This window comes from Mastigoproctus giganteus, chromosome 10, assembly GCF_048544385.1.
Source record: "Mastigoproctus giganteus isolate SK-2022 chromosome 10, ASM4854438v1, whole genome shotgun sequence".
Classification (NCBI taxonomy): Eukaryota; Metazoa; Arthropoda; class Arachnida; order Uropygi; family Thelyphonidae; genus Mastigoproctus; species Mastigoproctus giganteus.
The window spans coordinates 130,279,327-130,401,222 of record NC_143584.1 but is presented as its reverse complement, the minus strand read 5'-3'; the positions used below and the strand labels follow the sequence as shown (position 1 = coordinate 130,401,222).

Below are 121,896 nucleotides of genomic sequence, written 5' to 3'. Positions count from 1 at the left end.
ACTAGTGTAAAATGAAAATATTTAGCTAGTGTGTAATTATTTTTTGGACTTATTCTTAAACGATAGATATCAATATGAGTAATTTTTGTAAATTAAGTCTTGCGTTTGTAAAAATATATTTTACAAACCTTTGTAATTAAAAGGATGTGCAGGTTAAAACTGTAAATATTGTGAAGGATGTTTACTTCAACATGTTAACAATGTTGTTGAATGTCATCGTATTTCATTTTTTTACCATTTACGTCATCTGTGTTTCAGAGTAAAGATCATTCTCCTGTGACCTTCCCCCTCGTCCACTCACAGCTATAATAATTAACAGAAATATTTAGTACTGTTATATCCTTGAAATAATCTGATTATTCCCATTTAGTAATATTGATAGTAGCTTTTGTTTCTCCTTTTTGTTATGCTTTAGCTTTGTTACTTCAGCATTGTCAGTTTAGTCCAGCTTTTCAGTCTCCTGCATTCTTCTCCCCTACCGAGAGTTCAGTTTCATCCTATTGGTCATTTTCCCAGTTTCCTGCTCTGTTTCAGGAGGAACAGCTGTTCTGTCGTCACCGCGTTTGTGGCGTGCCCTTAAAGCTCTAACCCCTCCTTCTTCCTCCAATTCTCTCCCCCCCATCATGAGAGAAGGGAGAATGCAAATAGGCGGGAATAAGTTCACACGCGTTCGTTGTTACTCTTGTAGGGATCTTGTGCACCTTTATTACAGGGAGGTGAACGTATGTTATATTAGTTTTCGTAATTGTGCAGATGGCCAATAATGGAACCGAGGTAAAGTTTCGATGAATAGTGTTATTGCCGAGATATATTTTTAATGCATACGAAAGGATTTGTTGTTTATACCGATTTTACTAATTTTAAGTTTTGATACAAGCTGTTCGCCCTTTTGTAGTATTATTATAAAACCTTTCTCTTTTATGACATTTTTCCCCTTCCCGTGACGGGTACCCTTACCAAGTGCATGGAGTGGTTGATTGTGTCCGGTTACTATTATTATTGTTACTGTTGGTCGAGAAATTCGCGTATTGTTATTATTATTATTATTGCTTTTTACAGAAAGGTAATATTGCGTGAAAAATATATTGTAGAACCATACTTTCGCGTTGATTGTTTTGGTTTTTGCGTGTGATTCATCCGGCATCAGTGACTCATGTACTCACTGATAACGGGCTTCAGAGGCTGAGTAAGTTAATGCGTTTCTACGATTTATGCCAATCGATGAAACGTGACTGCATCCGACAACGGTATCATAAAAGGTCACGCGCATTTTCGTTTGGGTACATATAATTACGTTTGATAAGACGATATTTACCCCAACTGCAAATTAACAGTGCAGTTTGAAATAGTCTGTTCTACAGTACCTAGGTTCAGTAAGGAGATACGGAATTATGGGTAATGTTTAAACAATTTTAACTCGTTTTGTATAAGTTTTCCTTGGAACACACGCCTCTGGGTCACTGTATAAATATAGACAGAACAGTTTTTTTTTTTTTTTTTTTTCTGAAGATTGCCAGGTGGCCTGATTTAGACTTTTCAGTTTGCAAGTCGGTGACATTCGCCCTGCTTTAATTTTTAATAAGACGCGTTTAGTACTGTAAATAAATTCCCTGTTATCAGTTGCAGGGAATGAATTTTTTTCGATAATCAAAATCCCACATAGTAAAAAAAAAAAAAAAAAGAAGCCTTTAAATGTGACAAAAATGTAAATTTATTTACTTAAATACTGTATTCATATTTATAAAGGTATGCAACAACGTGAGCAGATTTGATGAAAATTTTTCACTTACATATTATATTTTGAAAAGGAAAAACAAGTTTGTTTTCCCAGTTTTTTTTTTATATTTTTTTATTTCTAATGTAGCATGAGTTATACTTAAGGTCAAACTAGCATGTATTTGGCCCCATCTGAAACCTTATGTCATGATTATTAGTAGATAACCCAGATTTTCTGTTGACCTGGGTTGTAGTCACCTAGGACTGCCCACCCTAGTATGCTTATCATTTATTAAAACAAAGCAAAGTACCTTATGTCTCTGCTGGGAACTAAAAAATCATTTCAGAAAACTTAAGAATATTGAAAACAGTAGTGGATTTAGGGGGAGAGCACAGGGCAGTAGCAAAACTGCAAATAAGTATACTAATGCAGGGAGTCTGGGGACTCAACGGTTGATAGGTTTCCTATGATTGTTAAATGGAGAAGGGTGAGGGAGTTTGGGATCCAATAATTGCTTTCATATGGCTATTTAAGTTTGGGGGGATTTATAGTTTCACCTCTGGGGCAAAACTAAATCAAGCAGGACCCCCCCCCCTCATTTGTTGTATTAATTGAATTTACATAAATATGGAATGAGGCATCATATAATTGGTTTTATATTATTTTGTTCCCACCTTAAATTGACACAGGATCTGCTAATGATTAGAAAAAAAGTTTCTTTTTCCTCTTTTTTTTTTTTTAGGAAAGCTGACAACTTTAATTCAGAGATGGAAAAGAACTAGTATTCCATGTACTCACTGCTTGTGATTCCTTGTTGAGCAAATAAATTTTTGCATAATTTGTTTACAAGCATTGTCTGTGTAAATACAAGTTTATTATTTATTTCATTTTGTGGACTGTTTTATGTCAATTTTAACATTCCTTACGTAACCTTAACAAAACTAAATCTAAACAAAAAATTTTACATAGAATAAAATATACATATTTGTACCAGTGCTCTGCCTAAATTAGGGAACACTTTGTGGTGTCCCCATGATCTACTAAAGTTTGAGAAACACTGGTGCATAATACAAATGTAGTAGACAATGAAAACCAGTACATGCACTCTTTAAAGAGCATGTCTGTTCATTAGCATTAGTAGAGGCATATGATGCAAGAAAGCAAGCTTATGCAGCATCAGCCAAAAAAAAAACACTTCCATTTCACCCCTCCGTTTGTTCGAAATTCCTGTCCAGCTGAGCCTTAAATTTATTTAGACTATCAACTTCCACAACAAGGGATGGAAGTCTGTTCCACCAACCAACTACCCGCTGGCTAAAGGCAAGTTTCCGCACATCTATCCTACATTTGTCTTTCCTCAATTTGAATTTACCGTATTTCCCCATGTGTAAGACGCACCTTAATTTTGGGGCCCGAAATTTGAAAAAAAAAAAAAAAAAATGTATTACATAAAGTTATTGAACTCAAGTTTTATTCATCATAAAATTCATACAACTCCTCATCACTGTCAAAACTCCCATCCATTAGCTTGTCCTCCTTTGTGTCTGATAACGAATCACTGTCTTCATATATTGCCTCGTCCTCAGTTCCGTCTATGGCATTTGAAATGCCACACTTCTTAAATGACTTGACAATGATCTCAATCTTGATATTATCCCAGGATCTTTTCACCCAGGTACAAACTTCTCCTATAGTTGGTTTCTTCACTCTTCCTGCTGGTGTCAAATTGTCCCCAGAAGACTTCATCCATTGGTTCCATTTGTCTCTCATGGCAGCTTTGAAGGGTTTGTTAATGCTGACATCAAGTGGTTGGAACTGGGATGTCAAGCCTCCAGGTATGATGGCAAGTTTTGTTTTTTGCTCTGCAGCAATCTTCTTTGTGTTTTTTGTTATGTGTGCCCTGAACTGATCAAGCACCAATAGGGCAGGCTTGCGTAAGAGCCCACCTGGTCTCCTGCTCCAAACTTTCTCAACCCAGATCTTCATCCCATCCAACCCTTGTCATGAACGTGGACAATCACTCCTCGAGGAATGTCTTTTGACATTGTTTTGCGTTTGAATATCAGCATAGGAGGCAGCTTGGTTCCGTCGGCACAACAAGCTAGAACAACTGTATAATGGCTCTTTTCATGTCCACTTGTCTTCACAGTTACAGTTTTCACCCCCTTCTTATCAACAGTTCTGTTACTTGGGACATCAAATTGAAGGGGGACTTCATCCATATTTGCAATCTGTCCCAACTCAAACTGATGTGTCTTCCGACATTGAATGACAAAACGATGAAATTCAAGGACTTTCTGCTCATAGCTTTCAGGCATCTTTTGGGCAAGTCTGGTGCGTGTACACATGCTTAGTCCATTCCATTTCATGAACCTGAAGCACCAATTGTGTCCTCCTTTGAAATCAGTAACTTCTTTTTCATCAGCAATTCTTCTTGCCTCATGCTGAACCATCTTTGTGGACACAGGAATTCCAATTGCCCTTTACTCTTCAAGCCATATCTTCAATTCGCTCTCTAAATCAGGCCATTTTGCTGACTTGCCTCTCATGGCCTTCTTCTGCTGCTGTGGCGTTTTCAGTAGTGTTTCTTCTTTCCGTAGCCAGTCTTGGATTGTTTTCTCAGTTGGAGGAGGACCAAACTTATGTTCAGTAGCACGATTTCCATTCACTTTTGCAAACTGGATCATTTTTAACTTGAATTCAGCACTGTACGAAAATCTTTTCTGAGCAGAACGTGGCAAAACGTAACCTAATACACCAGTAACAAGTGCGAAACAATGAGCGCAAAGACAACACGCGCAAAAAAAGCGGGAAATGCAAGTAAAAAAATCTACAACCACTGTATAAGACGCACCCAGTTTTTAGACCCCAAATTTTTCAAAAAAGGGTGCGTCTTATACATGGGGAAATATGGAATGCCCTCTCAGGTGATTATTCTGAGCAAGAGGAAGAATCCCATCAGCATTGAGCATGCTCAAACCATTCAAGGCTTTATACACCTCTATCAGATCACCTCGCCGGTGCCTAGTCTCCAGACACAGTAATTTGCAAAACTTAAGCCTTTCTTCATAAGAGCAACCCTTTGTTCCATTCACTAATCTTGTTGCCCTTCTCTGTACTTGTTCCAGCAGTTCTACATCCTTCTTGAAATGAGGCCTCCAGACCTGTATACAGTACTCAAGGTGTGGCCTGACCATTGCCTTATACAAGGGAATAATTACCTCCTTATCCCTGCTAGAAAAATTCCTGTATATCATTGACAAGACACCATGAGCTACTCTTGCAGCCCGTCTGCACTGATCAGAGAACTTCATATCTGCCTGCAAAATTACCCCCAGGTCCTTTTCATTCTCTACCACTGTCAGTGTAGTACCACAGAGTTGATACGTTGCTCTGGGGTTGCTGTTTCCCATATGTAGTACTTTACATTTGTCAATGTTAAGTACTACATTTGCCACCTCTCAGCCCATCTGTTCAACCTTTCCAGATCCTGTTGCAGCAGCATAGCGTCAGTAGTGTCCTTAACAACCATGCCAACCTTTGTATCATCTGCAAACTTGGACATTAAGCTTGATATACCATCATCAATATTATTTATAAATACAGAAAACAATAATGGACCCAACACTGAACCCTGAGGGACTCCACTGATGAACAGTGTTCATTGATTACCACTCTCTGTCTTCTTCCCCTCAACCACCCCTTTATTCATAGCAGCAATTTGCCTTCAATGCCACACTGCTCCAATTTGTGCAGCAGTGTTCCATGTGCAACAGTATCAAAAGCCTTTCTAAGATCCAAGTATATAATATCAAAGTTATTCCCTGCATCAAAGTTAATCCCTTTTGTGACTGCATCAGTGTATCCAATCAAATGGGTCAGGCAAGACTTTCCCTTAAGGGCGCCTCCGTAGCCAGGTGGGAAGGAGCAGCAGTGCGTAGCACACGCTTCTTGATTAGACCGGGGTTTGATCCCGTCTCCACCAAATAAGGAGGATGTGGAAAGGTCAAGGGAATGACCACTGCATATTCCCGGAGCAATATGGCCTTAGTTGCTAATGCTCCTAAAAAACCAAATAACAAACAAACTTTCCTTTAACAAAACCATGCTGTGTCCGAGCTATAACTGAAGTCTTGTCTAGATGAACCTGCAGTGCTTCTTTAACCAGTGCCTCCATTAATTTTCCTGGAACAGAAGTTAAACTTTTAACTTCTGGTCTATAATTACTTGTCTGCCTTTAATCCTACTTTGTGAATTGGGGTCATATTTGCACATCTCCAGTCTACTCCCCTGAGTCCAAAGAAGCTCTCATAATTATGGCTAAGGGTTTGCTTACTTCCTTTGTTGCCTCCTTTAATATAACTGGCTAGATTCCATCCACCCTGGGTGCCTTTTTTATGTTTATCCTCAACAATTTTTCCTCCACTTTACTCTCAGTTATTACAAGATTATCTAGCTTACTGCCAGAGTTGAATACACCTCTGGCATTCCCCTCGCTGAATAACTCCTCATGTGTGAATGTTGATGCAAAATATTCATTTAGTTTGTTAGCTACCTGAGCAGGTCATCAACAGTTGAACCATCGATATCAAGTGGACCAATCTGATTCATCCCCTTCCTTCTAGAGCTTACATAAGTAAAGAACTCTGCTGTTTTTCTTTGCACCCTTTGCCAAAGATTTCTCGTAATCTGCCTTCGCCTGCCTAATCTCATTTGTAACTTTGTTACAGATCAGCTTATATTTATCATAGGCTTCTGTGTCACATGTTAATTTATATGTATCCCATGCATTTTTCTTCTCTGCCATGTTTGTCTGCCATTCTTCTCTGTCATTAGTCATGTTTAAATGTGATATAACATGAATGCCCATGTGTTGACAGTGTTATTGTCTCATTCGCCCAAGTTTGGCTCCCAGTGCACTGTAACCACATTTATTGTCAGTTTCTCCGTGAAAAATTGAAGGATGTTAAAATTACCAGGTTCTGGAGTGTGAATGGTTTTTGAGAGTTGAACACTGTTGTTTGAAAAAGGTTGTAAGAAGTTTGGGTGAATGCTGTGCTGGGGTTAACAAATATCACAGGTTGTCTGGGTAAGTGACTTTTGAATTAAGGAAAGTTGTGACTACCCTGATTACTGTAGCAGATCGAACTGAGAGGCCCCAGCACTGTACTACGTGAAGAATCTCTGAATGTGTGCATATATTTTTATTTTAATTTTCCTTTAATAAAAGGGCTTTTCCTACGTTGAACCTAATTCAGGGATTGAACTAATATTTGGGTAAGGATGAAGCTTACTAGCTATTTGGTTGGATTTTTGATTTGATTTTGGTTTTTATGGTACATGAGTGACTTAAGGCCATGATGCACCAAGTCTAATTATTTGGTTGGATCACTTTTGAAGTAGTTTCCTTGACACTGTACATTTATTCCAGTCCTTCAGCAACTTCTTCAAGCATTCCTGATATGCTTCTTTTGGAATTAGCTAATAGTTCCTGTTTTCATATTCTGAATAATTTCTTCATTTGTTGCAAAACTGTGATCTTTCATGGAGCTTGAAGCTTGGGAAACAAAAAAATTATAGGGAGCTAAATCAGGTGGGTTTGGTGGATGAGAGACTACAGTGTGGTCATTATCATTTCATTTGCAAAAGAAAAATGAGTTAGTTTTCTTGTTTGTTCTTTTGAGTCTGTAATGGCATTTGCAGGCAGGTTCATTGTGTAAATTTTTAGGAATATCCACAAATGCATTTACATTTTTTTTTTTTTTTTTTTTTTTGCTTATTTTTGTACTTATTTTCTTCACCAATGCCTTTGAGGCTGGTCATTTTGATTTTATTAGTATTGACTATTTTTTTGGCCATACTATTTCCAGTAAGTTGGTTCTGGATACTGCTGTTTTATGTCTTGACACAGTATTTATATGCCAATTTTTATGGTTTGCTGCTAAAGTATCTTTTAATTTTAATCTTTCCATTTTAGAAGTAGTGCTGTAATAATTTCTAATTAAATTAAATTTCTAATTAAATTAAAAATTTCAATTTCTAACTAAATTAAAAGAGTTGCAAAGTATGTGATGGTAGTGATAACTTTCTGGCCTAACATATTGTTGCAAATATATAAAATTTTATAATAAAATTAAAATTCATTCTTTTTCACCAAACTTGCTACTTGTGTTTCAGCTACCTTTTTAAAATATTGTTAATTAGTAGTAGAAAATGACTCAAAGAAGCAAACTTACACAGCATCATCCATAAAAAAAAAATACTCCCATCTTTTGCTCATCTTTTATAATAATTAGCATTAGTAGAGGCATATGATGCAAGAAAGCAAGTGTATATAGCATCAGCCAAAATAAAAATCCTTCCCATTTCACCCATCCATTCACTCCAAAAGTTTGCCTAGTTTGGCTTTGAATTTATTTAAGCTGTTAACTTCCACAGCAACAGATGGGAGTTTGTTCCAGCAATTAAATTTATTTAAACTACCCATTTTCACAACACCAGGTGTAAGTTTATTCCAATAATACTTGCCAACGTGATTTTTACTTCCAAGAACTTAAATGCTGTTTTTAACCAATTTTTATGTGTAGATTATGTCACATCATTCCACAGTTGTTAAATATAGAGGGAGTTATGTTTACCAAAATATGCCAATTTTGCATAATCTAGCCAGTAATGTATGGCATACTGATCTATTTTAAACAGATATAAGCTAATTCTCTTAATTTTAGCTCAGTTCAGGCCTCTGTTTTCTTGTGATAAACATAGACGTCTACCTATGGTTCTTAGGTTCAAATTCTGATGCAACAATTTACAATTTGAAGAGAGCACACAGCGTTTTTGGTGAGGATTTTTGTTGGCTGTGCCAAGGTTTTCTAAGTATTAACTGATTGTGATAAGGGCACATGATGCAAGAAAGCAAGCTTATATAGCATCAGCCAACCCCTCCACTTCTCATTTCACTCATCCACTCGCTCCAAATGTTTGTCTAGTTCTGCCTTGAATCTGTTTAAGCTATCAACTTCTACAACGACAGATGAAAGTTTGTTGCAGCAATCAACCACCCGCTGGCTAAAGGCAAACTTCCGCACATCTATCCTACAACTATTTTTCCTCAGGTGATTATTCTGGGCAAGAGGAAGAATCCCATCAGCACTGAGCATGCTCAAACCATTCAAGGCTTTATACACCTCAATCAGATCACCTCGCAGGTGCCTAGTCTCCAGGCAGTGTAATTTGCAAAACTTAAGCTTTTCTTCGTAAGAGCAACCCTTTGTTCTATTCACTAATCTTGTTGCCCTTCTCTGTACTCTGTCCAACAGTTCTACATCCTTCTTAAAATGAGGCCTCCAGTATAACCTCCTGAGGCCTCCACACCTTGAGTACTTGTATACAGTACTCAAGGTGTGGCCTGACCATTGCCTTATACAGGGGGATAATCACCTCCTTATCCCTGATAGAAAAATTCCTGTATATCATTGACAAGACACCACGAGTTACTCTTGCAGACCATCTGCACTGCTCAGAAAACTTCATATCTGCCTGTACAATTACCTCCAGGTCCTTTTCACTCTCTACCACTGTCAGTGTAGTACCATACAGTTGATACGTTACTCGGGGGTTACTGCTTCCCATATGTAGTACTTTGCATTTGTCAATGTTAAACTTCATTTGCCACCTCTCAGCCCATCTGCTCAACTTTTCTAGATCCTGTTGCAGCAGCATACTGACATTAGTGTCATTAACAACCCTGCTGACCTTCGTATCGTCTGCAATCTTGGATATACCATCAATATCATTAATGAATACAGAAAACAACAATGGACCCAACACTGAACCTTGGAGAACTCCACTAATAACATTAGTCCACAAAGAGCAGTGTCCATTGATTACCACTCTCTGTCTTCTCCCACTCAACCATCCCTTTATCCATAGCAGCAATTTGCCTCCAATGCTACACTGCTGGCGCCTCCATAGCCAGGTGGGAAGGAGCAGCAGTGCGTAGCACACGCTTCTTGATTAGACCGGGGTTCGAGCCCGTCACCACCAAATACGGAGGATGCGGAAAGGTCAGGGAATGACCACCGCATATCCCGGAGCAATATGGCCTTAGTTGCTAATGCTCCTAAAAACCAAATAACAAACAGCTACACTGCTCTAATTTGTGCAGCAGTCTTCCATGTGTAACAGTATCAAAAGCTTTACTAATATCCAAATATATGATATTAAAATTTTTCTTTGCATCCAGTTCCTTTTTGACTACATCATAGTATCCAATCACATTGGTCATAGTATCCAATCACATTGGTCTTCCCCTTAACAAATCCATGCTGTGTCTGAGCTGTAACTGAAGTCTTGTCTAGATGATCCTGCAATGCTTCTTTAAACAGTGCCTCCATTAATTTCTCTGGAACAGAAGTTAAACTAACAGATCTATTAATATAATTACCTGTGTCTCCCTTTGATCCTCCTTTGTGGATTGGGGTTACATTTGCACATCTCCAGTCCATGGATACCTCCGTTGAGTGCAAGGAAGCTCTCATAATTATGGCTAAAGGTTTGCTTACTTCCTTTACTGCTTCCTTTAATATAACTGAATAGATTCCATCCACCCCAGGTGCATTTCTTATGTTTATCTTCAACAATTTCTCCTCCACTCTACTCTCAGTTATTTCAACATTATCTAGCTCACTGCCAAAGTTTAATACACCTCTAGCACACCCCTTCGTGAATAACTCCTCATGTGTGAATGTAGATGCAAAATATTCATTTAGTTTGTTAGCTACCTGAGCAGGATCATCAAACAGTTGAACCATTGATATCAAGTGGACCAATCTGATTCATCCCCTTCCTTCTAGAGTTTACATAAGTAAAGAACTCTTTGCTATTTTTCTTTCCATCCTTTGTGACTTGGTTACAGACCGGCTTATATCTATCATAGGCCTAAATCTGAACAATATTTTTTAGTTGGTACGAAAAGGCTAGCAGCTTCCAAGATTAATTCTTTGAATGCTTCCCATTTTGAATTTGCTGTTGGTAACATCAACAGTTGGTACCAATGTATAGAATTTAAATATTGCCTCAGACCATCGTAGTCGCCTTTACAAAAGCAAAAACCCTTTCCTTTATTCCTGATGGTGGTTACCTCTTTGAGTAAATCTCACTTCAGCACACTGTGATTATCACCACCTAGTGGTTCCTTTATCTGCAGATTCTTAATGCATGAAGAATCACTAATGATTTTCAGATCAAGAGTATTACTCCCTGTAGTTGCCTCCCAAATATGCTGCTGTAGAAAACAATCATCCAATAAATTCCACAAAAGCCTTACTAGTGTGTGTGAACAACCCACAAATTCCAGTCAATCTCTGGGAAATTAAAATTCCACATTATAAGACACTGTGATGTACTGGCCCACTCTATTTTTCTGCAAAATTGCTCATTATACTCATCAGGTTCATTAGGCCTATAACACACTCCTGCTCTCAATTTTCCTTTCCCAGTGCTTATGTCACACAAACAGAGTCAACATTGCATTGTCCCCCAACATCAATTGGATGCACTTCCTTAGATTTTGTGTTTCTTAACTAACAGCGTAACTGCTCCTCCTTTCCTGTCCTGTCTATCCTTTATGTACACATTGTACTCCCCAAATTCCAGTTCTGCACTGCTTATGTCTGTGTGACACCACGTCTCTTATATCCCAACAATATCTGCCCTTGATATCTTGACCAGCACTTCAAGCTCTTCAAATTTAATAACTACACTCCTAGCATTGGTGTACATGCAAGTATACATGCACCTGTTTCTGCTCTTAGTTACCCTAACACAGCCCATGTATTAACTTGTGCTAGGCCGTTGGGTATAGTGCCTGCCTGGCAACCCAAAGGTTGCGGGTTTGAATCCCACCTTCAGATTGGATCAGAGTAGTGTAAAAACCTTGGGCGGTGCATTATGGCCACAGAAGCCGATGCGCCAACAACTAACAAAAAATAATAATAATAATAAGTATTTACTTGTTCTACTATGACTCCCAGCAGTCCTGGAAATCCCCCATTGCCTTGCTTTCCAGGCTGATGCTCAATTGCATTTCAACATATAATAGAATGTATAATATTTTTTTACACTTGTATTGGAAACTTGAATTTTATATATATATATAAATATATATATATATATATATCCCTTTATTTTGACATTAAACGTTGATATGTGATAGATTTTTTATGGTGATTTTTGGAATCTGCAGATTTATTTCCTCTAGAATCATATTTTCATTGTGGAGGTCTGACAAAAATATTTTTGTGGCTAGTGTATAATCAGTTACTCTTTGGTTGAAAATAAATTTTTGTAATATGTATTCTGCAAATTTTCTTTGCCAATTTAAATGTGTGTCATTGGATACCATAAACACTTAGGTTACTCAACTGATTTAAGGCCTTAAACATTTCAATCAGAAATCTCCTTGCAGGTGCCTAGATTCCAGGCATTGCAGTATACAGAACTAAAGGTTTGATATGAATACCCTTTTGTGTTCCCAACAAACCTGGTTGCTCCTCTCTGCACCGATTCCAGCAGATATTCACCCTTTTAAAATGAAGCTTCCAAATCTGTATGCAGTATTCAAGATGCAGTCTAACTATTGCCTTATATGAGGGGATAATCAACTCTTTGTTCCTGCTGTCAAAATTCCTATATATCATTCACAAAACCCCAGCAGTCCTAGCAGCCTCTCTGCACTACTCAGAGAACTTCTTGTTAGACTGTACAATTACTTACAGATCTTTTTCATTCTCTGCTTCACTGTTTGGTACCAGTAAAATGGTATATTATTTTACAGTTATTTATTATTATTTTTTTTTTAATGAAAACTCCAAACACAAGAGGTATTAGAACCTATAATACTTAATACTGTGCTTGGGTTGGAGGTTGAGAAGACGAAGGAAGATATTTGTTGACATTAGACTTGAACTTCTGTAGACTAATTTTCAGGAAATACGTATGAAGGAAGGTTGTTCAAGAAAACGGCAGTTGAATGAATAAACGGGGAAGATGAAAAGTTGGTTCTGTGGGTTTCAAGTTGGACGGTAAATGGATGTTGGCTGGTGGCGGCACATGTTCAGACTGTTTTGAAAGAGCGAGCGGGAATTATGGAAGCCAGTTCAGAAGAACTGTGCCCATGGAAGTATCTGTAGAAAAGGCATGCAGCAGAAACAGTATGTCTATGAGACAGCGAGTGGAGAGACTCTGTTAGAGAGGAGTCATAAATTAACCTAACTGTCCTCTTCTGAATGGAATCTAGAAGCCTGAGAGAGGTTTTGGGGGCACTGCCCCAGTTGTGGGAACAATATTCCATAGTAGGGCAGACTTGCGATTTGTACAGAGTGAACAGCTGTTTGGAAGAAAAGTAACGCTGAGAGTGAAAGAGAAAACCAAGTTTTTTAGATGCAGAGGAAGCAATATTTGTAATGTGCTTGTGCCAAGAGAGAGATTAGAAGTCAAGGTAATCCCCAAAAGAGATATATCGTCTTACCTAGAAATTGGAGTGTCACCACAGATAAGCATAGGAACAGAAGAATCCTTTTTTCAAGATATAAGACAAGACCGTGTTTTAGAAGGATTGAAATCAACTAAGTTGTCTTTGCCCCACTGGAGAATTACCTGGAAATCGGCATTTAAGGAATTGGTAGCAGATATTCAAGAAGTTGAAGCTGATTGAGTAGGGCAAGGTTTCTCAAAATGGAAAGTGGAATGCAGTGTGCTATCATCGTCAAAACTATGGGTAGGATTTCCTGTCATTGGAACAAGGTCATTAATATACAAGAGGAAAAGAGTGGGGGAATGAACTGAACCTTGGGTGACACCAGCATTAGTGGAGAAGTTAGAAGACAGAGAGCCATCACCATCGGTGAGCATTCAGAGAGAAAACTGGATAACCAATTACAAAAAATAGTTGGCAAACCATAAGATGGAAGCTTGTTCAGAAGATCTTTATGCCAAACATGATCGAAAGCCTTTGAGATGTCAAGAGCAATTTCTTGTGTTTCACTGAACGTTTCCATTGAATTAGTCCATAAATGGGTAACATAAGCAGAATATCACCAGTGGATCGACACTGACTGAATCCATACTGGTGATCGTTGATCAGACAGAAGGTTTTTAAGTAGATCAAGAGTTGGCAGTTAATTGATTTCTCCATTACTTTAGAAAGAGTAGAAGTAATTGCAATGGGACAATAATTGGTTGGGAGGGATTTGTTACCCTTTTTAGGAACTGGCTGGATATGAGCAAATTTCCAAGCAGAAGGAAAAACACCTTTGCAATAAGAAAGTGAAAAAAGGCTGCAAAGAACAGGAGTAAGTTCAGGAGCACAGGTTTTGAGAACAAGTGGAGAAATACCATCAGGACCTGGAGCTTTCTTACCATCAAGATTTATCAAAATCCTTCTGACATTCTTTTGACGGAAGACCACAGGAGGAATTGAATGGAGAGTGTTGGGAATGGTGGGAAGTGTTTTACCAAGATCATTAATACATGAGTTGGAAGAAAAATGGGATGCTAGCAGGTCAGCTTTATCCTTTGCTGAAGTGGGAGCAGAGATGGGAAAAAATTGGAGCCAATAGCTTTTGCAAGAGGCCAGAATGCTCGGCTACCATTAGGGTAAGAAGCAAGTTTTCTACTCTTAGCCTGGTCAAAATCTAGTTTGGACTGATTAATAACTGCTTTACAATTGTTGTGAGCTTTGGTGTAGGCAGAAAATGAAACTGAAGAATTGGAAACAGGCCAATTACGATATGCAACATTCTTTTCTTGAACAGCCTTAGCACATTTATTGAAAACCAAGGTTTAGAAAAAGGACGAGATTTTAAAGTAGAGTGTGGAATAAAGGATTCCATTTATGCAAGAATAATTTAGCTGATACGATCTGAGCAAACATTGACATCAGAAGTTTTGAAACAGTAATCAGACCAAGGAAAAGGGCGTCTCCCTAGCCAGGTGGGAAGGAGCAGCAGTGCGTAGCACATGCTTCTTGATTAGACCGGGGTTCGAGCCCGTCACCACCAAATACGGAGGATGTGGAAAGGTCAGGGAATGACCACTGCATATTCCGGAGCAATATGGCCTTAGTTGCTAATGCTCCTAAAAACCAAATAACAAACAAACAACCAAGGAAAAGAAGAGAAAAAATCTCACATGTCATCCCATTTTGCATTCTTGTAATGCCAAACAATACAAGGTTGGGAATAGCCATGAGATAAAGGCTCAATTGGAGAAGAGGTAATCACTAAGTTGTGATTTGAGGTGCCTAAAAGACCACTCACTTCGACTGTGTACTTAGAAGGGTTGTTTGTGAGAAAAGTGTCAAGCGTGTTGGCTGTATGGTTAGGATTATCTGGTTTTCTTGAAGAAGAATCTGTGCAAGGTCATTAGTAATTGCAAATGCCTCAGCATCTCGACCAGCTGGGTCGGTGTGACTAGAAAACGTAAGCCAGCTGGAGTTGTGAACATTAAAATCACCGAGGAAAATCACCTCACTGTTAGGATGGTTGGACTGGAGAAAGTCAATTTGCAAAGAGAGGAAGTCAAAGAGCTCCAAATGATTAGTGGAGTTGGGAGAACAATAGAGACAATAGATGAATTTGGCACAATGAGGTAGAGAGATTTTAAGCCAGAGAAGATTGAAACGAGGAGATTCCAAATTACCGAGTCTCTGACGGGGAATATCGGAATGGACATATACACAAGTGTACCACCTTTGAGGCGAAAGGAATCATACAGCGAATAATTTGGGCAACTGAGATGAACAGTAGTTGAATCAACCGATAAATGAAATTCTGTCAAAGCCACTGGCTAAGCCTCTGGTTAGCAAATATCGAAAATTACACAGGGTTTGGCAGATTGCAAGTGGAAATAGACATCATTGAGATTACAATTGAGACCACGTATATTTGTGAAATGAACTAGGAAGTGTTTGGGAGGTTTAGTTCTTTTCGCAGATAAGCTTACTCTATTAGTTTGACAATTCATGGTGTATTCAATAGTAAGAAAAAGTGTAGGTGGGGAGAACATGCTCTATGAAGTAATGAAATTTTTGGATATTGTGTACACATTGGTAAGAATATACCCAGATCCTTGACATAACGTGGCCTCAACAATGCTCCCCACATGCGCATTACTCTGACCCCCCTCCAGTCACTATCTGGCAGAGTAAAGATAGCAAGATTATACACTAGCTGATCTGGAACCCTCCTAAAGAGTTAGCAATAGGTTTGGTCCGGTATACTAACTAGCGGCCAGCCTGTGAATACCGTTTTAGAGCTGTACCCTCGAAATGTAAGGAAGATTGGATCTCGCCATGATGTTCATCATAACCTCAAAAGTCATCAGTCATACTGCATGATGGAAGAGATGGGGAAGGGTTGTCTGGAACTTAGCTCTGGAGACTAAACATGGATTCCACCACTTCAAGCCTCCAATCACAGCAACAGCATATAGGCAGTTATTACTGCCTATATGCTGTGCCTGGCATTTATCAGTGTTAATTGTCAGTTGTGGTTTTTCACTTAACAATTCCTATTATGTTTTGAAAAATTGCTAAAGTTGTGTAAAATAAAAACTGCGATTTTAGTCCTTACTGTAAGCCGACCGGGCTATCCGAGTGGGTAAAGTACCTGCCCGGCAACCCAAAGGTCGCGGGTTCGATTCCCGCCTCGGGCTTGGATCAAAGTACTGCAAAAACCTTGGGAGGTGCAATATGGCCACAGAAGCCGATGCGCCAACAACTACCAAATCAAAATCAATCAAAACCTTACTGTAAATTTAAGTACATATTGAAGTGAGTTGTAATGCAAAAGATGTAGTTGACAAGGAAGAGAAAATGAGAACGCAATACAGTAAGACCTCTAATAGTGATAACCTTCTTAAAATAAGTACCTCTGTAGGTGACCAAAATTTGATGAAACGGTTTAAAAAGATACCATATTCATGCTAGTTATCCTCTCTACCTAACACCTTCTCTTTGGGACATTATCACAACTGAGTTGTGAAAAGTTTTGTTTAGAGGTATAATTTGAGGGATTTTTCCAGGTATAAGGGGTGGAGGGCTATTCACCGTTGTTTCTGTTACTGTTGATTGATCACTAGGGACACATGCAAATTACACTGGAAACATTGGGAAGCCTTGTAAATTGTAGCATAAATAGAAATATCATCAAAAAATAATCAAATATCGACAAGGATTAATAACTAGACTGTACTCATTATTTGTAAGGAAACACTCATACTGTAATTTCAGTTACATAAACAAAAAAAAAAAAAAAAAATGTCATGCCACAGTTTACAAGTGGGAGACAAGACCTGTTGTTTATACTGCAATTTACAAGTGCCTTTCACTAGCTCACTTATGTCAGTTAAGCTCCATTAGCAACAATAAAAGTTATAAAAAAAACAAATACAGTATCACACTGCAATTTAAAAGTGCACTTCACTGATTCGCTTGTCAGTTTTGGCTAAGCCTCTGGTTAGCAAATATTGAAAATGTCAGTGAATAAGAAAGTGAACACATTAGAGTTACAAACAAAAATCAAAGTGAACGGATGCTGAAAGAGGATTGTCTCAGAGAAGACTGGTTCCTTCGAGATCACTTTGAAAAATAAAGAAGAAATGGTTTGAAAATGCCAGCAGAGATCTTTTTGAGTGTCTTTCATCAAACCTTCCAGGAGATCAACGATTTGACTTGTTCCTGGTTCGACGATGTTTGTGCAAGGAATTTGCCAATAAATGAACTGATATTAAAGAGAAAGCTGAGAGTTTGCTAAAGTACTAAACATTGATAATTTTATAGCTGGTAACAACAGGTGGCTTGAAAAGTTTTGTAATTGAAACAATATTGTGTTCAAACCTGTTTGTGGTGAAAGTGCATCAGATAATCCAGACATATTTGAAGATTGGATTTCAAGATTAATTATAAACAGTGCACTGAGGCCTTGATTCTTCAAAAAAAAAAACACAAGCTTGAGGTTGAATGGGATACAAGTAAAAATGCTTAGATGAGTAGTACAATTTTTGCTCACATCTAGAAAACTTTAATGAGATTAAGAAATGGGAAAATAGGAAAGTATTGATATTTTTTTATTAGCTAATGCACAAAACCATCCAAAAAATGTGGTATTGCCAAATGTTCAGTTGGCATTTATACTGCCTAATACTTCAAGTGCCCTACAGCCTCTGGACCAGGGTGTCATTCAAACATTGAAGCTACATTATAGGAAACTGATTTTGACAACATTAGTGAAAAAATGGACTCTAAGGAAAATTTAGAACTGATAAAGCAGATTAATCTTTGTTATGTTGTTGAATCTATCAAAGAGGCATGGCAAGCAGTTTTGAAAGATACCATCAAGAAATGTTTTCAAAATTGTGATATTAATATGGAAAATATGAAAAATGACATGCAAAAGATAATATCCCTTGAAAAGATATTAATGCAGCTAGAAGTGACAGATTTTCAAGTAAGTTTAACTTTTGAGAATGTACAGGCATTGCATTGATAACCTTGAAAATTGGTAAGAAAAGCCTTTTGACTGCCAAGATATGGAATCAGATGACAGTAGACAAGAGGACAAGCATAGTGATAATGAGGCAAGGAGTGAAACAATAATACCATTGAATGAAAGTTTAACAACTGTTGATGGATTAAAGGCATTTGACAATGCAATTAAGAAAGGAAACATTGTTGATTTTGCCAATTCAAGTAGAAGATAATTTGAAAAAAGGAAATTAAGGCACAGTGTTCAAACAAAACAGATGAATTTAAAAGATTATTTTGACCAGTGGTCTTAAATTGATTTTCAATGCTACAAGTACCAATCACTTTTTAATGTTGTAAGTGCAGTTGCATAAATAAATAGTAATTGTTGAAAACATTTCACTGACACCCTACATACTGCTTATTAATATTTTTGTAAATCCCGTAGTAAAATCAAATTATTTAAAAGAAAATTAATACAGCAATACTTCCTACCTCCTTAAGGTGACCTCCCCAAATGACTGATTTTGTCAGAATGTCAGGTAGTCATTCCTGACATTACGGAGGTTTTACTGTATGAGTGCAGTTCAGAAAGTTTTGTAGAATTACCTAGATGTATTATTTGGCAAGCCCTGAAATTTTGAGTAGTAACTATCATTCATTAATGCATTTTTGTGTGGATTGTTGCAAGCCATATCTGTTAAATACTAAAATAGAGAAATCCAAACTTCATGCTGATACTCTAACAAAACTGGCGAACTTTGATCTCAAGTCCAAGTGTTAAAGCATGACTTAAACATGTACATCATTATTTTATCACTGTCCAAGAAATTCTGCTATGCTTAGTCAAGAAGTTGATCTGATGACCTTCATCATTTGGGATGCCAAGGGTGTAGTACTTGATAAACTTCACTCTGCAGGTAAAGTACTTTTTTTGGTAATTTCTTCCTCTTATCAAGACTTGCAGAGTAGCTTTGTGGACACAGATGAAGAGATGTGTTATCTAGAGACAAGATTGAAGAGAAGGACAGTGACTTTCATTGTGTGGTATAAAAGGACTTAGCATTGTTGGAAAAAGTATAGTGCAATTGCTGGAGTAGAATGCAATTACTAACTACTTGTTCTGGCATTATAACCCAGGGTGGGTCTTAGCCTTCTCAACGATGTTCCAACTGTAAGCCCTCCCAGAAGCCAAACTTCTCCAAATTCTTATTCTCATGATCTTTAAGTCCTGTTCTATGTCATCCATCCATCTTTTCCACAGTCTTCCTTTTGCCCTCCTACCAGTAGGTTTCCATTTCATTATACTCTTAGTTGTTCTGCTGTCATCCATTCTTATAACATCTCCCAAACAGGCAAGTCTCTGGCGTCACACATCTGACAATGTTCACACCCTGATGAATAAGATGGTAAAGTTTATGGTTCATTCTGATCCTCCAGGATCTGTCAATGTCTTGTACGGGCCCAAACTAACACTGAAATGACTTCTTTAAAAGTGCAGTTTTCAGAGTAGTTCTACAAACCTTTTGAATCTGTTTTGTATTTTTAAGGCATAGCAGGGCACCTCTGCAGCCAGGTGAGTAGGAGCAGCAGTGCGTAGCACACGCTTCTTGATTAGACCAGGGTTCGAACCTATGACCACCAAATACGGAGGATGTGGAAAGGTCAGGGAATGACCACACATATTCCTGGAGCAATATGGCCTTAGTTGCTAATGCTCCTAAAAACCAAATAACAACAACAACGCAGAGTGGAGTCTGTTTAATTTTCACAAGTTTTTAGATTATCACTTATTCAAGAATTATAATTTGTGATGAATGAATTGAAATTTTGATATCTAAACATTTCGGTTCAAGATTAATATTAACAAATGCTTTTATCACTTTATAATTATTTATTATATTTTCATTATAAACAAATAATAAAATTATATATTTTAAATTTATTTTAATTAGTTTTATTATTATTTATTATTTATTTTTTTTCTAGGGTTAAAATTTCTGGTGTTTCAGGAGAGCTGCTTGGCCACTCCACTACGGCTTCCATTAATTTTTCAGTATCTGGATATTCTGGTTATGGGCTCTTCATACCCGAAGAGTGGGCCACCAGAGCAAGTAGAAGATATCAAATAGCTACAGGCCGACCAATAAAGTCTTCTCTGCTAAGACCAAAATCTCGGTATTGGGTATACAGACCATTTCCCTTAACTTTTGTAACTCCTCATTTTCATCCACCTATTACATCTGCTCAAGTTATTGTTCCTTTTCTTCCTATACATCCCTCCTGGCTTATGAATATGGGGCAGAAAGCTTCTGGAGGGATTAAAACTATCTCAGTCTCACAGGTGTCTTCGGCTGCTACTATTCATCGACCTATGGCCAAAGAATTTGCTGTTAATCCAGATCTTCAGAGACCAGCAAGGCTTGACATGCTGTTAGATATGCCTCCAGCTGGACATGAACAGCAAGCTAAACATGCATGGAATCCAGATGATCGCTCTTTAAATATTTATGTGAAAGAAGATGATAGTTTAACCTTTCATAGACATCCAGTAGCCCAAAGTACAGACTGTATACGTGGTAAAGTGGGTTATACACGTGGCCTCCACGTTTGGGAAATACATTGGAGTACAAGGCAAAGAGGTACACATGCAGTTGTTGGTGTGGCTACTCAAGAAGCACCTCTTCATTCAGTTGGTTATCAGTCACTTGTTGGTAGCAATGGGGAGTCATGGGGATGGGACTTGGGACGGAATAAGTTATATCATGATGTGAAAAATAATCCTGGGATCACTTATCCCAGCCTCCTTAATTCAGATGAAACTTTTGTTGTTCCAGATAGTTTTCTGGTAGTATTGGACATGGATGAAGGTACACTAGCATTTGTGGTAGATGGTCAGTATTTAGGTGTTGCCTTCCGAGGATTGAAAGGAAAGAAGCTTTATCCTATTGTTAGTGCTGTGTGGGGACACTGTGAGATTACAATGAAATACTTCGGTGGACTTGATCGTAAGTATTAAGTTAATTATTATTTCTCCATTCGTTGAAATAGTTCATAGCTAGCTATTAATTGGTGAAATAGAATTAAGCTGTAAGAAAATAGTTTATCTCAGTAAAGTGTTATTAAAAATCTGAAATTAATCTCTTTTTTTTATATCATTGGTTTATTATAAATATTAATATAACTAATTCTTGATATATACATGAACCGAAGTTCTTAAAACAGCTGTGCACATTCCACAATAAAAAAATATATAATGGCAATTTCAGAAAAACTGCTATGGCATTTAATCATTCATAAACAGTATTCAAACAAAAGATTTCATTCTAGTGATAAAAGCAACTATTTCTGGTGAAGGTAAAGCTGTGTTTCACTAAAAACCACAGTAAACTATTTTCCCGCTACTGGTAGTGTCCTGTTATGCATTGAGTAAATGGAGAATGTTGGTGATTAGTGAGCTGTCTATCAAGAAAGTTTTCCTTTGTTTGCGTGGTCAACAGCATTCTGATTCTTGCAACAGCAAAATGCAAACATGGTAAACAGAAAATGTAGGTGTTCGCTCAGCAGTTTAATGTCAGCTCATTCTTATGGAATGGATCTCAAAATGGTCACTTTGAAAATTTACCCTTCTGTATCTTAATAAACTTGTGAAAGGCCCGTGTCAGCAATGACAAAGTATATCTTCTTTTTATCGACCACATAAGAAAACAGCTACCATTTGTGTATGCGTGGTTGCTGTTCAAAAATTTCTGAACCATATATGACTTTTTTTCCCCTCTCTCTCTCTCTCCTCGATCAGAGCTGTTCTATGTGTGCAAATCAGGCATGCTTCATTCTTAATATCAGAGCTAGGTTTGCCTCTGCATATTACAGCTGCATTTCACCTCAAATTTTTAATAGCAAACTGAAGTGCTAAATTTTTACCAATGTCAAATTGATTACAATTAAAAGTAGCAAATATTTTTAACTGCCTAAGAAGAAACCAATTTTTATGCTGTTGATAAAAATTTGACACATTAGTTTGCCAATAATATTGACTACAATGGGCTGTAAAAATTACCAGAAAACATGTGTGTTGAAGGGAAAGCCAGCTCTGATGGCAAGAGTGAAGCATGTCTCACTTTCACACGTAAAACAATTCTGATCGGGGGAGGGGGAGAAAGAAAGAAAGAACGGGTGGAACATCGTTGCCAACATTGGGGAATGTCTGGTACCTGGTCTCGTTTAATGTTATATTTAGTACTTATAACATATTTATTTTCAGTTTAACAGCAAGATATAAGAGAGTACTATACCCCTCCCCCCTTTTTTTGCCATTGTATAAAAATTGGGAACTGTGATTCACTAGCATTAGCATTATTAGAGGCATATGATGCAAGAAAGCAAGCTTATACAGCATCAATCAAAAAAAAACTTCCCATTTCACCCATCCATTTGCACTTAATGTTTGTCCAGTTCTTCCTTGAATTTATTTAAGCTATCAACTTACACAATGACAGATTGAAATTTGTTTCAACAATCAACCACCTGCTGGCTAAAGGCAAAGTTCCACACGTTTCCTCAATTTGTAATTATGCCCTCTTAGGTACGTAATCTGAGCAAGAGAAAGAATCCCATCAGCTTGAGCTTGCTCAAACCATTCAAGCTCTTATACATCTCAATCAGATCACCTCTGAGGTGGGCCCCGAGTGCCAAGCGATAGTTCCCAAGCGATCTTTCTAGTGCGATTTTCCTAGGGCGAGTACTAGTGCTTAAATAAACCCTCCACCGCTCGCAACGTTACTGCTGCTTTCCTCGTTGAGCAACATCACTGCTTCACCGCTAGCAACGTTACTGCTAACCCCGCTTGCAACGTCACTTGCTATCGCTAGCAACGTACTGCTCTCTTCTTCTGCTGATCGCTTGGTCACTGGTTGGCACCGCTCCTGCCTCCATGTGGCGGGGCCGGTAATCTGGGAGAAGGATTTCCCTCTTCCAGGGCTAAAAGGAGCAACGATGGATTGTAATGAATATCCATCTCTGGAGCCCACAGGCGGCAAAGTTGTTAACTCCGTCTCAGAACACGAGTCCAATCGTCCGAAGAGACTTCGGACGGAAAAACAGATTTCAGATATGCCAGCATTTCTTATAATGCACTCATTGTCCACACAACCTGTCGGCAAGCTATCGCCTTTTCTGATACAGAAATGTTTAGAATCGGTTGTTGGATCCCCTAAAATGGTGAAGCGTCTCCAGTCAGGAGACCTTTTAATTGAAACCTCAAAAACATCTCATTCGGAAAAATTGTTAAATTTAACAACATTCAACAATATTCCAGTGTCAGTTATGCCCCATAACACCCTGAACACGTCTAAAGGCGTTATCAGTGAATGGGACCTATTAACTGTTTCTGAAGAAGAAATAGTACAAGAGCTTAGCGAACAAAAGGTGACACATGCACGGAGAATAATGACCAAAAAAGATGGCAACCTACTACCAACTAGGTCTATTATTTTGACGTTCAGCACTCCGAATCTTCCATCTTCTCTCAAAGCAGGTTATTTAAACTGCAAGATTAGACCTTACATCCCGAATCCCATTCGCTGTTTTAAGTTCCAGAAGTACGGCCATGCACAGACTGCATGCAGAGGCGATGCTGTGTGTCCTATTTGTGGCTCTAAGGAGCATTCCCAAGGAGAGTGTACAGTTTCCACTCCTACTTGCCCAAACTGTAAAGGAAGCCACCCTGCATTTTCTAAAGTATGTGACCTCTGGAAAACAGGGAAAAAAATCCAGAAATATAAAGTGGAGCATAAAGTTACATATCCTGAAGCAAGAAAGCAAGTGCTATTAACCATGCCTAGCAGATCATACGCATCAGTGACCAGAAGTAGCCGCTCAATTGCAACACAAACAGATGTCTCCATAGAACCAAGCAGTTCTTTTTCCACCTGGGCCAAAACTGCACTGCTAACATCCAAAAAGAAACTTAAAGTCAATGAGACCAACAATACACCAATTAGTATCCCAACTGATGCTATCTCATCATTGCCCGAAACAGCAAAATCAACCAATGTTGAAGACCAAGAAAAAGGGAAACAATGCAATAGGAAAATGGAAATTGATATTCAACCAGAGGATGAAGAGTCAGTTTTAGAATTATATGCTAATGATACCATAGAAACAGGACGCCCAACCTTTTCAAAGAATGAAAAATCAAAACAAAGCAGACTGAAACCTTCTCAGAAAAAACAGTCAGATCAATCTTATTCAATCAAATCCAAACAATGAATAAATTCATACAATGGAATTGTAGAGGATTACGTAGTAATTTTGATGACCTGAGTGATTTACTTTTTCAAACAAATGCAGTAGGTGTATGCTTACAGGAAACATTTCTATCACCAAAAGTCTCTCTCAGATTCAAAAATTACACCATGTTTAGACGAGACAGAGATTCTGATGGTCCTGCCCGTGGGGGCGTAGCTGTTCTTGTAAAATCTACTATACCGTCAAGACATCTCCAGCTACAAACTTCCTTAGAAGTTGTTGCAGTTCGGATGGCATTGGGAATATCATTAACGCTTGCATCCATTTATATCTCGCCCAATTATCCTTGCTCCCTGGCTGAACTTGACAATTTAATCGCACAACTGCCACCTCCTGTCTGCTTATTCGGTGATTTCAACGGCCACCATCCATTGTGGGGATCTTCCACCATGGATAGGAGAGGCCAATTAATTGAATCATTCCTGGATAACCATAACCTGACTCTGCTGAATTCTGGCTCTCCAACTTATATACAACTACCTACAGGTACTACCTCAGTCATAGACTTGTCCATCTGTTCAGCATCTCTTTTTGCAAGCATGAAATGGTTAGTGTTGAATGATCCATTCCACAGTGACCATTTTCCTATTATCAATTCAATTGAAACCCAGGCTGTGTCATGTCCAAAAGGCCGTACTTCTTGGAATTTTTATAAAGCAGACTGGGTAAACTACTCAGCTTGTGTCTTTCTCGACACTCAATATGTTCAACATCAACATATTGATGACGTAACTGACCACATTACCAGCCAAATCCTATATGCAGCAGAAATTTCCATCCCAAAATCAGACCAATGCAAACATGTACACAAAAACCAGTGGTGGAATACGGATTGCTCTAAAGCAAAAGTAGAAAAAAACCGTGCTTGGAACCGGTTCCGCAAATGCCCAACTACTGCCAACCTAAATTTATACAAAAAACTCAGAGCCAAAGCAAGGCAAATTAGGAAGAAAGCAAAACGTGACTCCTGGATAAGCTTTGCATCAACTATTAACAAAAATACTGACACACGAATTATATGGAAAAAAATACAAGCTCCCAATGGAAAATTTCCTCCGCAGCAGTCCCCGATAATACAATGGAATGGGCAGGACCTATCCTCTTCTACTGACATTGCAAATGCTTTAGTAGAATCTTTCTATAACATTTCCGCCTCCTCTTCTTATGTCACCTCCTTTCAACGCATTAAATCTGTTGAGGAACGTCATAAATTTAATTTTTCAACTAGACTCTCACTTCCGTATAATCAACCCTTTTCTATAGCTGAACTCAAAGAATCCTTGAGCAAATCTCCAAATAGTGCAGCAGGACCAGACGGCATTCACTACAGTATGCTGAAGAATCTATGTGAAGCTGATCTCTACATACTATTACTCTTTTATAACCGGATCTTCTCAGAAAATACATATCCTCTCTCATGGCGTCATTCCTACATTTGTGCTATTCTAAAACCAAGTAAAGATCCTTCCATAGTTGAGAATTACAGACCAATATCCTTGACAAGCTGTTTGGGCAAAATCTTTGAAAGGATGGTGCATAAGAGGCTCACGTGGGTGCTAGACTCCCAAAACGTTCTTTCCGATCACCAATATGGCTTCCGTAAAAACAGATCTACCCTAGATTTACTACTCAAAATTGAATCTAACATACGTAACGCTTTTGTCATGAGACAACATCTGGTGATGGTGAACCTAGATATTCAGAAAGCATTTGATACCACTTGGCGTCATGGTATTATTAAAGATATACATCAGTTGGGGCTGAGAGGCTACCTTCCACAATTCATCCAGAACTTTTTAAGGTTACGCACCTTTCAAGTCCGATACCAAAACATGCTATCAGCAACTCACATTCAAGAAGAGGGTGTTCCTCAGGGTTCCATACTGAGTGCTACCCTATTTGCTATTCGGGTCAACCACATATTGGAAGAACTTCCAAAATCCATACAAATATACATGTATGCAGATGACCTCACCATATTCTGCCAGTCACAAAGTATGAATACTGTTGAAAGACAGTTACAAATTGCTCTTTCCAAAATAGAATCGTGGACCTTACGTAATGGATACCGCCTAGCTGAGCAGAAATCCACCACTACTCATTTTTGCAAATTACGGTCACTGCATCCCGATCCTGAGCTAAAGATCAATAACATTTCAATTCCTCTTGTTCACACTGTCCGTGTTCTTGGCCTCGTACTTGATAAGAAACTGAACTTTCAAGCACATGTAGCTTATCTTAGAACTATCTGCTTGAAAAAGTTGAATATTCTCCGGTGTGTGTCATCTATGTCATGGGGTACTGATCGACATACCCTGATCCATCTTTATCGAGCCCTCATCAGATCCCGCTTAGACTATGGCTCTCCAGTGTATGACTCTGCGAGAAGAACTACTTTAGAGCGATTAAACATGATCCAGCACAGTGCGCTGAGAGTTTCTCTAGGAGCTTTCAGAACCTCCCCTGTTCAGAGCCTTTATATCGAAGCTCATGAGCCACCTTTACATCTTCGGAGGAAACATTACTTTTGATGTTTGCCGCAAAAATTCGCAGTTTGCCCTCCCACCCTAGTTGGAAATATCTGTATAATACCGAATGGGAGTCATTTTACAACAGTAAGCCAAATGAAAACCGACCTGCTGCACTTAGACTTAGAGAACTCACTCAAGCATGGAATATAGACATCAGCAATATATTTCAGGACATGACACCTCCTGATCCGCCTTGGACAAATATTTCTGTTAATTACGACGATTACTTTCAACAGTGGGGTAAGAACACCTTGTCGCCCTCCAATATTGCACAATTACATGAAACTCACTCTTCTAACTCAGAGGCCTGCAAAATATATACAGATGGATCAAAAACTGAGACCCAAGTAGGTGCTGCAGCAGTCTTCCCTTCATTCACCATTTCTGTTTCATTACCAATAGGATGCAGTATCTTTACTGCTGAGCTTTATGCTATTAATTTAGCTCTCGATCGGATAACTGAATTTTTAATTACAACCACTTTAATATACACCAACTCACTCAGCGCTGTCACTGCTATAATAAGTGGTAACAACTCTTCTCACCCTGTAATAAAACAGATTCGTTCTAAGCTACTTGCCTGTAAGGAATTGAACCAAACTGTGACATTCTGCTGGATCCCAGGACATTCTGGAATAGCTGGCAATGAAAGAGCGGATCATGCAGCCAAACAACCAGAAACCACCATTTTGCAGAATTTTCAAGTTCCATATACAGATTACAAACACATTATCCGTAAAGCATGTTATAACAGTTGGTCATTAATCTGGAAAGGTTATCCAGGAAATAAACTCTACCAAATAAAACCGGAACCAAAGCTATGGCAATCCAGCTTCAGGAAAAACAGGCGAGATGAAATAATTTTAGGAAGGCTAAGGATTGGGCATACTCACCTCACTCACCTATATCTATTAACTAATGACAGCGCTCCACAATGTACATTCTGTCAAGTACAACTGACCATTTGCCATTTGTTAGTGGACTGTCCCCACTTTCAAAATATCCGCTTAAACACCTTTAAATCAATAGCTAATACACAGTCATCAATAAATTTATTACAGATTCTGGGTGATGATTCTAATGAAAAAGAACTATTTATTTTCCTAAATCGTATAGGAATATATCATAAAATATAGTTATATTCACTATTAGAAAGACACAATATGGCCCTAGCAGGTATGTGTCGTTAAACACAACAACAACAACAACCTCTGAGGTGTCTGTTCTGCAATTTGCAGAATTTAAGCCTTTCTTGGTAAGAGCAACTGATTGTTCCCCTTACCAATCTTGTTGCCATTCTCTGTACTTGTTCCAGCAGATCTACATCCTTCCTAAACTGAAGCTTCCAGACCAGACCTGCAGCCTGACACCATTGCCTTATACAAAGGGATAACCTAGCAAAGTTCTTGTATATCATTGACAAGACCCCATCAGCTGCCTGATCAGCCTGTCTGCACTGCTCAGAAAACTTCATATCTGACTGCACAATTACTTCCAGGTCGTTTTCATTCTCCACTACCCCTAAGTGTAAAAGCACAGTGGGTATGTCCCTTTAGTGTTACTGCTACTCATATGCAGTACTTTGCATTTGTCAATGTTGAGCTTCGGTAGCCACCTTTCAGACCATCTACCCAACTTTTTTAGATCCTGATATAAACCTCAGGTGCTCACATCTGGTGAGTATGGGCTTGGCACACCCAGGGTCCTGAGTGGGATATCATCATTCTTCTCTTTCTTGGTGATTTCCTTTTACTCCTGACTCTTGTTTTCTTTCTCTGTCTCAGGGTAACTCATTTTTTTTTTTTTTTTTTTTTTTTGGCTGGTGCAGCAAAAGCTTCAAGCTTCATTGCATCATATGACTAATAATAATAATAATAATATCTTCATCAGTGTCATTGATAAATATAGAAAACAACAATGGCCCCAACATCGAACCCTGGTAGATTCCACTAATAAGATTAGTCCATGAAGAGTAGTGTCAATGATTACCACTCTCTGTCTTCTCCCATTCAACCATCCCTTTGTCCATAGCAGCAACTTACCCTTAATGCCATACTGCTCCAATTTGTACAGTAGTCTTCATGTTCAACACTATCAAAAGCTTTCCTGAAATCTAAGTGTATGATATCAAAATTATTTTTTTGCATGCAGTTCCTTTGTGCCCATATCATAATATACAAGCAGATTTGTCAGACAAGACTTCTCCTCAGCAAACCCATACTGTGTCTGAACTATAACTGCAGTCTTGTCTAGATGCTCCTGCAATGCTTCTTTAACCAGTGACAACAATTTTTCCTCCACTTTGCTCTCAGTTATTCCAAAATCCTTTAGCTCCCTGTTAGAGTGTCATAAACGTCTGGCATTCCACTCTCTAAATAACTCACCACGTGTGAATGTAGATGCAAAATACTCATTCAGTTTGTCAGCTATGTGAGCAGGATCAACAGTCAAACCTTTGATATCTAATGGATCTATCCAGTTCCTTCTAGAGTTTATATAAGTGAAGAAGTCTTTGCTGTTTTTCTTTGCATCCTTTGCCAAAGTAATCAGTGTAATCTGCCTTTGCTTACCTAACCTCCTTTGTGACTTGATCACAGACTAGCTTATATCTACCATTTCTGTGTTGCCTGATAATTTATATGTATCCCATTTGTTTTCTTCTCTCCCACGAGTGTCATTACTTCATTTGACATCCATTTAGGCCTAAACCTTGAACAGTATTTCTTAGTTGGTAAGAAAAGCCTATTAGCTTCCAAGATTAATTCGTTGAATGATTCCCATTTAGAATTTTCTGTTGGTAACATCATAATTTGGTGTCACTGTATAGAATTTAAAAACTGTGTGAGATCACTGTAGTGATCTTTACGAAAGCAAAAATCCTTCCCTTTACCCTTTATGATAGTTACATGTTTGGCTAAGGTAAAGAAAGCCTAAACAAGAACCACTGGAAACTTTGGGAGACTTTTACTTGACAAACTTGTTTCCTACTACCGCAGTTTTTTCCTGCATTCTTGGTAAACAGATGGCGCCTGTTATCGGTAGTGGCAGTTGAAGTCAATAACGATGTATTGATTAATTTTTTCTCATTATTAAAAGCAGATTGTTGGAGTTCATGATTGGACTGAAATCTACTTACACATAGATTTCGGCTTACACCCTCCAGGCTGCCTCAGTCTTAAGGTGTTTATCCCTCCCTTCTCGCTGTTTTAAAATAGGAAAACGAACTTCTGCTGCCACTACTGATAACACGGACCATCTGTAGAAGTTGTTTTCCTATTTTAAAACAGCTTGAAGGGGAGATAAAAACCCTAAGACTGAGGCAGTCTGGAGGGTGTACCCATAAATAGATTTCAGCCTCGAAGGCATTACACTCATGAACTCCATTATAATGATTTTAATAATGAGAAAAACCTGATCAATACATCGTTATCAACTTCTACTGCCACTACTTATAACACGCACCATGTGTTTACCGAGAATGCTGGGAGAAACTGCAGTATTGGGAAACGGGTTTGTGCGGGGAAAGTTTCCCGTGGTTCTCGTGTTGGCTTTCTTTACCTTTGCCATATGTTTAAGGAAATCTCACATTAGTACACTGATTACTGCCACCAAGTCATTCCTTTATCAGATCGAGCATTACTGCATCTGGTTGACTCTCGAACATGCTCCTGTAGAAGAAAATCTTTCAATAAATCCGCAAGTCTTGCTAGTGTGCGAGTGACCAATTCGCAAGTTCCGGTTAGTATCTGGGATGTTAATAGTCCCCATTATAAGACATTCTGATTTACTGGCCTACTCTTTTTTTTTTTCTGTACAGTTTGTTGTATTCATCATTTGGCCTATAAAACACTCCTACTCTCATTTTTGCTTTTCCAGTGCTTATGTCACACCAAACGGACTTAACATTGCAGTGGCCAAACATGTCAACTGGAGGCACTGCCTTAGATTTTGTGTGTTCTTAACTATCAGTATAACCCTTCCTATCCTGACTATACTTTCTGTACACATTGTGCTCCCCAAATTCCAATTCTTCATTCCTTATACCTGTGTGGTACCACGTCTCTAATATCCCAACAATCCACCTCTGGTGTCTTGACCAGCACTTTAAATTCATGAAATTTATTTATTATACTCCTGGCATTGGCGTACATGCAAGTATGCATGCACCTGTTATTACTCTTAGTTTACTTAACACAGACCATGTATTTACTTGTTCTATGATGAATCCCAGCAACTTGCTTTCCAGTCTGCTGCTCATTCCATTAAAAGCAGTGCAAAAATCACTTTCACCTCTACCTGTGGCTAATGTTAATCTGTTAGTCTGTAAATCCCCCCCCCCCCCAAGCTAGCAGTTTTCTGACAAAACTAAAACTGCCTCGATATTATCTACAAATATTCTTGGACCATTTCTATTTAAATGTATCACATTAAATGTACGTCCTGTTAACAAGCCCAGACCACGCAGTGAAAAATTTTACACCATGAGTCTTGCAAGATCTCTTTAGGGCAAAATTGATTGACAAAGCTCTTATCACATACTCCCTCCTATCATGTCTGGGCAGAATTGCAGACACTAACAAATTAACCCTAATGCATGAGTTTTTTTTTTTTCAACATTTACCTGTACTTTTTAAGTATGTATGTAGATCTCTTACTCTTAATGTGATTAGTTCCAATGTGTACAACAATATCACCTTTTATGCCTTTAAAAGATGATATCTGCTCTATAAGGGCATCAACTTCACCCCCCCCCCCCAGCAGACATACCTGGTCCTATTTCACCTATCCTTTTGGCACAATATATTTCCTGTTTCCCTGAAAATTGAGTTACTGACAATAACTAGCTCTTGTGGGGCCAGCACATTCTGCCCTGAAGATGCTGCTCTGTTGCCTCTGCACATTCTGCCCTGAAGAATGCACAAAGGGTTGAATTGGGAAGCTGAGTGCTCCCAATTCAACCCTTTGTGCTGAATTGGGAAGTTGAGTGCTTGATGGGGCCCCATATTAAATCCTCTGAGGGCATCTATCCTACTCTTCAAACACTCATAGTTGCCCATTAGAATGCTGAGTTGTTCCCTAATTTCTTGACACTCTGCACCTAATTTACACAAAAACATCCTTCTTGGCTAGATTATGTCTGCTCCAGAGAGGTCCAGAAACATTTAAGAAGTTGCACATTTTTTTTAAACTGTGATGCATTGGTCAATCCCCCCCCCCTTTGGTTCTTCCCCAATTCACAGCACTCCTGCTATTTTGTGTTTGGAAAAAATAGGGCTATAAAGCTACTTATAGAATTTGATTTAATATGACAGTTATATGAATAAAATGGAAAAATTTTTTCAAAAACTTATCCATTTCTTGGAGCCGATGCTTCATTGGCTAGCACATCCATATTTCATCCTGTTACCTGATACTGTTAGATGAATTACAGTTTTCAACTGTTATACAAGGGCTAAATGGGAAGAAATGGTACTCCTCCAATTTCTCAATGTTAAAATTAATGTTTTATTGGAGGGGGGTTAGTTTTCCCCCATATGTTATTGTATGTAGCTGAGTGGTCAGGAGCGAGAGTGCAGTAGCACATGCTCTTTGAATGCACCATAGTTGAAGAAGCCTGTGACTGCTAAATTCACTTAGCAATTGTATTCATGATTTATTGTAAATTCCTCTAACCTGGTGGTTGTTTCCGAGTATAAACACATAAGTCTGGAACTATAATTCACTTATATAACTAATTGTAAGTGAAGTATTAAATATAATATCAAGGAAGTCCCCAATACCCATAATTCTGCTGAATGGAAGTTAAAAGCTAGGTATCTTCTATGCCATTTGAATAATATCTTTGACAGCATTCGTTTGGTGGAAGAATAGAATTACCAAGCGGGTTTGAATGGCTGATTGACAAAAATGAATAAAAGCCCTGGTTGCAAGTCAAACAGGTTCATTTTGCCAGTGTTCACAGGTGGGCTGCATAAAATTAACATTGTATTTTGTAATAGCAAATAAGAATATATAAACAAGTGTTTGAGCGACATGTGTAACAGATGATAAAATGATTGGCAGGTGGGCATGACAGACTATAAAATCATAGGTCTAAGTGATCGATCGATATAATGATTAAGACCAATCAGTTTAATGGAATTACCAATATGGTTCTGGTAGTTTATGGATAGTTTTTGGTAGTCTCTTTCTTTAATTTCACCTTATTTCTATAAGTTTAAAGATGATTGCCAAAATGAAGCTAACAGTATTTGATCTTGCAAAAAAAATTATGTTGTGACTATTTTTGAAGTGCAGAATAATTAATATTTTTAATATAAGAATTAGTGATATGAGTAACTGGATCAGACCAAATAACATTCAGAAGAATCATGAGATTTTTTAATAGTGTAAATGTAAGACTCACTGTGGACAATCCAGAGAATCAGTGCAGAAAGCTGCGATTTGAGATAGGCACACTTGATGGAACTCATTTTGGAAGGAATTAATTATAGTATTTTGTAGATAAATTCATTGGTGAAACATTGTTTCTCTATTTGTTTTATAATGAGTATAAAAATTCACGATAAATGGGATTATATTTGTAATTTGTTGAATAAAAAAACAATTTTCCATCAGTTAGAGATGCTTATATATGTGTATGTACAAAGGTTTAAATGAAAACAACACAAGTTAAACAATTCTTTATTCAAGCCCATGATTATAAATGTCATTATCTTTCATCATTTTCCCACCAATCTGCCTTATCTCTCCCATGTGTCTGCCATTGAGAAACTAATGCCTGGATACCATAGATTTTTTTTTTTTTTTTTTTGCATGGAGAGCCAGTCATGCACTTGAAGCTGATTATTTCATAGGCTGTGTAGTGACTTGGGATGAGTCATGAATGCATCACATGAAATCTGAAAGCCAGTAAATAGTGGGATCATTCCAGCTCCTCGTATTTCAAGCCATCTGCAGGAAAGGTGATAACCATATTTTAGCAAAAAATGAGATTATTTTGGACAGTTATAGGAAGAAGCAGGGTCAACAGTGCTTTATACTGTGATATGTTTACAAGCTATATAAAGTCTATATTCTAGACAAGGTGCCAAAGATTGATCTCAAAAGGGGTGTATTTACAGCAGCATTTCTCAAACTTTTTTAGTCACAGAACACTTTTCATCTCACAATATATTTATGGCATTCTTACAAAACTCAAGTTTAGCGGGAGCCAAAGAACTGTTTGCTGATATTTTATTACATATATTACACATTGTGCATCAGGAGCATCTTTATTTCCAACACATGTTAAGCTGAAATTCAAATAACTGTCATCATGGTTTCATTTTGGTCTTTTATTAGTTGGTTCCTGTTTTTTTCACTTCCGATTTTTGGGAAACAAAAGGCTGCGATTGTTCATCCTCACTTTGAAGTGTGACAATATTGTGTTCATTTTTATTGACCTCAGTTGCAATGTAGAAGTGCTTGCTTCTCATTTTAAAGTTCCTTTTTCAACCACAAATCCATGGTCATTTATTTTAATAATAATATTTCAAAATACTGATAATTATCAAAAAAAAAAAAAAAATTTATACAAGGAAATGAGTTTAGTTTATCAGTTTGCTTCCCCCTCTCCTTCAATCCATGTACACCAGGCTAAATCGCATACAAATGGCATGTTAGATCACTACGTTGCTAATTTTCGTAGATGTTATTACTTCTACGCATACTTCTCTATGCAAAAGCCAGCCAAAATAAAGAGTTCCATGGTCTATTTGATTATTAGTATATTCCATTATATTAGTAACCAAAAAAAAATTATGTTAAAAATTATAATTCTGTAAATATGCAATTATTCTTTTTTTAAAAAAATCTATTTATTTATTTTTTTAATTATTAATCGCGATTTTTCACAGAACATTAGTGTTCCGCAGAACACAGTTTGGGAAATGCTGATTTACAGCATAACTATGCCATTTGTTACAATGCCTACACTATTGGTATCATTGAAGATCTGAATTTTGAAGTGCCACTACACTCAGCTTATTCCTCTGACCTGGTTTCAAGTGATTGTCACATTCTTCAAATAATAACTTGTTTACAACTGTTTTGTCAGAATATTGTCACTTAGAGACCGTCTGCTGTGTTATGAGGGAGCAGTTAGTCTTGAAACAGTGAAGATTAATTAACTTTTGCTGTATTCCTCAAACTAGGCACATATACACTGACCTGCCATTATCTGGATACCTACTTATCTACAAATAACCTTTATTCACAGAAAAAACTAATAATGTGTACCGAAACTTTTAGCCTTTATAGTTGCTGTGGAACACTTTCCACTAGATTTTTGTAAACTTCCTCTTCCTCTGGTATTTTCCTTCATTCAGCCTTCAATGCATTAAACAGTTCAGCTCTTTTGGGGGGGGGGGGCACTCTCTCCTAACGTGCACCCGATGTTCCAGTTCATCCCAGAAGTTCTCTGCAGGATTAAGATCAGTGCTCTCAGCTGGTCAGTCCAACTTTTCAATGCTCATATCCTCAAACCAGTCTGGATCAACATGAGCAGTATAACATGAAGTGTTGTCCTACTGATTACCAAGTTTGGGATTTCCCCAATGTGCTCTCACAATTATGCATCAGTGCATAGTAATGCATTATTGTATAGGACAGGGTTTCCCAAACTTTTTTGGACTACCGCCCCCTTTTAGAGTATATATTTCATCAGCACCCCCTCATAAAGTCAGTCAAAATGATACATTGAAAATTAAATTTTAATAAAAAACTATTTAAAATTTAAGCATTATTTTATAAACAAAAATATAATTATACAACAGTATCTAAAAGTACTTGATTTATTAATATAAGAATAATTAATGTGCAGGATGGGTCTGATGCCATGAGACTAATTTTTCCACATCTAGCTCAATATTAGTAAGTAGCATTCTTAAATCGTCCCATTCCACTATTTGTAGTCAGTTTCTCTTTTTCGTCAAAAGGTCTGTAACGGCACTAAATCCACATTCAACTAAATATGACACTGGAAATGCAATTAGGAACTTTTTTACAAAGGTCCATAATCCAGGATAAAGATTTGTAATTTGTTGCTGCAACCAGAAATGATGGTACCCATTCTTAAATTTGATTCAAACCCTTTGTTGGTTTTTAATTCAATCAGTTCTTCTTGTAATTGCATTACTGTTTCCTCAATGCTTGAAAATGGGTCTAAAACCCAGTCTGGTATCTTCATGGCGAGAATATCTTCAAATTGTTTGGAAAAATCCTTATGTAACACTTCCAAATGATGACAGTAGACTTGAATGTCATCATCATGTATTTCTCTCATTTCCTTGAGTGCTGGAAGACTTGGAAACTGGTAAAATTCACCACGTCCCAAGTTGTGTTTGAGCAAAACAAGCATTTGAAACAAATGCAGATATAACAGCCTTCATTTTAATCAAATTCACTTCATCTCCTTGCACTGCAACTTCATTTCATTAAACTTGAAATATAAATCTGACATATAAGCTGTGTCACTTTAAACTTTTTCAAGTTGTCTCGCAGGGAAGCATCTTTGTTTTCAAAGAATTCTAAAACTGTCCTGAAAAGACTAAAAGCGACTCAGGCACCCTTCGACAACCAGCGAACTTCAGTGTGGAGTAACATACAATTAAATTTTTCATTGTTTTGTATGCACAACTGGCTGAATAATCTGTCATTTGAGAGAATTGTTTCTGATTTTGTTAATTGCTATAATGACTTATTGCAATGAGCGATGCAAGCAATCACTAAGTTTTTTTTGCAACTAAATGTTGATTAATCACCAATGCACCACCATTACATTTGGCACCGACTTTTTTAAGTGTGCAATGAATCCACAATGGCAGCCCACCGTCAACGGAGCTCCATCAGTTGCAGCTGTCATTATATTTGTAAGAGGAATCTCCTTTTCTTTAAAAAAAACTCTTCCACAACAAGAAATATTGACTTTCCTTTAGAGTTTGTTACCAAATGTCTGGCAAACAATAACTCTGGTGTTAATTCTTCTTCTTTTATAAACCAAATGTAAGCTAACAGTAAGGCTTCATTTCCTGGTAGAGTTGATTCATCCAATTGTAGCAAAAATTGGGTAGTCCTCAAAAAATTGCATAATGTGTCTTCCACATCCTTGGCCATTTCGTCGTCGTACTGTATTATTGCTCTTAGGAAATTTCTTGATTATGTCAGTAGCTGGTTTGTGCAACATGGTACGTAGAATCTCACTAACAGGTGGTAGAATTGATTCTTTGCCAATAGTATATGGCTTTCCAGATTTGGCAATCAGTAATGAAGTGTTGTAAGAGGCATTTAAGCAATCATTTTCTTGCTTTGATTCATCTGAAAACATACTTGACGTCAGCTGTTTGCAAAATTGGTTTCAAAGTGCTTGAAAATAAGATAAATCTTTATTTGTCTTGTCAGCATGAATTTTTTTCAAGTGCTCTCCTAATCCTGAAGATTTCATAGATTCATTGGAAAACACTTTTTGGCAAATGAAGCACATTGGTAATAGCTTGTTTGCAGGTGACAGAATGAAGCCATATTTTAAATATTTGATACTATACTGCCTACATTTGTTCTTTGGTTCTGCCACGGTTATATCTGTAAAAAATATATATATATATATTTTTTTGTTTTTTTTTGAACACCCCAAACACGCGAGGTATTAGAACCTATAGTACTTAGTACTGTGCTTGGATTGGAGGTTGAGAAGACGAAAGAAGATATTTGTTGATATTAGACTTGAACTTCTGTAGACTGTAATTTTCAGGAAATACATATGAAGGAAGGTTCCAGAAAACGGCAGTTGAATGAATAAACAAGGAAGATGAAAAGTTGGTCCTGTGAGTTTGAAATTGGACAGTAAATGGATGTTGGCTGGTGGCGGCACGTGTAGTGGGAATTATAGAAGCCAATTCAGAAGAACAGTGCCCATGGAAGTATCTATAGAAAAGGCATGCAGCAGAAACAGTACATCTATGAGACAGTGAGTTGAGATACTGTTAGAGAGGAGTCATTAATTAACCTAATTGCCCTCTTCTGAATGGAATCTAGAAGAAGCCTGAGAGAGGTTTTGGGGGTACTGCCCCAGATGTGGGAACAATATTCCATGGTGGGGCGGATTTGTGATTTGTACAGAATGAAGAGCTGTTTGGAAGGAAAGTAATGCCGAGAGTGAAAGAGAAAACTTGAGGTTGTCACAGAAATTCTCTCAGATATGCCAGACAAGCTGTACTTGCTACCTGGGAGTCTAAAGTGCTGATGGAACTGATATTCAGGTGACATTCAAGTCAAGTGGGCCCAATTTTGGCAAAGTTCAGACGGTCTGTGACAGCCAAATCCTCTCTTTGCACTTTCATGATGGTGGGACTGTTAGTAACCCTGGGTATAACCTCCATGCACAAGCACTGTGGGTGACCACCCAGGTGTGAACCAACATAAGCAGGGGTTGAGGTGTGTCGCCCACGCCATATGGAGGAATGCTGCCCCTCTGTGTTACCAGGTAATACTAGGTGGTAGATGACTCTCATTAACCGATGCAATACCACCACTTTGTTTATTGGAGGCTTGAAGTGGTGGAACCCATGTTTAGTCTCCAGAGCTAAGTTCCGGTCAACACTTCCCCATCTCTTCCATCGTGCAGTATGACTGACTTTTGAGGTTATGATGAACGTCATGGTGAGATCCAATCTTCCTTACATTTCGAGGGTACAGCTCTAAAACGATATATGCAGGCCGGCTGCTAGTTAATACACCTAGGAGACTTCCGGATCAGCTAGTGTATAATCTTGCTACCTCTACTGTGCCAGATAGTGACTGGAGGGAATCCGAGTAGTGTGTATGTGGGGGGCATTGTCGAGGCCACGTTATGTCAAGGATCTGGGTATATTCTTACCATGTGTATGCCACATCCAAAAATTTCATTACTTCATACAGCATGACCCCCCCCCCCACTTTTTCTTACTATTGAATACACCATGAATTGTCGAACTAATAGAGTAAGCTTATCTGTGAAAATATCTAAACCTCCCAAACACTTCCTAGTTCATTTCACAAATATACATGGTCTCAATTCTAATCTCAATGATGTCCATTTCAACTTGCAGTCTGCCAATACCCATGTACTTTTTTTGACAGAATCTCAGTTATCCGTTTATTCAACTACTGATCATCTCAGTTGCCCAAATTATTCGCTATATGATTATTTCCGCCACAAAGGTGGTACTTGTGCATATGTCCGTTCCGATATTCCCTGTCAGAGACTTGGTAATTTGGAATCTCCTCTCTTCGATCTTCTCTGGCTTAAAATCTCTCTACCTCATTGTGTAAAATTAATCTGTTGTCTCTACTGTTCTCCCAACTCCACTAATCACTTGGAGCACTTTGACTTCCTCTCTTTGCAACTTGACTTTCTCCAGCCCAACTTTCTTAACAGTGAGGTAATTTTCCTTAGTGATTTTAATGTTCACAACTCCAGCCGGCTTCTGTTTTCTAGTCACACCGACCCAGCTGGTCGAGATGCTGAGGCTTTTGCATTTATTTCCTTGCACAGATTGTTCATTTACCTACAAGAATACTGGACAATCCTAACCATACAGCCAACATGCTTGATCTTTTTCTCACAAATGACCCTTCTAAGTACACGGTCGAAGTGAGTGGTCCTTTAGGCAGCTCAGGTCATAACTTGGTGATTGTCTCTTCTCCAATGGAGCTTTTATCTCATGGCTATTCCCAACCTCTTGTTGTTTGGCATTACATGAATGCAAAATGGGATTACCTGTGAGATTTATTTTCCTTGGTTCGATTACTGTTTCAAAACTTCTGATGTCAACGTTTGCTCAGATTATGTCTGTGAAATAATTTTTGTAGGAATGGAATCCTTTATTCCACACTCCATTTTAAAATCTTGTCCTTTATCTAAAAACCTTGGTTTTCCAATAAATGTGCTAAGGGTTCAAGAGAAGACTGCTGCATATCGTAATTGGCTTGTTTCCAATTCTTCAGTTTCATTTTCTGCCTACACCAAAGCTCGCAACAATTGTAAAGCAGTTATTAAACATTCCAAACTAGATTTTGAACAGGCTAAGAGTAGAAAACTTGCTTCTTGCCCTAATTGCTGTTGAGCAATTTGGTCTCTTGCCAAAGCTGTTGGCCACAACTTTTGCCCATCTCTGCTCCCACCTCTATCAAAACCAGATGCTTCTGTTGTCACTTCAGGCAAGGATAAAGCTAACCTGCTGGCATCTCATTTTTCTTCCAACCCACGTATTAATGATCTTGGTAAAACACCTCCCACCATTTCTAGCACTCTCCACTCAATGCTGCCTCCTGTGGTCTTCCGTCAAAAGGATTTTGACGAATCTTGATGCTTGATGTATTTAATCTTGATGTATTTCTCCACTTGTTCTCAAAACCTGTGCTCCTGAACTTACTCCTGTTCTTTGTCGCCTTGTTTCACTTTCTTATTCCAACCGTGTTTTTCCTTCTGCTTGGTCATATTCAATTTGCTCATATTCAGCCAGGTCCTAAAAAGGGTGACAAATCCCTCCCATCCAGTTATCGACCCATTGCAATTACTTCTACTCTTTCTAAAGTAATGGAGAAATCAATTAACTGCCAACTCTTAAAACTACCTAGAAACCTTCCATCTGATCAACGATCGCCAGTATGGATTCCGTCAGTGTCGATGCTCTTGACATCTCAAAGGCTTTCGATCGTGTTTGGCATAAAGGTCTTCTAAACAAGCTTACATCTTATGGTTTGCCAACTGTGTTTTGTAATTGGTTATTCAGTTTTCTCTCTGATTGCTCACTGAGAGTGATGGTACTTGGCTCTCTGTCTTCTAACTTCTCCACTAATGCTGGTGTCTCCCAAGGTTCAGTTCTTTCCCCCACTCTTTTCCTCTTGTATATTAATGACCTTCCATTGATGGGAAATCCTATCCATAGTTTTGCCGATAATGGCACATTGCATTCCATTTTGAGAAACCTTGCCCTGCTCAATCAGCTTCAACTTTTCGAATATCTGCTACCAATTCCTTAAATGCCGATCTCCAGTGGGGCAAAGACAACTTAGTTGATTTTAATCCTTCTAAAACTCAGTCTTGTCTTATATCTCGCAAAAAGGATTCTTCTGGTCCTATGCTTATCTTTGGTCACACCCCGATTTCTAGGCAAAATGATATATCTCTTTTGGGGATTACCCTGACTTCTAATCTCTCTTGGCACAAGCACATTACAAATATTGTTTCCTCTGCATCTAAAAAACTTGGTTTTCTCTTTTGCTCTCAGTGTTACTTTTCTTCCCAACAGCTGTTCACTGTGTACAAATTGCAACTGCAACCTACTGTGGAATATTGTTCCCAAATCTGGGGCGGTGCCCCCAAAACCTCTCTCAGGCTTCTAGATTCCATTCAAAAGAGGGTAGATAGGTTAATTAATGACTCCTCTCTAACAGAGTCTGTTCACTTGCTGTCTTATAGATGTTCTGTTTCTGCTGCATGCCTTTTCTACAGATACTTCCATGGGCACTGTTCTTCTGAATTGGCTTCTGTTGTTCCCACTCTGTCTTTGAAAACAGTCCGAACAAGTGCCGCCACCAGCCAACATCCATTTACTGTTCAACTTCGAACTCTCAGAACCAACTTTTCATCTTCCTCATTTATTCATTCAACTGCCGTTTTCTGGAACAACCTTCCTTCATATGTATTTCCTGAAAATTACAGTCTACAGAAGTTAGTCTTATGTCAACAAATATCATCTTTCGTCTTCTCAACCTCCAACCCAAGCATGGTACAAAGTACTATAAGTTCTAATACCTCTCATGTTTGGGGTTTTCATTAAAAAAAAATTTTTTTTTTTTAGATGCAGAGAAAGCAATATTTGTAATGTGCTTGTGTCAAGTGAGATTAGAAGTCAAAGTAATCTCCAAAAGAGATATATCATTTTGCTTAGAAATTGGAGTGTCACCAAAGATAAGCCTAGGAGCAGAAGATATATCTATATCTTCATAAGAACATATATCTATATTATTATTTTTTTATATGTTATTTATTAAATAAGATAACACTATCACTATGCTGAATGCTGGTGACAGTTTTACAAATTTCTCTAATAATTTCATATTGAACTGATCAGTCTCTCCAATATTTAATGCCAAAATTCTACAAAGAAAGAAAAAAATATACTTGCGAAATGTTTGGATCTGGGGTAGAGTAATAATACAAATAACAATACATAGCACTCTATGAATTGCTGCTACTGCCACGTGGAGAATGCCGCAAAAGGGTGTAGTTGTAATAGCAATAGCACATGCACAGCATCAAAGAGCACAAGGTCTGTACATACAGATCCGGTGGATGTGCAACAATTGATTGAAGGGTAGCCTCTGGAAAGATTATATTTACAGTATTCTGCACTGGACTTGACTTTACAGAACGTGCACGATTGCTCGTCGCATCATTCTAATATCGCACATGTTTAGCCCAGTTGGGTAATCGTCCCAAAGAACGAAACACTGGACTCTACAGAACTTGTTCGAGCGCTTGCCATGTCATGCTTGTTTAGTCTGCTCGATTCATATGGTTGTGGCGCGTACAGTCAGTCCTCGTTTAACACATATTTACACTACACGAATTCAATCATACACGATTTATAAATAGGGAATGATATCTTTTATAACACGAACCGAATTTGCTTATGCATGATTCACCTTTGTGTTTACAAGAAATGGCAGTCGGACGCAGAATCACTCCAACCGAATGCAACACGAGAGGAATGAAGAGAAGATTCTGAAAATGTATTTATGTTTTTTATATCAGTGAAGGGGAAACACATTTCCCCATAATAACATAAAAACCAACACAATTCCAGCTATCGGTATAATCGCAAATGCAATTAGATCGAGTTTACTACCAATTTATAACAGATTCCACTAGCAGAAATGCAACTATAAATTGTTTTTATTGTTTTATGGTAGTAACCCCTAGAAATATGAAGTGTTAATAGTGAATCTCTGCCTTTACGGTGTTGTTTATCCTATGCTTGAAAGCTTTTCAAGCATAAGTCATATGCTTGAAAAGCTGATTTCACAGTAGAGCTGTATGAAGTTTAAGCTTTTTGTTTCAAAATAAATTTATGTTGATTTAGTTGTGATTAAATTAGTTAAATAAGTTAATAGAATTCTTTAAATCAAAAAAACGGAAAATATTTGAACTTCAAACAGCTCTACTGTAAAATCAGCTTTTCAGACATATAACTTTATGCGTAGGAGGTATCGATTTATATTCTTTGCCCTTTTTGAGAGCTTTGCATCCCCTTGCTCCCCACCGTCCCTTGCCTTCCAGTGCCGCTTTGAGTTTTCTAGCGCAGACATGGGGCTTTAGTGCCCACTTTGGGAATCACTGGTCTAGGACATCTAAATAGACCCAGCATTCATGGTTTTGTCGAAAATAACCAATTGTGCCAGGCCAAACCATGAAGAACAGCCCAAGCCCATCACACTTCGTTACAACGACCTGTGTTCTGGGCAGGTGATTCTTTGTAGGGTTCTCTTATGTTCCATCAGTTTCAGAGATTTTCTGAGTTGTTTTTTGTCAACTTCAGCACAGTCCACTTCCATTTGATAGTTGCATCACCAATTGTCAACCTTATAAATCTTTAACATTGAAATGTCGTGTACAGACTGATTAATCATGTGGCAACCTATTATCATTCCATGCTGGAAGTCCGTTACTCTGCCAATTGTGGCCTCTTGCATTCATAATCATACAGCTGTCTCCTTGAAGTTTACTACTATATTTATAGTTGTCTTTCATGTGGTGCTTGGGTATGAGCGATTATCAATTGAGAGATGTCTGGATATTAATGGTATTACATTGTTCATTAGCATTAGTAGAGTCATATGATGCAAGAAAGCAAGCTTATACAGCATCAGTAAATTATGATGTATAAGCATCAGTAAAAAAAAAAAAAAAAAACCCTTCCCGTATCACCCATCCATTTGCTCCAAAATTTTGTCCAGTTCTTCCTTGAATTTATTTAAGTTGTGAACTTCCACAATGACAGATGGAGGTCTGTTCCAGCAATCAACTACCTGCTGGCTAAAGGCAAACTTCCTCATATCTGTTCTACAACTGTCTTTCTTCAATTTGAGTTCATGCCCTCCTCAAGTTTGTAATCTGAGCAGTAGGAAGAAGCCGACTGGGCTAGCTGGGTGGGTAAAGTGTGCCTGCCTGGCAACCCAAAGGTCGCGGGTTCGAATCCCGCCTCGGACTTGGATCAAAATATTGCAAAAACCTTGGGAGGTGCATTATGGCCACAGAAGCCGATGCGCCAACAACTACCAAAAAAAAAAAAAAAAAGTAGGAAGAAACCCATCTGCATTGAGCCTGCTCAAATCATTCAAGGCCTTATACACCTCAGTCAGATCACCTTGCAGGTGCCTAGTTTCCTTCGTCGCTACATCCTTTCCTTTCTTTCTGGATTGTAGACTCAGTTCAGTTTTGTTAGAGAACGAAGTGGGAGCTTTTGTTTGCATTTGGTATGTAATAATTGTTATACATGTTGGGCTATTGTGAAGTTGAAATTCACATTGTCCTACCATTTTCAGTGACACACGTCAAACTATCATCGTGTACAGCAAAACCTTGCACAGTGCATCTGGAGTCAGTACGGGATTCACTATAGTGCGGTTTGTAATCTGTGACTGTGATTGATAATGCAGTCATGTAATGTACAGTGGGAAAAACTGATGACGTTACCAACAGCAAATTCTAAGTGGGAAGCACTCAAGGAATTGATCATGGAAGCTACTAATCGTTTCATACCTATTAAGAAATATTGTTCAAGGTTTAGGCCTAAATGGTTGTCAAATGAACTAATGAGACTTGTGGCAGAGAAGAAAAATGCATGGGATGCATATAAATTATCAGACAGCACAGAAGCCTATGACAGATATAAGCTAGTCTGTAATCAAGTCAGAAAGGAGGTTAAGCAAGCGAAGGCTGATTACGAAAAATTTTTGGCATAGGATGCTAAGAAAAACAGCAAGGATTTCTTTACTTATATAAACCCCTAAAAGGAAGGGGATGAATCAGATTGGTCCACTTGCTACCGATGGTTCGACTGTTGATGATCCTGCTCAGATAGCAAACAAACTGAATTGAGTATTTTGCATCTACATTCACACATGGAGTTATTAAGGGTTGAAAATGCCAGAAGGTTATCAAATTGTAGAAGGGTGCTTAATGATTTTGTAATAACTGAGAGCAAAGTGGAGGAGAAATTGTCGAAGTTAAACATAAGAAAGGCACCTGGGGTGGGTGAGATCTATCCAGTTATATTAAAGGAGGCGGCAAAGGAACTAAGAAAACCCTTAGCCATAATTATGAGAGCATCCAGGGACTCATGGGAGGTCCCCACCGACTGGAGATGTGCAAATGTATCCCCAATTCACAAAGGGAGATCGAAGGGTGACACGAGTAATTACAGACCAGTTAGTTTAACTTCTGTTCTGGGTAAAATGATGGAGTCATTGGTTAAAGATGCATTGCAGGATCATCTGGACAAGACTTCAGCAATAATTCAGACACAGCATGGGTTTGTTAAAGGGGAAAGTCTTGTCTGACAAATTTTATTGGATATTATGTTACAAAGGAAGTGGATGCAAAAAATAATTTTGATATTATATACTTGGATTTCAGGAAAGCTTTTGACACTGTTGCGCCTGGAAGACTACTGTACAAATTGGAGCAGAATGGTATTAAGGGTAAGTTGCTACAATGGATAAAAGGATGGTTGAGTGGGAGAAGACAGAGGGTGGTAATCAATGGACGCTGCTCTTCGTGGACTAATGTTATTAGTGGAGTCCTACAGGGTTCTGTTTTGGGGCCACTGTTGTTTTGTATATTTATCAATGATTTGATGAAGGTATATCAGGCTTAGTGTTGAAGTTTGCAGATGATACAAAAGTTGGCAGTGTGCTACTGCAACAGGATCTAGAAAATTTGGGAAGATGGGCTGAGAAGTGGCAACTGAAGTTTAACATTCACAAATGCAAAGTACTGCATACGGGTAGAATTAACTCCAGAGAAACATATCAACTGTGTAGTACTACACAGGGTGGTAGAAAATGAAAAAGACCTGGGAGTAATTTTGCAGTCAGATATGAAGTTTTCTGAGCAATGGAGACAAGGCTGCTATAGCAGGTCATGGTGTTTTGTCAGTGATATACAGGAATTTTGCTTGCAGGAAAAGGGGATGATTGTCCCTCTCTGTAAGGCAATAGTCAGGCCATGCCTTGAGTACAGTAATACCCCGACTTACACGAACTCGGAGTTACGCGGTTCTTGATTTTTTCGTTTGGCAACACTGCCACCCACTATCTTCAAGGTTGTTTTTCATATGTTATCGATATATGGTGCGACGGCGGAGAGTGAGAGCAAAAGATGAATAAAATTCAACTTTGCTGTGCATGAGCTGCACACATATACAAGAATTTGTATTCCAACTCTCATATTTATGTGTGCGCATTCGAATTCGTGCTCAACGTTTGTCGGAAATTACATCGTTTTCACGAGAGAAATGGATCGCGTCGGTCAAGCCGTATACAGTCAGTCCTCGTATAACACGTGTTTACACTACACGAATTCGATCATACACTATTTATAAATACGGTAACGATATCTTATAATATAACACGAACCGAATCGGCTTATGCATGATTCGCCTTTGTGTTTACAAGAAATGGCAGTCGAACGCAGAATCACCCCAACCGAACGCAACACGATAGGAATGAAGAGGAGATTCTGAAAATGTAACAATTCCAGCTATCGGTATGCAGTTAGATCGAGTTTACTACCTGTTTACAACAGATTCCACTAGCAGAAAAGCAACTGGATTTTTATTGTTTTATGGTAGTAACCGCTAGAAATGTGAGGTGTTAATAGTGTATCTCTGCCTTTATGGTGTTGTTTATTCAGTTGCTACATGCGTGCAGCTTTGTTTGTGTATCAAGCGTGCCTCCTCGTTTTGTAATTGTGCTTTATTCCCTAAAAATGAGTAAAATACTTAAAAGGTGTGAAAAGGAAGTGTCCTGGTGAAGACACTGCAGATTCAGAGAGAAAAAGAAAAGCAATATCGATAAACAGAGGCGGACTGGGTCAAAAATTCTTACCCGGGAAAATTTGTAGTGGCCTCATACTATGGTTTTTGGCCAAAATCACACAGGCCCACCAGGGTTTCCCCGGTAAGGCTTATGACCAGTCCGCCTCTGTCGATAGAGAAAAAATATGAAATTGTGAAACGCTTTGAGCCAAATGAAAGACCATGTGATATTGCACGTGCTACAGGCCTAAATGAGGCAATGGCGAAAAGCACATGACAATTGCAAACTTGATAGAAGGTCTCAGCTCAATTGAAAAGGGCTTAAAAATTTTAGAAAACAGACTCCAACGAAGAACGCGTTATAGTTACAAAGCAAGGAATAAAAAAATTATTAGCTTGCTACGAAGAAATTCTGCGTGAAAAAAAGAAGTGTGTCGTCAGACGAATTTGTTAGATTTTATGAAGCCATCGACATAACTTTTTTACGTAAGTCATTTATTTTTTTAATACATATTTTGTATTAATATGTATAAAGAACTGCAATTTTATTAATATTTTTCTTCTAAAGTAGTGTTTTTGGTAGTCCTTGGTCCCAATTAAACAAAATTTATATGTATTTATATGCAAAGTTGTACCCGACTTGCGCGAATTCGACTTAAGTGATTTTCGTCGGACCCACCTATCACGTAACTTTGGGGTATTACTGTACTGCATACAGGTCTGGAGGCCTCATTTTAGGAAGGATGTAGATTTGCTTGAGCATGTACAGAGAAGGGCAACAAGACTGGTGAGGGGAATTGAGGGATCCTCTTACCAAGAGAGGCTTAAGTTCTGCAGATTGCAGCGGCTGGAGACTAGGCACCTGTGAGGTGATCTGATTGAGGTGTACAGCAGGCCCGCGTTATAACGCGGTTCGCTTTACGCTGATTCGCTATAACGCTGTTCTTATATTATAACCCATATCTGACTATGACGCTGTCACAGATCACTATAACGTTCTTTTACAGATTACATTTTTGACATATTTAACGAAATCGTTTCATTTGATGGAGTCTACAGCTTGAAAATGAATAGCAAAACAGCATTAAAACGTCTTCCACGCCGACTTGAGCAATTTTCCCACGCTGAGTGAAATTTTTTCGCACGCTAATTTAATTTCAGTACAGTGACTTGTTACGTAGTTCCGAGATCAACATTTTAAAAAATGACCAAGTATATTGCTTGTAATATTTGCGTTATGTGCATTTATCCGAAGTCTAGTCATCACTCAGTACCGTATTAGACATCGTGCGAAACGGACAGTTTACTTGAACATTAATTAATGCAACCAACGCAGTTACATTTTTGAAGAATGAAAAATCAACAACGTCTGAGCGCAGTACGGATTATGTCCCCTTAATGTCCCCCGAAGACTATAAATGTAAGAAAAAGACTGAATTTGAAAATTAAATTAGATGTTTTGAAGCGAATCGATTCCGGTCAACGACAAGCGGACGTGTGCCATAATTTAGGACTTGCAACTTTAACTGTAAGAACAATTATAAAAAAATAAAGAATTAATTTTTGCAGCGGGAAAGGTAGCTGTTCCACTGCAAGCAACTAGGACTAGGCCGGCTATTAGGATTGAAATGGAAAGACTTTAATTTTATTTAAGATTCCAATGCAGAATTCAGTTAAGTTAAATATTAACAAAAAAAAAAAAAAAAAGAGAGAGAGAGAGAAAGAGATTAGCCAATATGATGATCTGAAGAAAACTTGCCTAAAAAAAAAAAAAAAAAAAAATGTGGAACCATTTAAAACTGGTAAGGGCTTGTAGAATAGATTTAAAATCTAGGGAGTGCAGATCAAGGAGCCGAAACTTTCAAAAAAGAACTTGTTAAAATTATTGAAGAGGGGTATTATGTGTTATACTTTTCAACAAGTTTTTAACATAGATGAAGCAGGACTTTTGTGGAAACGAATGCCTAAAAGAAGTTTCATATTGAAAGAAGAAAAAACATGCCAAGTTTCAAAGCGGCGAAGGATCAGTTGACTTTATTGTTGGGTGGTAATGCTGCGGGCCATTTAAAATTAATACCCCTTTTAGTTTATTTGGAAGAATGCCAAAGTTCAACTCAAAATCCACACATTTTTCATGATCAAATTCATCCATTAAATTAAATCAATTAAATTCATTATTTTAATTGGAATTTTAAGTTTACTTTTGATACGCAAGTAGTTACCACATAATTATACGTATGTAATGCAGAATATTTTATATGTGCAAATATTTGAATATTAAATATTTTGACCGACATCTGTGCATCTTTTCATTACCGTTTATTATTGATTAGGAAATATCCTATGGCACCGACCGCAGCTCACAAATACATATGTTACCTTATGGGAGAGCGGCGCTCACTTAGCGCGGATTCAGTTAGCGCTCTGTTTTTCCGGAACAAATGATCAGCGTTAAGTGGGTGTTACCTGTATAAGGCTTTGAATGGGTTGAGCACACTGAATTCTGATGGGATTCTTCCACTTGTTCAGATTACAAACCTAAGGGGACATAATTCAACTCGAGGAAAGACATCTGTTGAATAGATGTGCGGAAATTTACCTTTAGCCTGGTTAATTGCTGGTAGAAACTTCCATCTGTCATGGAAGTTGATAGGTTAAATAAATTTAAGGAGGAACTGGACAAACATTTAGAGGGAATGGTTGTGTGAATTTTTTTTTTTTTTTTTGCTGATGCTACATAAGTTCATTCGCTTGCTTTCTAGCATCAATTGCCACGTTTACTGTTACTATATATGGCTGACAGTTTTCTAGAATGATCTCCACAAATTTGGATCACTTGCTTATTCTAGATCTTTCTGCAAGCCTATACAATGCGCATGCTCATATGTACTATATATAAGTATTGGCATCACTTACTTCCAAAGGTAGTCTAACTCAGCTTCTTCTTAAACACGGGTGTATTCTTTTTGTGATTTTTTTCCCTCAGTGATCCTTTTATTAAGAGTGAAAAAAGAAAATGGGATGATACCAAGCCAAAGCAACGTAAATGGTTGAAATTAGAAGAGAAACTTGAAATCATCAAATGCCATCAAACTTCGTCTGCCAAACTCGGGGGATATTCAGCCAGGTAGTTAATAACAAAAACTGACTTCAGATCTCCTCTTCCTAGTGAAGCTTTGGAAATGCTCTTGACAGCCCAAGGTCTAAATATCAGACAAAATGCGTGATGTTAAGACTAAATTATCAGACAAAACAAAACTTTGTCTGAACATTTCTAAAGAGGGCAAAGTCTGTGACAGTATCTTTCTTGAAACAATCACTTGATATTTACATGAGAATTCAAACAAAAATCTTATGTAATTTAATGTTTGAAAGCATACTGTATTGGCAAACACTCTTAAAGCTTTATTTTAATATAAAATGTGTATGTTTAGTGAACTTACTTTATAGTTCAGTGTGGACTTTAAAAAACACTGCTTTTTCCAATTTTTTTTCCTTTCCTTTTTTTTTTTTTTTTTTCTCTTTTCTTTTTTTTTTGCAAAACAGTTCCCATAGTTGCCTGTTTTTGACCAAAAAATCCCCTGTTCTCTTTCTTACTACCCAATCTCTACTTTTCAAAAGTTAGCAACTGTGTCTAGATCTACTACTTTGAATATGGGTGGTGTGTTATTCTGGTATTGTGGGTACTGCTACCCACATGGCAGTACCTTGCATTTATCAATTTTACACCTCACTTGCCACTTTTGATCTCATCATCCTAATTTATTCGGGTGTTGGAGTCATTCAGGAGTTACTGACATTAACTTTCCTGCTAACCTTTATCAGATTTAGACATTAAACTTGGTATGCCTTCATCAATATTAATAAACATTAAAAAGAATAAGGAGACTAGCACTGAAACCTGAGGGACTAAACTAATAACATTAGTCCGTGAAGAGCAGTGGCCATTAAAAACCACTCTGTTTCCTGCCACTCAACCATCCCTTTATCCATAGCAGTCATTTACTTCTAATGTCACATAACAAACGAACTGGCGCACTATGATCTCCGTTGTCAATGCACTAATAAACAACAAAACAACCAACTTCTAATGTCACACTGTACCAGTCTTTCATGGGGGGGGGGGCATAGTGTATAGCGGCCCATGGTAAATACCAGTTGTATTTTCCACCTAATAGTGACCTTAGAAACTTTCCACCTAATAGTGACCTTAAATTCGCACAATAAAATTTCTTAATGATACCTAATTTACAATCTAAAACAGTAACTGTAGCATCATTTAAAGTGAGTCATCTTCTTGCAAAAAAAATGCAAACCATTTTCTGATGGTCAATTCACATCGAAGATGCATTTTTAGAAATAATAGATTCTCCTTTTGAAAATTCTAAAATGAAATTAAAAGTGCTCTTCAAGACCTGCAGTTATCTTGAAATACTGTGATGTGACACATCGAAAGAAATAAGTAAAAATGTGAGCGAACAATTGCGTGCTCGTATTGCTAATTGTGTGTCCTTTACTTTACAATTGGATGAATCTACAGATGTCAGTAATACAGCTCAATTGCTCGTTTTTATTCGCATGGTTCTCGATGATTCTGCTGCTAGAGAAGAACTACTGGGTATGGTTTCGTTAAAAGAAAACTAGAGGTCTTGATATATTTAATACATTCAAAAATTTTATTAAAAAAATTAAATTACCGCTATTTAAGCTCGTATCAATAACAGATGGAGCTAAAGAAATGATGGGGCATCTTAACGGATTCATCGCATTGTGCCAAAAGGATGATGAATTCCCAGATATTTTGAGTTACCACTATATCATCCACCAACAAGTGTTAGCCAGCAAAGATTAAATACTAAAAGTGTTATGGACATAGCTTTCAAAATCGTGACTTCCATCAGAGGACAGTCCCTTCAGAGGAGACCTTTCAAAATGCAACTCAATGAAAATGAACCATATCTGATATTATGCACAGATGTGAAGTGGCTAAGTCGGAGTAAGTTTCTGCAGGGATTTCGAAATTTGCTGAATGAAATTAAAAAAAATTTGTTGATCAAAGTGGAGATGATGATCAGTAGCTACAAGATACGGAGTGGTTGTGTGACCAGTAAATTAAGTGATCTGAATTTTAAATTACAAGGAAAAAATAAAAATGTGGGTGACACAATTAGTAGTATTTCTGCATATAAATATCAATTTTTGGCAATGGCTAAGGATCTCAGAGGTAAAAAAAGCCAATCATTTTGCAAATATGCAAGGTCATTTGCAAAAATATCCTGTTTTTGAATTTAATAGTGAGAAATATGTTTCTGAAATTTAGAAAGTTGTGGGTGATTTTAAAACAATTGAAGACCAGTATTGTTCAATATTTTGAAAGCTATGTCCATAACACTTTTAGTATTTAACCTTTGCTGGCTAACACTTGTTGGTGGATGATACAGTGATAACTCAAAAAATCTGGGAATTCATCATCCTTTTGGCATGATGCAATGAATCCGTTAAGATGTCCCATCATTTCTTTAGCTCCATCTGTTATTAATATGACCTTAAATAGTGGTAATTTAATTTTTTTTAATAAAATTTTTGAACCCTTTAAATATATCAAGATATAGTTCTTTCTTTTAATGGAACCATACCCAGTAGTTCTTCTCTAGCAGCAGAATCATCGAAAACCATACGAATAAAAACGAGCAAATAGCCCAGAGGAACTAGTTGTTGTAAGTGACTCTATTGTCAGGGAAACATGGAACATATTGAGCAAAAAGGATAGATGGAAAAGGACCAGGATATGTCTGCCAGGGGCAAAGGTTGATGACGTTGCAGAGCAGATATCATCTTTTCAGGGCAGAAAGGGTGATATTGTTGTACACGTTGGCACTAATGATATTAAGAGTAGGAAATCAGCAGAATTACTTAACAAGTACAAGTCAATGCTGAAAAAAAAAGCTGTGAGTTAGGGGTTGAATTTGAAAGTGTCTGCAATTCTGTCCAGACACGATAGGAGGGAGTATATGATGAGAGCCTTGTCAAACAATTTGGCTCTGGAGAAATTGTGCAAGGCTCAAGGGGTAGAATTTTTCTCAGGCTGGTCTGTGCTTGTTAACAGGAGAGACTGCTTCTACAGGGATGGGATACACTTAAATAGAAAGAGTGCAAGAATATTTGCTGATACTATCTAGGCAGAGTTAGGTGGTTCGGAAAACTGTTAGCTTGGGGAGATACAAGGACTAATAGATTAAGAGTAGCTGCTGGCAGAGATAAAAGTGATTTTTGCACTACTTCTATTGAAATGCAATTCAGCAGCAGCCTGGAAAGCAAGGCAATGGGGATTTCCAGGACTGCTGGGAGTCATAGTGGAACAAGTAAATACATGGGCTGTGTTGCATGTATACTTGCATGTACACCAATGCTTGGCGTATAGTTAATAAATTTGATGAGCTTGAAGTGCTAGTCAAGACCTCAAAAGCAGATATTGTTGGGATATCAGAGACAGGGTGTCACACAGACATAAGCACTGCAGACTTAGTTAAGAAACACATAAAATCTAAGGAAGTGCATCCAGTTGATGTTAGTGGACAATGCAATGTTGAGTCTGTTTGGTGTGACATAAGCACTGGAAAGGAAAAATGAGAGCAGGTGTGTGTTATAGGGCAGATGAATCTGATGAATATAATGAGCAATTGTGCAGAGAATTAGTGGGCCAGTAAATCAGAGTGTCTTATAATGGGAGATTTTAATTTCCCAGAGATTGACTGGAATTTGTGGGTTGGTCACTCACACACTACTAAGGCTTTTGTGGATTTATTGGGTGATTGTTTTCAACAGCAGCATGTTCAATAGGCAACTAGAGGGAGTAATACTCTTGATCTGATTATCAGTAGTGATTCTTCATGCATCAAAGATCTGCAGATAAAGGAACCACTAGGTGGCAGTGATCACAGTGTGCTGAAGTGGGATTTACTCAAAGAGGTAACTACCATCAAGGGTAAAGGGAAGGGTTTTTGTTCTCGTAAAGTGACTAAGGTGGTCTGAGACAGTATTTAAATTCTATACGGTGGGGCCAACTGATGATGGTACCAACAGCAAATTCAAAATGGGAAGCATTCAAAGAATTAATCTTGGAAGCTTCTATGCTTTTCATACCAACAAAGGAATATTTTTCAAGATTTATGCCTAAATAGGATGTCAGATGAACTAATTAGACATGTGACAGAAAATAAAAATGCATGGGATACATATAAATTAACATGTGACACAGAAGCCTATGATAGATATAAGCTAGTCTGTAACCAAGTTGCAAAGGAGGTTACGCAGGAAAAGGCAGTTTACGAGAAATCTTTGGCAAAGGATGCAAAGAAAAACAGCAAAGAGTTCTTTACTTATGTAAACTCTAGAAGGAAGGTGATGAATCAGATTGGTCCACTTGATATCGATGGTTCAACTGTTGATGATCCTGCTCAGGTAGCTAACAAACTAAATGGATATTTTGAATCGACATTCACACATGAGGAGTTGTTCAGTGAGATGAATGCCAGAGGTGTATTCAACTCTGGCAGTAAGCTAGATAATCTTGTAATAACTGAGAGTAAAGTGGAGGAGAAATTGTTGAGGATAAACATAAAAAAGGCACCCGGGGTGGATGGAATCTAGCCAGTTATATTAAAGGAGGCAGCAAAGGAAGTAAGCAAACCCTTAGCCATAATTATGAGAGGACTGGAGATGTGCAAATGTGACTCCAATCCACAAAAGGAGACACAGGTAATTACAGACCTGTTTAACTTCTGTTCCAGGGAAATGAATGGAGGCACTGGTTAAAGAAGCAGTGTGGCATTGGAGGCAAATTGCTGCTATGGATAAAGGGATGGTTGAGTGGGAGAAGATAGAGTAGTAATCAATGGAGACTGCTCTTCGTGGACTAATGTTATTAGTGGAGTCCCTCAGGGTTCAGTGTTGGATCCATTGTTGTTTTCTGTATTCATTAATGATATTGATAGTATATCAGGCTTAATGTCCAAGTTTGCAGACGATTTGAAGGTCAGGAGGGTTGTTAATGACACTGTCAGTACACTGCTGCAACATGATCTAGAAAAGTTGAGCAGATGGGCTGAGAGGTGGCAAATGAAGTTTAACATTGACAAATGTAAAGCATCACATATGGGAAGCAGTAATCCCAGAGTAACGTATCAACTCTGTGGTACCATACTGACAGTGGTAGAGAATGAAAAGGACCTGGGGGTATTTGTGCAAGCAGATATGAAGTTTTCTGAGCAGTGCAGATGGTTTGCAAGAGTAGCTCATGGGGTCTTGTGAATAATATACAGGAATTTTTCTATCAATGGGTAAGGAGGTGATTATCCCCTTGTAGAAGGCAATGGTCAGGCCACACCTGAGTACTGTATACAGGTCTGGAGGCCTTATTTTAAGAAGGATGTAGAGCTGTTGGAATGAGTACAGAGAAGGGCAAGAAGATTAGTGAACAGAACAAAGGATTGCTCTTACGAAGGCCTAAATTAGTGTCTGGAGACTAGGCACCTGTCTCCAGACAGGTGCCTAGTCTCCAGGTGATCTGATTGAGGTGTATAAAGCCTTGGATGGTTTGAGCATGCTCAATGCTGATGGGATTCTTCCTCTTGCTCAGAATAATTGCCTGAGAGGGCATAAATTGAAATTGAGGAAAGATAGCTGTAGGATAGATGTGTGGAAGTTTGCCTTTAGCCAGAGGGTGTTTGATTGCTGGAACACACTCCCATCTGTCGTAGAAGTTGATAGCTTAAATAGATTCAATGCAGAACTTGATAAACATTTGGAGCGAGGGGATGGGTGAAATAAAGGGTTTTTTTTTTTTTTTTTGATAATGCTATATAAGCTTGCTTTCTTGCATCATGTGCCCTTGCTAATTCTAATATATTTCTTATCCATTTAATATCGACTTAGATACAAAACAAACTTCAGAAAAAATCGCTGAGATTTTCCAGATGGAGAAAATATTACTTGAAAATGAAATTATTACACTGCGAAACTATATCTTCCTAAAAGCCAAATCATCAGAAAAGACTTTTGGAAATATGTTTGCCGAGAAAAGTACCCAAATGTAAAAAAAAATGAAGTGAACTTTTAAATTCCTGTTTTGGTTCCACATATCTATGTGAATCTGCCTTTTCGAATTTTAAACAAACAAAGATGAAGAATTGTCCTGCTCTTATGGACTTGCATACAGAAAATTCTTTACGGTTGGCCTTATTACGGTATATCTCCGATTTTGAAAGCTTGGCAGGTGACATGAAGACCCACACTTCACATAAATTAAAAATTTAAATATGTATGAATTTAAAAAAGGAATTCTGAATTGTATTTAATTTTAAAATATGTTGATTAACTTTTTTAACCGTGTGCAATGAAATTTTTGAGATGGTAGATCGCAGCACATTTTGAAGAAAAAAAGTAAGTCACATCACAAATTAACTTGGCCACCCCTAGTATATGGGGTCATTGTCCAGCAGCACTGGGAGTCTCCCCCACCTCAGCATTTATGTCTGTGTGATGACTACAAAACTGTTCAAGGTCAGAGTGGCGTGTGTTAATGTGGTTTGTGATGTGTTAGTGAGGGTTGTGTTGAAGTGTTGTTCATCTGGCATCTTAGCCATGGCCCCCCTAGTGGATCCCACATTGCCCATCCATTGCCACAGGGAGACGAGCCAGGACATAGGGTAGTAGAACTCTGGCTGGGCAACCCCTGGGGTCACCTGAGCTTTCTGGGGCAGCCCAAAAACAGATATCAGTTGCACCACAAGTCCTGTTTATTCCTGACCATGATGGTTTTCCTGGTGTTGATATAATCACAAATGTAGTGGTAGAGATTTCCCGGGGACAGCAGCATGCCTGAGGTGCTGCACTCATCTACTACAAGGTATCAAAAGTACCAATGACAGTAATAGCTGAACAGAAATACTTAGTGGAGGCAATAGTAAGAGAGGGAGAATGAAGATTTGCAGTAGAATATGGAGTTTGGTGCTGTAGTGAAGGAGGCACTGAAATGTTTTCTGCTGTACTGGTCTGGTAGAAGAGCAATTGGATGATAAGAATTAGGCTGAGTTGGTGGCTTGTCAGGCTTTTTTAAGATGAGATGTAGAGATGCAAGTTTCCAGAAGTTTTGGAAGGAGGAGTGAACAAGGCATTTGTTGTAGAGAGCCAGGAGATGCTGAGGGAACAGGTTATGGAATTTTTTAATAATTTCTACCTCAAGGAGGTCAAATCCTGGTACTTAATTGTTTTTAGTTTTCTCCAACACTAGATTTAGTTCTTCAATGGTAAAAAGGCTCTTCAGTTGTCATGGTGTATTATCTGCAGATGGCTCTCTATGCTTCTGTCAGTTGTTGGTCATTTTCAGAAATTAGGGCAGTCAGTATATATGTTATGGATTCCTCCCAAGAGTTGGTAACGATGCTCGCAGGGGTGAGTGTAGAACTGACTACTTCACTATGGGGGAGCTCTGAAGTAACAGTTTTATAAAGTACACCCCCCCGCCCAAGGATAGTTGTTTTCCTTTCTTTCTCTGATGGTCTTTGTGTAATTGCTGCAGACCTGTTCTGTATGTGGCACGGAGGCCTGTGGCGATTTACCTCACTGAAATCTCTTACAGACATTATGCACTTGTCTTCTGAGGATGTTGATTGCATTGCACTGCCAAGGAACCAAGTTTTGAAAAGAATTCTTCAGAATTGCACCACTATAGGTATTTAAGATGATGCTGGTGATCTTGTTTGCATGTTGCTCCAGGAAGAGTGTGGCAAGAATTGAGGGTGAGAAGTCCTGCAGAGTAGAATGGAGGACAGTGGCAGACCTGCCCTGGTGTGCTTGAGGGCAAACCTTGGGAGGAGCTGGATTCACCTGATGGACCAGGGAGAAAATGGCCCTATAGTCTGAGGTGGTCCAGGCCTCATTTACCCTCTGGAAGGCAAACTTGGGTGAGATGGTGAAATGAATGATAGTGACCATAGTAATGCCAATAGTAGATTCATGAATAGTGTTGGAGAATGGGTGGTAGGTGTTCAGGCCTGTTGAGGATTTCAAATGAGTGGGTAGCAATATAGTCTTTGAGAACTGTGTCATTTGCACAATGGGCACCACCACCACCATCAGTCAGGTCTGTACTATGCCAGAGCCGACAGTGCATTTGGCATCCATGGCAACAAGGATCTTTTGGTTGGTCAGAATGGATGCCATTGTTTGTAAATAGTGCACTTTTGGAGTAATGTCTTTGCCAGGCCTGGTGTAGATAGAGATGGCATAGATGAATCCAAAATCAGTAATGAAGCGTGCATGCAGCCATATGGGTGCATAAGGAGTTCGTCTCATGTTTTTATTTCTGATGATGACCGCTGCCTTGAGAATATCACCAGTCACTTCAACTACTTTGTAGGATAGTGGGTATCCATGAATTTTCCCAAAGTGGACATGTGTATCTTGGGCAAGCAGAACATCTGCCTTCACCTAGTCAGCTTTTTTCTTAAGTTAGTACATGACTAGTCAAGCATGCTGGATAAAGTTTATTGCATTGTTTCTATGGACTCATTATTGTGTATATCCATAGTTCGTTTTTTGCTTGATTAAATAAATAAAATAAATTTTCTGTTTATACTCCGGGACAACCAAACGGTCAGAGGAGTTCACAAGATAGATAGAATACAAGAAACAGCACCGTATTCAGTAGTCACAGGCTTGAACCCCGGTCACTCAAGGCATGTGCACCCGCGCGCCTGAACACTAGGCTACGGCGGCCTCCATTAGATGTTTGGCTTTCTGGTTTACTGGATAGTTGGCATCTCTGGTTGAGTGAGAGTGGTCCATCTTGTTGGACTTAGAGTTTGCATAGACTAGGGGCTCAGTTTTCTTCTGGCAGTTGTTGAACGAGTGGCCACACTCGGAACAATAGCTACAGATAGACCCAGTTTGGGAACAAGTATGAGTTGTGTGCCCAAACCTAAGATACCAGAAGCATTTAGGAACAGGGACATGCTCCCTAAATCTGTGATGGTCATTTGATGTATCTCCTAGTTTTGGGTGGAGATAGTCTTCCAGATCATTGGAGAGTGAGCTTAACAATCCAGTTTACGTTGGTCTTCGATGTTGGGAGTGTTGAATACTTGGGGATGAATCCCTTGTTTGTTTCTTCTCTGTAGAAAAGCTTCAGAAAGATTTTGATATACTTTGTTCACTAGTCATTATTGGGCCTTCTATCATCATTGATTTTTCCTCTCTCAGAAAAAGATAGTGATAGGACCCTTCGGCTTTGGAATTTCTGCTCAAAGGCATGTCAGAAACTGATTGGTTTTTGAGGAACATCTGCTGTGATAGCAGGTTCTACTATTACTCCAGGGTTTCTAGTTTTTCTGATGAAGTTTACTTTTAGACTTTTCTTGTTTGTCTTGATATGTTTTTTGATGGCTTCTTTAATGACCTTACTAGTTGTCTCTGTTGATTCCTCTGCCAATTTGAGAACAACAAGGTTCTGTTTAAATGTTGTCTTGGCCTTAGTCTTTGGAGCTTGTGACTCAGGAATGGTCATTTTGGCATACAAGCAAGGTCTATTTCACTTGGTTTGCTTGCTTGATATTTTCAATATGGGCCTCAAATTTTGTGTTGATTTTTTTAATTCTGGTTATGAAGAATCCAGGAGGACTCTCTCCATGATAATTCATATCTGGATTTACCTGATGAACCAGGGAGAAAATGGTCCTATAGTCTGCGGTGGCCTGGACCACCTCCTATGTGATCTGACTGCTGCCATTATGCGGTTTTATTGAAGTGCAAGAACTTCCTCAAGTTGTCGCCATTGGACCATGATGGTGTCCAGTGGGCTCTGTTTGGGTTGGTTCTCCACAATGGAGATATTCAGCTCGAAATTTGGGCCAGGATCTAGTTGTGTTGCATTTCCATTTGTAAAGCTGGGAGTGGAGAATTCAGTGCCAGAGTTGGCAACTGACGACCTAGTTTTCTTTTTTGATTCAGGGCATGGTTGGCAGTCACTGGGGTCATTGTTATCTTCTAACTCAAGCCTCGTTCTGGTAGGAGATGCCACGGGAATTGTGCTCTGCTTTGGAGTCGGACATGTTTTTAGTTGGTCAATATAAGGTAGATATGCAGATTTGCCGATTATCAGGAATCCAGGTTAGTGAGATTTGGATAGTGTAGTTAGTAAAGGGTAGCTTCTGAGAAGAAGAATGGTGGTTGGGACAATTCCAAGCAGTGATTAGGTGCTGAGTCATGTCCCATCAAAATTTTGGGCTACAAAAGGATAATGAAGGGGGAGAAAAACAGCAAATTGAAAAAAGTTACAAGAAACCCTGTTCAACTTCTAATTGGGGGTTATCAAGGATGCTTAGTCTGATGGTGATTGCAGTTTTTCAACAGGTAGCACAATTAAAAAGTTTAGCGTTGCCCATTTTAGTCTTTTGGGGTTAGCACTAGGGGAAATAAAAACACTGAAGTAAAGTTCAAGACATGGCTTAATGGCTGGGGCACCCATTTACAGAGAGTTCCCACCCCAGTGAAAGAAAGATCAAGTCGTGGGGGTCATAAATTTAATAGCGACTGCCCTCCCCAATGCTAAGTCACAATTTACAGTGTCTGTAAATTACTGCAAATTACAGTGTCTGTAAATTACTGCAAATTACAGTGTCTGGAGACTAGGCACCAGCGAGGTGATCTGATAGAGGTGTATAAAGCCTTGAATGGTTTAAGCATGCTCAGTTCTGATGGGATTCTTCCTCTAGCTCAGAAAAATCACCTGAGAGGGCATAAATTCAAATTGAGGAAAGACAGATGTAGAATAGACATGCAGAAATTTGTCTTTAGCCAGCGGGTGGTTGGTTTGTGGAACAGACTTCCATCCCTTGTGGTGGAGGTTGATAGCCTAAATAAGTTTAAGGCTCAGCTGGACAGGTATTTTGAACGAACAGAGGGGTGAAGTGGAAGTGGGGTTTTTTTTTTTTTTTTTTTTGGCTGATGCCGCATAAGCTTGCTTTCTTGCATCAAATGCCTCTACTAATGATAATGCTAATGCTAATATAAAGTCTATGGTAGTGTTGCAACCAGTATTATAGACAATAGTGATTGGCTGAAAAACAAAGTGATCCTCTTAAAATCCCTTAGAAAGTTTAAAACAACTTCACCGATATGTAGTTCATCTCACGGGCATTCTGCTTGTATAAAACTTTTTTAGTTTTAAATATACTTTAAACCACATAGTTTAACGAAAAACAAGAGCATTGAACACATGTGTATGGTCACTTCATAGGCTAAAATGGCAGCCTTCATGGAGAACAGTATTAAATGCCCTATGGAAATCATGGTTTATGATTACTTATTTTTTGTATCACAGTTTATTTGTGACTACATCAAGTTTAGCTGATCACATTTATTAGGCAATATTTCCCATTAACAAATTCTTGCTGCGATTGCTGTAACTACTGTATTTGCCTTTATGAATAGGAGTGACATTTGCACATCTCCAGGCTGTAATACCTCTCTCGAATCTAAGGTTGCTCTCATAATTATGGCTGAAGCTTTGTTTACTTCTTTTGCTGCTAATTTAAGTATAATTGGATAGTTTCCATTGGTCCCAGGTACATTATTTGCTTTTTGCTACATCAGTTTCTCTTAGATTCCTTTCAGTTATAAAATCATTTAGCTTCTGTAGAATTTCTGGTATTTCCATCCCTAAAAATATCTTCATGCTAGAATATAAATGCAAAATATTTATACAGTTTCTTAGCAACCTGAACAGGATCATCAATAGTTATGCCATTCATATTCAATAGACCAATGTGTTTCATCTCTTTCCTTCTAGTGTTAACATAAGCAAAGAATTTTTTGCTATTTCTCTTCTTTTTTGGCCAAAGATGCCAAGCAAGAAGACAAAAAGAAAATTACAAGATGCCTTATAATTTTCCATAGCTTACCTAATCCCCTATCTTCAAAAAGGCCTCTAAGGTTGGGAGAGTACATATCCAGAATTTAAAACAAATACACCAACCGTTTAATTATAATGGTTTAATACTAGAAACTAAAATGTACCAAATGATACTACACTGTAAAATGATATATGCAAAAGACTGATTTACAAAATAAATATACGATGAAATTTTAATATACAATAAAATATAAATAAATAAAATATTTAAAATACAATAAAGATAAAAGCAATAAAACATTGACTGAAGCTTTCGGAGGCTTCCGCCTCCTTTCTGAACAACAATGGTGTTTAAGCAACACATCCTTAAGTAACAGGCTCACAGCACACGTGGTTGACCAGGCGCATGCTCAATATTTCTTCCATATGATCCAGAACCGGAAGCGGCTCGGGAGCACGGAAATATAAAACGCTCGTCTTTTGCCAGGACCACAGCTTCTAGTAGGGGGTGAAATCGAACACCCCTGTCCCTATTCATACTATTGTTCTCAGACGAGCCTATCCAAAAACTCTCTAGCCACTTATGGTCCCAGAACCTATGCGCCCGGTCAAGGATGACAGCATTCACCGGGGAGACCTGATGATGTTTCTCCCAATAATGCTCAGCAAGAGCGTGCTGTATACCAATTTTATACCAATTAAGTATCTCTTAATTGGTATAAAAAACTTAGCAGCTTTTACACATATTTCTGTGAACATTTCTCACTTGGCACTTGCTATTGAAAACATCAGTTGGTCTCACTGAAAAGAATTTAAAAACTATATAACTGTCATTGTAGTTACCATTGCAAAAGCAAAATCCCTTCCCTTTACCCTTGACAGTAATTATATCTTTAAATAAATTTCACATAAATACAATATAGTCGCTGCCACCTAGCAGTTCCTTTACCTAATCATTCTTAGTGCATTCAAAAGTCACTACTGATAATCATATCAAGATTATTTATTTCTCTTGTTGCATCTCTAACGTGCTAGTAAAGAAAACAGTCATTTAATAGATTCAGAAATGTTCTGCTACTGTAAATGACCAGTATTTGGAAAATTAAAATTTGCCTTGATAAGACATTTGAATTTTCTGATCCACTCTGCTTGTCTGTTTTGTTGTCCATTATACTCTTCACAGTCATTTGGCATAAAACATACTCCTGCTCTCATTTTTGTTTCCCAATGCTTATGTTACACCAGAGTAACTCAACATTACAGTGGCAAACTGTCATTTTGTTGTACTGCTTTAGAATCTGTGTGCTTCTTAACCAAAAATTTAACTCCTTTGTCTTTTCTGTATGCTAGAAATTTGGCAGGATTACTGGAGATAAGGGAATGGTTACAAGAAAGTTTTCACTAGAAATAACTTTGCTATGCATAAAAGTACGGATTTTTTTTTTTTTTTTTTTAAACAAGCTTTTTTGAACTAGGTATTTCATTAAGAGGGACATGTCCAATAAGATAATGTTGGATATGTTCAATCAGATGGACTAGAGTGAAGTGGGAAATTACTGACCAGTCAGTCTAACTTCAGTAGTAGGGAAAATCCTGGCGGCAATGGTCAAAGGTGGAATTCTGAAGGATACACAGCATGGTTTTGTAAAGGGAAAATCATGTTTAACAAATTCAGTTAGCTATTTTGACGGGGTCATTCACGAGCTGGATTTATGGAATAATTTCAACTTAAGTTTTTTTTTTTTTTTTTTTTTTTCAACAAAGCATTTGACTCAGTTCCACGTGAACGGTTACTTTTTAAGCTGGAGCAGGTTGGAATCACAGGGAAAATCCTTAAATGGATGGCTTCAGGGTGCAGGAGGCAGAAGGTTGTGATAAAAAGATTGGTAGAGTAGTTAATGATCGTCACCAAGCAGAGCTTCTTCGGAGTGTCTTAGATGGACTTCAGGGATGGTCAGAAAAATGGCAGCTATGCTTTAATCCAGCAAAGTGTAAGGTTTTACCTGTGGAATAGTAACCCCAAAATAACTTATAGACTTGGTGGAGTTGAACTAATGCCAGTAGTGGAGGAGAGACTTTGGTGTTACGATACAGTCAGATATGAAGTTCTCCGAGCATTGTAGACTGGTTGCAAGGAGGGTCCCATGGTGTTCTATTGATGATTTATTGAACAATTGCTAGTACAGATAAGGATGTCATAATCCCATTATATTAGGCTATTGTTAGACCATACTTGGTACGCTGTCTTCAAGTATGGTGACTGCACCTGAAGAAAGACATTGTGCTTTTTGAAAGGGTTCAAAGATGGGTAACTCACCTGGTGAGATTGGCAAAAGGGTGTCCATATGAGAACAGACTGAATATGTCGGTTGCAGAGCTTGGAAACTAGGCACCTTAGAGGAGACTTGATTGAGGTGTTTAAGGCTCTGAGAAGCATAAGTAAAATAAATGAGGATGAAATTTTCACGGTTATAATTGATTCTAGAACTAGGGGCCATAATTTTAAATTACAGACGGAGATGTTTAGACTGTATTGCAGGAAGTTTTATTTTAGCCAGCAAGTAAAATTACTGGAATAAGTTATCTGTATGGGTGGTAGAGGCTGACAGTTTGGGAAAATTCAAAGGTCAGCAGATTAATTACCTATGGGAGCAGGGAAATGCATAGGTTGTCTATTTCCTTTTCTCTTATTAATTATTTATTATTTTTAAAATTTTCTTATTTTTTATTTTATTTTTATTTGTTTATTATTATTATTTTGGCTGGTGCAGCATAAGCCATAGGCTTCCTTGCACCGTGTGGCCATTTCTAATGCTAATCACAAATGGCTTGTCTCCATGTGGCAGGGATGGAAACCAGTTAGTAGCATTTTCTGCCCACCTGGGCCGAGTGGCCAATCAGAAAAACACAAACAACATAACATGACAAAGCGCTGAGATACGCAATGCAACTACACTGAAAGGACATAATTCATGGGGTTCCTGGGAAATGCGATGCTGTCACCCGTCTTGCTAGTGGACGAACCCACCGCTTGGCAGGTATATAGCTACACAGCATCACTGCATTCACGTAGACGGTAATTCGATGTCAGTATGGGTAAATGTCATGAGTTAACCGACTTTGAAAGAGGGCTGATAGTGGGTGTCCGACGCATAGGTCACTCTGTCATGAAGGTGGTACAGAAATTGCACTATCCGCGTTTGACAGTATCAAGAGTGTATCGGGAATATGCCATTTCTGGAATAACATCTCACTGTGGACAGCGCTGTGGGTGGAGAAAGGTGGTGGTGGTGAAGAACGTGGCCGTTGTTGCCTGTTTTGCATTGTTTCAGCCAACCAGAGAGTGACTGTGGCACAAATCACCACTGACTTCAACAAGGGAGGTGCCAGAAACATTTTCCACCAAGACCATCAGGCAATCGTTAGTCGCAATAGGTTATGGGAGCTGCCGACTCACCAGAGTCCCATTGCTACCACCACAATACAGGACTCTATTCAACAACTAGACAAAAGAACATCAGCACTGGACTTGGATTATTGGAGATGGGTCTCCTGGTCTGACGAGTCCTGTTTCCAGTTATTTCAAGCGGACGGAAGGGTGCATATCTAGCAAAAACTGTATGAAGGTATGCACCCGTCGAGTCAACAAGGAACTGTTCAGGCAAATGGTCAGTCGGTAATTAATGGTCTGGGGCGTGTTCAATTGTCACACTTTGCGACCTCTGGTACATCTAGAGCAGTGGTTCCCAAAGTGGGGGGTACTGCCCCCTCGAGGAGTTACCTAGGGGGCAGTAGGGGTGCATTTGAGGCTAGACCTCGAGTGTGTTGATTGCTTATGTTCTCTTGTTCAGGTTAGCGCATCTAAATCAGGAGACTGACATCATTAACAAACGTTGGGCTTGAAAAGTTAAGATCGTGCGAAATTTATAATATTTGTCCTTATCTTAATAATAATAATCACTCCAGCTGCAAATGATAAATAGTTTTTATACTTTAATTACGAGAATGAGAAATTTCTGGATGACATAATCCCCTATTTTAAGGCTGAAATGTATAAACACATTCTGTTTTAATATTTCTCATTTTCTTTAATAAATTCAGCTGCTTAAGATTCTGACCCATGTCTCTTCTTTTAATACACACACATTCTGTTTTATTTATATGGATAGATTTATTTTTATTTAAATTTATTAATTAATATTTGTATCAGAAAAAGAATGGCAGAAGCAGAAAAATCAAAGAGGAAATGTAGACAATATAGTGTGAAGTATCTGAAGTATTGATTTAAACCAGCAACTACAAACAAGTGCATAATATACAAAAGGGTATTTTCTAATGAGGTAATGAAACCTTCCAGACTTATTAAACATTTGAAGAAGGCACAACCTGACATGACAGACAAGAATTTAACATTTTTTCAATCACTTCGTGTTACATTGCAAAAGCATATTTTGTCAAGTATATTTTGTAATGCCTCACAACAAAAACTGATTGTTTTCGTGCATCATACAATATTTTGTTGTTGATTGCCAAGTCTGGAAAGCCACACAATTGGCGAAGAACTCATCTTACCAACAGTAAGTGTGATTCTGAGTCCTGTTTTACCTAAGTCACCACAAGACGTAAGTAATTACGAGTATTCCTCTAAGCAACAATTCAGTTCAATAATGCATAGATGAAATGGCTGAGACTGTGGAAGATATGTTGTGTAGCATTCTAAGGACTACAGAATTTACATTACAGCTCGATGAGTCAACTTTGCCAGGCAACGAGTCTTTGCTTCTAGCATATGTGCACTTTATAAAAGATGAAAGGTTAGGTCAAGAGTTGTTGTTGCAAGTCAGTTAGAAACAGATACTAAAAGTGAGTCAATATTTCATGTTGTTGAGCAGTTCTTTAGAGACAAGAAAATTCCACTTGCTAACATGCTTGCTCTTGCAACGGATGGAGCTCCATCAATGACTGGTTGCTACCGTGGTTGTGTTGCATACTTAAGAAAGTTGTACCAAATGTCTCTACCATTCACTGTCATTCATTGCCAACATCTGGTTGCAAAAAACCTCTGTGATCGCCTTCACAATGTCATTACTGGTGTTAATAAAATCAAAGCTCATACTCTCAAAAAGACTATTTCGGGAGCTTTCTGTTGAGAATAATGAAGATTTTCAACGTTCGTTGCTTCATACTGAAGTTCATTAGCTATCAAAAGGTAACTGCATAAGATGCTTTTATAACCTTTTTGAATCTGTTGTGGGGTTTTTTGAAGAGAAAGATGCTTTTCTCAGTGATAAACTTAAAGATATGAGGCATGACATTGCATATTCGTCTGAACTATTTGCAAAGTTCAATGAAATATATTTACAGTTGCAAGGAATTAATATCACCCTTATTAAGGGCAAATCTGTAGTATCCACTTTTATTTCAAACTTAACTTTATTCAAGTGCAAGATCATGAGCTGTATCAATTTCCCTCTCTGTCTGAGCTAGAAAAGATTGGTGGAATACAAGATGAAGATCTGCAAGTCTTTTGTGACAATTTGGTTATGCTGCATAAAGATATATGTCTGAATGATTTAAGAATTTTCTTTTGATAGAAATTCCAGATTGTGTGATGAATCCATTTTTAGATATTGAGGAAGTTGCGATATTAGTGGAAGAACTAATTGAGTTACAAAATGATATTCAACTGAAACCAAAGTTTAAGAAATCTTATCAACAGTTTTGGTTACAGAAGAAAATTTCTGATCACTATCTTGCACTATGGACAGTGGTTAAGAAGCAACTTATTACATTCCCAACTTCATATTTAGTAGAATGTGATTTTAGTGTGGTCATCCAACTTATCTCCAAGCAAAAATATCTACTTCAGATTACTGAACATGGTGATTTAAGACTCCTAAGCAACTTTAAACCAGACATTGAGAAACTGATATTATGTAATAATACCAGTTTCTCGATGTCTGGTTTAAATGCGGGTCCATCCCCCGCATTAAAAATTTACAGAAAAATGACCTTGTTACTAAATTTAGTTAGTATTATTAATGGCCGCATGGTGCAAGAAAGCCTATGGCTTATGCTGCACTGGCCAAAAAAAAAAAAAAAAGTAATAAAAGAAATAAATAATAATAATTAGTGAAAGAAAAGGAAATTAAGCCTATCATCCTATGCGCTTCCCTGACCCGAAATTACTATCCAGATGACCTTTGAATTACCCTAAACTGTCAGCCTCTACCACCCATGTAGGCAACTTATTCCAGTAATTTATAACTCGCTGGCTAAAATAAAACTTCCTGCAGTCCAATCTAAACATTTCCCCCTGTAATTCGAATTTATGTCCCCTAGTTCTAGCATCATTTATAACCTTGAAAATTTCGTCCTCATTCATTTTACTGATTCCTCTCAGAGCCTTAAACACCTCAATCAAATCTCCTCTAAGGTGTCTAGTTTCCAAACTCTGCAACCCACATATTCGAAAATGGACACCCTTTTGCCGATCTCATCAGGCGAGTTACTCGTCTTTGCACCCTTTCAAGAAGCTCGATGTCTTTCTTTAGGTGCGGTCTCCATACCTGAACACAATATTCCAAGTGTGGTCTAACAAAAGCCTTATATAATGGGATTATCATGTCCCTATCTCTATTTGCAAAAGTTTGATAGATCATCGATAGGACACCATTCTTTGCAACCTGTTTACAATGCTCAGAGAATTTCATGTCTGACTGTATCGTAACACCCAAGTCCCTTTTCTCCAGTACTGGGTTTAGTTGAACTCCACCAAGTGAATAAGTTATTTTGGGATTACTGTTTCCCAGGTGTAATACCTTACACTTTGTTGGATTAAAGCATAGCTGCCATTTTTCTGACCATTCCTGAAGTCTATCTAGGTCTCTCTGAAGAAGCTCAGCTTGACAGTGATCATTAACTACTCTACCAATTTTAACATCATCTGCAAATTTAGACATCACGCCCTCTATCCCTTCATCGATGTTGTTTATGAAAATTAAAAACAACAGTGGTCCTAATACTGATCCTTGGGGAACCCCACTTCTTACATCAACCCAATCTGAGGAATAGCCATTTATCACAACCCTCTGCCTCCTGCCCTGAAGCCATCCTGCTATCCATCTAAGGATTTTCCTAGTGATTCCAACCTGTTCCAGCTTATAAAGCAACTGCTTATGTGGGACTGAGTCAAAAGCTTTGCTGAAATCTAAATAAACAATGTCGAGATTATTCCTCTAAATCCAGCTTGCGAGTGACCCTTTCAAAATAGTGAACCAGATTTGTTAAACAGGATTTTCCCTTTACAAAACCATGCTGAGTATCCATGAGAATTTCAATTCGATCCAAATGATCCTGAATCCCACCCTTGATCATTGCCTCCGTGATTTTCCCTACCACTGAAGTTAGACTGACAGGTTGATAATTTCCCATTTCACTCTTAGAGCCACCCTTATGTATGGGAGATACATTGGCACTTTTCCACTTCAAGGGAATCTCCCCAGAGTCTAGTGATGCTCGCATAATTAGCCTCAATAGTTCAATGCACTCACTTGCGGCCTCCTTTAAGATTATAGGGTATATTCCATCAACTCCAGGAGCCTTATTGACCTGTAGGCTCGAAAGTTTTTTCATTAAATAATCTTGCGAAATTTCAATATCATTACTTACATATTTTTCAACTTCGCTCCCACAATTTCCTATTGCCACAAAAGGTTTTTCATTTGTAAATATCGATGCAAAATAACTGTTGAGTTCATCTGCAACGGCAGCTGGTGTATTTAATACTAAAGTTAGGACTGGGGAGTGTTGAGGATGCATTTATGGAACCAAGGGGGCAGTGACTCAAAAACATTTGGGAACCACTGTTCTAGACGCATCTCTAAATGGTCCAGGTGTCTGTGTCCATCTGCATCCCTTCATGGTTGTAGTGCACCCACAGGGCAATAGCCTCTTTCTGTAGGACAATGTGCCTCCCCACAGATCTGTGGTGTCTAGAATATGGTTTGAAGAGCATTCTGTAGATTTTACCACCATGGAATGGTCTCCCCCGTTAACCGGACATGAACCCTGTGGAGCATCTTTAGGATGCTGTGGAAAGCTTTGGAACCTCCACCCATGAATGCAACGGAATTATGGACAGTGGTGTAGCAAGCATGGATGGAAATACCTGTGGAACGCTTTCGTGAACTAGTGATCTCAATGCCTTGCCATGTGGCTGCTCTTATCTGGGCAAAAGGTGGACCTACCCGTTACTAGGTAGGTATCCCATGATTTCTGCCCACTCAGTGTACATTGGCTGGTCTTTACAAAGAATGATATCAGCAAAATAATGACAGGTTTGTCATTTGTGCTGAAAGTGCCTACATAATAGAAATAAAAATATATACACATCGTACTCATATTTGCCAACCCCTTTTGATGACTTAACCAAAACCAACTTTTCAATTTTGTAAAACTTATTTTCTGTGCTCCTTGTATTCATATATAAACAAATATGTATTGTTCATTTTGCTCTTATTAAACCTAATTCAGAACATATAAACAGGGCCTGTCTTAGGCTTAGGCAAACGCGGCATGTGCCTAGGGTTCGTACTTTGAGGGAGCCCATAAATGGCAGTGGACACGACAAAAGCATAACTTGTTACATTGTAGGAGCTACAATGGGGTCTCGAAGCAATGTTGTCAATTCCATTGTCAACATTTTAGTAACTACATTGCCAAGTGATATGATAAAGGTATTACGTTTAGGTCTTATTTCTCACTTCCTTGCGACACCTCAAACTTCTTCCGTTAGTCACAATGGAGTCGGGACCCACGGTTTGAGTACCTCTGTTTTACATAGATGGTATATTTTTGTTTTTGTCATTTTCTGTAGTGAATTTTTATATTTTATTTGTGTCTTAATTTTGATTTTGTTTTGTAGAGTATTGCTTGTTTCAAATCATTGGGAATAATTGAATAAACATCTTATTTTGCAATAAAACTGAGTCTCTAAGTAACTAATACTGTACATTCTCCTAATTAGTCACATTTCTCTGTTTGATATTTTGCAAGTTAATTTTTGTTTGTGAAATATATTGATATGTATCAAATAAGTATTCAACTGTATGGTATTGAAGAAATGGATTCCTCATCTTAGATCAGAATAGTATATCGGTAATAAAAAGCAGTTTCAAGCAAGAATTATTGACAAGATGACTTTTTGAATGCAGCATTGGCACCATGACTTCATAAACCAGCATCAAAGCCTATCCATTTATCATTATTGTTATTAATCCAAAAATTTTAAATGACATTTCATAATAAGCATTATTATAGGGTCCGCATATCCTCAAGTTAGGCCCTTTATATGAATGCCAAAAGTACAACTGTATCACTATTTGTGCCCTTAATTAAAAGTTGATAAATTCTACATCATTAACTTTTTCTCCTGGCAGATATGCCCTGGTCCTATTCCACCTTTTTTTTTTTTTTTTTTTTTTTTTGCATTGCTTATTCGCTTGACAACATAATCACTAACAATAACTGGTTCCTCTGAGATCAACACCTGCTATTGGAGATTCCATTGTGTGTGCTCTGGGGACGGGTCAAAAAGTTAAATGGGGAGACAAAATTTATAGTTTTGCCATTGGCTTATGGCTGTTATATTGCACAATGGGTTTGTGGAAAATTAGATGAATCTTTTCATTAGCATTTGATTGCTTGTGTGGTTCTCAAAAACATGAATCATTCCACATATCATAAATTTTGTGAATAAATCTTTACAGTTTTGGTCAGGCTGAGAATTGATGTATAGCAAAAAGTCTGCATTTTTAATTAGAGATGCTAGTCTATATATAATAAAGGCAACTTATGCACAGGTTTTCTGTCCAAATATCAGTCTCAACCACTGTGGCAGGCAGTTCATTCCAGTGATCTATGGCATGCTGCCCAAAAATAAACCTCATGAGATCCAGCCTTCTATTACTCTCTTCTAGCACAAATTTTGCATTTCTGTCCTCTGGTTCATCTCTCTTCTCACATTGAAAATATGCCTATCATTCATTTTACAGCGCCTCGGTGGGCAGGAGCAGCAGTGCGTAGCACACGCTTCTTGATTAGACCGAGGTTTGAGCCCATGACCACTAAATACGGAAAGGTCAGGGAATGACCACCGCATATCTCCGGCGCAATATGGCCTTAGTTGCTAATGCTCCTAAAAACCGAATAACAAACAAACATTCATTTTACTGGCCGACCAGGCTAGCCAGGTGGGTAAAGTGCCTGTCCGGCAACCCAAAGATCGCAGGTTCGAATCCCGCCTTGGGCTTGGATCACAGTAAAATGCAAAAACTTTGGGAGGTGCATTATGGCCACAGAAGCCAATGCGCCAACAACTAACAACAAAAAAAAAAAAAAAAAAATCATTTTACTGATTCCCTTCAGGACCTTATATACCTCTGTCAAGTCTCTCTTAAGATTTCTCTCTTAAGACGCGATGCATGCGTGACACCGACACAGCATGAATTGGTGGACATGGTCGAACACACCTGAAGTTTCTTTGACAGTAGCAGCAGCGCAGATGAGTCTCGCCACGAGATCCATTTCCGTCTCCACAGGCGATTCATAGACGATAGATTTGAGCCACCCCCCACAGAAAGAAATCAAGGCTCGATAAATCAGGTGAGCGTGGTGGACCAGGCAACGGGTCCACTACTGCCAGTCCATTGACGCCCAAAACGCCTGTTCAAATGGTCACGAACACACCTTCCATAATGGGCAGGCACCCCGTCATGTTGAAACCAAATGTTGCATCTCACATTTGCTGGAACATCGTCAAGTAACCCTGGTAGAACTCGTTCAAGAAAGATCCGATATTTAGCGGAGTTTGTGCGGGATGGTAACAGGTATGGACCGACTAAGCAGTCACAGACCATACTTGCCCACACATTTATTGCGAAGCGATGTTGTGCCGCATGGGGGCACACACCGTGTGGGTTGTCGTGAGCCCACACATGAGCATTGTGTGTGCTGATTGAATAAGCCTTCCTGAGTGAAATAAGCTTTATCCGTGAACAAAACATAGGCTGGAAAATTCAAGTCTTGAACACTTTCTTGGGGAAACCACTGCACAAAAGCCACACGTGCAGGATGATCTTGGGGGAGCAGTAACTGAACCCTTTGGAGATGAAAGGGGTGTAAGGACTCGTCATGCCAGACATGCTGTACACGGCAATGAGACACTCCTAAGGCAGAGGCAACGGCACGTGTGCTAATAGTAGGATTATTCTGGACAACATTCAGCACACCTTCTTCCATGGCAGGAGTTTGCGTCAAACGTGATCTGCCCATACTACTCCTGTTACCTCTAAATGACCCATAATCGCACAAATTTTGATGCACATATGCAAACAAACGGTGGTCCAGTACATGCCTGTCTGGGAAGCGTTCTCCATAAATTCGTTGAGTGGCTCGTCCATTGCTCTCTGCTAATCCATACACTAGGTGCATTTCTGCCAGCTCACAGTTCGTTTTTCGATGCATGCTCTTTGTGCGGCGACTACCGCGCCATCTACCGACTTACAGTGACGTTTCCTGTTATGGGTTACTATGCAATTCACATTCCTTTAGATGTTACCTACCTTCTCTAAACATTTGTACCAATATTTTTGAGACACCCTGTAGAGGGGCAACCAAACGGATTAATACCCTTGATCTGATTATTAGCAGTGATTATTCATGCATTAAGAATTTGCAGATAAAGGAACCACTAGGTGACAGTGGTCACAGTGTACTGATGTGGGATTTACTTAAGGATGTAATTAGCATCAAGAGTATAAAGGGAAGGGTTTTTGTTTCGTAAAGGTGACTGTGTACAATGGTCTCAGTTTTTAAATTCTATACAGTGGAATCAACTGATGATGTTACAAATGGTGAATTCTAAATGGGAAGCCTTAATGGACTTAATCTTTGAGACTACTAGGATTTTCATACCAACTAAGAAATACTGTTCAGGGTTCAGGCCTAAATCGATGTTGGATGAATTAATGAGGCTCATGGCAGAGAAGAAAAATGCATGGGATGCAAATAAATTATCAGGTTACACAGAAGCCTACTGCAGATATAAGCTAGTCTGTAGTCAGGTCACAAAGGAGGTTAGGCAGGCGAAGGCAAATTACAAGAAATCTTTCGTAAAGGACGCAGAGAAAAACAGCAAAGCGTTCTTTACTTATGTAAACTCTAGAAAGAAGGGGAGGAATCAGATTGGTCCACTTAACATAGATGGTTCGTCTATTGATGATCCTGTTCAAGTAGCTGATAAACTAACTAGTATTTTGCATCTATATTCACACATGAGGAGTTATTCAATGAGGGTAATGCCAGAAGTTTATCATACTCTAACAGGGAGCTAAGTTATTTTGTAATAACTGAGAACAAATTGGAGGAGAAATTGTTGAAGTTAAACATAAAAAAGGCACCGGTGCAGATGGGATCTATCCAGTTATAATGAAGGATGCAGCAAGAGCAGTAAGCAAACCCTTAGCCATAATTTTGAGAGTATCCTTAGGATCAGGGGAGGTTCCCGTGGACTGGAGATGTGAAAATGTATCCCCAGTTCACAAAGGGGATTCAAAGGGTGACACAAATAATTATAGACCTGTTAGTTTAACTTCTGTTCCGGGGTAAATAATGGAGTCACTGGTTAAAGAGGTGATACAGGATCACCTAGACAAGACAGCAGCAGTAGTTCAGACACAACATGGTTTTGTTAGGGGAAGTCTTGCCTGACTAGTTTGATTGGATACTACAGTGTGGTCATAAAAGGAATTGGATGCAAAAAATAATTTTGATATCATATACTTGGATTTCAGGAAAGCTTTTGATACTGTTGCACTTGGAAGACTACTGTACAAATTGGAGTGGTATGACATTAAGGGCAAGTTACTGCAATGAATAAAGGAATGGCTGAGTGGAATATGGCAGAGAATGGTAATAAATGGACACTGCTCTACGTGGATTAATATTATTAGCTGATTCCCCCAGGGTTCGGTGCTGGGCCTATTTTTGTTTAGTGTATTTATCAGTGATATCGATGAAGGTATATCAGGCTTAATGTCCAAGTTTGCAGATGATACAAAGGTTGGCAGGGTTGTTAATTACAGTAAAGACAGTGTGCTACTGCAACAGGATCTAGAAAAGTTAGGCAAATGGGCTGAGAAGTGGCAACAGAAGTTTAACATTGGCATATGCTGTTGTTGTTGTTTGGTTTTTAGGAGCATTAGCAACTAAGGCCATATTGCTCCGGGGATATGCAGTGGTCAATACCTGACCTTTCCACATCCTCCGTATTTGGTGGTCAAGGGCTCGAACCCCGGTCTAATCAAGAAGTGTGTGCTACACACTGCTGCTCCTGCCCACCTAGCTATGGAGGCGCCTTTGACAAATGCAAAGTACTCCGCATGGGTAGCAGTAACCCAAGAGAAACGTACCAACTGTGTGGTACTATACTCAGGGAGGTGGAGAACATAAAATATCTGGGGGTAATTGTGCAGTTATATATGAAGTCCTCTGAGCAGTGCAGACAGGCTGCCAGAGCATGTCATGGAGTTTTGTCAATGATATATAGGAATTTTGCTAGCAGAGACAATGAGGTCATCACTATGTATAAGGCACTGATCAGGCCACACCTTGAGTACTGTATACAGGTCTGGAGGCTCATTTTAGGAAGGATGTAGAGTTGCTAGAACGAGTACTGAGAAGGGCAACAAGATTGGTGAGAGGAATAAACGGGTGTGTGCTCACGAAGAAAGGCTTAAGTTCTGTAAGTTGCAGCATATGGATACTAGGCACCTGCGAGGTGATCTGATCATGGTGTATACGGCATTGAATGGTTTGAGCAGGTTCGGTGTTGATGGGCTACTTCTGCTTGCTCAGATTAAGAACCTGAGGAGGCATAGATTCAAATTGAGGAATGACAGTTGTAGAATAGATGTGCGAAGTTTGCCTTTAGTCAGCGGGTGATTGGTGGCTAGAACAGACTTCCATCTGTTGTTGTGGAAGTTGATAGCTTAAATAAATTTAAAGCTGAACTAGACATAAACATTTGGAGTGACTGGATGGGTGAAATGGGATTTTTTTTTTTTTTTTTTGATGCTGTATTATAACTTGCTTTCTTGCATCATATGCCTAAACTAATGCTAATATACCATGTTTACAGAGATATGCAACCTGGCCTACCTTTTTCACTAGAGGCTGTTCTAACAAAGTGGTGAACTTAGTTACATAAAAAAGTATTGTTTTATGCTAAAAATTTTGATTCTATGAAAAAAAAAAAAAAATTGTCAGTGCTTTAGATACTGCAGTTGATGCCAAGGCAATTATTTTTTTAGACAGAATTTGTTGTTCATCAAAACTCATTTTACTTGGTTACCTAATTCTATAACCAAATTTAAGCAATGATACTTTGTTTGAGCATACTGAAAATATAGGGAAAGTTAACTTAAATTTCAGCCATTCCCTAGAGGAAATAAGCAGAGAAAATTAAGACCAATTTTATAATAGTTTTTTTAAAAAAAAAGAACTCCCGATATCATGTTTTAAGGAAAATAAATGACTTTGTTAATGTCAATGAACAGGAACTTCCATTTCAAGTGGAGGCTTTGAAGGTTCACGTTTTTAAATTGATCTGATCACTTTTGTTGGTGTGAAAAGATGATTCTCTGGTTTTAAAATGATTTTGGATGATGAACGATATAGACCCTACTATTTTTGTTGCTGTTTACTGTAACAAAAAGATTTTAAAAGTTATTCCATGAATGAGTTGTAAAATCATAACAGGCCTTGAGGCATCTCCAACTTTTCATCTTTAAGGACGCTTAAAGCACAGTGCTGGAAATGCCTTTGAGCACCCGGTTTTACAGGAAGCAGAGGGAAAAGGCATGCAAACTAGACAGGCACTTCCAATGATTTTAGCTGGCATTCAGTGTCTGCTGATGCCATTGAAGATGCTGAAAGTGCCAGCGACTTGCCGTCTATATTACCTGATGAGAAATTCTCCTCATGCATGGGTTGGTTGGCCTTCTTGGAGAAGGCTATGTTTGACACCAAAAAATTTATTTGTCAGGTGGAAAGAAGTCTTGTCTTCTACAACACATCATTAAAGCATTACCCCAGAGCACTAACAAAGGGTTTTAATGAAATTTATTATGTGAGTGAAAGTATTAAATAATTTTAAAAAATCTTTTGATTGCCACATACATTTAATTCAAATTCGTTGTATGTAGTTTGTTTATTTTTTAGAATTTTAATTTTCTACTAAATACTAACATTTATTTTAAAAAATAGGATAAATTTTATTGTAATTATATTCTAGTATTTTGCCATGAAAGGGTGCCGACACTGTTGAAATATGTAGAAAACGAATCCCTTTTTCTACATGTGGCACCTGAAAACTGCCCTCCAACTGCTGTCATTTCCATTCCCTCTTCCATCTCACAAATTAAATCTGTCTTCAAAAACATATCCATCCCTTCCCTTCTCACAAAATTATGCAATATGCAACAAATTTTTATTACGGTGATAGCAGAATGGGGATTCAATAATATGCTAGAGTGAAAAATGCACGTCTTATTGCTCAGTATTCCAAACGTGCATTCTGTATCACGTCACCTTGCTCAAGTTAATCTATAATTGAAAATTCATCACTCACTGCTCAAATTTTTTGATGGTTATGGTAGTATTAAATTTTCACTCAGTCCAAATGTTTCATCCCTTACAAAAACAAATAGCATTGCCAGCTCATTTGTACCAGGAAGAGCTCTATTTAACGGCAAATTAAATTGTTTCGTTAGCAGTCTTCTTCCAAAATTTGAATTTTTAAAAATGCTTGAATTACCATCATGTCCATAAGCACCAGCGTCTATTGCAGTAAAACAGTAGTTTGTATTGATTTCCGCATCACGGTATCAAAATTTGAGATTTTTTAACTAATTAACATTAGAAGTTACTCTGTATTGACATACTGTAAAATAAAAAAAAAAAATAACTTCTCGGGGAAACTTCCTATGTGTTTCAAACATAATATAAAAATGCCTTGTTTTTAACCTATTTGAATTTGCTGGATGAATCCGCCATCGTTTTCTCTTTGTACTCGCAATCAACTGTATATACATAAACGTGCAATGCATCCGACTTGAACAACAGCATCCATCTTGAACTGTCCACTGCAATGTTAGAAATGCCCCTTTTGGTTTGAAACGATCATTGAAGTTATATCACTACTATGAAGAGAATCCATATTAGTGATATGAGAAAGTACTAGAGCATCTCACTCGTATCATTACCACATTCTGTTCTCTGGAATAACGCTCTTTTATGTTTATTTTGTGAAAATTACTACCTGCAGAAATTCAAGTCCAATATTAAATTTCTTCTGGTTTTTCAGCCTGTGCCCTTTTGGGTAGCACAGTTGGTAGGATCCCCATCCGCTCCACACCAGGTGGAAAAGACGAGTTTGAATTGTGTCAATGACTGGAGGAATTTTTATAGGTCTTTTTCACATTGTGGCTGAGTTAGTCAGTCTTAGGCAGGGTAGCATGGTGTTTTCTCGTAGAAACTCTGGCTTTTCATCCAGCAAAACAGAAAATTAATCTCAGAACACATGCACACAATTTAAAGACAAATACACGGAGCAACATGGCCTTAGTTGCTGATGCTCCTAAAACCCAGTAATAACAATTCTCAGCCTATCTGAGAATTGTAGCAGAATGCTATAAGCCACAGGTGCTCAAAGCATAGCTCATTGGCTGGGTCCCTCAACAAGGTTTTTACCCACACACATCAAAAGAATTTAGAAAATTATTTGAGTTAAAATTATTAGAAATCCTACAGTCTGAATATGGAACTATAGGTTCAAACAACACTAGTCTTAAAGTATTTTCTTATTAAGCTTTAAATTCTGCAGTCTTATTGAGTTATTTTTTTGAGGAAAACAGTATGACATTAATGGCAATCATTCCCTCTTGGTCCATGGAGTTTCAGAGATCCTCTCTGGCATAACAGATTGAGCACCACTACTATAAACCATGAAATTTTTTCTTGTTTGGAATTGCCATAAAAAAAAAAAAAAAAAAATTATTATTAATGATTCAAGGAATGTAATTATCTTAATTTTGGGTAAATTGGCATTAAAATTTGATTTATTCAGTGTAGAGGTGTTCATTATATTTTATAATAGTTCTGCAACTAATTAAATGAAATATATAAACATATGAAGAGTGCACAAGCCTGATTTCTTATTTGTTAAGACCCATATTAAATACATATATTGCTCGGTTAACCTTTATATAATGCAAAGTAAAAAATATCTGATTGTTAAGATAATTGAGTATCTCTTGTAATTATGCATACAAGTCCTTTCATTGCTGTATCCCTCCCCAGCCCATATATTTTTATTAAAATTGTATTAAAATCTGAATAATGGCTGAAAGTGCCTTATTTATTATTTATTTTTTTTCCAGCTGGGCCTTTGCCATTAAAAGATATATGCCGACGTGTAATAAGACAACAAATTGGGAAGACTCGTTTTGGACGGATACATGAGCTCAATCTTCCTACAGCCATGAAAAATTACCTTCTTTATCAAGATCGAAGGTAACAACACATTTCTGTTTAGTAAGCTGTGAACATGGTGCTGATCATTGTTTAGGAGGAAGAACCAAAGTTCCAGACCACTGTCTGTGCCATAGGAAGGACCATGTTTCCTACTTTAGTTTGATCTGATATGCTGTGGTCCAAAAAATAACCTTGGACCCATCCATTGCCAGTAGTCTGATAAAGTTAGCTTCTCATCATAAATAAATTCATATCATTTACTGAAGACAAAAATATATCTGGTATTAAATTTGCAGTACTTAATTTATAAGTGTTGATAATCTTCAAAAAAGATACTTTTTATTCATTTTGCTTGATGAAATATAGTATCTTTTACTGTTAATGTTTTCTTGTTTCACAATTCATGCAGGAATTCCACATAATATATAATGACTGAATTTTGCAGCTAATTGTCTTTGCTATAGAGAATGCAATTCTTTTATATAATCTAATTTTTAAGCAGTGTTTTTTGGACTATTGCAAGTTAATGGTACATGTGTGATCTTGGTATTTGGCAGCATATAGTGAGTATACTGTGAGTCTGCATCCTATTTATAATGCATAAACGTGTAGCAGTTTATTTGCTTTCTCAGGTGTTAACTTCCACCACCAAAGCCATGTTTTCTGTAATGTGTTCTTGTGTTTTTGGGGAAGTTTTATTAAAGATATCTTTCACCAGCTGTAATGCAAAATGATAGTGTTTTGTTTTCACATTTTTATTTAATTCAAGTTGCGATTATTATTTTGCTATAGGACCAGCTTAAATGCAGCAGCATAATTTAATTTTTTTATACATTTACACATATGTACTTGAGAATATAGTTAATCTAATTTAAGATTAATTATATTTTCAGGTTGCTGTACAACTGTATTCTTAAGGTTAACTATATTCTCTAATCTAATCTAATATAATATAGTAGTGTAATGAAAACTGTTATTGCATTATATTCTTTGTTACTACATAGTTTATTTATATTTTACAATTAAAAAAAAATGCTTTTTTTTGTGTGTGCGCGCTGCTGCTGATTTTTATATTCTGTTTCCAAAATAATTTTCTTCTATATATAATCAGTAGAACTGGTCTTTTATATTACAGTAATATATATTGAATCAGTTACCTGTTTCATGAACAAAATAATCATTTGCTGAATGATTAAAAATAGACGAAAGAGAAACTTTAATATCTATATTGAAAGCACTGATAATGTATAAAAAAAATCAAAAGAGGATTATAATTTAATTCATTAAGAATGAAAATTTAAGCTAATGTTTCTTTTCTTTTTTGTAACATTAATATTGGGTGTTAACATTTGTTTTATTTTAATAGAAGGAAATTTAGGCCATATTTATTATGGAAAACTACTGAGAGAAGTACCTTTTTATTTTTTTATATATGTTGCTTGATCGCTTTTATGCAGCCTCATCTCACTGCTGAAATATTTCTTTACTGTCATGACTGGCACATTCATAAATGTCAGCAAGTTTAGAGTGCAGCTTTATGAAATGGTAAATTTCTGTGTGTGGCTTTATGTCAAGTATTACCTTATTTTGTTGTGTATTTGTGTATATATACATATATGTACAAAATGTGTTGATTATTTAATTTCATTTGAAAATAATTGTTCTATACTAGAACCAAAGTACTGATAATTCTTGAAGAACATTTAAAATCACGAAAATTTAAGTAATACTTAAGCTATATTTAAGATCTGTGACCTGCCTGTTATTATTCTGCCATCTTTGTGATTTGATGTGAAGAATGCAGATTTTGTTTGCACCATTCAAATACCTGTGAAGTGTAGTATAATCATGTTACATGTGTATATTATTGTAAGTTTATTTGGGTATTATTTTTAAGTTTGGGATTACCTCACCTTTTGTGCTTGTTTTTATAATTTTCTGGTTGCAATGTTACATGATCTTGGTTATGTTTATCATTAATTTTTTTTTATGCGTGGACTATTAAATTATAATTTTTATGGCAGTTTAAACTAGGTAGCTCTGGTCATTTCTTACTGTATATTGTGAGTTGAGTTGATTTGGAGGTACAGAATTATCAAGTAAAATGAGTTTTTCTGATGGAAGTAATTTTTATAAGGAAATCTAGAGATGTGTGTTGCAGCTGCCTCCTTTGGTTTAGGCTGTATAGTCACTTTGTTTTGTACAAAAATGTATAAAAATATAACTGGTTTTATTAATTTCAGATTTACAAAATAAAACAAGTTAGGAAACATTTTAGATTTTGTTTTCATTTATATACATTCCATGTTTACAGTAAATAGATGCTGTAATTAATGAATATTCACTAACTGAAAATAAAAGTGTCAATTATATTTATTGGGTTTTTAATTCTGTATAGAAGTTGTATTTCAGTTTGACTGCTAACCAGCAAAACATTGACAAGTGACCCAATAAGAACAAAATTACAAGACAGAAAGAATGAAATGAAAACTTAAGCAAGTGTATAAAATAATCCTAAAACCAAATAGTAATAAACAGGAGTAACATAAATGATTTAATAAATTATGAGTTCATTAAAGCAAACCAAACAGAATAAATTAAAATACTGTACAATGAAGGAAACAAGTTCATGCCATTCTCCATTTCCTTCATTATGCTTTAATGATCCTTGAATTTTTGGTCCTTGAGGTTGTCACAGACATTCTCTCAGGTGTGCCAAGTGGACCTAATTTTGACACAGCCTGGTCTGTCTGAGACTGCCAAATGCTTTGCTAGCACCTTTTCGATGGTGGCACTGTTAGTAACCCTGGGTATAACTCCCATGTTTAAGTCCTGAAATATGGCACCTAGCATACTGGAGGTGAACACCCAGGTGTGTACAAACATAAGTTGGCGCACTATGGTTATAGATGGTGATTCGCCTAAAAAATTCTGAAACAACCATAAGCAGGGGTCAAGGTGTGGCACCCCTCTGTGTTACCAGGCAATACTAGGTGTTAGATGACTCGTCAACCAGTGCGATACCACCACCTTGCTTAGTGGAATGTTGAAGTGGTGGAACCCATGTTTAATCTCTGGAGCAAACTCTCCAGCAGTCCTCCCACTTCTTCCATCATGCAATATGATAGATGTCTTTTGAGGTTATAATGGACACCATGGTGATATCCAGTGTACCTTAAATTTCAAGGGTACAGCTCTAAAACAGTGTTTGCAGGCTATATAGACCACTTGACTGAACCTATTGCTAACTCTATAGGAGGCTTCTGGATCAGCTAGCATATAATCTTGCTGCCTCTGCTTTGCCAGAGAGTGACTGGAGGGAGCCCAAGTACTGTGGGTGTGTGTGTGTGGGGGGGGGGGGTTGAGATTACGTTATGTCAAGAAGCTGAGTATATTTTTGCCATCTGTATGCCATATCCAAAAATTTCATTACTGAATACCTCATGAATTGTCAAATTAATAGAATAAACGTATCTGTAAAAAGATCTAAACTCCCAAACACTTCCTTGTTCATTTCACAAATATATGAGGTCTCATTTCTAATCTCAATGATGTCCATTTCCACTTACAGTCTGCCAAACTTTGTGTACTTTTTTCTGACACAATTCCAGTTATCGGTTAATTCAATCACTGCTCATCTCAGTTGTCTGAATTACTTCTTGTATGAGTCCTTTCATTTCAAAGATAGTACTTGTGCATATGTCCATTCTGATATTCCCTGTCAGAGACTTAGTAATTTGGAATCTCCTCTTTTCGACCTTCCTGGCTTAAAATCTCTCTGCCACATTCTGTTAAATTCATCTGTTGCCTCTATTTTTCTCCCAACTCCACTAATCACTTGGAACTTTTTCACTTCCTCTCTTTGAAACTTGACTTTCTCCAATGCAACTTTCCTAACAGTGAGGTGATTTTCCTTGGTGATTTTAATGTTCACAGCTCCAGCTGGCTTCCATTTTCGGTCACACCGACCCAGCTGGTCGAGATGCTGAGTCTTTTTCAATTACTAACGACCTTGCACAGATTATTCATTTACCTACTTGGCGCATTACCTAGTTGCTGATGTGCCATTAAAACCCAAACAACCAACCAATCATTTATTTACCAGAATACCAGACAATCCTAACCCCGCAGCCAACATGCTTGATCTTTTTCTCACAAACAACCCTTCTAAGTACACAGCCAATGTGGGTGGCCCTCTAGGCACCTCAGATCCCAATTTGGTGATGGTTTCTTCTCTGGTGGGGCCATTCCCTTGTGGTCATTTTCAACCCCATGTTTTTTGGCCTTGCAAGAATACAAAATGGGATAATCAGATTTATTTTCCTTGGTCAAATTTCTGTTTCAAATCTTCTGGTGTCTACATTTGCTCTGAACATGTCAATGAAATTTTTCTTGTGTAGATGAAATCCTTTATTCCACACTCCACGTTAAAATCTTGTCCTTTATCTTGACACAGCCTTAGCATTTATTGGAAAACCAAGGTTTTCCAATAAATGTGCTAAAGCTGTTCAAGATGAGAATGTTGCATATTCCAATTGGCTTGTATCCAAATCTACAGGTTCATTTTCTATCTACACCAAAGCTTGCAACAATTGTAAAGCAGTTATTAATCAGTCCGAACTAGATTTCGAACAGGCTAAGAGTAAAAAACTTGCTTCTTGTCTAAATGATAGTCGAGCATTTTGGTCTCTTGCCAAAGCAATTGGCTGCAACTTTTACCCATTTCTATTCCTGCCTCTGTCGAAACCAGATGGTTCTATTGCCACTTCAACCAAAGATAAATCTGACCTGCTAGCAACCTACTTTTCTTCCAACTCATATATTGATAATCTTGGTAAACCACCTACGATTCTCAGTACACTCCATTCAATTCCTCCTCTTGTCTTTTGTCAAAGGGATGTCAGAAGGATTTTGAACAATCTCGATGCTAAGAAAGCTCCATGTCCTTATGGTATTTCTCCACTTGTTCTCAAAACCTCTGCTCCTGAACTTCTTTTGTGTCTACTTTTTACACTTTCTTATTCACTGTTGCATTTCCTTCTGCTTGGGAAATTTGCCCATATCCAGCCAGTTCCTCAAAAAGGATGACATCCTCTCCTTCAATTATTGTCCCATTGCACCTCTATTCTTTCTAAAGTAACGAAGAAATCAATTAACCATCAACTCTTAAAACTGTTTAGAAACTTTCCAAGTTGCTCTACCATGGAATATTGTTCCCACATTTGGGATGGTGCCCCCCAAACCCCTTTCAGACTTCTAGATTCCATTCAAAAGAGGGAGCCAGACTAATCAGTGACTCATCTCTTACAGTCTCTCCACTCTGTCTCATAGATGTTTTGTTTCTGCTGCATGCCTTTTCTATAGATACTTCTGCGGGCACTGTTCTTCTGAATAGGTGTCTATAATTCCCGTTCTTTCATTCAATTTCCTTTTTCTGGAACACCCTTTCTTCATACATATTTCCTGAAAATTACAATCTACAGCAATTCAAGGCTAATGTCAACAAGTATCTTTCATTTTCTAAACCTTCAGCCTATGCATAGTACTTAGTACTGTAAGTTTGAATACTTCTTATGCTGGGGGTTTTAATTAAAAAAAAACTTTTACGATTTATGTTAGCCTTGTTTACTATGATTTGGTTTTAGGATTATTTTGCATATCTACATTTAGTTTAGACATTGATTGTGGGAATCTACAAATTTGCATTTTTTTTTTTTTTTTTAATTACATTTGTGCATTTTAAACTGTAGAGGGTGGTTGATTGCTATGGCTATGTTATGCTTAAATTTTTGTTTTAGTTCATTACTTTCTGCAATGTGTTCTGGATAATATATGGACATCTTATTGCTTTGCTGAATAACAGTTGATGTCTGAAATACAATCCTTTGGAGTTCGTAAGGGCCGATGTTCCCTGAAGAAGTGGTCATTGTGGGTTCACTGACTTTTTATTTTTTTTTAACTATTTCATTTATTATGAGTGATACTCCTCTTCCTTTGGTGAGTGTCTACTTGGGCATGGAGGCCTGTGTTAACACTAGGGCTTACAATACCGGTATTCCAAAAACAAAGGTTTTTCTCAATAAATTTTGATGACAATTAGGTGCAATAAAGTAAGGAAAAAAACAAGTACTGTAATTATTTGAATCCATGTTTTAAATAAACATTTATTGCAATAATAAATATTCTGAAAAAAATCATTAAAATACAGCTATTCTGAAAACAAAAAAATACATATTGTTACTGGAAAGTTTAGTTATGTTTAAGCATCCACACTACCTGTCCAAATAAAGTGAGCTCTTAAGAAACATAAGCAATCAATAGTTTTGGGGTTTTTTTTTTTTTTTTAAGGAGCATTAGCAACTGAGGACATATTGCTCCGAGGATATACGGTTGTCATTCCCTGACCTTTCCGCATCCTCCATATTTGGTGGTCACGGGCTCAAACCCCAGTCTAATCAAGAAGCATGTGCTACGCACTGCTGCTCCTGGCTACGGAGGTGCGAATAAATAGTATCGTTTAAAATGGATCTAATTTTGGTACATACTGTATTTCATTAGCAGCAGAAAACGCCCTTTCGGATTCTATTCTGGTACTATTGTACTGAGATAATCGTAGACTATCTCAGTCCATATTTTCTAGGCTTTGAACTTTTTTTTATCAAAAATAGTTAAGTATTTCATTAATTTTCGACTCAAGTTCATCTTTTAAAATCTCATTGGAGTCCAGCAATTTCTTATTTTGGAAAGAATTTGCAGAACACTGATGTTCTGTTCCATGTTGGTCTTCCACTGTTGAATTCTGTTCATTTTTTGAAGAAGAAAGACATTTTATTCAGTGAAGTATAATTTTCACTATAGTATCTTTACTGAGTCTAGGAGAGAACAAAGAAGAGTGCAGTTAAGGAATTCTTCACATATATAAATGCAAAGAACCGAAGGACAAATCAGATTGGACCCTTATGCAATGGATGTGGGATAGTATTAGATAACATAGCTGAAGTTGCAGATGAACTCAACAGTTACTTTGCATCGATATTTACATAAAAAAACCTTTTGTGTCAATGAGATATGGAAGTGAAATTGAAAAAAATGTAATTAATGATGTTGAAATTTCAAATGATTATTTAATGAGAACTTTTGCACCCACAGACGAGTAAGACTCCTGTGGTTGATGGCATATACCCTATATCGTAAAGGAGACGGCAAGTGAGTGCATTGAACCATTAAGGCTAGTTATGAGAGCATCACTGGACTCAGGAGAGATTCCGTTGGATTGGTGTAAATTGGAACATAAAGGTGGTTCTAGGAGTGCAGTGGGAAATTACCGACCGAACAATCTAACTTCAGTAGTAGTGACAGTCATGAAGGCAATGATCAAGGGTGGAATTTAGGATCATTTAGATGGAAATAGAACTCTGTAGGATACACAGCATGGTTTTATAAAGGGAAAATCATGTTTAACAAATCTGGTTAGTCATTTTGACAGGTCACTCGTGAGCTGGATTTAGGGAATAATTTTGACATTGTTTACTTGGATTTCAGCAAAGCATTTGACTCAGTCCCACATGAGTGGTTACTTTATAAGCTGGAGCAGGCTGGAATCAAGGAAAATCCTTAGATGGATAGCACGATGGCTTGAGGGCACCTGGCAGAGGGTTGTGATAAATGGTTATTCCTCAGATTGGGTTAATGTAAGAAGTGGGGTTCCCCGAGGATCGGTATTGGGATCACTCTTGTTTTTGATTATCTTAAATGACATCTATGAAGGGATGGAGGGCGTGAGGTTTAAACTTGCAGATGATGCAAAGATCAGTAGTTAATGATCGCCGCCAAGCAGAGCTTCATTGAGACCTAGATAGACTTTTGGGATGGTCAGAAAAGTGCCAGCTATGCTTTAATTCAGCAAAATGCAAGGTCTTACACCTGGGGAACAGCAACCCCAAAATAACTTATACGCTTGGTGGAGTTGAACTAAAGTCAGTATGGAGGAACGGAACTTGGGAGTTACGATACGGTCAGACATGAAGTTGTCCGAGAATTGTGGACAGGTTGCAATGTTGCATGGTGTCCCATCGATGATTTATCGTACATTTGCTAGTAGAGATAACGACGTCATAATCACATAAAGGTGATTTTATAATCTTTATGTGATTAAATTATAAACATTTTTTTTTTTTAAATTAGTACCGAAAAACTGGTATTTTTTTTGTATCAATACTGGAATAAAATGACCGGGATCCCGGTATTGTAAGCCCTAGTTTATACTGCTAGGATAGGCATCAGTTTAGTTTTTTTTTTTTAATTCCATTATTTTATTTTATTGTTACCTTTGGTACTGAGTGACATAATATGTGCCTTGCCAAGTTAAATCTTAAATACTGCATTATTATTGATATAATATCTTTCTCTCTTTTTTTTTCACTCCTCTCTGTAACAGTCTTAAAAGAAACTGGGAAAATATGTTATATTCTGATTTCATCCATTATAATAGTAATCTTTGTATTAAACAAACAGAATAATGAAATTAATACTGATCTGGTATCGTGCATATAAATATTGCACTGTGTAAGTCTATGCCAATAACCGTACCTTACCCATTTTCCCATGGAAAATAACAGTCAATTTTCTCAACTATCAATCTTTTCCAAGTGCGCAGCTCACTCTGCAACAATGGTTACATCTGACGGCTACTGACCTACAGAAGTAAAAACTGAAAGGCAAGGCAAGTTAAACTGTGCATGCTTTCCCTGCCTTCAAATATTTAATATAACATAAACTCGTTTCCATAATTCTGACAAATGAAAACAATTATCTGAAAAATTAAATATTAATTTTAGCCATTATCATTCTTGTTAATGATGCTGAATTGCATCATTAACAAGAAATGCATATTTTCAAGAAATGTCAGAAAAATTCCATCATTGATTGCAATTTAAAGCAGTATAGCAAAAAGTTTCATATATATGTGTATAAATAAAAATAAGTATGTACCATACAAAGTGTATTTTATTATTAAATGAATCAGTGATGCTTATTACAGACTATAATAATGGACTTTCGCTTGATTTATATATTAGTGTTAGTAGTGGCAAACAATGCAAGAAAGCAAGCTTATACAGCATCAACCAAAAAAAAAAAAAATTCCACATCACATGTCCATCTCCTCCAATAGCTTGACCAGTTCTTCCTTGAATTTATTCAAAATACCATAATACTTCCACAAAAACAACAGATGGAAATTTCTTCCAATCACCTGCTTGCTGGATGCCAACACGTCGACTGGCCTGCAACCATCATTCCTCAATTTTAATTTATGCTCTTTGTGTGAATCTGAGCAAGTGGAAGGATTCCATCAGCATTGAGCTTGCTCAATCCATTCAAAGCCTTAAACACATCAATCAAATCATCTTGAAGGTAAATTGCAGTCACCAGATGTTGCAATTTACAGAACTCGAGCCTTTCTTGGTAAGACCACTTTTTGTCCCATTCACCTTGTTTTTCCTCTCTGCACACTCATTCCAGCAGATCTGAATTCTTCCTACAATGGGATAATCACGTTATCCGTACTATCAAGTTAAAGTAAAATTTTGTCATTGACAAAACCCCATGAGCTGCCCTGGCAGACAGTCGGCACTGCTCAGAGAACTTTATATCGGACTACACAATTCTCCAAAATCTTTTTCATTATCCATTACCCTGAATATGCAGTTGGTATATTAATCTGGAATTACTGCTATCCATATGCAGTATCTTGCATTTTTATCAGTATCATTACTAATTATAGAAAACGATGTGCCCAGCACCGAACCCTGGGGAACTAATAACATTAATTCATGAAGTGTAGTGTCCATTAATAACCACTCTCTGTCTTCTCCCACTTAACCACCCCTTCATCCATAGAGAGATTTGCCTTTAATGCCACACTGCTCCAATTTATACAGCAGTTTATACTTTCCCCACATCCAAGTATGTGATATCAAAATTATTTTTTGCATCCATTTCCTTTTGTACTGCATCATGGTATCCAATCAAATTAGTCAGGAAAGATCTCCCCTTAAACCCATGCTGTGACTGAAATAACTGCTCTCCTGCCTAGATCAGGGTTCCCCAAACTTTTTGAAGAGGGCCACAGGAATACTCTGTGTGGTAGGTGGGCTGCATCCAAAAATTTGTCTGACATTTTATAATATCTATTTTATTAAATAGTTAATTGTACATACACATTATTTGTGCTTGAAGTTATAATTATTTTGCTTTAAGAGACAGACTGACTTAGAAAAAAAATTTATTTTATCCGGGAGTACCTCTTCAGCAATTGCTAAAACATTTTTTAATAAACTGACCATCAGTTAAGGGCCTGCTTTCTTCACCAATGATGTTAGCAATGTGGAAACTAGTTACTAACATCATTACTGCTGCAGCATTTTGATTTGAGAAATTTTTGAAAATATATTGACTTGTCAAACTTGTTGAGTTCTTGAATTTTTTCTTGTGTGCTTTCCCTTGAAAGCTGTTGTATTTCTTTCAATGTTTCATAGTATATTGGCTATTCAAATTATATTCTTTGAAAACACAGTATCCTTGCAAATATTGCACATCTGTGTTTAGGCTACGAAAAAATTTAAAATTTCCCACTGCTTGTTAAAACCACGATTCATTGCCCATTGCTCTTTAAAACCATGATTCACTGCCCACTTTCCTCTTCCTTGACATCTTGGAAAAAATGGATTAAATTTTATTTACTATAAAACGTTATTGGAACACAGAAGAACAGATAGCATCCTCTTTAAACAGAACTGAACTAAATTGGTTTAGAGAACTACACTTGACACAACTGCATTATATCAGCTCTTCGGTAACTTTGGCATGAGAACACAAAACTTAAGTTGGGGAGATTCCATGAATTGCTGACTGATATAAACATAGAGTATGGCATCCTTATACATCTTTGGTCATTCCTATATAATTTAATTTTTCTTTTTTTAATATATATTTTTTATTACTTTTTTTCCTCTTTGTTATTAAATTTTTTTCTTAGATATACTGTGTGTATATATATATATATAGAGAGAGAGAGATCTCAAACTCGTTCTGCACATTCTGTATGAGGCAGTTGGATCAGCCACAGTTCAAACTTAGTTGTGTAGATGGGCTTAGGGTAGGCTTTTCGGAATCCTGCCTTCCTGGTGGCAATGTGGCCAGAAGCAACTAAACAGCATAATGACACAGATAGCACAAACATAACATCTATTTCTGGCCATTTTACAGAGTGCCAAATTACCACACGGTACCGTGAGAGAGAGAGATATAATCTTTATTACCCTTCACGGCCAGTGGCGAAGTTTAAACCAGCATTCAGGAACCTCCCTACCTAAACGACCACAAGTTTTAAGTGATTACTATTCAAGTAAAAGTGAATGCACAAATTATCCCTGGAATAAAAATAATGAATATTCTTATTAAAAAGAATATTAAAGATAAAAAATATTGCTGTTTCCAGTTGAAAAAAATGTAAGTTTATGATTTCTTAGATCTCAATAAAAAAATATCACTGGACCTATAAAACCCCTTTGCGGGTCATAGTTTGGAGAGCACTGGTCTAGATGGTCCTGCATTACTTCTTTAACCAGTGACTCCCTGGAACAAGTTAAGCTAACAGACTTGAGTAATTATACCTGGAACAGGTATAATTACTCAAGTCACCCTTTGATCTTCCTTTGTGAATTGGGGATACATTCTCACTTCTCCAGTCCACAGAGAACTCCCATGAATCTAAAGATGCTCTCATAATTACGGCTAAGGATTTGCTTACCTCCTTTGCTGCCTCCCACAATATGATTGGATATATCACTCCAGGTGATTTGTGTTCAACAGTTTCTCTTACACTTTCGGCTATTACAAAATCATTTAGCTCCCTGTTAGAGTTTGATAACTGCTGGCACCCACTTTCCTAAAGAATTCCTTGTGTGAATGTAGATGCAAAATACCTATTTAGCCTGTTAGTAACCTGAGCAGGATCATTGGTTAAACCAACGACATAAAGTGGGCGAATGTGATTCAACCCCTTCTGGCTACTATTAATATAAGTGATGGAATTCTTGCTGCATTTCTTGACATTCTTTTGCCAGAGACTTCTTGTAATCTGCCTTGGCTTACGTAACTTCCTTTATGACTTGATTGCCGACTAGTGTATATCTGCCATAGGCTTCTGTATCACCTAATATGTAAAAAAAAAAAAAAAAAAAAAAAAAATAGTTAAAACGCACAAACTTCGGTAAAATTTGTGACTGTTCTTTATGAATTGGTGTTCCCCAGAAGTCATTCCAAAAAATATAGAAAACGCATACCAGGGTGTAGGTTCTTGTCTCTAATGGGTGACATATCAAACACAAAATCACATAAACCAGGAGCTTAGAGGGGAACAGGCATTGTGTGTTATCAGACACAATCTAAAACACTGATGGATCCAATATCTTTTTATTTTAAAAGATTTAGAAGAAGTCCGGTTAGCTTTCCTCCTTAAAATCAACTCATGAACACATTGTTGGTAAGACCTGTTATGTCACTTTGGTGGCAGCAAACATAGAGTGGTTTCCTTCAAATCACCTGGTCAGTGTGAAGAGGAAAAGACCAAACCCTCAGCAATTTATTAAATATGAAACAAATGGCTCAGTCCCGAGCGCTTTCATTCTCCCTCTTATGGCAGCAAGAAGATCAGTGTGGAAGCAGAGGGTGCAAAGAATCTCTCTGGGTAAGACCAGGCTGTACCCAGAGATTCTGTGTGCAGAAACTGAGTCTGGCCTGTTACAACGTAAGATCTCTCATTGGTGAAGATAGGATATTAGAGCTGGAAAAGGAATCAGAAAATGTGAATTGGGCTATCATCGGCTTAGAAAAAAAGAAATGAATCACAAGTTCATCTAGTAGAAATCTCTGTTGTACACCAATGGAAACAGTGAAAAGAGTGAAGATGCAGTTGGCTTTCTGGTCCATAAAGATATTAAAAACATTTTGGAATCCAAAAGTTCATCATCAAGAATGTCAAGACTACTACTCAAGAATTCTAAGAGGTACAAACTAAAAGTATTAATGATATGCACCAACATCGAGCTACGATGAAGAGGTTGAAATGTACACCGAAATTGAGAGACTTCTAGACGAACAGAAAACTCACTACACCATCATTATGGAGGACTTCGATGCTAACGTTGGAAAGAGACAAAACAGCACAGAAATGGAAACTAGAAAATTTTGGAATTGGTGAAAAATGAAAGAGGTGAAAATACTTCTGGAATTTGCAGAATCTAGAGGAATGTCAGTAATGAACACTTTTTTCAAGAAAAGGGTGAACAGAAAGTGGACATGGAAGAGCCCAAATGGATTAACAGCTAATGAAATTGACTTCATCCACACCAACAGAAGATATATTGTGAAAGATGATACCGCCCTGAACAAGGTAACCGTTGGAAGTGATCACAGAATGAAAAGATGCACACTTGATATAAATAAGAAAATAGTCAAGAAACACTTGTCATGATGAACCAAAGACGACAAATGAAGAGCAAGTTAGAAACTGATAAGGACAAATTTTGGTATACTGAGTTATTCAAAGCCATTAGAAAGAGTCTCAGAGAGGACATAAGAAGATTTAACATAAGAAATGTAGAACAAGCATTAAGGGAAAACAAAAGACTTAAATCAGCAGTAATACAGAAAGACTAATGATACTAAATCGGAAGAATAGTGATGGTGTACTTGTAAATTGCAGAAAAGGCATAATTCCATTTCGGAAGACTACTATCAAGTATTATATAGTAATCTTCCGATATGAATCAGTGGAGAAGATGGATCACAAATTAGCAACACATACGACATACCTGGTATCGTTCCTGGCGAGGTAGAATATGCATTGAAGAAAATGAAGAATCAAAAAGCCCCATGTGAAAATGAAGTTACTGTAGAGTATTAAAATTAGGAAGAAGAGACACAACACAGAAACTGGCAAGACTCTTTACAAAATATATTAGGAAAGGCGTGACGCCTAAGAGTGGAATAATGCAATCATAATTTTGCTCCATAAGAAAGAAGATAAATCAGAGATTAAAAATTATAGACCAATTAGCTTGTTGTCCTATATCTAAAAGTGGTTCACAAGGGTCATCACCAGCAGATTAGAAAAAAAAAAATACTTGATGAGAATCAACCGTAAGAGCAAGCTGGCTTTAGGACAGGATTCTCAACTGTGAATCACCTTCACGTAATGTCACAGCTAATGGAGAAAGCAAATAAATATATCATTATCATAGCATTTATCATTATTACGGCTAAAACAAAAGTAAGGATGAACAAGTATGCCACAGGACGGGATACAATCATTAAATGAGCAGAAATTGAAAAGGTGGATTCATATACTTACTTTGGACAAGTGTTTAGCCGTAATAATGATAAATGGCTGGAAGTCAAAAGAAGTATCAAATAAATATAGTCACATACTGAAGAGAAATATCCCAGTTTGTCTGAAACTTAAAATAATGAACCAATGTATACTCCCCACCATGATTTATGAAGTGAAACTTGGGCACTCACAAAATTAATGAAAGAGAAGCTGAAAACTACACAGCAAAGAATGGAACGAATTATATTGGGAATCAGACTGTTAGATAAGAAGAGAAACACGTGGATTAGGCAGCAAACTTGAGGAACTAAAGTATTGAAATGAACTTGGGCAGGACACAGCTCGAAGACACGATGACAGATGGACTAAAAAAATAACAGAATTTTACTAGAGAGTACCTAAAAGAAAACATGGAAGACAACAACGGAAATGAACAGATGAAATTCAAGAGTTCGTGGGCAGGAAAAGGATGGCCATTGCACAAAACAGAAGGAACTGGAAAGTTTCTGGAGAGGTCTTCATCCTGCAGTGGATTGAAAATGACTGCTGCTGCTGCTGATGATGATGATCATCTAGTAATGCTACAAGGAAGCCTTTGATGCACTAGACAAAAAAAAAAAAAAAAAAGAGAAAGAAAGAAAAAATAAAAATAAACTAAATAATAATAGTAAGCCACTTATTTGGCTCTCTCCTCAGGTAGGTATCTGTTCATTTGAATTTCTTCAGTCAGCCTCACCAAGTGTGGAGGAAACTTATTCCAATAATTAAAACTTGTTGATGAAAAGAAAACTTTCTGCAAATCAGTCTACCCCCCCCACCCCCGTAATTTGAATTTATGGCTCCTAGTTCTTGAATCCTTTAGGTAAAACTGAATATTTCAACCTTGTTTATTTTTCTTTCACCTCTTGAAGACTTATACACCGCAGTCAAATCTCAAAGATGTCTAGTTTCGAAGCCCTGCTGCCCACATATTCGAAGTGTTTTGCACTCGTGGCTAGAGATAGGGATACGTGAATAGAGATAGGAGATAAGCATAGTCGGTAGAACGCCATCATCCCCGCACGGTTGAAAAGACCTGAGTTCAAATCCCGTTATTGATATTTTTATGGGCCTTTTTTCACTCAGTGGCTGAGTTAGGCAGTTGCAAGCGATGGTTTTCCTCCTGGAAACCGCGTTTTTCGTCCAGCAAACAGCAAATCGACGACAGAACACGCAGTTTATAAACATTATATACGGCGCAATATGGCCTAAGTTGCTGATGCACCTAAAACCCTAAACAACATTTTTCATGTGGACGTCCTTTTGCTGCTCACACCAGACACGTTGCCCGTATCCCTATCTCTGCAAGCGAATGCTTGATAAATTGGCAATAGGACGCTAAGAGTCCTGTCTGTACTGCTAACAGAACGTCATACCAGACTGTATCGTAACTCCCAAATTTCTTCCTCTACTGTTTTTAGTTCAACCTTATCAAAAGGGGTAGTTATTCCCCAAATGTAAGACCTTACATTTTGCCGCATTAAAATATTGCTACCACTTTTTTTGACCCTCTCTAAAGTCAAAATTGTCCAGAAGAATCTGTTTACACACTATACAGTGTGTAACTGTGGTAGAGGGTAAGCTGAAACATTAAATATTGTATCAAACGGTTCTAAAAACTAAAGGTGTCCTCTTAATTTTGACAATATACTGTGTACAAAGGGTACTAGGAAAGTTTTGCAATACAGCTTTGTTTATTTATTTTTTCAAAGTAATTTCCTCTACATTCAATACACCTCTCCATCCTCCGAAACCAATCTTTAAACCAGTTCTGCCAAGTTTCACTAGGGAGTAAAGCACACTCGTTGTCCCAAGCCCGTAGAAGATCCTCATCACTGGAAAACCGCCTCCCTTTTAGCTTCATTTTCACATGCGGGAACAGTGCAAAGTCGCAGGGAGCAAGGTGTGGACTGTAGGGAGGGTGCTCGAGAAGTTTCAGTCCTGTCGTGGTCAAATATTCGGTGCAGGCTTTGGCGCGGTGAGCTGCAGCATTATCGTGATGGAGGTACCAGGTGTCCATTCTTGACTTTGGCCGCAGGTTCTTCATAGATCCAATGACTTTAGGCAGGCATTGTTCAGTATACCACTTAGCTGTGACTGTCTTCTGCGTGTCCAAAACGACACGTTCCACAATTCCACTCAATTTGAAAAATACAGCTATCATTTTCTTGTTTACAGATCGGGATTTTCTGGCAATTACGGGTGTGTCGTCATCATCAAAGACCCAAACTTTGTTTTGAGCCTTGGTCGACAGATCGTAATAGCACAGCCAAGTCTCGTCACCTGTCACGATGTTGTTCACATACCGAGATTGTCCCTTATCAAACTTTTTTAACATCTCCTGGCACCAAGTCACACGCTGTGTCATCTGCTCTTCAGTCAGTTGTGCGGCACCCAGAGAGAACAAAGTTTCTTCAGGTGCAAATGATCTTGCAGAATCGAACGAATTGCTGGTGCATTTAGGCCCAAAGTATCCTCTATCTGTTGGTAGGTCACTCGCCTGTTTTCGTCAAGCATTTTCCTCACAGCAGTAACGTTTTCCTCCGTAACTGACGTTCGTGGCCTTCCCGGCCTCTCAGAATCCTCCAGAATGAAATTTCCCCTTTGGAATTCTCTATACCACCTGAATATCGTTGTACGATGTGGACAATCATCATCTAGTGCAAGAGTCATTTCTTCTAAGCACTGGTCTATGGTTAAACCACGCACGAAATTATACCGCAAAACTGTCCTTATCTCATTTCGTGACCACGATGCCATCGCAAGCACTTTACACTCTCACTACTAATGAATAACTGAGCCCATCGACTTGGCGCGGCGGCTACTATGCACGTATGAACATGTCTCAACAAGCAGCTTCCTGTGATTCATTGTTGCGTCATATTGCAAAACTTTCCTAGTACCCTTTGAAACTGGAAACATCAAAACTAACCCAAGGGGCATGGAACTGACCCACACTCTCAGATTCCAAGTCCTAGATAACACAGTACTCTGCCACATGCTGATATGGGCCACTGAAACAATGCATGGTGACTACAGCCTTATCATCTAAGAGAACCATAACATTGGTCTTAAACAATGGAGGCACCATAAATCATCAGTACCAGGCCACAGGTCCAGTTAAATCCTAAGGAACGTCTAGCCAGTATAGGGAAGGGAGAATATTCATCCTAGATCACAGCATAATTGCATGAACAAAAGTGACAACTGTGACTATAAAAACAACAAAGCTAAAATTAAGGGGCATGATACTGACCCACATTCTCAGTGTCTTAGTCCTAGATACCACTGTACTGCACAAGCAGACATGTGCCACTGGAACAGTGTATGGTGACTACAGTCCTGACATCACAGGAAACCACAGCTATGGCCATAACTTGTATGTTCCATAAATTACCAGCGCCACGCTCACCAAGATAAGTCGATCCTGACTACCTAAGCCAAGGAACATCCAGTGAAGACAGGGATTGGTGAGTAAACATCCTAGTACAAAGTGGTCAAACATGATTAAAAAGTAATAATAACTTACCACTGGAAACAACAAAGCTAAAATCAACTACAAAGCGAAGAATAGGAGGCAAACTGGGATCGGTCATCCAAACCCGCCAGGAAGAGCGAGGAAAGAACATGTGGAGTAAGGACTAAGGACTTACAGTGTTAAGGACTTACAGTGTTAAGTGTTCAGTGTATTATTTCCTTACTTACTATTGAGGTAATTGTGACATTGTGTGTGTTGAAACTTTAATCTCCCCCTCTCCCCCAGCCTGGGACAGGACTGGGCCCTGCTGGGCTGGGAGGAGTGAACTGAAACAATCACAAAAAACTGAGAATTAATTAACATATAGGCGTGTCTCCACTCTGGTCAGGTTGAGCCCTGCGGGAGTTGGGGGCACGAGACCTACAATATTTTGCTAATCTACAAAAGATGAATGTACCATCCACGTGTAAATAACTGAATAAGAGCTTTTCCTTTTAACAGGGTGCTCCCACACTGGTCAGGATTGGGCCCTGCGAGTGTTGGAAGCAAGAGCAAGGGATAAAGGCAAGTGACTCATAAATTATGATCTTAATAGATGCTAATTATACTGTTTGTTCCAGCTCTAGTTGGCCCCTAGGGCACCTAATGGATAGTAAAATCTGGCTGCCTCCACGTGGCTAGGGACGGGAGCGGGGGGTTGGGGCATATCTCGCCCTCGACCCCCTGCTGCTAAACGCCAGACGCCAGCCACACACAACACAAAACAACACACAATTCACACTAAACTACCCAACTGAGTATACGCTAAATTAAATTACCCTTCTGGTTAATTACCATGTTCCAAAGGAGTGGCCCCAAGACAGACCGCTGCGGGCAGCCCCTGTGTACAGATCTTGTGACTTTTTGGTAGTTGGCATTTATTTCTACTTTCCTGCAAGATAGGTAGCCCTCCATTACCTTGTATAGGTTGATAGGGACTGCAGCCACCCTTAGTCTGCCTATAACGCTTGGCCAACATAGTGAGTCAAACGCCCCAGCAAAATCAATTAAAATGACTAGTAGGTATTTTTTTCTGCGTTCCTGTGCCTTCCGAAGCAGGTTTCCAAGTGCATCCACTGTGGAGGAACCTGGCTTAAATCCGAACTGATTCCTAGCCGCCAGGTTTGTCCTCTCATAGTGGTTTTTGATTCGCTTGTGCAGCAGTCTCTCATATAGTTTGCTGACCACTGAGAGCGGTGCGATAGGTCTATATGACTCTGGGCAGTTCGGTTTTTTGTTAGGATTTTTAAGTAACAATTTGGTGTTTGCTGTTTTCCATGCTGTGGGGAATTTGCCTATTTCCATGCATCTGTTGTATAGAGTAAGTAGTAAGTGCGGTGCAAATTCTGCAGTTTTCTTCAAGATCTCTGGTTCAATCATGTCAAGTCCTGGGCATTTACGATTTCTGATCTTGGTGGCAGCCTCACTGATCTCCTCCAGGGTGAAGGGGGATTCGATTGCCGAGATGTTATAGTTTGCGTTGTCCTTGCAAATTTTCGTGTTGTTCTTGCATGGTTAATATTGCTGGTTCCTTGAAGATTTTGTCCAGTATGTTGCCCATTGACTGCTCCCAGGTGGTCGTTAGGTTTCCCTCCGGTGTCCTGGTAGTACTAATGACCTCGCCCCTGGGGAGCTTATTGGTTATCACCTTGTAGACTATTGGTCTGCAGTAGAGTGCCACGACATATAGGGATCCTAATGCTGTGCCAAGTTGTGCACAAGTAGCCCATGGAGTACACAGCTGTGTGATTTTAGTTGCGCTGATGTTGGTGTTTCTTACCAGAATGGCAGCCCACGGGGTGTCGTCATCTGTGTGGATCACCTTATAATTGTGTGGGTACCTGCGACCCGCTTTAGATGTGTATACGGTTCCTGGACTTATGGCACACCCGCCGGTGGATGTGGGACTTGGTGCTATAGCACAGACTATTGGAACATGCCTGGCTTTACATGACGTCGAACGTGCGCCGGGAATTGGCTGTCCAGGAGGTCCAGGGAGAGCTGCTCCCTGGTGGCAAAATGGCCTGACTTGGATAACACATACTGCAGTATTGTAGTGTGTGTTAATACTATGTCAGGCCCATTGAACAGGGATTATTTCCTCACAGAGACATTAGGTGGAGATAGGCATATGCCTAGGGGCAATAAACAGGGAACATACACATACACGATCTGCTCTCAACAACTGTGGGACACCACGTTGACGCCTTTTCGTAGCGAGAACGTCTGTTATGTGGTACATACGTTCAGATGAAATGCTCAAGCCGCTGGAAATGCACTGAACTGTCATTTGTCGATCACTCATCACAAGATCATGCACTGTCAACAACTTCTGGAGTGATGAATATTGCAGTTGTTCCATAAAATGGGTCATCTTCCAGGATCTTCGTTTAAATTGAATTGTGCTGTACACTTCCTAACTATGGAACAGGAAGGGGGCATCCTCCTCCAATGTTGTTACCATATCCTCATGAATTACCTTTGGCATTAATCTCTTTTTTCTTAAATGTTGGATAACTGGAAGGTGACTGATTTTGGCTGTCTTTCTTCATTCACACAGGTTTATTGACTTCAGGACCTGTAATTATAATAATAAAAAAAAAAAAAAAAAAAAAAAAAATATTGAAACTGTATGAAACTTTGTGGGTTTTTGACACTGTTGAATGGTTAAATTTTTAATCTTTTCATACTCAGGCCACGAACATTTTAACCCCCGTCCGCCTAGCTAATACTCCTTACGGCAAGCTTTTTTTCGCAATACAGCGAGTACATGTCTTGGCATGGACTCCACAAGGTGTCACAGGGTGCCCTGTGATTGTGCTACCCAGCATTGCACAATATTATTATTATTATTATTATTATTAGCCATATGGTACAAGGAAGCCTGAGGCTTATGCTGTCAGCTCAAAAAAAAAAAAAAAAAAATCCCGAGTTACCCTGAGAGAGAGAGAGAAAAAATTATAAGTAGAAAGGAATCACCAAGAAAGAGAAAAATGATGATATCCAGATCAGGATCCTGGGTGCGCCAAGCCCATACTCACCAGATGTGAGCTCCTGGATGTCCAGCAATTCCTGCCCCCTGTTAGGCAGATGATCGTAGCAGTAAATGTCCTTTTTCAGTAGATCCCAAACATGATCAATTGGGTTGAGTTTGGTGGCCATGGGACGAGGAATTCATTGTCATGCACCTGAAATCAATTAACAACCAGCTGGGCCTTGTCGCGTGGCACGTTGTCTTGTTGATAGACACGGATATACCGTCATCATGAAGGGGTGTATTTGGTAGGCGACGAGGATAGATAGGCGTTCCCATCGAACCGTTGGTTAACGGTGATCAGGGGAGATCTAGAGTATGCCACGAAAACAGTCTCAAACAATAACACCCCCACCTCCATCCTGTCGAACACTAATAGTGCATCCAGGTGCTATGAGCTCATGTTGCTTTCTCCAAAAGCAGATATGTACACCCATCATTATGATATAGTTAGAAACGGAATTCGTCAGACCTTGCGACATATTTCCAAGTGTCGGTAGTCGAATGTTAGTGCTGACTTCCCCACGCAAGGTGTAGTTTCTTGTGTCTCTTAGAGAGCATGGATACCCGTGACGACCGTCGACTACCATAGTTATATGAGTCTGGCGCATAGTCCATGTGGATATTGGTCATGATATTCCTACGTTGTACTGTCGCTAGTGTGGATATGTGAGTAGTGTGTTGTTCGACTGATTATTTAATTACCGGGAGGCACAATCACCAGGAAGGATCTCCCAGCATCCGTCCATGGCACAGGGAGCCGGACGAGGTACTGTAGATAAAAACATTTACTCGAATAGCTGAGCCATTTTGGTGTGTCGCTGCTGTGTTACGAGACGAGACACACGATGCTTACCACAGGCGTCAACCAGACATAGACGCGGTTGTCCCCGTGTAACATTTGGCTAGTAGTCCCAGTTTAATCAGTTTCAATTTACTGAAATTTTTTCAGCTGGTGCACTCGTAATAGTTAGAAAAATTATATAATATTAATAAATTATTATACACTACGTCCAAATTATTTGTCAACTTAAATGCAATTGTATCTTCTAATTTTAATTCTGCCATTTCGGAATAGTCTAAAATTATGATTCTAAAATTACTTAAAAGATTCGGCGAGGACATCGTCGGCATTTATTATGTCATTTTTGTAAAATTCAGTAAGCACTGATAGACAATTTATTTCATTATCGAAACATGACTTCCAGCAGAAAAATTTTTGGGATTTAAAATCTTAAACATCCTTGTCAACGACCTGAAATTTTCAAATCTCTCAGTAAAATTTTGTATTACTGTGTCCAGAATGACATTATATGTTTCAGTCTTAAATTTTGCATTGGGATCCCTTTATTGGCTCGTCTTTAGTTTTATCATAAAAAAAAAAAAACTCTTTTTGTTTTTACTCTAAATTTCCGAAACTCGGGAGTTATATTGCATAATGCTGCAAGTTTTGCAGGATATTTTGTAGGAAGATTTATACCTTCCTGCAAAAAACCGTCAGTAACTTTTAAATTTATTGATGGAGACTAAAAATTTTGATATAGCATTGGTGACATGTCTTTGTATTACTTCGGTCACCTTGATATTCTTCCTCCTCTTTATTTATGATATTAGATTTTGATGTTGATGCAGGTAAAGTGAACATGTCATTTATATTGTGACCGTTTTGACTAGCTTTATCAAGAGCATTTTTCTTTTTTCTCTCATTTCCCGACAGTTTCTCCTTTTCAGCTGAGTTCATTTCGTTATATTGCATGCGAGCGTTACCTAAACCTCAAAAATATATTCTTTTAAAATCCTACGATTTTGCGCCCTTAGTTTTTATGCACCCAGGTCATGTGCTCTGCTTGATCCGCCCCTAACTGCATCTCTGGAAATCCCCCCTAGAAAATATGCAGTATACCGACACTGCAAATCGATACCGCATGACCTTAATTGCCTTCCCGCAAAACCAAAATTGAACGGGCGTTATATAGCGTCCTTTACGAAGAAGTAGCAAGGTTTTCTTCTTTTATTTTTAAAATTTTATACACTGAGTCTTTCTACTAGGGTGGAATTACTGCTGAAAGCTATGTGCACTTGTGGCAAACCCTCACTTTCACTCCTTCGTATCTTTATCTGTTTCTACTGCCCTACTCGGACTATTCTCTATCACAACCTTCTACAGAGTTGTATGCCTGCTTTAGGTTCCTGCTTTTCACTCGCATGGGAGGGATGCCTTCCTGTCTTCCCTGCTATTAGCTATTCGAATAAATGTTTCTATCTACAGTACTCCCTGTGCTTCTGGCTCCCTGTGCCACGGACGCTGGGAGGACCTTCCTGGTGATTGTGCCACCCGGTAACTAAATGACCAGTCGAACAACACGCTACTCGTATAATCCACGCTAGTGACACCGGCTGGTTTTGCGAAGTTATGTGGTATCACAAAGTGTGTGTGGAAACTACAAGAACCGCCTAACATACACACTATGTTCACTATACTGATGCTATTCCCTATCACAACCACTGCCTCAAAGAAGGCCTGTTCCCCCAGGCCTGGAAAAATGCAAACTTGTGCCTCATTCCCAAAAGTCCCAACAAACAACTGGACCTTCCGGGGGTCATACAGACCCATAGCACTGTTATCAGTCCTGAGGAAGCTCTTTGAGCACTTATTAAGAAACAGAATAGGGATCCACTACACTGCAGCCGGCCTGCAGTCACCCCGACAATATGGATTTAGGAAGGGATGCTCAACTTTGGATGTCCTGGAAAATATTACTAATGCTGCAACTACCTCAGATCAGAAATACTTTCTGGTCATAGCAATAGACTTTGCTGGGGCGTTGGACACTTTATGGTGGCCAAGCGTCCTGGCCAGACTCCGGAAGGCCAACTTACCGTTATCAAGTCATCAAATCCTACCTGTCGAATAGGTTCGTGACAGTTAGAGCACCATATTGTTCAGTAACAAGAGAAGTATTCAGAGGATGTCCACAGGGCTCAATCCTGGGTCCACTCCTATGGAACTTGGTTCTAGACCGCTTTTTGAACCTGGAACTCGGCGACGTCGTTCCCCTAGCCTATGCGGATGATGTGGTTCTGATGCTGCCTGGGGGATCTAGGGCGCAACTGGAGAACACCGCCAACAGAGCAATAGAAACTCTAGAGGACTGGCTAACAACAATAACTTGAAGATCTCATCCTCGAAGACAAGATCTATATTATTAAAAGGAGCCCTAGACCCAGACGACCCTCTCAAATCAAGATACAAGGTAACACAATTAAGCTTACCACCGAATTAAAGCACCTTGGAGCCGTACTAGACAAAAACCTGAGCTTTACACCACATATAGTGCACTTACAGAAGAAAATTAGAGGATACTCCGCACTTTTTGCGCGAATCACAAGCAAGGAATGGAGTTTGATGAGGAAAACCCTCAGCCTCTACTATAAAGCTATTTTCCTCCCAGCGATTACATATGCTGCTGGAATATGGTATCGCAAGGCTACCACTGCAGTGAACCGGAAAAAATTGGAGACTATGCAGCGACACATACTCATAACCATCTCGAGAGCATGTAACACTGTAAGTACCCACGCACTCCAGGCCCTAACGGGATCCCTCCCTCTGGACCTTGAGATTGTTAAGCATGGGCTACTCTATCAACTGACCAAAGGCAGAATGGCAACATGCCTCGACTACACCATAGATCTGTCAAATGATCCCAAAGTAGAAAGGAACCGTTTCTCCGCTTACCTCCAACAAACTTGGCAGGCCCGCTGGGAGACCTCCAGCAAAGGCGCAATAACTAGAAAATTTCTACCCAACATACGGCTGGTATACCCGAATTATCCACCGTGGCTTTCACCAGGAGTCTACACCACCTACCTGCTGACGGGAAACGGGGCCATTGGAGACAAACTACAAGGATTTGGACTGAGTGATACACCGTTTTGCCTCTGTGGTGAACGTGAAACGTGGGAGCACCTAATGTACAGTTGCCCACTATATGAGGACCTCTATTGCAGGTTCATTACTAGAACACAGCTTAACCTCCGTAATCAAGAAGACCTCGCCATACTGAAGTTTACACATACAAGGCATTCGCGCAGCTGCCTCAGGACCTCTTCACAAGGAGAAGGACGCCCCCACAGCCTCAACCACTGCAGTAAACAACCATGACCTTAAATGGTCATGGTTGCAGACCAGCAGAAAGTCTACACAACCACGGAAACCTTCCCAGATGATGAACTGACACCAGGGTGAAACAACCAAGGAATTAAACCTCACAACTGAGTCTACCTGAAGTCACAATCTCTATGACTACCGATAGATGTATCCACCTGACGTGACAATCTCATTCAATACATGAACATGACATGAATAAGGTAACTGGACCTGACCTGACCTGGAAGTGACCAACTAAAAAAAAAAAAATAATAATAATAATAATAAAATAAACAAATAAATAAATAAAAATAATAAAAAAGAAATCACAGTGACAACCCGATTAGACAACATCATCCAGCACAGGCATTTGACAACCTGATCAAGACAACAAGACTACCATGCAAGGGCTCAGAGAAATGACTGCAGCACATTGCTGCCACCTAGCCATATGGCGTCTGGGCTGGTAACCTTGACCAGCCTGCTTTCACTCCTATTCCTTGGCAGTGGGGGGAGAGATGGCTCGCTGTCTTCTCCTCCTCCTCCTGCCGTCCCCCTTTCCGTCTGGTGGGGCATGGGCATGCCCCACTGCCCATGCCCCACTGATTGCAGGGGCCATCTACCCTATCGGCCCCTTACTTCTCTTTCTTCCCCCCAGCCTTCAGTCTCCCTACCCTTCTCTTTGACTATACACCGTGAAAGCCCCATGCATCCAAATTTAAATTAGCACCAAAATTATTGCCCGCCCCATTAGGCCTTTAGAACTTGTCATTTTAGCGTACAACCCCATGGTAATTTCGGGGAACAAACCCCACAGACTATCTCGTAATAGCGATTTTGAAATTATGCCACAGCGATTTTTTTTTTTTTTTTTATAGGACCCAGCCGCTGAAATCCCAGGAAATTAGGCGGCGGGACCTGCCAGAGTATAATAAATTTCAAGGTACACCTGGCCAGCCTCCTCGTTGGCATAGTACGGACAACGTCGGGTCCCATCAGGGGCTCGACGGCCAATAGGCCAGAAGAACAATGGGCACAACATACTACACAACACATGATCCACACACTTTTAAATCTCTGGTCTTGACAGAGTACTGTCCCTCGATACAGCGAACACTCGCGGAGATGGGAGAAATTCCTGGTGCCGTTTGACCCTCAACATACTTTGTACTTTGTACTTTGTATACTGATGCTACATTCTGTAAATACTGTATTTTTCACGACCATTACCGATGCCTGTGACGAATCAGAACTGCGTTCTGGCATCCCGATGTCCATTCCGAGCCCTATCTAGATTCTTGATTGCAAAGCTACTGAGGATTTAAAAAGAGGTTGAAGAAGAAGGATGCGCTTTAGAATCTTGGGTGCGGGAAGATTTTTAAGAATCTAGCGAGGATATGCTTCTGAATAGATACCTCGGATAAATTACCATTCGATGGTAGCCAACTGTCACTGCTCATAGCTGTTGTTATTGCTACATGGCTGTCTAAAGGGTTTCAATGTTCGCTGTAGTTCTCCTCCACAGAAACTCCAGTTTTTCAATCAAAAAAAGCAAGCAAACTGAAAATCGAACGACAGCGAATTATAACTATGATATACACTACCTTATAAAATTATTGGAACATTATCATGTTTCGAAAAACGTGAATTTTAATGAAAAAATTAATAAGGTACAACTTTTGCTCCAGCGTTAGCGTCAATCCGTTGTGGAACACTTTCGGCCGGTTCTATGTAGCAGATAACAGGAATTGTCCATTTGTTTGTCAGAGCAGTTTATCTGTAGAAGAAACGCATATTTTCCGCATATTTTCAAGTACAAATAATAATAATAATAATAATCAATAAATATTTAAACAATTCTTTATTTCTTGAAATAATTTTTAAAGTTTACCTCAGAAAAGAATCCGGCGTTTCAATTCATTCCATAGGTGTTTGTTCTGATTCAGGTCTGGATTCTGAGACAACCCAGGCGAGTTGTTAAACTTCGTCTAATCAGATTGTGTTTAAGTTATATGGCATGGAGCATTATCATACTGGAGTATGGAGGGTCCAGTTCAATAGGACTATCAGTTCTATGGAAATGGATGAATTAAATTTGTATTTAATTCTTTAATTTAAATATCTTTTGCGAGTAATTAATTTATAATAATAGTTATTTTTGTAACGTTTTTCTGTAGGTCTGACGACGAGATTTAGAACCTTGAAACGTTGCCAATCTCATATTAGGTATATGTATTGTATCAATTTTATTTTAACATTTTAATCTTCTTCTTCTCTGTCCTCGCCTTCTTCCCACGTTCATATGGAGGCACTTCCGTAGCCAGGTGGGAAGGAGCAGCAGTGCGTAGCGCACGCTTCTTGATTAGACCGGGGTTCGAGCCCGTCACCACCAAATACGGAAAAGTCAGGGAATGACCACCGCATATTCACGGAGCAATATGGCCTTAGTTGATAATGCTCCTAAAAACCAAATAACAAACAAACAACAACGTTCATATGGGGTCGGCATCACATCTACTTTCCATCAATCACCTTTTGTTTTGGCATAGTTTTTACGACCGGGTGCCCTTCCTGACGTCAACCCTCACCATTTATCCGGGCTAGGGATTTAAGCTGCCGATCTGCCAAGCCTTACGCAGCTATATAGAAGTGGTAGTCTTATACAATGGTGATGTCGCAATTTAATAATTTTACGCAATTTATGCCGAATTTCTAATCCCACTGAACAAGCAGGTGGCACTGCTGTAGTTCTTTTCTCACATGAAAATGGCTGGTTCGGTGGAATGACTGTGACCTTGAAAATAACAGTAATAAATAAGTCAGCAACACGTGAGTATTTTTACATACAATTTGGTATCCTGAAAACTTCTACCGCAAAGCTATCAGGTAGCACAACTATTCCGCTAATACTTCCCAGTGACTGATTATAGTTCCTTAAAAATTTAATGACCTTTGAAATTTCCTATGTTTTCCTATATCCAAGAATAGTAATGATATCCATTTTAAAAAAAGTTCACAATCGGAAAATGAAACCACCTTTAGGTCCCAGATCTTAGCCTATCACTCACCAACACTTATATTATCTAAAATATAACTTCTTTTTAAGTAACACTTCCTAAAACCTTCTTTATTAACTAATTTTAATAGCGCACTAATTTAGCTAGCATACAGCTGGTGCCACCAGCGACATTTTAACATTTTAATAAATATGTTAATCATAAGAGTATTTAATTTCACAATACATTTTTTAACTTGAATAGCCATGTATCATCCAACTTCCAGCTACGAGACTTCTGTATATAGTTTGCCTTGAAAATACTGTTCCTGTTGTAGCAGAGCTCAACAACTCGAACGACACACACACACACACACTCACTCACGCACGCACACACGCACGCACACACACACACACGGCTTAAAGAAAGCTCCGATTCACATTCGCCGCTTAAGATGAATTCAAAGGAAGTCTGTCGGACCAGGTGGCGTATTACCCCATGGTAAAAGTGGAACAGGTGCATTAAGGTCATGAGCTCAGGGATTGAGAAAGGTAAATTTAAAGGAGAAAAAATTACTTTCGGAGTCAATAAAGGAATTTTGAATCAGGACCCATACTCGATGATACGACGCTGCGTTGTTTTTTTAAAGGTGGCTGCCTGGCATCACAATGCAGTTTACACTAGAGCAGCCTTTACAGGATGAATTTTAAATGAGTACCTCTGCAGCAGAGTTGTACAGACTTATCCGTATTTTCGCTATTGGCAATTTTAAAATATTCTTTGAACTGTACTTCACTAAAATATACAGGGTCTTCGCAAAGAAGATCCGATATATTTTAGTGAATTGAATCTTATTTTTAGACTTAGAGCCTTATTGACAGAGGTCTCTAACTGCAACGCTATTTTTAGACTTTTAGTGGAGGCTATCAGTTGACTACATCAGAGGTACGTTTAAGGTGGGCCTCTGATTAAAAAAATGCAGGAATCTAGGTTGAGGTGGCTTGGACATGTGGAACGAAGAAGTGAGGAGTATGTGGGGAAGAGATGCGAAAAGTTGGAGGTGATAGGGAAGAGGAAGAGGGAGAGACCTAAGCTGAGATGGATGGACAAGGTGGCAGAGGATTTAAAAGAGAGAGGAAGCCCAGAATAGGGAGGAATGGAGGAAAAGAATTAAGGATGGAAATGTCGACCCCATATAAACGTGGGAAGAAGGCGAAGATAAAGAAGAAGAGTGGAGGCTATCAGTACAGCCAGATATTGAAAGGATTTTCCCTACCTCAGAAAAGTATAAACCAGCGGGTCCTAAAACTGTGGCTCACAGCCTAATCCGTTTAACGAAGAAAATTAATCTGGCCCTGTCACGGATTGTGAAGATCAAGTCTTAATAAAATGCCCACATAAAATAAAATAAAAATCATTTTATTATTCAATGTTACAATGGAGATTTCAGAGCGTCCATTTAATACAGAGGAACAGGCAAAATGTGCCTCAGCATGCTAATGTGTGCTATGCAAGTCTAATGCAAAAAGGTCCTATGAAATAATTATCCGGCAAGAATTCTCAGATTCGCCAATATGACTTGCCCATAAAGTTTAGAACCCAAAATCCTATTCTAAACTTTCCCAGAGGTTTTCCTCTCTAAATTTTTAAAGAGGCCTGCCTCACTAAACTTTTCAATCCCTTCTCAAAACTCTTTCAGTATAAAAAATATTGTTAATAAGAAATGGAGTTGCAGAAAAACATGATTTTAATAATTTTGAACCTGGGGAAGAGTGCTTCATCTTTTCCCCTTGGATATGAATTGTACTCCTTTTTATATATTAATAAATAGAACTTTAAACCATTAATGATAAGAAGGCATATGAAAGGAGGACAAGTCATATTCAAGTACAAATAATAATAATAATAATCAATAAATCAATTCTTTATTTCTTGAAATAATTTTTAAAGTTTACGAATACGTCAAACTCGAAGCATTGTTTTATTCAAACTAAAATTTCGAATATAATACGGAAAATTATCTCCGCTGAATCATTTTATTAAGTCCACTTGACTAAAATAACTTTTTAAGTAAAGAAAAGAACTTTATCTGGGAAATTGAGTTCCCTAAAGTCGTATGTCAATATGAAAAATAGTGCTCTGAAATTATAAAATTTTGTAACTTATTTTTAGCTGTGACCATTAGACCATTACTAAGAATAATGAAACTAATATTTCATTATTCTTAGTTTCAATAAGAATAATAAGAGTTTAGTTTATTTTGTAGCCCTGTTAGGCATACATTACCCCACATCCATTATACAAAACCTTTTTTGAATTAATTACCAGCTACGTTTCTGTTTCAATTATTCACACCGTCAATTTTAAACATTGTTAATTGAAGTGGGAGGAGAAATTCATAATGTGTGTTTGAATGCTAAATAAATAAACGAACTTAAGTATGTAAACTAACTTTATTATTTGATTTCTACATTCATCTCTTGACATAATGTAATTAGTCTGTTGAGATATTATATTCTTTTCTAAAAATTTAATATAACAATCTTTTTATATATATTTAATAAATTTGATTAAATTCGTGAAATTTAATTGGCTATTGCCAGGAGATCGATTTTTTCACAATATTTAAATAAAAATAAGCAGTGGAAGTCGTCTTTATAGCAACAGATAATAATGAAGTACATTGAGTGGACAGAAATCACGGAATACCTACCTAGTAACGGTTAAGCCCACCTTTCGCCCGGATAAGGGCAGTCACATGACGAGGCATTGAGTCCACTACTTCACGAAAGCGTTCCACGGGTATTTCCATCCATGCTTGCTGCACCGCTGTCCATAATTCCGTCGCATTCATGGGGGAGGATCCAAAGCTTTCCACACAGCATTCCAAGGATGCTCTACAGGGTTCATGTTCGGTAGACGGGGAAGCTATTCCATGGTGATAAAATCTGCCGAATACTCTTCGAACCATGTTCTAGTCACCACGGCCCTGTGGGGTTTTGCGTTGTCCTGCTGAAAGAGTCCATTGCTCGGTGGGTGCACAATGACCATGAACGGATGGTCTGCAGGGATGGACACATAACCTCAACCGTTCAGAGATGCGTCTAGCTTTGTGCGGTTTCCGCCAGATACGCACCTCCCGTCCGCTCGAAATAACTGGAAACGGGACTCGTTGGACCAGGAGATCCGTCTCCAATCATCCAAGGTCCAGTGCCGATGTTCTTTCGCCCAGTTGAGACGTAGAGTGTTAGCAATGGGACTCTGGTGGGTCGGCGGCTCCCATAATCTATTTCGGCTGATAATCGCCTGATGGTCTTGGTGGAGACGTTTCTGGCACCTCCCTTGTTGAAGTCGGCAGTGATTTGTGCCTGTTTCTCTCCGGTTGGCTGAAAAAAATTCAAGACAGACGTCGACAGCCACGTTCATCCACCACTTTCTCCGCTCACAGCGCTGTCCACGATGAGATGTTATTCCGGAAATGGCGTATTCCCGATACACTCTTGATACTGTCGAACGGGGATAGTGCAATTTCTGAACCACTTCCGCGATAGAGATAATACCAAAGTATAAAGTACCCATGCGTCGGACACCCACTATCATCCCTCTTTCAAAGTCGGTTAACTGACAACATTTATCCATACTGACATCGAATTATCATCTACTTGAATGAAGTAATGCAGTGTACCTATATACTTGCATTGCCCAGGAACCATGTATCCCATGAATTCTGTCCTTTCAGTGTACAAAACTTTGCAAGATTGCCCTCATAGTGTCAAGGGCAAAGGTTAACAGAGAAAATGAGAGGGAACATAAGTATATTATAATAAATGATTAAAGCATTATAAAATGCTAAAGTATTATTAATGCATTATAAAAATGATTACATTAAATAGGGGGGTAAATTCACCCAGTACTCTTGTATGCCTTAGAAATTTGGTCTTTTGCTATCCCTGCTATCCTACTACCTCTTTTTGCAGATGAGCATTGGCTTCTGAAATGGCTGAACTTCTAGCACCAGCTGCCACCTCAAATCCGAACCAAAAGTTGGCACAGAACCTGCAATATACCAGGCTATACCATAACATCTACGCGAAAACACTGTGCACCACAGTAAAGATGACGACAGGCCATAATTAGCTCCTCAAATATCTGGGAGTTATGCCACTGGAGGATTCCTCTTAACACCCTAAGGACCTTGCCATCCCTTGGGTCAAACATGGGTCACCTCCATATTGTAAACAGATTCTTTCCTCCCCAAATGCTTCAAGCAGAACAAAGGATGCGGATCTGAAACGCTTTGTGGAGGAGAGCAAATATAGGGAGACTATCCTTGCAGAAATTATATGACTTTTCCATAATTGTGTGCCATAAACCAGGAGTCTCTTCTCGGAAGTGACTCTGCAAGCAATAAATTAATTTGAACCTGCGGGCATGTAAGAGTCTCTCTCTCTCTCTCTCTCTCTCTCTCTCTCTCTCTCTCTCTCTCTCTCTCTCTCTCTCTCTCCTTTTCACTGTAATTGTATATAGTTTCTGATAGTTTCCAATAATTTTACATTAGTTATTAATTTAGTTAATAAGATTAACAATTAAAATTAAATTTTAATTGTAATTAATAAACTTATTAAGATAAGGTTCATTTAGTTAATAACTAAAGAAAAATTATTTAAAACTGTTAAAATTTAATCTTTACTTGATGTTTGCTAATAGCTATTTGTTAACTAATTCAAGACAATTAGCAAATAAGAAAATAAGAAATGTGTAAATAAGAAAATAAGAAAGCAAATAAGAAATGTGTAATCAAATTAACAGTTTTATGAAAATCAAGTTAACAGTTTTATGAAAATCAAGTTATCACAATTTACTGGTTCTGTTGCCTTTATAGTCGATGAAGAAGTAGCACAGGCACCACGAAACGTCTGAGAATAATTTATAATTCTTTAAGAAATTAAAGGCAGATTGCACCCTACGCAGGTTCATTATTTCACTAATTTCGAGTTCTTGATATAGCTGCACACCATGCCGCTAAAAGAATGTTTAAGATCATATTTGTAATTTGTATAACCCCTAGCTGTATATCTGTGATGGGACATTGTATAGTAATATATGTACAATAAAAATTCAATAATATAAAAATAAAAGAGATGCATATCGGTGAATTCTGTAACATAACTGGAAGGCTGGAAACAATACATATATATTTTTAGTAGTTTAATGTTAAAATTGAGATATCTATAACTTAATTGTACACATACAAACTAGACTGCATTGCCAAAATGTACTGATATACGAAGAGAAATGACAACAGTGGATTTACAGATCAGAGGTTAATCAGTGTAGGCCTCCTCCTTCCTGTAATATAACACATGGGATTCATAGAACATTTCCTGATAGTTTGTGACAGACGTCGACGAAAATGTTTTTTATTTATTCCAGCAGAAGTGTTTACTTATGTAAATGATTTAAGCCTCCATGGACATGTCTTCACAAATCTCCAGTGTTCCTCTCGCTCAATCAACATGCAATGCGGGAACTCATTCTGGCGTCATGTTGATTGTAAATTAACTTTACCTTCTGCGTCTACTTTTATAGCCTAGCTCTGTGCTTTCTGCACCACCTCAACATTATTTGCAAAACCAACAGTTTCAATAAAATATATCTGTCAGTTAGTGTCTCAATACTTCTGGTAACGTAGTACATGCATAATTTATTTGGATCACAGAATACCAAAGCACATTAATCCGTAATCATCGAATAACTTACTTGAAGAAAGCACAAAATGTAGCACATTAATGCCAGTTTATAAGGGAGAAAATTGCACCTTCTGGACTTCAGCTTAACCTACATTTTACACTTAATGTAAAATTCTCGAAGATTTCAGGTTATTATTTCTTTAAAATATAAACTGTCAAATGACCACCTCAATATCCATAAATTTCTTCAATGATTTCAAGATCCGGTATTTTATCAAAATTGCCATTCTGCTGAAATTATAAATAATAAATGGAGCGCTGAAATAAAAAGAATCACTTCCTTATCATTATAAAAATTATTCCAAAATTTCCATCATTCCGACAGATTATTGCCAAAAACGCAAGTGAAAAATTTTTATACCTGCGTGACCATCTCTGTTTTTTATTAATAAATAAATAATAAGTGTATCGCATACTGTATTAGATTAAATATCAAGATTACCAATTAATTAGTGTCCGTTCCTCTTCAGTTGGTAAATGAATGAACCGCTCATTTCACACTGAATGGGTTCATGATTGATTATTGGATGGTTAATTATAGTTTCTACTGAAATGCAAAAACAGGGCGATGAGGATAAATTGAAACTTTGTTCTTTAGTCTGTCCTTATTTCGTTTTTTTCTGGCGACTTTTTGAGGGCTAAAAAGTGCGTTACAGCTGAAAATAACCAGTAAGGAAATCATCTCAAGAAAGTCAAAGACAGCCACCAGGGAGATTCCAAGCCAGATACCCATAAATCCGCCTATGTAACTAAAGAGTTCAACAGCCTGCAGAAAGAAAAAAAAAAAACAGAACTGTACCGTGGGTATGTTATAAATAAATTATTGAAATAATGATCAATGTTAACATACATTATTATTCAACAGTTGAATGAAGGTTAAAATGAATTTAAATAGATATTTTCATGTTACTCCTTTACACAGTAAAGGAGTAACATAAACTTTATTAATAGCATGCCAATTAAAATCCTTTTCAGCGAAATCAAAATAATAAATATTGTATTACAAACCTGTACTAATGAACGTTCGGTTGGCTGAAACGTTTATTTGCTTGCGATCCTGGTGTTAGCTATTTATAACTTACTTTTTCAAAAAATAAAAATAAATGTATAAAGTTATTTATAAATTGAGTACAGAGGCGGAACTAGGAGTGGGCAGACAGAGCAGCAGTCATCACCGACGCTCTCTGAGTGGGGCGTATGCATAGAGCAAAATGTGAATTGGGACAAGGGTCGTATTTACTGGGGTCTCGCCCAGGGTGCAAATAAAGCGTGATTATTTCATAATCAAATAATTCTGATAATTTGATATTCAAATTATCAAATATGGAGAGTCTATATGGTGCACGGAAATAAGATACAGAAAATGATCCACAAACAGTCACAAAAGAAACAAATACAAGTAAGTTAACTCAACAATAAATTCTCTCAAATATTTGAGAGAAAAAAAAAACGCACCATATCATTTACAGCTCAGCTGCAAGCTATAATGTCTATATAAATGTTTATTACTTTTGTATGTTAAATAGCAAAAGGGCTACTTCAAAAATCTTGTGGAAGAGGCGAAGAATTTGTAGTTACGCTTCTGGTCGTCTGTGCCTTTTATAGGTTAGGTAAGGATAAATTGTACAGGTTGTACATTGTAGACTACTGCTGGGATATATTGTACACTGTCTCGTAATCCTACAAGTACTTAATAGCATTATATCAACCTACGAGAGCTGTGCGATTACACCATTGTCGAAATTCTATAGTAAATACTGAGTCATTGGATAAGGAGTCTGTATGTGTACAAGGAATACTAGATAACAGAGATAACAGTATAATAAATATAGTAAAACTATTTAAGTAAAGAAGTGGGGGAAAGCAAGTATCAGATGAATCTCCACTTTTGTTCCTTCTTGACTGATTAGGCTTAGTTAGCACGAGTTCATTCAGTTTATAAGATCTTGATTACACTATGCAACGAATTAAAAAAAAAACAGAAGGTTCTGCATTTCTTTCGGAAACCAAATTCTTGCATGGCATCAATGGTCTTGCCCAGAAATGAAAGTAGCAGTCATCTTGATAGTTTATGGCCTTTCTCCATATTCGAAGTATAACAAAAGGCATATATTTACGACTGCCACGCAGTCATCCTTCTAACGTTGACTTGCAACTCTCATAGCAGAAATAATGAGGAGCCCACAACTTTTTTTTATCACCCATAGCTGTTCCAAAATATGCTCCATATTCGCGGCAACACTTGGTGTCACCAATGATGTTTTGCTTTATTTTCTTCAGTCCTATGTGATATCCACAAACATACAGAACAGAACGAGTCGAGATAACGTATACCTTCGTTTGGCATATCCGTAGCAAACTCTCAAAAAGTTATTCGAATACTACAGGCTCTTGTATATCACAGTATTGGCATACACACCCTTTTTTATTAGGTGTGTGTGTGTGTGTGTGTGTGTGTGTGTGTGTGTGTGTGTGTGTGTGTGTGTGTGTGTGTGTGTGTGTGTGTGTGTGTGTGTGTGTGTGTGTGTGTGTGTGTGTGTGTGTGTGTCCAATTCAGCGCAAGAATGGGCAAGACGAAATATTTAAGTGACTTTGAACGTTCCATGGTCACTTTGAACGTGCTAGAGGCGTATGAGTACCAAGGAAGTTGCAACCGTGTCTCGAATGTATCGAGATTACTCCAATAATTAAATAACATCCAGCCAAATAAATGAGTAGTTGGAAACAGCTCGTTCATGCGAGAGGCTAACAAGACTTGTGCGGGGTGACAGAAAGGCTACAGCCAATCAAAGAACAACCCAGTGATAATTGAAGAGGTATTTCAGAAAGCACAACTCGCATCTTGTCATGGATAGGGTATCGTAGCCAATGACCAAACTGGATTCCACTCCTATCAGAAAAAAACAAAAAAAAAACAAGAAGTATGGTTACATAGGGTCAGGATACTGGACAGTGAAGGATTTAAAAAGAAAAAACCGTTATTTCTTGCTATTTCACCCTGAGGGTAGGACCAGAATATGATGAAAATATAGCATGAATCAATGGACCCATGCTGCCAGTTGTCAACAATGCAGGATGGTGGTGGCGGTGTAATGTGGTGAGAGTGTTTTCTTGGTCATCTTGTTTCTCCTGATATCACTGAAGCATTATCTGTAGGCTGGGTTATCTGGAAATTGTTTCCAACCAGGCGCATCCTTTCGTGGCCACAGTGTATGTATTGCGAATAGGTTCTTCCAGCAGGGTAATGTTCCATGTCAAGAGACCAGAATTGTACAGAACAGTTTCGGGCACATGAGAATGAATTCAGCCTACTGTGGTAGTCTTCCCGGTCCATAGATCTTAACCCACTTGAGCACCTGTGGGATAAGGTAGAATGAGCTTATAGTAGAGATCTGCAACCATCCAATGTGCACCAACTGCTCGAAGCGTATGAATCAACGTGTATCAGCATCCTGCAGCACGATTTTGATATCTCGTTGAGTGAGTCTATGCTATGAGGAATCCAAGCTGTTCTGCGAGCTAACGCGAGTGAGCTACACACTATTAGTTAGGTGTGCCTAATAAAGTGGCCACTCGATGTAAGCAATACATATAAATGTCGCGAAAACATAAAACCTTTAATTTTCGCAAAATATTGATACTAGAGAAAACCCAGTGACACCGTTGGATTCAGCACACAAAATACATACAAGGAACAGTTAAATATAAACTTAATTTTGTTACGTAGTGTTATAAATAGATTGCTCACATAACGTGTATTGGTTGTTTCGCGCACTTACCATTGGATGGCAGCACTAAGCCCACCACACAAATTTGTTTTACAAAGGGAAAATGGAATCATATTCCTTGCAAGAGCAGCTTGTTATCATCAGATTTTCTTACAAATATTCACCGAAAAATGCCGGAAGAGTATCTTGGAACTATGGTGGATATCTAATATATAAAAAATATATACACTGGTGTGCAAAACTTAAGGACCAACACTATTTCTGAAGTGTTGGTCCTTAAGTTTTTAATCTTTACTTAAATCTTTACTTAAGGTACTCTTTACTGATGAGAGCAGATTCAGTCTCAGCAGCGATTCTCGATGTCAGCTAATCTGGCGAGAAATTGGCACACGGTATCACTTCACAAACATCACTGAAAGGGATCGATAAGGCGGTCGAGGTGTTCTCGTCTGGGGAGGCGTTATGTTGGATGGACGTACACTACTCCAGATGCTGGAAGGCGGTGCTGTAACCGGTGCGCGCTACTGTACTGAGGTAATCCTTCCCCATGTGCGTCTGTTCCGAGGTGCCATTGGCCCCGAGTTCGTGTTTACTCCACACCCCATCGTACTGCAGCCGTTGATATGCTTTTGGAAAGTGAGGGCATTGTTCGTATGGATTAGTCTGCCCGAACGGGCAGACTAATCCATACGAACAATGCCCTCATACGAAATCTAAATCCCATCGAATACATATGGGACGCTCTGGGGAGACGCCTAGCGGCATGTCCACACCCAACGGAAAATGTTCACCAGCTGAAGATGGCGCTGACAGAGGAATGGACGATATTACCGCAAGAACGTATCAACGACAACATTGTTCTAAGTATGGACAGGCAATTAAAATCTTGCATCGACATTAGGGGTGGCCATATCTCCTACTGAGGACCACCTCACCCCTTTGTTCCATCTTTGGCAGTGATGCATCTGTATCATGGCAGCCAGTGCTATGTTGCCATTTTTGAATAAAGTCCCTCTGTACCGCTTTGTTTCCGTTGTTGTGTCGGTGTGATTATCATTTCTGTACCTCACGAAGTTCAGAAATGAACCTCGTGAGTACAGAAGCTTCTATGAGAAGCTATGGGTGAAACCCTGACTGGTTTCACTGACTCCTTAAATTTTGCACGCCAGTGTATATCAGAAAATGAAACATCAGTCGCAGACCGAAAGAAGTCGTTCAGAGGACAACACTATCCTTGTTCAGGGAAGGAGGACAGAAGACTGACATTTCTTGGTATCATTCTCGCGCACTGCATTCCCAAGGGCACTACAACGCTAGCAGTTCTTAAAGGAGAAATTCCTTCCACTTTCAACAAAAACGCCCACCTCTCACAATTCGTCTTCACTTCGAAAAGAATAGAGCTCTTCCCCATCGTGCTTCCCAGGTGCAAGAATTTTTTAGAGATAAAAACATTTGAGCTTGTTCCATATCCATCAGAACTCGCACTTCTCGTTTTTTCCCGAAAAAACCAGAAGTGCGCGAGAGTTTCCTTTCATTTCCAAGCAGGTCATAACACCTAGTACTATTAAAGGTGTGCTAACATAGCTCTATTAACGTTTCGCTAACACCACAATTGGGAAAAATTATGCAACAGATGTGTGGGACTATGTAGAAAATGTAGTCAGTTTTGTTTCTCTTTCATATATCATTTGTATTGAATGAATTAAAATTTCATGATTCAGTTTTAAACCTATCGAGTACACCTTCCTAGCTTACAAAGCCCGACTACGCAACCCATACAAGAGTTCATTCAGTTTAGTACGAGGGGAAGGGGGGATGTTCAGAAAAAATTTGTATCCACCAGAAGTAGTTGTGGCAAAAAGATGAATTTTTTATATTTTTTTATTGATACTTTGAAATCTCTATAGCAACCACACAAATTTTAGTTTCGATCTGACAATTGGGACTCATCGAGCTCTCAGCTGCCCACAAAGATGCCAGAGTTTACACTTGATCATCAGACTACACCTAAAGCAGAATGTGCTGGTCCCACAGGAATTAGTTGTTGTCGGTAAATGCTTCTCGGGAAATATATTGCTCAAAAAGGATAGGTGGAATAGGACTAGGATATGGCTGCCAGGGACAAAAGTTGATGACGTTGTAGAGCGGATATCATCTTTTAAGCGCACAAAAAGTGATATTGTTGTACATGTTGGTATTAATGACATTAAGAGTAGGAGATCTGCAGATTTATTTAACAAGTACAGGGCAATGTGGAAAAAAAGCCGTTAGTTACGATTAAAGTTGAAAGCGTCTGAAATTCTGCCCAGACACGACAAAAGTGATTATATGATGAGAGCCTTGACAGTCAGTTCGCCCCTGGAGAGATTGTGCAAGGCTCAAGGGGTAAAATTTTTTTCAGCTTATCTGTGCTTGTTAATAAGAAAGACAGTTTCTACAGGGACGAGATACACTTAAATAGAAAGGGCGCAAGGATATTTCCTGATGCTGTCGAGGCAGTGTTGGATTGTTCGGAAAACTGCTTGCTTCGAGGGATACACAGATTAATAGGTTAACAATAGCCATAACGCAGAGGCGAAAGTGATTATTTCCTGTTACCATTGGAATGAGCAGCAGCCTGGAAAAGAAGCTGTTGGGGATTTCAAGGACTGCTGGGAGTCATCGTTTAACAAGTAAATACATCGGCTGTGTTAGGGTAACTAAGAGTAACAGCAGGTACATGTGTACATGCATGTACACCAATGCTAGGAGTATAGTAAATAAATTTGGTGAATTTGAAACGTTGGTCAAGACAGCAAATGCAAACATTTGGGGATATCAGACACGTGTTGTCACTTAAACGTGCAATAGTGAATTTTAATATAGGGAGTACAATGCGTACAAAAAGAAAAGACAGGATAGGAGGGGGGTTATGCTTTTAGTTAAGAAGCACATAAAATCTAAGGCACTGCATCCAGTTGACATGGGTCACCAGTGCAATATCGAGTCGCTTTGGTGTGACATAAGCATTGGGGGCTAAACACCAATTAGGTACACTCTTCAAAATGACGACGAAAAGCTGGGGAAAGCAGCGATTGACAAGTTGTGGCTCCGCCCACTCACTGCATTCCCCCTCTTCGTTTCAGGCGAATGTCACCTGACACGATGTCACTCAACGGTAAATGCGAGATTAGTATCGTTTCGTAGTCACATTTGCTTGCTTTGTTCGCTTGGTTTCTGGTGTTTGCTTGCCAAGTGTTTCCTCGTGTCGTCCTGAGTTTGTGTACCCTGTTTCATCCTGCAGGTAAACTGTTTCGTTGTGTTTTACTGCTGTGTGTTGCCGTCACATTTTCTTATTTCTTTTTGTGTCTCTTTTTTGTAATTTTTTGACCTTTATTCAATCCCAATGGAGCAAGTGAGTGCGAAAATGTTGCACGGTTTGGATTTGGAAAATGTTGCAATGTTTTCATCAATTTCAACAATCACACCCTCGTGGCGGCGAGGGTGTGATTGTTGAAATTGATGAAAGTAAGTTTGGAAAGAGGAAGTATAATAGAGGATAAAGAGTGAATGTTTGGTGGGATTGAACGAGGTACATCAAGCTGTTTTTTTAAGGGTCGTTGAAAATCGGAGTAAAGAAGTCCTCCTGGACATCATTAAGACTTCCATTTTGCCCGGAACGACTATAGTTTCGGACTGCTGGAAGTCGTATGATTGTCTAGAGCAGTGGTCGGCAACCAGTGGTCCGTGAGAGAATTTTGGTGGTCCGCAGCGTAATCTGAATATATTTGCAATTTTCGTGTTTATTAAAATGTTTCATTATATTCTGATTCTACTTTTTTGCAATTTTCGTGTTTATTAAAATGTTTCATTATATTCTGATTCTACTTTTTTGCAATTTTCGCCTTATTACGTTGCATGTTTATAAAAGGCCCAGTGCAATATCCGGTATTAGCGATGCTTTTATCGTAAAAATGTACCCCTGGTACATTTTTATATGTGGAACAACGTATCACTGGTCTCCGCTCTCGTCAACTGCTTTCTGACTGTGTACACCCCGCTATTTTTACTTTTTCCCGAATGGTGATGGTGTCTTCCAAGGTGACAATGCGCCGAGCCATCGGGTACTTGTGCAGGAATAGTTTGAGGAACACAGTTCTGACTTCCAGCATATCAATTGGCCGCAGCCACTAATAACGGAACTGCCCAGTTTTTTTAGCTGAGGAGGACAAACCTGGATACTAAAACCGATGACATAGAAGATATAGAAACTCCAAGTTGCCGCTTTGACGGAGCCATTTTGGCTCAAGGCTCTGCGCTCTCTTGTGCAGTGCAACCCTTTTTTCTTCTATACCCAGCAAGGGGGAGGGGGTAGGTGATGGCTCGCTGTCTCCTCTCTCCCTTGCTACACCAATGGGGCATGGGCATGCCTCATTGAATAACTGTGGGTCACCTACCCTATCGACCCTCTTCCTATTTCCCGCCTTCACTCTCCCCTCCCAGCACTTTCTCTTGCACAGTGTATAGCCCTACACGTCCAAATTTAAAATACACCAAAAAATTCTCGCCTGACCTTTTAGGCACTTCAGAAACAGGC

General features: G+C 38.4%; 1 protein-coding gene across 2 annotated transcripts; it reads left to right on the top strand.

Annotated features, from left to right (window-relative positions):
- Window positions 1-658: 658 nt before the first annotated feature.
- On the top strand, window positions 659-79,986 carry gus (splA/ryanodine receptor domain and SOCS box containing gustavus). 2 transcript variants are annotated; one of them, XM_090383820.1, is made up of 3 exons: window positions 659-774; window positions 20,232-21,250; window positions 79,618-79,986. In XM_090383820.1, exons 1-3 carry the CDS (start codon window positions 764-766, stop codon window positions 79,752-79,754), a joined length of 1,167 nt encoding a protein of 388 aa, XP_090239946.1. In that variant the 5' UTR covers window positions 659-763; the 3' UTR covers window positions 79,755-79,986. The 2 variants fall into 2 exon arrangements, with proteins under 2 accessions (XP_090239946.1, XP_090239947.1); XM_090383821.1 differs by lacking the exon at window positions 659-774 and adding an exon at window positions 1,364-1,395.
- The last annotated feature ends 41,910 nt before the right edge of the window (window positions 79,987-121,896 follow it).

Excerpts from the sequence above, each read along its gene's own strand:
- gus (XM_090383820.1), top strand. Across the intron at positions 21,251-79,617 it reads ATACTTCGGTGGACTTGATC|CTGGGCCTTTGCCATTAAAA; the intron begins GTAAGTATTAAG and ends TTTTTTTTCCAG.